The sequence below is a fragment of the Myzus persicae genome, unplaced genomic scaffold (genome assembly GCF_001856785.1).
Source record: "Myzus persicae strain clone G006 unplaced genomic scaffold, MPER_G0061.0, whole genome shotgun sequence".
Taxonomy (NCBI): domain Eukaryota; kingdom Metazoa; phylum Arthropoda; class Insecta; order Hemiptera; family Aphididae; genus Myzus; species Myzus persicae.
Window position 1 is genome coordinate 387491 of NW_019100691.1, and position 122470 is coordinate 509960.

The following is a 122470-nucleotide window of genomic DNA, read 5'->3' on the forward strand; positions in this document are numbered from 1 at the left end:
TTGTATACCTATCTATATAGTTAAAAATACGCAGAAAATAACTGTGTACATTTTCAAGTATAAATGTTATTAGACTAAACGGCTGAGTACATATTAAAAAAATGTATATTGTATGCATGCACAACATATCTAATACGAGTAGAAACTGTTATAATTCAATAAAATCGTGCAATTGCAATATGTATACAAAAAGGAAAAATAAAGGGAAATATATATTATCCAGATATAAAAAAAAATAATCAATTCGAATCTCTCTGCTTGGTACAAGAAATAATATACCCATAAGTACGATAATTTTTCTCCATGAAAGAGAAAAAAGTGTATTCGTCATGAAAAAAAATAAATCCACTGACTGTGATTCAATATATATAATATTAACTACCTATTATCGTACTATGAGTATATAATATAATTGTTGCGAACGTTTTTTTTTTTTTTTTTACAATAATCTTCAAATGACCTCCAGCGAGACCGTCCTATTATGCCGATCCAACGATAACACGTGAACGGTATATTATACATTAATACAAAAATATATATATTACATATTGGTACTTAGTATAAAATATATATCATAATATTTCAATACATAATTTATTTGATATAATATGCACACGAGAATATTTCATTATTATATTATATAGGTATATATTCAGAGCGTAACGTGTATGGAATTTTTTTTAATTCGTCTTTTTTGTTTTTCTCTGAATTAACGGTTAACAATATTCATTGAATAAAAAAATCACGTTCGCATATTATATTATGAAAACAGTAAAATACTCATGTTATAATATTATACAAAGCCGAATGTATTGGGTTTTATATATAAATCATGCAACCGATGATGATCCATTATACGACGTGCAGTACCTATAGCTGAATATTATGTTATTATTATAGTAAATACTCGTATGAACTATATCGGGAACAAAAAATAGAAGAAAAAATAAAAGGTGATAAAGAATCTCGACCGACAGACGACGATGTGGAATGCTGCACGACATCCCGTATATAATGACCGCAATCGCGTATGGACCGATTGCAGGGAATATAATAATAGTCATAATAATACTATAAAGTAATTCGCGTAAGACACATTTCTCTGGATTTTGAAATACGAAAAAAAAAAACAGAATTTCATCCATTTCCAATTATGTTATCCCTCCATGGCAATTTTTCACGCTGGTCACGTTAATACCGTGAAGCTGGTTTCGAAAGAAGAAAGTATAATATGCCTACCGTTTGTACCTGTATTATACTATACCTCTGGATCAGTCTCAGCGCATGTAGGTATTATAACACTCACCACTATCAATTTCTTCGTGTGTACCTATGCTACCTAATATATACTACTACTAATACTATTACTGCTACTACTAATATTAGGTACCTACTACTACCATTACTATTTACTATTACCATTACTATTTACTACTACCATTACTACTACCATTTCTACTACCATTAATACTACCACTATTATCACTATACTGTCTATACTATACTGTTGCTACTATAATACGCATTGTGGCCGAAGACAGAGGTCGTCGTCGCTACCGCTGACACCAAACCGCTAAAATGTCCGATTCGTCTTCGATTACAATGGTAAGCGAAATTCATAAATATTATTGTTTTCGATTCCGTATTTTATGTAAATCAATCGCCTGAAGAGACATTCTGGTTTTTTTTAATTAGTTTAATTTTGGTAATTACAAGTTAAAACGTTTTTTGTCAATTAGGTATACATACTTTTTCTTAGCAAGTTTTACTTTTAAATAGGAATGCTCAAAAAATGTCATACCACCGATTGGAAACGGTTCTATAGGTATAGTCGGTATTTTCGACAGTTTGCTGGGCACATGTTTTCATTTACTCAATATAGTTATAAATAAATAACTTATTATTTTTAAACAGTTCTATAAACGATATACCTAAATGGCTAAATGTAAGTGTATTTTAAATTTATATTTTATCACTCAAAGCCATTAATTTATGTAGAGGTAGGTGGTAACAATTATGATTATCCAATTCATAAACCTAACCTTTTTTACATAACTTTATCAATACAAACACCATTAATTTTAATGCTTAGCTATATATACAAAGTAAACTTTCATTATGGTAATTAATCTTTTTATTATTTCCATTAGTCGGGTGAACATAAAAAAAAGAAAAGAATGTCTAGGTACTGCTGGTGTTTAAAAATTGATAAAACGTTTACGATCGTCGTTCATATTCAAAATAAAGTACCAACATTAAAAAAAAACTTTCTTTACAAAAGTTCTACGCACCTTAAAGGCACCGAAGGGGAAAATGTGAAAGATGATCCAAAAGATAATTTAAAAAAGTGTTGGAATACGAAAAAGTGTATGTTATATATATTTACGAACATCAACGATAATAGGTGTTTATAAAAAAAAACAACATTTTGCTTTCGGTTCAGTAAGTTGACATGTTTTTTTTTTCTTTACATTTAAAGATTTGCTGTTGGTTTTAAATCAGAAATTTCAGAGAGGTGAACAAAATCAAATATAATAGTTTTTGTAATACACGTTTTTCAATTTAATAACTTTTTACAGTATGTAACTATATGGTGTAATCTTGTGGATTGGACAGTATTTGTATAAGTGGTTAAAGTATTCCAATTTCCAAGTCATTGTGGCTCCTTGAATTATTTTGAACAAAATCAGTAGTTACTGAAATAGTGAAATGTTTTTTATTTTTTTTCGTCGCTTAATATACATTATATATTCCATCAATGTTGAATACTGACAAAATATACGTTAAAGTTTAAAGCGAGTCAATCTCAATTTTTTTGGAAATTCCACTGTTTGGGAACAAGTAGAAGATGATCTTACTAGTTTCGTTTGAAATTCTGTTGCAGGCGCAGTTGAAATTTTTTAAAACCGATATAATTGTAGACACATAGCAGTAAGCAAAGTCATAGGTACATAAATCAATAACATACTCGTATTAACTATAATATTATAGCAATATTTCAATGTAGGGTTGTCATTTGCAGGAAACCAAAAAAATCCTAAGAATCAACCCACGTTGAAAAAATAGTATAAATCAATGACATTTTTTTAGCACCGGAAGTACGTTGACCCGTGGGACTTGGACCTGCGAGAGGTGTCATGGAGGCACTCTAGTGACACGACGGATTGTTCGGCCGACCACCAAGTAGTGTCACTGTCCTCGGCCGCCGGACCGGTGTCCACGAGATCCGAATTCGTGTACGTGCCGGGTCCGGCGAAGAGCAACAAGTCCAGCGCCGGTAGAACAAGGGCTCGATCGGTTGCCCGGTACGATTGTTGTCAATGTTCACCTAGTTCCTCGTCTCTTGCCCTCGTCCCACCAGATCCAAGTAAGCACAGTTTTTTTGATACGATTTCAGGCAACGAGTTCACTTTATAATCTGCAAGCACTATTTGCTTAGGTTGCAATTTTTTTTGTTTTTTATAAAATGTCATGAAATGTTCATCTATATGAGTAAGCTTAGAATATTGAATTTTCATGCTATCGCTGTTTCGTGTTTTCATGCCATTTTCATACTGTTTGGTACATTTTAAATTGTTTAATCACTATAATAATATATTATATTGTCATTTTAGTTTTAAATAAACGATTTCATATTTTGATTTTTCTAAAAAAAAATATTTATCCTTATTAATATTGATCACTTTTCGAGATATTCATATAATACAATGTCATCTTTTTGCTAGTCTACTTCTACTATCTAATATTTTTATGAATGTTTTGTCACTTCTTACCAGTGGCGCCGAACTATACATTTTTTAGTGTGGCAAGTAAAATAAAATAATACCCACCCCTTTATTAAAGTGTGTAAAAAAATGACGGATTACACCTCCACCCACAACCCCCTTTAAAGTATAAATGATTATTAAAAATGTTATTGTTTATTATTTATGAAGTTTTTACAACACACCGATATTTTATAAAAGGTTTCCAAAATTATATACCTTCAGTGTTATTTTTCTATTGACCTGTATAATACTATGGTCTATTTCTGAGATTATTAAAATGTGGTATACGACCCCCGGGGAACCCTGACAGTCATGAAGTTATTAAGTAAAGCTTTGAAAGTTTTAATTCTATTCTTCACACCTTATTTATGTGAAAAAGTCTTCTTCGTGTTTATATTCAAAACAAGTTTAGAAATCACATAGAAAACATGGAGGTCGATGTGAAGCTTTTAATTACTGAGCCTGATGTTCAAAAACCTATGTTTTTCATGGAACACTACATTTTGCATTAAGGAATAAAATCAATTTTGTACCTAAAATAAAGAATAAAATCTAATTTTTAATTTTTAATTTTCATATGATATTAAGTCAATTATTGCATATTATTCTATATGCTTTTGATTTATAGCGGACCAAGCTAAAAATCCAGGCTATACAATGGTGAGTTTAAAAATCGAAATTTTAAAATGCATATTTTGCATATTCGTGAATTTAAGGAGAAAGTGCATATTTCTTGAACATAATATTAGGAATATATTTTAAAATTTTCTAAAAAAAAAACGATGTTTATATTTCTTAAGCTGTGTATTTTAATAATAATATTGAATATTAAATCAATATTATTCAATGTAGGTATTGATTGTTATCATCGCAGTTGACTATTTACGTAACGACAACTGTGTGATGTGCATATAATGTCTGTCGCACTACTATTCTGATGTACTATCATTTTGAGTATATTTTTTTAAACTATATTTTCAGTTCAATATTATGTCAAAATGGCAAACAGTTTTCGCCATATTTGAAGTATAATAAATTTATTTTACGTATTTTACATTTCTTTTAGTGAAAATTATAAACAACATAAAATGATTTTTTTGGAATTTAGAATTTTCATTAAACTCTTTTGCATATTTTACATTTTTCGTGCATATTTTACTATTTTTTAGTGCATATTTAAATGCATATTTTTCCTTTTTTAGCCCCTTTAACTTCCGACGAGGCCTATTTGTATACGAAAACTGTAAAAAAGTTTACTTTATATTTACTCCACCCCCACCACATTTCATAACCCTAGCTACGTCACTGTACAAAGCTATAATAGTATAGTGCATGTTATTTTTGCATTTCTAAGCACCAACTTTACAGTTATATCTATGCTATTAATAGTATGCCTATATTTATGGTAATAATTTTCAAATTTTATTTATGGACTATTTGATTAGTAGATTTATCCAACTTATTAGGAAAATATTGATAGCACCAATAGTTTTTGGTCCAAATTTATGATCGTTTCGCAAAAGCTGTATACATAAGTAATAGTCAGTAAGTACTTATAAATATTAAATACCTTTAAACGCGTAATCAGAGTGATTTCTTTAGCATACTTACCTCAATTATTTACTTGAATTATATACAGTGATACCTCCCCTCATGGACACCTCCCAAAAAGAACACCTCTCAATAGCGCACATTTTTTTGAGAACGAGTCAGGTTTTTACTACGCTCTTCAATGGGAAAACATCCTAATAGCGGACTTTCTGAATAGTGGACACCTATTTTAATTTTAATTTTAAAAAATGACAAAAAGACTGCAAAAAATGCCCTCACACAATTAGTGCAATGATGATGAACTCGTTCATTACACTCGTTATGTGACTATTAGATAGATTACGATGAACATCGACCATAATGATAAATATATCTATGTCTATTAGTTATATACTCGTAATTATAAACAGACCAAACTTACCGATTCTTTCACACCAAATTGAATAGTATTTATGTATGTATGCATTTCTTTTATTATTGTTAAAATATGCACTTTTATTTTTTGTAAAATATTTATTTAAATAATATGTATTGTTAAAATAATAATATTATTAAAACAGTAAATGATAGTATTACTATTATTATAAACAACAATTTATTAAGTAATAACCCTTTATGAATTTTAAATTTTAACCCCTCTGAATATCGAAAGCAATTTGGTGATCAAGAGTGTCCGCTATTCAGATGTTTCATTGAATATATAAAATTCTAAATATCAAGTTACGGTACCTACTATTTAAGATCATATTTCCAAATAATTTTTAATTAGTTTTTATGGTATTTAAGGAGTGTTCTAGTGTGGGTATATAAACGAGTATGTAAAAAAAATTTCGGTGTGTTTTTAGGATCATCGACCATATCGTGGTTCAAGAATATGATGAATTCTTACTAGGGAGAGTACTAGGATTGATGCTATATAATTTATTATATATTATATGCACCCAAACAACGATATTTTGAAATATTTATTATTTATTATTGGATTTCATGCGAATTGACGAGTCTTAGATAGTAAGTTTTTTTATTATTCGATGTTATTATTTGCTTATAGAAATTAAAAATATGAGGCCATTTTTTTATTTATGTCCATAAAGAAGCCCGCATTAGAGATAGGACGTACATAGGACATACAAAAACATTAGAAAAATAGCATTTGGCAACCTTTCTTAGATTTGAGCAAATGCGTGAAATATAAAGTGACAAAGTATGAAAAAGTGATATCTGTCATGTTTCCCTGATTTCAATTATAATAAATTAGTATGCAGTATGATTCATCAATAATTTATTTTTATACTCATATTTTTTCATTTAATAATGAATTTATTCAAATTCTGATTTTTGATATTTTTAAATATACTTTAAGATCGATTTTGATACGTCAATATTTTTAGATTAACTATCCGCAAAATAATTTACATTTACAAGGAGAGTTATAGTTTGAAAAATAAATGTTGTGTATCTCCACAGAACACTTTTCCATAAAACATTTTTTGAATAACTATATTGTTGAATAAAAAAGGGGAAGAGCATGCTTTGCAATGACACCCTAGATATTGCAATATTTACTCGAATCAATGCAACGGATGTCGTTATTCCGAACACGGCCAGCAATCGCAATACCTATAACTGGAATGATATTGGAGACTACTAGACCCATTTTTACGAATTACCTACAACATTTTGAATGCTTACAAATCGTCATTATTTGTTAAGGGTATGTCAGAGAAAGAATATACGTGTCAAAGGGTGACACTCGTTCAAGTGGTCACTATAATTGTAAATATCGAATAACATCAATGCTATATCGGGTTCAAATGTAATATTATATTTCCAAAAAAAATCTTAAATGAAAACTGGAAAAACAAAAATAGATGAAAGATTTTTTCTAAATTCTCAAATTATCTAAGCTATAATCATTTCATATTAAAATTTTTTTTATTATTGTTAAATCCTCGATAAATAGACCATTGGCTTGTATTACTTAAACCAAGCGTAAACTAAATTGTACAATTTTATACGTTTCATAAATAACAGTGTTTTTTAATAATGTCTTCGTCGGAGCCAATAGTGTGTGGAAGAGGTGTTGATGTACCTATGTCAAATTTTTGTTCGGCCTCTTATGTGTTCTTAGTATTTTTACATTCCATAAAAATATGTTTGTTTGATAGCCACATGTTTGACATGTTTTTAATGGCTCTTTTTTCATAAAATGGACATGTGCATAATGTGTATGACCTGTTCTAAGGTGATTTAATACAAATCATCTCTTCGTTTGAGATGTTCTTTTAATTTAATTAACTGTTCATTTTTAACCATTTATTTTTTAATCTGTTACAGATAATTTTTTAAGTCTTTGTCTGAGTTTGTATTTCATACGTGGCTTTGATTATTTTTCTCTGTCAAGTACGTCCGCTCTTTCATTACCTGTTATTTTGCAGTGCCCGGGTATCCATGATAAAATTATATTATTTTTAATTTTATTGGTTGATTATTTTACTAACAATTTAACATTATCGTTATTATTATTAATACCTAAGGTTATGATATTATAGTGCTCATAGAGTCTGTTAAAATTGCATAATTTTTGTTTGACAGGTTAGCACTGATTATATGGGATAATAGACCCGCTATTCTTATTTATATATGTATGACAAAGTTATTTTTAATTGCACACATTTATATGTTTATCAACAGGTATAATTATTATATTTAAGTAATTTAAATTTGACAAAAAAAACAAAAACTTTATGAGCTTAAAATTCTCGAGGATTGTTTAACATTTTTATTTTGCTTCTCTCTGACTAACTTCGATTTAGGTACTTGAATTGACTGTGAATATGCATATTACATTTCACATTGTCCCTTTGTAATTTTTTCAGACGAAAATCTATACGAGTATTGGGAAGCTGGTTGCAAACCACCACCGTACTGCAGGTACCCCGTGGTTGACAATCATTTCTACCCGGCCGCTGGTGGTGGATCTTCGAAACAACAATGCCGTCTATTATACAACGTCTCCAGGCCGGAAGTTGGCCGGAACTCTCGTTACAACGACGGGTAAGCCCATGATAATTTTCATTATTATTATTAATCTATAAACGTATATTATAAGTTATATATCATATATTTTCTGAACGCGAGCATATATTTTTGCCTAATTTCTGCTAATACCATTAAACCACACAGCTTAGCCGATCATTAATTTTATCCTCGGGCGACTTGTTATTTCCCACACATATCAATTTCAATATTTTGGGAGAGTATTATTTAATGAGTTCGAATAAAAATATCCGTTATGAGATGGTTGGTAAAATGTGTAAATATATATTATACTTGCCTGGTTTCATTCAGATTTAAAAAAAAGCTATTATTAACGCTATTATTAATTAATTTCCACGATATCAATTTAATTTTTCACACATTTTTAATTCACAATATGCTGATTTAGAAAAATCTGAAAAAGTAGAATTTTGTGAAAAGGATATGATAGTATTTCCGAGCTCACTAATTGGTTAAAATATTATTTTGACTTGGTATATTATGTAATTGATATGACAAATGGACTAATGCCAAAACTTCAAAAGATGACGACATTTAATTTAGAGATTAATGATTATATTCTATAGGAACTGATAATTCTGAATTATTCAGATAGAATCAATTCATATTTTTCCACTTAATTTAGTGATGAGGCAATCTTACAGTAATCCAAATACAGCCATCAATAAGTTTGTCACGTTTGACTCTCATTACAATGCACAATGTTATAATCAGCACACCTGAATATTGAAATATCCATCTGATAATTGATTTTTTATTAAAAATTCAGATAGAAACGAAATCTAGTTCAATTTTGTTATTAGAATATCTGAATAAATAAAGCAAATGGGACTGAAATTCTTAAGCAAAAAACGTAATTTTAGATTTAAGGTTCTTATCAGAGTGATGAATGTATTTGGTTTACAATGTTATGTTTTGCTTTTATTTTTGCTTGACCTTACCTTCAGGAGAAGTAAAATTTCTTCGATCTTCAAGTGGTTACTGATACTACATTAGATCAAGTTAGTACTTAAGACGGGAGAGGAAGAAAATTTCATCAGTGAATCTCGTTGGTACGATAATACTGAGACATAACAGTACAGCAAAAACCGGTCTCCTCAACAGCAAATTCTAACAAAATAATTTTTACGATAAATTAATGAAAACTATATTTTACCATTTGAATTAGTTTTTAGAAATATCACAATTATATTCCAATAACCAATCCTAAAAGCGTTAGACCAATGGTACTCAACAGCTAGTTGCTACCATCAATATATAATCCTTTAGCGACTAAACGGTAACTATGGATAAATAAGAAGTGTGCTGTAAAGCAAAACGTCCAAAACGAAAATAAAGAGGATCGGAAATTCAGGTACGTATAAATTAGACCAGCGCTCGTTATCCTCTTCGGCGACCCGTGAACGTCATTCCGGGCTGGGTTAAGGAAATAAATCCTAAATATCCATATATAATATATATATATAATAATCATTTATTTATGATGCAATTATTTTATGCGCTTGCCAAAGAACGCAAGATGATCGTTTTCTACGTAATTTCCTTAAATATAATGCTTTTTCGTTTATGCGCAATGCTTTCTATGAGTAGGTTTATTACAATAATAAACACTCAATAGCAAAAAGGATCATTAAAATATTTGAATTTTTTTTATTTCTTTCTTCTTTTAAAAAAAAGTAAAACAACAGTACCAGTTGTACAAATTTATGATTGAAAACATGGATGTTGTATCTCAGTATCTCACAGTTATTATATATCTCGTATGCATATATTGAATATTGAATATTCCTATGGATTGTTTCCCCGCATAAAAATACTTTTTCAGAGAAAATAACAATATAACACATAGTCTTGCATTTGTTATTTTATTACACTAACGTTCTGTAGAAACTGACCTTTAATATTCAAAATATACAAGAAAACTGAACAATTCACTCGATATTTCCAAATTGTGTTACACCCCTTGTATTTGACAATGTATATTACGAAACCCGTGTACAATATACGTATATTATGTTCGGCCAATCGTCCATCTTAAAATAAAGACAATTTTTCATCATTTATTTTTATTTTTTCTGTACACGTCTTCCCAGGAAATTTTGCACTCGGGATTCGGGACATTTGGTAGCTTTTGTGACACGTGCTCGGGAATATCCCGAAAATATGACGTAAGTCTCCGTGCCCCCTCCCCACCCGCATCACGTTCTGAAAACGTGAGGCGTCTCGACGTAGTTCCATGACGACAGGTGTCAGGTATCGTCAACGCGCCCGCAATTATAATAATATATAATACTATGTAGTCGGCCGAGGCACGTGCTTCGTCGCGAATCTATACATGATATATTATTAATTATTTATTTCAGCCAAATCAATTACAATTATGTAATTACAATAAATTACATTAATAATAGCTGATATGTATACACCAACTGAGCTGGAAGCTCGTATCTGCTGTAAAGAAATTATTATTTCGAACTAGAACCAGATCGAATCTCAAAAGCTACGAATTTCGTCGACACATAGAGGCATAATGTATAATATAATATTATTACACATTATGTATTTTATATTTTCCGCATTTATGGTGGCGTGGATGCGCCATGTGTTTTGAGCATTATGTTTTAATCGATTATTTCGCATACCGGCGCCAGGAGGAGAGAACGCTTTATAATCGGCTTATAAAATATTTTCGAGTCGTATGTTTATTTCCAGTACCACCCTATAATTTATTATATAGGTAGACACAAGACACATACCTACGCATGTGTAGGCAGATACATGCACATGGCAATATAGTATCATATTATCATGCATAATTCATCAGGGCGCGTAGAGCGTATTGGTGGCTGTATAGTCAATTTCCCCAAAAACTTGACCCAAAATATATACAACATAATATGTAATTTGAAACAATTTTAAAATGAATTTGTATAATTTGCATCGAAATAAAGATTATGTAATTTGCACCATCTCAGGTAATAAAAAATATGAATTGTAATTTGCACCAAAATTGAAATCGATTATCCTTTCGATATAGTAAGTACCCAGTAAGTACCGGCGTACACTTTCTGATAATAGAGTACCTATAAGATATTGAGATATGAGAAGCTATTATTAATGAGTATAATGATATTAATGAGTGCTAATAACTAATGACACGTAATATTTTTATTCTATTTAGTTTCTTATTTCACTAACCTGTTCACAACAGCAAACCGACACCGTTCTACGGTACGTCAGTATTGACTTTTAAAGCTTCCTAATAATAATAGCTAATACCAGTAATACCTATATATTTCATTATGAAAAACATATTAGATAATATTATTATATTTAAGTATATTTTTTTTTATCGGTCCTGGTATTATAAAAAATGTCTGCTTCGACTACTAAGGCAATGGCTTTACATTAGTACATACATTACTTATAACTTTATAAGTTATAATGATAAAATCTATGTAAAAGATGAGAGAAAAAATAGTTTTAATATTTAAGTATTTATATACATTTCAATTGTTGTTTTTTATTAAATATAGTATTTTGATTGTTTTTAAGTAGTTTTCAAATAAAATACTTACATAAAAATCGAGTTTTGTTTTTAAACAAACCGATGCACATTTACACGTACACAACACTCTATTTCAATACAAACACGTTTCGCACACTTCATTTCACTGTCCATTTCGTGTCATAAAATATACGTCGTTTGTATTGCAGTTTTCACCAAAAATATTATGTCATTGTTTTTTTTATGATGTTCGAGTGTTTGACTACATTTCAAGTGTTTGGCTTCCGTCGACCGCGACACACCGATAATACTATTTCTATCATTTCTCTCAGTTCCCGTAGTATACGATTTAAAAGTCTATAATATTTAGTTTGGCTTCTTTTATCCTTATATTGAATAATGTCAATGATTTTTTATTCGAGATTTTGAGTAGGTAGTAAATATTTCATTGTTAGTGGACAGTTTTACATGGTTGTGTTGAATCTTGTTTAGAGTTAAACATAATATTTTTAAGTTTTAAACGTTATATTGTTATTGTTCTACGGTGCTATTTTAAATACTAGTTATTATGGTTTTATCCTTGCAAAATCGATACAGTTTTAATACACTTCTGAAATCTGAATTTGATCTGCGTGAAAATCAATTCAGCTGCAGCGTAATATAATGCCAGGCCACTCATTAAAACAGTAATTCAACCATGATTAAATTGTTATTTTTCAAATACCTATAATAACTTGGTATGAGATCAAATTTCTACACGGAACCGTTTTATAGTTCAAATTCTCAATGTACGCCTAGCCTATCGTAGTTAATTTTTACGATGTATTAAAATATTTAGCAACTACAGTCGTATAAACTAAAGCAAGTATATTGTATGTTTGTGTTATTCAATTTCTCTTGCCATCTAGTGAAATCGAAAACGGAAAAAATCTAAATAAAATACTATTGTGCCTTTTAACGTTGTAACTGGTGAATTGTCACATTAGTTATCATTATATAGCACGATACAATCTATATAAGCTGAATACTACCAAACAAATCGTACATAATGGAATTGTCGCACACGTTGGTATGACATAATAATATTATAATAATGCTATGATGACGCGTGTAGTTTGCCAATATTATTGGTATCGTGTACCAGGGAAGGTTACAACTTACAAGTTAACAACCTCTATTATGATATCGCCCCTGATCATTATAATGTAATTTTGACTGTGCTATATGAATTCAAAACAACATCCATTGTTTTGCGTGTATAATACAAATATTATTTTTTAGCCAAATGTCAAAATATATTAATCGCAGACGAAATAAAAATGGGTATACGGTTTTTTTTAATCTACAAAATATTTCATAATGTTGTACAAAGTTAGTTGTAGTTCTAGATGCAAACATTAATTTTTTTATCCATCTATTTAAATAAAATAGTTATCCGGGATAAATTATCTAAATAATTTAAATTTTTTGTGACAAGATTTTCAATTTTATTTCTAAATAATTTTTTTTTGTGAGATTTGTTAGTTTTTCAAAGCTATAGTCTATATATATCGCCTGTGGCCAATGGCCGATTTATTTTATTTTATATACGTTAATTATTACGTGTGTTTTACTTTATTTACTCGTAGTATACTGTTCATTCTCTGCAAACAACGATGGGTAATCACTAATCATATAAAAAAGTGCAAAACACCCCTATATTTACGAGTGGAAAAATTTGAGCTTAAATATGCATACACTAGATACACTGATACTATAGGCTATACTATTATATTAACAGTAAAAATTCTATTTTACAGATGCAAGTTTAAAATTATCTCATGAAAATACAATATAATTAAATTAACTCCGTTTATCGTCATTTGTCACATCAACTGTAATTCATAAATATATATTATGACAATTATTTTAATAATTCTAAGTACAATCATATATTAGTTGAAATATTACAGTTGTTTCATCTATACAATTTTTACTGTATTTAATTTAAAAAAAAAATAATAATCTCAACTAAATAATAAAAAAGTTGTTTTTATCTATAGATAAATAATTTATGTTGTATCAATTATATTGTTTATATCAAATTTCAATAAATTATCTGTTACCTTGTGTGTATGATTTTTGGATTAACTTTGTACAATACTGCAGTTGAAAGGACATAGGGGATAATTTTGACATTCATCACGAGATGGTTCATAACACAAAATATTTGTATATCCGAAATAATCACGAACATAAAATGTCAGACTGGAAATGTGGGATAGAGTACATTTTAAGAATCATTGGTGTTTATAAAATAATTTATCATAGTATATGGTTAGATGTAAAGACATGTCAGACGGAAGTAATTGGTAATTTATTTAAAACGCAGTTGAAGTTCGATTATTTAGAAACGACTTAAAAAATAGATAGAAATATAATAAAAAATATATGTTAGTACCTGATTGAACTAAAAAATGAACAAATCTATAATTAGTTCAAACGCAATTTGCCAATACATAATAATAAACTAGTTTATTGTTTCTCGTAGTGAAATATATTTTTTTATTATTTTATGTGAATCGCGAAAAAAAAGTCCCAAAAAAATCCATCAAAAAAAATTTAAATTTAAATATGAACACATAAATCATACATTATATATTAAGTTATAATTTGCATTATAAATTGTTATATTATATTTAGTCATTAGGTAGTTAATAATATAATATAGAACCTACGGTAAAAAAAACATAAGTCTAAGGGCATTTACTACATTTATACAAAAATTACACAACTATAAAAATAATAACATAATAAGCTAATATAAAACAGGTGGTAGTACTTTTAATATTAGTTCGTTGCTCAAGTTTAATACAAGGGGAATGGATACACACCAATAGGACCTACTATTTTTTTTTTAAATTATGCATCTTAGTAACATCAGCTACTAGGTTATTAGTTATTGTTATGATCTATGATTACTATCTGTTATCTATATTAGGTACTATTAAGTATTATTGACTATTGTATTGTGTTTCTTCGAAATATAATAATCGAAATATTTTTAAAATATAAAATAGTGCAATTGTATGGCACTCACATAGTCGTATGGACTTTTACTTCTGTGGGCTTTTTTTCCGTTTTGTGTTTATTTTTTTGGACTTTTTTTAGCTTTTCATTTTGTGTACCAATACACAATTTAATACCTTAATTTATGACACTTCCTACATAATTGTAAATGCCTAATAAAAATTAAAAGGTGGCAGTTGATCGGTTTATGCGGTAAATTAGTAAACATTTTCATGAAACAACAAACTTGATACACGAGTGTATATTAATTATGACAAGATAATCTTGAAAAAAAGAACTATCAAATAAGTATTGTAATATATTAATACATTATTTGTATTATAGTTTACCTTTATTATTTTAACGTAATACTTAAAGTAAATAATGTGCGCCCTTATAAATTCCGCAATGTTTGTATATTTATTCGCATTCTGCAGTGTTTTAATAAAATACAAACATAATTTACTACAAAAAAAAAAAAACAAAAGAATAAATAAATATAAAACTTGAAAAGAAAAAAATATAAGTGGAATACACAAATAATTTGATTTTCCCTCGAAATACTTTGATTGTCGCAGAAAAATTGAAATAGCTTAGACTCCAAAAAAAAACGAACAAACTTGTACTGTGGAAATTAAAAAAACATTATATACTATATACCTACCTACGCCGAATTCAATTTATTTTTAATTAGATAAGGTATAATTCATGTCAGAATGAGAAACATTTCATTATCGATTGGAAGCAATCGTTGAAAAAAACCGCAGACACGGGCGTAGGTATATATAGTAATTGGACCGCATCCAATTTCTTAACCGAGTCATGGCTACTACTATCCCCTTTCCCCCCAATTCTTCGTCAAGATCCCGCATCGAGTATTTCTATTAAAATAAAAAAATCTTTAATACATACCTATTACGTTTTAGTTAAACTTGATCGATTCGAAAACAATGTTTTTTAAAAACATTTTTATCATCAGCAAGAATTGCTGTAAACATGAAGGTACGCCTATATCAAAATATACCTACCTGGGGACGTTAAAGTAATAAATCCAATTGGGTAACAAAACAATAGATACAATAAAAACCCTCTATGACATAAACGATATTCACTTGACTTATTGTTTGATTAATATTTACACATAATATTAGCGTTATTAACGCCTTGTAAAATAAGATAGTTAAATAAGATTATTATGGAACACTAGGTTAATAAAATTTAATAGTAATAAAATATATTTATTAGGATCACTTTACTAGTTATAAATTTATAATATTATGTTTATTTGTGTGTTACATCTACGTTTAAATGCCAATTAAAATGTTAAACAATTATATAGTATTAGTTAAAAAATGTTAAATGCATAGACACAGAGTAATAATAGTAATACAACGTACAGAATATTTTTTAAATAAAGAAAAAATAATCTAAGGCCCATATCATAACCTACAGTGTCATGAAAACTCATTAATTAGTGACACGACGAGGCAACAGGGTATTTCACAAATCGCGAAGTAACAATTAGTATAATAACTATAATAAGTACAATAGTTGGGCATTTTGTTGAGTATACACTTTTTTTCAAACAAACATTAACAAGCTACATTTTGATGTATACCATTCAAAATAATATGTAAATGTAACAAATAAAATAATAATTCAGTTCTCTTTCTCAGATATACATATTACATATATTATATTATTAATGCTATTTTTGTGAAGTCTGTGGAAAAAAACAACAATGAAAAAATAAACAATAACATTGAGTACCCACCTACATCGAGCAGTTCCTATATATACCTACAGTTCACGGTTGTTTCGAGTTCCACAAAAATAAAATACAATTTTTAATCGAAATAAAACCTAGCCACAGTCTACAGCCACCAATTATAGTATGATATATTGATATTTAGTTATTATGACACTTATAGTATTACGGTATTTAAGATGTAAGACGATAAATTGTCCGGAATTTTCAATTTCATGATCATTTTCAATGGTTTTAATACTCTTAAATTTTAATATGTCATTTCTAATTACCTATATTATTATACGCATAAGCAAAACTGGTACAAAGTACAAAGTACAAACTTTTAACTTTTAACTTTTCACTTTCAGCTATACCTAATATACTTTTATTAGGTACTTTTAATATTATTATTATACTAATATACTCAACCATAGACTATAGAATAATATTTTGTTCTTCGTTATGTTGTTAATACTTAATAACACACTTAAGTTTAGTGTATTTTAGTTTTGTTTATAAGTACATAGGTATGCGGTAGATTGACTTCTAAAATTTAAACTATTTTCTTAGATAAATGTATATACATGGCATAAACTATATTTTTTACATAGATAGTTTCAAGTTCAATTCGTAACTCTATAGCTGTACACTATTAGTTATAAATGAATCATACGATAAATAAACACGCTTTATGTAACAATTTTAAAATATTACACACCTATTTATACTGGACAATGATCAATTTATTTTTTAATTAGTGAAAAGAATAAGACTGTGGTAGTAGGCTGTTGGTACAGTGCACGTTTTTTTCGTCGTTCAATATTAGTTTGACGTGTACCTATATTATAAATTGGTAGGCACAAGCTAAACTATATGGTCTACTGGATAGTGCAATATATTATTATACTTTCTACACATATTTATTATATTATATTTCAGACGAAACTGTGTTGGAGTTGTGTTAAGTCTTATTAAATAATTCCCAACAACGTAAAATGTGCAATTTAATTTGATCGCTCTAAAAAAAGTGTACAAAGACCGTCGTACAAGCATCACGCATCTGTGGAATTTAATTATGCTTCAATAGGAATATACTATTGCCACAATAAACACCGCTAAGTTGTATTAATAGTTTTTTATACTTGACGCATTAATCGCATTATTATGTAAAATGTAAATATGTATGAATTAGTGAACGCCTCAGAACTCTGTATTATAAAATCTTACCTATTTTCCTTAGACTAAAAACAATCGTCACGTGTACCTGTAGGGCTGTATAGCGTGCACCGCGCTTATACGCATGTTCATGCACATGTATCGTCCAGAAATATATATTATTATAATGGCTATGTAATAAATATTTTACACGTATCAAAATTATAAGTCTTATGGCTCGTAATGAAATATATAATTATAAATTCCTACACAGTTTTAATATTTTACATTCATATCTAGATTTTTTATATTTATTTGTATTTTTTTATGCTGTTACTATAACTTTCGATTAAAACCTATGTATTTACAATTTATAATTCATAATACAATAAGATAACATAAGTGCCCCGTCTTATATAATATAATATATCATACATTTGGGTAGGTACTGCACCTACCATTGTAGTGCCTGACTAAAATCATGTGCACTGAAATATATTTCGAGATTGCCAAATAACAGACAATATTGGAGTAACCCTACATTAGAACGGCCCACAAAGGCACAAACAATAATAAATTCATCTCACACTTTTATTGAATCTAACTCGACCGTTATAAACAATAATATTATTATTATTTATACTTCCAATGGACTTCAGTACTTCACTTACGGTGGTCCAGCTGCGTATTAAAGTTTTTAGTGTTCACTATGAAGTGTGAATTATTGTTAAGATGGCTTTTTTTTCACACCAAAAACGAATACCAGACTCACTCGTGCGTGGGAAAAAATTCAATAATATGTATAATATTATGTTCATTCGTTCGCACATTTCGACATTTGTGGACTGCACTGCGAAAAAACTGTATTAGCCTATAGTATATACCTACGTAGGTACAATCTCGCAAAAAAATATTGTTCATCTTTCGCCGTTAAAATTTAAGAGTCGCACAAGAACCGTGCAGGTATATAATATGGCATCATAACGTACTATAGGACTGTAGTGATTATACACTGTGATTACTACACTGTGTAGTTGTCATTATAATTATTTTATTTTTTCGTGCTTATAGAGGGATGAACCACTTGTGGCCTCACAGTAAAATTCTTAAGAAAAATAACGAACATTCGAGAAAAAATCAAGGTCGACCACAGTAATGATAGCATTATACTTATCGTTATGGTCTGGTAAATATTGCAGCCGTTGATGATATTAACTAACCGTTGTTTGCTGATAATCACCCATGTAGAAATCCCGTATATGTGTGTGTGTGTGTGTGTGTGGGTGGGTGGGTGAGCGTGTGTGAATGAAAGTTTGTAAATCCTTTTTGAAATACCATTTTTATTAAAAATATTTCAACTGTAAAACCATTCTGCCGGAAGTTTAAAAAAGCTATCGAGAAAACTTTTTACATTACACACGTTAAACATTATTACGATTATATTCTAATGTTATATACGTATAATATCAACGAAATTATTAAAAACTTCCTGTAGAATTTTATTGATTCTTGAGAGATTAAATTGGAATATCTATACCAAAATAATAATCATAAAAAATGGTTTTCCCTTTTTTCAGTATATAGGTACATTAAGTATTGTACCAGGTTATTTTTTAATAATAGAAACAAGCGCTATTTCATCAAAACTTGAAGAACAGTGTATATATGAATTAATAATATCATGTACCCCCACTCAATTGATTGTTAATAATATGTATAATAATTAATATTTTAATCTTAAATGCATTTGAGACATGATGAACATTAAAATTAATATAATTTTCATTGAAGAGCACATGTTATATAAAAAAAAGTTTCAAAAACATTTTATACTAAAATTTTATATTTTAGTTAATATTATTGGTATAGATTAAGATTCACCGACATAAAAAATGTTGTGTTAGTGTGTAGGTATAGGACATGACGTTTTTTTTTTCGTATTTGAACTTTTAACGACAATGACTATTGATTTTGATCACAATGAATAATGCAGTATGGAAAAATATACTCATTATACAAAACTTTATAACGGAAAAACTATTTTCTTAAATCTTGTAAGAGCTGAGAATACTAATGGATTTTAAAATAAAAGTTATTTGTAGAAAAATGATTTTAGTTTCACTGCTTTTTAAAATATTAATCGTTTTAATAATATGATCTACAAATGTATCAAATATTTATCTACGCTTCATTGTTTTGCCTTTTATAATTGTATGTGAATAAAATATTATAAGCTAATTATTGTAAAAGTGTACTGTATAGTGTATACACCTACAATAATACGATATCTGCAGTCGAGGATTTAATTTTTTAAAAAGTAATAATAAAGTAGGATAAGGTATAATACATTTTATAATAGGTACTCAATATCTGTTTAACGCTACATTGACAACTGCTTAACTAATATTATTATTAATATGTTTTCAGCGACATGGATTCTGTACTGTGTCGAGATTATGTGACCGGAAGTGGAGAATACAATTCAGCCGAGAACGTGGTAACTAGTCAATTCCGCTACAACACTCTTGGTCATATGAAAATTGATTACTCTTCCAACTGGAATAATCTGGATAAATACATTTGTCAAGTTTAGGATCATATTATGACTTACAACTTATCCATAATATTTTTTTTTTATTTTTACAAGTAATATACAATCTGTATCATTATTGATACAACAAGAATATATGCTAAAAGTACATTCACAGGAAAATAATTGGATAAAAGGAGCCACCCATTGATGACACTTTCTATGGTTATTAATTATTTACTTAAATTATTTATTTATTTTATTTTTTTATATTTTATTGTAACAAATCACGACACCGCTTGCGCTTTAGGCGTCTTGGAGGATTATCTGGTATGGTAACGGAGGCTTATTTTTTGATAAGTGGATTCATTCATCCATTGAGCTATGTAATACATATTAACTGAAAAAAATTATTGATACACCAGTTATCTGTAGTTATGTATAAATGAATATATAATTATTTGTATGACGTATTTAAAGGCTCTGAAAAGTATTCTACACCTAAGTCGTAGCATAGATTAAATGCATACTATATTTAATCAGTGGTAGATAAATTTTCATAAGTGCAACTGCTGTGGGCATGTGGCATGTCCGAAAATATGTTATCTATTTAAACAAATAACAAAATACGAATTTATTTATTAGATACCTAGTATTCATTGTATTTTATCACGGGCAGCAGAAAGTAGCCTGCTCTGTAAATATTTTCTAATTTAAAAATGCTCGGTAATGGCATCTGAATTATACCATCGTTTTTAATTAGTGAACCCTCGCGAGACACTGCAGTAAGTATTATATATTATATATAACTGCCTGCCCTTTGAACCCCGTAAAAAATATATACTGATATACCTAAGTATATTGAAATAAAGAAAAACAATAAAATAGCAATTTTAACATAATTACATAATTAATACATATTTAAAGAAACACGAATTACCAACGGAGAATATTAATTGATAAATAAATCTAATGTAAAAAAAATTTCAAGACTGTCATTTGTTAGCTTTCATTTGATTAATTAATAAAAGCTACAAGTAAACTTAATTAGATGGTGGACGGAATGTAATCATTGCTGTATTAGAAAACCACAGGCACATATCAGAACTTAATTTAATAATATTAACTAGACATAAAGAATAATAATTGGTTAGTAAATTTATTTTAATTTGACTATTCGTGGGATTATTCGTACTGTTATTTTATAAGGTTTTTAGTATTGAATATTTATATTTAAAGTGCATTGCTGTACAGTAATAAATTGGAGATCTTGTGAATTTTGAACTTGAAATTTGTTTTACATTTTTCATTTCAATCTCATTACTTTGATATGTAAAGTAGTACTAAACAGTACCAACAAATAATCATATTTATGACATAAGGTTCAGAGGTATTTTATACTCAGTATTTACTGCAAAAGATCCTTTTTCATTATTATTCTCAGTCTTTGTCACTTTTCACTCTCCCTCACTAAGTATAGTTATTATTTACTATAGTAAAAATCCTTCCACGTCTGTATCACGAATGCCATTTGTTCTTTTTTATTTACTATTTTTATGCCTCTAGTATAATACATGATCGATCGTCTTTTAAAATATTTCATGTTATCTTCTTTAAAATGCTACGAAAAAAGATTATTTTTTAATTAAGTTTAAAAATTTTAATTGAATACAATACATTTCAATGAAAACCAATTTAATATCAACTGGTATTTTAATAATATGTATTGAAATAAATCAATAAAAATAAATGTTTTATTTAAAAACTTAAAATACCTACTCAATTACATGAAAACATGTAAATATTTATAGATAGATTTCATAAAACTTCCCCTAAAAAAACTTTGAAACCAAAATAAGCAGTAGCATCACCAGATCAGTTTAAAATATAAAAAATAAATTAAAATAGGTTATTATTTATTTATTACTTAAACCAAAGTAATAGTTTTTCAACATACTTTTGATGGTCTAGAAAACTTAATTTTTCTATTAATTGAAATGTACTATATTGGATGCATTATTAAATTGTGTAATACTCCAATAATACCTATGTTAATTTGATATTTGCCGACAACCCTTATATTATTTAATCAAATACACATAGAGTTACGAAATGTTTATCAATATCGGAGTAGTAAATAAATGCATGCATATTGTTCATATAAATTACCAAAATATATTATTGTGTTCAATATATCAATGTTAAACATAACATTTTTGGAATATGACTAAAATAATTTATAACAGTATGTAAATTTAAAATAACTCAACTTCTTAATAATTTCGTACAATATTCGAAAATAAAATATTTCACTCGTAAAAAAAACAATTAGTATTATTACATCGTATTTAACTATTGATTTATGTAGTTTAGAAAAGACGATTAAAAAATAATGTTTTTATCATTTTTTATGTACTTAAAATAATGGTACCTACGTATACCATTATAAACATAGTTTTACACGTCTGACTTCACGACCATAAATGAATAAATTTCATCTCAATGACAATGTTACTTTTATTACCTTATGTATTCAATTTTAGGTCACGTATACATTTTAAGGAAGAAACAGAAGCCATGCATATTGTATAATAAAATGAATCGATGATTTAAATTTTTAATACTCCGTATATATAAATAATGTATTATGTGTATAGGTATACCTAGTATCATTGACTAAAGGTTTATATTTTAATCAATGCTTAGTACCTACTTTAATTATTTGAACAAAAAAATACAGTTCTATCTAACTGCTTTTCAAACAACACAATTTTTGTGTTTGTACAAGCACGTAATATATTAGGTGCACTGCATAAATTGTGGCCGTTAAGACAGTGAAAGACAGAAAAAAATTTGTTTCTAAGATATAATACAGGTAAGTCGAAATAGTAAAATCTATATCGATTAACTATATTTATGGATAAAAATAACATTACCATATGGTCGATCGTCTAAAAATTATTCCAGCACATCCCACCGCAGTCGGGTTTACATGCATTTTGAATGATGTGAGACACGAGGATCTGTGGAATATCCTAAGCAAAATGTAAGAAAAATAAGCATTTTAAAGAACGATTAAATTTTAATGTCCTAAAAAAAGGTCATTAGTAAGGCTCGGATATAAATTTCCTAAAAATTAAAAACTAACGACAATGCTCTAAAAAAATAGCCAAAAGTACCTTTTGACCTCAAAAATGTAGTTAAAAGAATAATATTAACTAAAAATGTTTTTAGATTCTGAGAAGAGTGGTATTGTATTGATTTTATAATGGTGAGTGTATTTTGTGACTGCCATCAACTTTTAAGTAAAAGTAAAAGTGCTTCGATTTTCTACTTCAGCTTCTTTTCCGGTAAGAAAGTTAATCTAGGTACCTACTTTGGGGGAATGCCAAGTAATTAAAGACGAATGGATTATTGTTTATTGCCATAGAAATCTTAGTGTCGAGTAAGTCACGCTTGTTAAGTTTTTTGGGCGTAACGGCTGAGTCCATGAATCTGACTAACGCTACAGCGCCTAAAGGTGTTTCTCTTCAAAAAATGTTGTTTAACGTGTTAAATACCTAGATAACCACCTCATAACACATACGATATTAATACATTATTTTATCTAGGTACTATAAATACAATTTAGTTACTATTGTTTTTTTTAACTGAAGATAATGAAGATATTATACTAATTAAATAATATTACACAGTTATACCATATTAAAACATTAAAAATACTTTAGAATTTGAATAAAAATTAATTAATTTGCAGTCTTACATAAAAAATGGAATAATAACTTATTGACTTAACAATTTATTATTTTTTTTGTTTTTTTTATTTGAAATAAGCCTCGGCAACTATGGCCATTGGTAACAAAGAGTTTAACTCTAAATTGTTTACATATTATATGTTACATATTAAATATTATTGATAAGGTTGGATTTAAAAATAAATGTTATAATGTGTTTTTGGTGTCCGGGGGAGGGCTTCTGGTAGAATGTTTGAGATGCCTGCTTCTCGTCTATCCGATTCGTATGAAAGGCATTCAGTTAAGATGTGTTTGATTGAGAGGGGAATACCGCAGTTGGCACATTATAGGGGTGGGTCTTCCTACAATTTATTTTACATAATGCTCAAATACTTGTAATAGCACCAAGTGTGCTAAAACATTTTAAATTATAATGAATGAAAAAAAGGGCCCCCTAGAGAATTTGGGCGCCAAGTGCAAGTGCGCCATCTGTACTTGCTTAAATCAAGTCCTATAGGTATCTTTATCAAATTTGTAGAGTGGCGCTGGCAAATTGATCCCACGTCATCGAGATCCCAGGACCTTTCTGATAAGAATTTATAAACACCTATCAGGTTTTTAAAATCTAAAACCTCACTCGACTCGTTATTGCAAAACCACCATGGGTAAATAGATCCAGTTTGTTACCATAATATGTATGGGATCTCGTTGAACCTGGTCCTATTTTTTCATACTCCATGCGTATTATACATTATTTTTTTTTTATGAATAAGAACTACACTATTGTATATTTAAGTTTTTAATACAAACATTATTATCCACGTTTATGGTTGTAAATCAAAAAACAACGTCAAATATTAAAATTGTATTTTTTTTTTTTTTTTATCACCATTTAGACCACTATTCTTTGATTTTGTCTAATAAACATTTAACGTGGCGGACAATCATTAAAGAATCGGTATGAGTACGTGAATTAATAATATTATAAGAAGCCTATGACAGATTTGACCTATAGTCTAATCCAATGAAGTTTTTCCGTTCTTAACAAATACCGCGGCCGTTGCCATGCGATTGATAGGCATTCTATGAACAATTCGATATTATACGCATAAGGCATAACATATAATATGGAGTATATAATATAGAGCAGGTACCTATATTATTATGAACGACCAAAAAACGATCGATATAGAGGTTTAAATCGGATTTCACGAGCGTTAAAACCATATAACGCCTGCAGCACCGCGAAAGGTATTGTTGTCTTGTTCGTTGCAGTGTTATCTCGAGTGGATTAAGGTCGTGCATACGTATCTCCGAACTGCAGCCACTTGTCCGCTGGTCGGTGACGGTGGTTTTGCACCGGGTATACACGTGCGCTATACATACATACGCAGCCCGAGGATGTCCGAATATTAAATTTTAGGTCGAACACACCTCATCAGCGTGTTGCAGTACAGACGACTGTTGTACAACACTCGACTTTATGCAGATCGAACGATATAGCTACTGTGTTTCATGCCTAACTCGTATAACTGCATAAATGTGTCTGCGTGCCACGTGCGAAAAGCTTTACACGAAACGGGTGTCGATCTAAAAATGTTTTCCAGATGGGTTTCGAGGATTGCGGGGGTAATTATCGGCACTCTGAGCGAACTATCACGACGGGTTCTCCGTCACCGTGTCTATATTAAATTGTACAATACAGTACGTGACCTATTTCATTAGATCTCATTTGTTCCGTCGAGAGGCGGCGAGTGCCTTTTTCTAAATTTTGCAGACATAATGTAATCTCATGTGCATTTTGTCATGGACGTTTGATGTTCTTTGTGCATAACTTTTTATTCGATCAGCGTGAAAACTTACGGAAATTGTGTCTTTTTAAAGATAACAATTTTTGAATAATATAGAAAAAAACTCAATTTAGAAAATTAGATGACACTTGGTAACTTTTAGTTTAACTCCTGGCTATATAATAACCTTTTATAATACAGTGCGAGGGACACAATATTACATAATATTGTCGTTGGCAATTCTATCGTGTGAAAGAGATAAGTACCTATGTAAAATCCAGCGTCCGATTAATATGTAATTTACAAAATAATTACTTAAAAAGAGCTTGAAATAAAATTTTCACTGCATTAGGCTAGTGTTATTTTATCCACGTACAGCATACAACCTTTTTCGTACATTATAATTTGCAGCATCACTGTCATAAATAATTATGCAGTATTTATGTTGATAATAAATATAAATTGAATTGAAATCAATACTTCCAACTATAAGAGTACTAGTACTAGTCACCTATAAGATTTCATGAAATTTATTTTTTTGAAATATTTTATTTTGATGAAAAATAACATTTTAATTTAAAACTATAGTAAGAAGTAGAAGTAAACACCTCTACTTAGCTAAGTGTGAAGTGGAAAATGTTGTGGAAATATTGCTCACATCATACATTATACAAATTTCATAATAATGATCTATCTACACATATCTTCTCTACATCGTGATCAGGAATAAAATATTAATAATCATTAATCATGCATGATATCAGGCTAACCATTTAGCTATGGTTTTACAAAATATACCAAAAGAAAGGTGAAATGTTCAAGTTTGAAAAATTTCAACGTGAAAATTTCATGTGAAATATATCTAATAACCTTACTTCCAATCTATCATTGATACAATCCTAGCGATAAAATGACAAGGGGGAATTAAACATTCTATATTTTCTACCTACCTATACAATATTTATATATTTTATATAATATGTTTTAGTATGTCCAAGTTGGTGCGTAACAAAATGTAGGTATGAGAACGACACACGTTATACTAATTATTATTGTTTATTATTAATTTTTCTTTCGATACTATAGCTTTTTCCCAGAACGGAGACTAATTTTATCATTTAGTAAAGTTGTTGACGCTCAGAGAAGACGAAAATATCTCGGTTCGAGCTGTATTCTGCAGGTTTAGTTTGTAGTATAGACATGATATACATAAATCATAAATGTACAAATGATGCGCCTATTACATTTGTATTTAAGAAATACTATTATTTTATAAAATCCCAAATAATAAATAATAAGCTCATACTTATACGTCAAAATACATCCTAGTATAATATTATTACGTACCCGATTATATATTATGTCTGATACACTCTAATATTATTTACCTATTTATTGACAGTCTTCGAACTTCGTAGTATTCAACTATGATGGGTACAAATTGACGTCGGCAAGTAGAATACATAAGAGAGAATTGACATCTGTCCAACTCTCGTCACAAGTACTCTGTTTTTTTTTTTATCATTGAATTTTCACCAACAGAAGATTGTATTGTAGTTTTAGCTTGATAAATAAATCGTAGATATAACGACCAACGTTCATACCATTCTGTATATGCCAAACATTTCGAATCGACAGTCATCCACTCGTGACGTTTTGAATTTCAATCATTTTTAGAAACACACTCAAAGCATTACCTATAGCACATTATGGTCAGATACGACCTATTTGTTATTTTACAATACTTTTTTTTCCCGCACTCGTTGTTTACAATTTTATTTTTATTTGGTAATAAAATCTGCAGGTATACCTATATCTAAAATACGTACAGCGTTAAAAACTATTTCATGCTATACAAACAAATCCAACCTGAATCACACCAACGGAATTGTATGGTTTTGCATCGACGTTGTTGTGAAACTTCTCGTATATATACATTTCTAAATACTTGGAATATTATAATATGGTTATATAATCTCATTATGACATATAATATTCATGACAATATATATTTTATACTTTTTTTTTAGCCTTTATAAAAAATTTAGCTCAACAATTAAAGTATATATTTTATACTTTATACTTTATATTACAGTATCCGTGTTGATTATATTATTACAATATCCGTATTAATTATGCAGTAAATGCTTTTATGGCACTCGTGACCCGTCGCAGGAATACTTTTTATAATAGTATTTGACAAACTGACAAATATATTACGAAATTACGTAAAATAATATTTTGTCGTCGAGTGGAGAATACAATTACAAACCTCTAAAACCTATATGTGAGAATAATTTATAGTGTGTATAGAAAAGGTTATTAGCTTTAAAGGACGACGCTTACCTAAGTTTAGTTAGTTCTTATATGGGTTGTTGTAACTTGTTACATAACATAACGAATTGTTTGGAAGAAATCGTAAGTAACCATATTGTGACATACGAACTATACTTTTTCGAAAAATCTAACGAATATCTAATTATCTATAAGGGTTTTAAGAATCGTACACAGGAAGTACTAAAAAAAATGCATTTTCCCTTCAGTTATTGATCTATACGCATAATTTACAAGAAGCCCTCTTGGACTTCCGCCGCATCAGCGCCCGAGTAGTTGTTCAACAACGAAACGTGTACCTTTACATGACGTCACTATTGTGTTAAACTATACGTGCAATCAAGGTTTGATGAATTCATTTCGATTTTGACTTGTTAAAACGATTTTACTATTCGCCCTTGTTGTAATATACACTTGTGTCTAATCCCATGAAAAACGGGTTAGTAATTAAAATTTGTATTTACAAAAATGTTTGAAAAACAATGATAAATATCATTAAATATTGTTGTATCTGTTTTATAAAATAATAATTCTTGATATTTCTCGTAAAAACCGTGTCTACTGAAAGTGGTACAGGAATGATAAAAAAGACTTGTCTTTGATCACAAAAAACGTGTGTATACAATAGGTGACCAGACATGCTCACACCCAATTTTTACTTTAATCATTTATTAACTCAAATTCTGATTTTTAAATATAATTAAAGACCATATTTTCAAATTCTTTAGATTTATATGTGGTGAACTTCTATTTATCAAATGAAAACCAACTTAATTTACTAAAAATTATTTAGTGGATAATTTTTTTGAACATTTTGACTTACCTACCTTATTCAACATTTTAACGTGTAGTTTCCAAGTTATCAGAATGCATATAGGTACTAAAAATAATATTCCCTGTTAGGTAAGGTTAGGCTACAACAATATTAAATGTATGCAGTGTTGGATATATTATTTATTGTAATTGAACCATTTCTATAAATTATAAATATTGATAGATTATAGAAAAAACCAAATTAATACAATATTCAAATATCTAGATCTAGATCTTTCAAACCCAATACTCATTATCATGAACCTATTACTCATTTGAACTTAGCACACAAAGTTATAACTCAAAAACTACTTGTTTGAAATTGTATGCAACATTTTCTAAAAGGGGGGGGGGAGAATTCTCATTTGAAAAACTTAAATTTGTATTTTCATAGAAAACTCCTTGAATATTAAAAAAATTACAAGAATTTTAAAATATGAACTTTATGTATTTGAAAATTCCATGAATCATATTTTGAATAACTGCATTATTGAAGAAAATTGGCTGAACATGCTCAGTGAATCATCCTGTATAAATCTATATTGTTTATATTCCTTCTCATTTCGTAACTTCCCTAACACTAAAGTATTAATTGATTTCGTTCTTGAAAATGCAATTAAACTGTTTTTTACTGTAAATAGAATAATATAAAGAAGTATTCTGCAAAACAAAGACGTTAAATTTATTTTTAAACATTTACCGCAGAAATAATGACATAGAAAATCTTTTGAAGACTTTTTATAGGTATTAATATTTTACTGCGTAATTTTTATTATTATTTTTTGAAACATTATGTTCTCAGACCGATCTAAATACTTAAAATAATAATATTCATAGAAAAAATAATCCCAACAAATTGTCTACATGAAGCGCCCGGGAATATATATTAAAAACAGTTACAATAATATATTACGATATGCCAATTATGAATGTCATTAAACCAACAAAAAATTAGAGATACATAAATATAGTAAAACATATTTTAAATATCACAGTCTAATTGTACACATAAATCTACTCATAAGTTTTCTTCTCCTCTTTGGTTAAAAATTAAAAAAATTAGAATAATATATATTAGAATCTTAGTAAGGCAATATAATTCCATCATATTATTACTATAATATATTGTCATTAAATGATAAATTATTTTGAAACCTTTATCTTGACCTGTCTTTTGAGTTTTAGGCATAAGTCATTAAAATAATTTACTATTTTAACGACCCATTACATTTACACATATTTTTAAAATACATTTGTGTACTTTTGAGGTCCGCAGAAGTGGTACACGCATCTGAAATTCTGAAAGAATTCCTTCGGGGCACGTCTATTGTTTTACAGTTTCTACAAAATTGTACATTTAATTGCGTGAACAATGAGTGTACTACTATCTAGATCCACGAAAAAGATAAGCTTTGAATCAGGTATTTTAATTAGTTTTCCAATTGTAACGTTTTACGTTTTGCTACACTATTTCTCGAGTAAAATTAATATATCTGTGTAACATTTTCGAAACTGCCAAAGGTGACATAACTAACAACACAAGGTCACTCCAATCGTTAAAGGTATGTTTTCTATATATGTTGTGGCTGCATAAGAATTCAGTCCCAATATAATCTTTTATGACGAATTGAGTCCCGTGAAATTGTAGGTTTAATACTAATTGAGACCATTTTTTTGTACTGAGTCAAATTTTAAAAAAATTTTCCTTCACATTTTAACAGACATATGACTGACTCTATAACAAACAATTCTACAGGTATGGTTGAAAATGTTTTTTTTTTTTAATACGATGAAAATATTATTATATTTTTAGTTTCATCGTTAATTAATATAAATGATACGTTTTTATTGTTTGTCTTCGGGTTAAAATCAATAAGAGCTGCGTGTAATTCTGTTAAAGTTATAAGGTATTTACTCAAAATAATCCTCGGACTCAATTCGTAAAAGTACTACTCGTTTTCCAACTCTGGACTCAATTAGTATATGTCCCAATTAGTATATTATTTTTTTCCCGTTCAGGTATAGGGATATAGGGACTCAATTAGTAAACAGCAACAGCTTATGTTATGACATCTCAACTTTCATAATACCCATAATACGATTTAATAATATTTATTGGCCAAGAAATTACAATTTTCAGTATGTAAATATAAATATAACATAGCTAAATGGCCCACCTCACCACTGAGGATAACCTCTTTTCGGTGATGATGGAGTACTATTAAAAGATAATATTTAATTTTATGATATTTTGATCTGTTTCTAAAAAATCGTAAATGCGTAATAAAATAAAAATTGCCGTAGTATTTCTATTTAGCTGCCGTTGAACTCATAGCAAACATATCAAGTCACTAATTGACGAGCTTTTGTACACACCAGCATTAATTCTGTTTCAATAAACAAATAATATTATATAACACAAATGTAGAAAAATAATATTTTTAGTTTCAGTTTTCCCGAATCTCTATAAAAATAATAATGATGCACATATAATCTCACCAAGAAATGGTTCGGTATAATTTTGCAATAACAATACGCAAATCACCAGCGAACAAATAAATTTCTCAATAGTGGCAATAATACCCAAATGGTCCACTAAATCGGTAACACTTAAAGTTTTAACGAGGCACAAACAGCCTATAGAGAATGTCATCTTTAATAATAATTACGATCCTTAACCGTCTGGTGTCCGAAATTAATATATATTTTGATAACTGTTCAATTGTACGTACCTATACATTTTTATAATAATTGTTGTTTTCTCTCGTCGCTTTACATAATATGGTATATTATTACATGATATAGCATGCGTGTATCAGGTATGTTTACATAATATTAATTGGTTTTCTATTGATTTAAATTTTAATTAATGTTCGTATGTCTAAACACACTGCAAACTTCAAAGACATCACTAATCAATGGCTTTTTCAACATGACGTGCTGCAGGATGGAGCTACAATCCGTCGATGTTAAAAATACTTACCTATTCGTATATATATTAATTCGAGGTAAAATTGATTTTATCGTATTTTAATCGAAATATATAAACCTTGAACCGTAACCGTCGTAATATATGAAAGTCAATTAAAATCAAGAAAAAAAACAAGAAATATGAGCAAAAAATATAGGAATTGTAAAACGTGTTGAATTATGAAAATCGGAAAACTTGGTGTGATTGAAATACCTTGTGAGAGCTCAGTTTTTTCTACATCCTTGTTTAAGTAGTAAATACTTAATACATTTTTATTCGCGTTGGCACCACTACATGGGAATTGAATTATTTTCACAAAGCTTGGCTCCCGTGAAACATCGTTTGTATGGATTTTAAGCATAGGAAAAATATCCACTTTAAGGGGGGTAGGCGAGACATACCACGTCTTACCAACCCTAAAGACAGTCGAACAATCAGATAATATTCGTTATTATTTTTATCACCGTTTCGGTTAGACGTAATCCGTATGACATAAGAACTTAGGACTAAGTACCAATCATTATGCTATAAGTGGATTGTAGATACCACATGTAAATATGTAACTATAAATGTAATCCAAAATTTGATTCACCAAGTATCCTCACCGCCATTTATTCTCCTAGGATGATAAAATATGCATTCAAATTCTAATTTCTAGAATTTTTAAGTATATTCAATGGCTTTATTTTAAATGTTTCGATTTTTATAGCATTTTAGGAATTTTTTTTCGAATACCTAATAATCTCAATTTTTTTCATAAATTACCTATTAAATAAATATATGACTTTTTTTAAATTGTATTCATCAGATTTAATCCGAACGTTGTTAAGTTATTCAACTTAGTGTACTAAGGACAATAGTTCCACAATGAAAAGTTTGGAAAACATCTTGAAGGCTATGATAATTTGAAAATATGGCAATTACTATTAATACATGAACATCATGTTATACTTGGTATAATGAATTGTCGGAGGAAAAAAGCTAGATTACATTTTATATCTATTTTATAGTTTTGTAAAATCATAGTAGTATATAGTAGGTACCGATATTTCTGTACATTCGAATAACTTAGAATTGAGTCGTTTAAATATTTTGATTTAGACGTATCAACATTTTCAAAAATAAGCAACTCCTTAAAAATTTTAGAAAAAATAAAATAAAGTTTAAGAAAACACAATACATTCATCTCTTCGCTTCGCTCAGACATCTAAAAAGAACTTGACTCTCAAAATGAAAAAAAATAACAAAGCATTCACATTTTAGATGATTAATTTGAATATTTTCAAAATGTGAATACTATACAGCTGCCTAGTAATAATAAACCGTTGGTAGTGTAATATATTCTAATACAGCTTGGAGGAGTACCTATGTTGGAAACATATTACAGAATTGTTCCTTCCACTTATTACTGAAAAATTGTAAGCGTACTCGATTCGTCTATTTGTACGTATGGTAGTTACGTAGTTTTACTCGTATTCCAAACGATAGACCTGCCGGAACATAGAACAGAGATACATCAGATAGAATCTGATTTCAACACTTAAACTCTTAACAATTAATTAACATATATATAATAAACACTAGTAATTCCGCAAATAATATGTTTAGTGTAAGTCGTATTTATTTATTTATTTATTTATTTATTACCTCCTCGCGGTTTACGTATCACGCGGTTTTTTTTCATCCTGTGAAAATTTAACACTTATAGTGTCTCATCAACAAATAGTTATACTTGAACTCAACACGCGATAAATATAGTTTAACTCGACACGCAATAAACATCGATGATCCATCTATAAACACACACACACGCACACCATCCATACATATTATGATGGTACGTCGGTTTGTATAACACGTGAAGTTTAAAAGTTGTTTACGTGCAGTACGTATTCCAAATGGACTTTGGATTTAATTTTAAATTCAGTTTGGCCTGCTCTTGCGGCGTAGGTGCATTATATTGTATGTATAATATTTATTTATTACTTTTTGTTATTATCGTCGTTAACCCAAAATACTCTGTTCTGAGTATCGTCTGCCGGCGGGTATGTAACATATTATTATTACTATTATTATTATTATTATGCGGCTGTGCGCCTTGTATGATATCGCATTCGGACTCACTAGCTGTTAACGCAAACCCTGCATTAAATGCGTCAGGCCAACGATCGAGATTTCGCAGTAAGACAAATCGATAAATAAAAAAAGAACTCGATCCCCGCCCCGAATGAACAGACGTATTTTTCTTCGTCGGACATTGACGTAATGTTATACGCATTAAACCTGCTGCATTAAAACGTTCACATCCATTGCAGTATGCACCCTGCTGCGGTAACTACCCCTACGCGACGAGCGTTGTCCCATCACCCCGTTTAACCTATAGGTGGATAATTTTATGGTGGAAATTATTGGCATTTTCCATAAGCCCTCATTACGAATTGATAATATGTCTTTTTACTTGGAAAATATAATTAACAAACTACGTACAGTTTGTTGTGACACGCGTGTAATGTGCTGCACAGACTATACCTATATGACCTCATCACGACACAATTCTTCTCGGAATAAGCCACTATGATTTTGTACGTACATTCAGCTACATGAAGTTAACATTCGGTGTTATGTGTTCAGTGTAATGTTATCATTCGTATAAATTCACTATATTATTTTTTTTTTTTAAACTGGACCGTTAATAATTATAGGTACTTATACAGATGTATTAATGTTTAACGACATTTTCAATTTAGGTACCCAAACATTTAAAAATACACTTGGTTGCGTCCAATATGGATGAAATTTCTAGCTACGCCCTTAATAGTAGCCACGGGTTACAACATTTTTCTGATGTAATATTTTCAGAAAAATATTTTTTTTAATTTAATGGCACTAAAAGGCAACCATAAGAGACAAGGTTTTGGAAAAATCCATATCTCGGATTCATTTACAATTTATTACTATCAGTTTTTTGTGACAGAATAAACTAATATTAATGTATGGAAGACTCAACTCACTATAATATTATCTTCCAATATAGTTATAAAAAAAAATTACGTTTAATAACTATATCGGAGTTTTTCGATTGGTTCCAATATTATATATAACACACATTTTTATCATAATTATGCATATTATACTAGGTACCTTACTTATCAGTTACCAATTTACTCATTATTATTATAATTTATAAGTGAAGTGAGCTTAATTTTTGAATTTTTTTCTATTGTATTATAATCTTGATTTACATAATTGTTTTTTTTTTTATTTTTTTAAATTATATATTGTGTTGTGTTTTCATTGTGACAATTCAAATTTTACTTGCATCAATTGCGATGTTTCATCTCATGTTAAAAGGTTTACACTCGTTTAAAATTTATAAAATAAAAATAAAATAAGTCAATTTTTCCCATATAACCTTACAGTTTTTTACATACCGACTTATCACTCACAATATTTTAAATGGTAATGTCATTTCGTACTTATATTTATTATTATGGTATACTAGACAGGTTGTCAATAATTTTAGATGTTCAACTTTTTAATTCATTTCGTGGCTTTACGGTTACGTGTGGATATAACCCAGTAACCGAATACAACTACTCAGATCACATTCAATTTTATTTCACTGTTATTTTTCTAGAATGCCAAATAAAATAAAATTACCAAAATAACAATAAAATGAATAGATGATAATATAGATCTACTACGTATTATATACTACAGATAGTCAGATAAAATACATGTTCTTTATTTTAATAATTGGGAAGTATTTAGCATAACTGTACTGTTTTTTTTTGTATAAAACTTGGTAGTTTTAAAGTAATTAGGGAAAACAAAAATAAAATAAAAAGTCTATACAAACCAAAAAATATCTATAAATTAACATTTTTTTATTATTTCCGACCAATACTTACTAATGTACTCACTTAATTATATGAATTAATATAATTGAATATAGTCCTAATCTCAAATTAGACCTTACCCCCGACTCCAGTTCCTAAAATTTATTTTATTCGTATACTAACCGTGTCCAAAATAAAAGCGTGACTTAATGTTTAGACTGCCATGAACTCATGAAGCATGAACTTAGACGCATACTGTTTACTAATACCTGTTGACTAATTCGTACCTCGTACGCGATGGCGACAATATTGTTTTATTGAAAATACCATGAATTATATTATCAAATAATTGATAATTTTCCTAAACATATTATAATGAGTCATGAGTTTATGAGATTTAATATACTTACCTGCCTATATATAAACTAAAAAAAAAATAAAATAACTGCAGCGTTGTAGTGCGATGCTTATATATCTAGTAGTATAAAATCATATTACTCTTATGATATACCCTTTTGCAATGTACGCCAGTTTCATTCATACAGGACTTATAGGACAAAATATAATATGTACCTATATAATAAAATATGGTATTATAAATTGCATAATGCATATTGGTCTGGCTATGACACGTACACGAATACCACACATATACACAGGTTCAGATTATTTATTATTTAAAATGTGTATTGAGAGAGAGAGAGAGATAACGTCATGGCAATGACAGCGTGTATTCGACTCTTTAATGGCGTTAACCCGGGTAAACCGGCTGCATAGCCACAGAAGACAAATTAACACGACCGTTCGTGCGATTAAACAATTTACATTACTATTATAAATACATAATACGGGCTGGATTCAGGCATGTGAGAGAATCGTGGTTTATAATCGAAGCGATTTCCGAGATTTTCAAATCTATGTAACATTGCAGTTTAACTTAAACGGAGTAAATTTATTGGAGCCGCTACGACTGTGAAAAAAGAAAACACCATCCAACGTGGCTATAATTCTTAATATTATAAATCGAGTAAAATAATTCTTAACAAACTGATTTTTAACTTTTCCCATAGATATGACAATGTATATAGATATTTATGGCGTGTATTGTATGCAGGCAAGTATACAGGTGGGTGTTCAACACTTCAACCTATGTTTACCAATCTTCGATTTTCCTCCAAAACCTGAGGAATGTGAATGCGACTAGAAAACAGCGTACCTAATCATAAAATGTATCAATAGAAACTGTGTAATATATTTCAGAGTTTAATCAATACTGAAAATTCTTCAACGTCCAGTTGATTTATTTTAATACGAAAGGGACATCCCCCCCCCCCCCCAAAAAAAAACAACTTATTTTCGAGTAATTAATTGACCTATTTTATTATGATTTATTTTTTTTTTTACAATAGACAATTTTAGTATTTTAACTTTTTTTATTCAGCCAGTCTAAAGTAAAATAATATAGATAACTATTATCGGTCGATATTTATTTACTGAAAACAAATTTGACCACCACTAATACAGTAATACCTACCTATACATTATAATATATTTCATATCGACAATAGTAGTCACATCACGCAAACTATGTGTTTTTTACGTATACGTATGCCATTTCCGGTCGACTGCAACATCCTATAATAATATACACCGGCTGGGGGTTTTTTTTTTTTGACGACCCGCGGGATATCTCGAACATTATTATATGTAAATATATGGCAGAGTGCAGACTGTGGAGCATATACATATACCGGCGTATAACTACGTTTTTATTATGTGCGTCCAATACTATACAGAATGATTCATTCGACATAATATTATGCAACCCTAATTTCACTCGGTCGATTTGTGCGGTCTCATAAATAAATGCCCTGGTATGATTTGAAGTGTATTTAGGTACACTTGTTGTTATAGTTTTCGATGGAAAATCTTATATTTTCCACCAGTACGACGTTTGGGTCTTGTATTTTTTTTTTTATGGAAAAACCACATTTTAATTTCATTTTCCGGAGCCGTACCAATATTGATTTCTCAAACAATATCGAAATGTGTGAATATCGAACACCGAATGAATAGTAATATATTTTTATGTGCAAGTATTTTAAGCTGAGACGTGTAACTAAAGTGGCTAGTAAAGTGGTAGATGCTCCGTACATCGGTAGTCCATCTAAACAGAAATGTTTGAAAATAAAAACAGCACCTTCAATAATATTTTATACCTACTGAAATACCAACGGTTATAGGCAATTATTATTCTGCTTCCGAATAAGAAGTATACATTTTATGAAAGACCATTTTTTTTTCAAGTATATCCGGGTACCTATTATATACTACTTGTTACTATGATAACACCCCGCGCCTTAAATAAATAAGTGCAGTTGTAGCAGTTGAATTGGATCGTCGTGTATACCTGCTACGCATAACTACGACCTGTTATCCACAGGCGCACAACTTATATCGAAAAAATTTAAATATATTTTTAAAAAACAGACTCCAGCGCAATAATTTATATTTTTATTATTCGTGTGATGGAATATTTTATTCAAAACGACCCGGCTATGAACAGTCTATGTACCTATTGTACCTACCTGTGCAGTAGCCCGCAGGATTTTTGTCCAATGGTAAATGGGCTGCTAAATAATATTATTTTTATATTAAAGTTACCTACCCTAAATACATGTCACAGGTATCAATATTTTATTTAACGAATCGCATGTCGGCTTGACTACGAGAGTATAGTTACTAGTTATCGTTCCTTAGTGTTTTTTTTTTCTTTAGTTATTTTAGTGTTTTTTAATTGCTGCTGCGATGGAATGAAAATAAAATTCCCACCCTCCTCACATACGATTTGTCTACCTATTAGTTATTTTTAAAATTGTTTTTTTTCATTACAATATAAGTTTTTTGTTGGCAGTCAAATTATTATTGCCATACACCTACCTACGATTGTTGCGCAAATAAAAATAAAATAATAGGACAATAATGATTATAATAAATTATGATGTAACTTCTCGGTTGTTGTTCTTTTGTGGATTAACATTTTATTGTGTTCTGTATAACGTTTTACTTTATATAATAATATATATATTTACAGTCAATAAACAAACGTCAAACAGTGCACGTGTTCCTGACGATATATCACGTTGTGAATAATAATTACAAAACTGTGTGACAATAAATGACGCTTTTGTTCTGTATCAATTATTTTTAGGGCCGGGATATTTTTGTGTAAATTCTCTAAAAAAATAACTAAAAATACCTATTGTGTTGAAAATGCCCTAAAAAAATGATCAATATTTTTTTACAGCGGCGCAACTTCGCAACCAATGGAATAACGGCTAACATTTCAGATTTTTTACCACTTTATATCACCTAAACTATCAAAAGTACAAAAACAAAATACCAAACTTAAGCACGCACAAAACACAATCAAAATAAGTACTAGAAATAAGTGGTATCGCGATGTGCATCGGTAATTGACCTTTTAGTTGTTAATTTTTTTAAATCCCAGTAAGAGGCCAACACATGCACGTAATTGCTTTCATATCATATAGAGCTGTTGACATTTAGTTCGGATGAAAAATACTTATGCACTTTTAAAGAATATTATATTATGAAAAGTGAACACAATATTTCTTGATATAATATTTTTAATTTCCTAATTTACACCAAAAATTAATCAAATATCCTAAAAATGCCAAAAAAAAGGAAAAACATCAAAGAATACATGTTTCTCCCTTGAAGTTACTGTTGCATGAAACGAATTATATGTACTTGGAACGCATTGTCCTATAGCACCCAAAAAATAATACACTTTGCATTGAAATCCGGGACCTGATTATTAAAATGTTAATGTACCTACACATTTTATTAAATATTATGTATTCTTTGAAACAAAATAATAACAATTAAAACCATGCATTGCCGAAAAGTAAGTATACTGACCTACACAATAATATACCTGTTTATAATTATACTATTATTTAGGTATATTATCATATACCGATTCAACCTTTTTCTTCTTCAAGTATTGTGTAATATTATGCATAGTAAATATTTATTTTGAAAAGTCTATCCTAGCAGCATGAGTTTTGATGTATATAAGCCGATAATTCGTGACAACAGGTACAATGACACGCGCACGAATAGAGCGCAATTACAATACGTTTACCAACAGGTGTAGTTCATGCAATATAATATCCGCAATAAATAACCAAAGTTATGAGCCAGACAGTACCTATATGTACATATATAACGTGTGCAGTACTCGTGGTGAATTCGTTAATTGTTTTATATCATCTAAACGCTTTTCGGATGGAACGGGTTATAAATTAGTGTATAAAAAATTGAAAAATATGCCAAATTTCTAATCATTTTAATAGAAATCTGTGGTCAATGGCATAGTAATGGGTTTGAACAAAAAACACTCTCAGAGTCACGAGGAATCTATTGATAAGATTATTTTATTGAAATCGATCAATTAGTTTCTGAGATTAGCCAATACCGTAACGTTAATGCGTTTCTGTTCATTAACACAAAATTGCTACAGCCCTGCATTTTCTGAAAGGGGTCGCCTATATAGATGTTTACCTGTACAAATCAATAATACCTATCATTGAATAGTTCCATCGTTTAGTTTAAAATTATATGGACATTTTTATTGGAAATTTTAACATTAAATCGATTTGCTGAATACCGATTACAAATATTTTACACCATTACGGTGTGGTAAAACAAATTTCCTTATAAATATATATTATATTATGTGGGCACCATTTTAGTCTGATATTGTTTTAATGTAGGTACTTACACTACTGATAAATGTATCGTAGATAGCACTCGTCGTCACCACTGCGACCGTAGTGCAATCGGTTTAATCGTCGTACCTAACCATAACGTATATTATCATTTATCATTCATGAAAATCACTGCAAGCTTAACAGGTAGGTATATATAGTACGTACTCTATATCCTCGTCGTGCAAGCAAGTGTGTATCGCTGGCTTGGCTCTACATTGTAGTATTGTATTAGTCAGATAAATTACTACGAAAAATTGACTCATTATAATAATATAGTATAGATGCCCTGTGTCATTGTGAAATGTCGATCTTGCATCCACACCGCTTTGTGCGAAGAGTTGACTTGTAGATCTATGTTAATGTCTATTGGCTATACTGATACTTTGTCGGCATATTATTCATCTTGGAAAAAACTAGCAAAAGGGGTGACACCCCCGGCCACCATACTAACCATTAACTCCAGCCCTATACCTACGTTCAATATTATACTACTACACTCAACCGTTTGCTCTTTTAGGTATTACGCTGCATACCATTCGAACGCTTGTCAGAAACTAACAAATTAAACTTCAAAATATAAACACAAAATTATAAATCAGCCATCTTAGATTTTTAGTTGGTGTGGAAATAAACCTTTGATTTGGTTGAACACTTGAACACAATCTGGGAAAACAAGTACATTATTACAACATTTACAACTATTTAAAACGCAGTAGGTAATATCATGCTGAACAGGTGGTATAATCACCAAGTTAAGACCACAGTCCACGATTAGATTAAAAAAAAACAAAAAAAAATCAATAATAACAACAACAAAACACAAGACACTTCTTGGCAACATATGGAGAACTTCAATTCACAATGAACGAAACGAGCCCAGTATTATTATAACACATAATATGTCATAATAATATTATACCTTTAACATATTATGCTGATATATGCTTACACATTGAAATTTGATTTATATTATAAAATATGCCTACTATACAGTGAAACCTCTCGTGACGGACACCTCTAAATATAGAAGACGTTTTCTTGGGAACCAATTACAAATTGTCTACAAACTGAACCCTCTGAATAGTTGACAAAATGTCAGTCAAAATGTGAGTGTCCTGTATTTAGAGGTTTCCCTGTAATATAAGCTGCAGTGTACTAATTAATATCTACACGACTACGTTATACTGCTACCAATAGTTTTTTAATTTTTATGTCAATAAAGTAAACAACTATGTACCATAGGTGTACGTGGAATTTTACAATATTATTGAATTAAAACGTTTTACAAATATGATATTTGTGTAAATTAAATAAATATAAACATAATCATTTATATTAAATAATTTTAAAGCGTAAACCAAAATCCCTATTACTACGTACATCGTTCGTTGTATGGATACGTCCTCCAATCAATCCTGAAATAAAGTATTGTGGTCGGTAGTCACACGGAAAGAAGAAAATCTAGAAATTTAATAAAAACAAACAAGGTAACGCGGTCTAGCGACTAAAGTGAGCAGCATTCGCAGGAGAAGCTTATACACTTGACGCTCGCAGTGAGTTCGGAAAATATCGACGCCGAAAGATGTAATCTATTACTTTATTTCGCATAGGATTTTTGTTTTATATTTATTATTGTATCTATTGGTTAAATTTTATTATAATTAACAAGAATATTTAATTTTATCTCTAATCTTTTCGATGAAGTGGTTTTGTGTTGTGAGTGGATCTTTGTGTTTTTCATTTTATAATCCATCATTGATTTTTTCATTCCTCTTTGACATTACTACTCCTGCTTTAGCCGATTACGTTATACTTCTTTTTTTATTTTTTGAAACTTTGTGGGTCGAATGATCGGATGAATTGTTTCAAGTTGTTGTAGTTGTTATTGTTGGTGTTCGAGTTTGTTTAGTTGATTTTCTTTTGTTTTTCTCATCTGCGTGAATATTGTAGATGTAAACATACAGAGTGCAACAGAAAGAACCTACAAGTGTAATAACTTTTAGTCTAATAAACTTTTTTTATTCAAAATTATGACAATTATTACTTATGTGTTATAAAAACAAAAATGTAAATATTAATATGAACACAAGTTATTAGGTAGTTAGTTAATTATATTTGTCGATTATTTTTGTAACACTCCGCATAGGTATTGTAAAATTGCAGGTGTATAATCTATAATCTATAAGCATATAATTATATATTTTAATATTAACCTTCGATTAACGCTTCAGTTTAAAACTTTTTTTTCGTCCACGAATACATTTTAATTATTTGGTTATACCCCATACGTATTTGTCAACTTTAATGTTATGTTATATAAATTATTTGTGAATACCAATATTTACTTTTAAGTGGGCGCATATCGACGTCATACTCTTTTAGTAGTAATAAACGATCTAGTTCAAGCTTCGTTAATATCGTCAACCTAAGAAGCAAAATAAATATTATCGATACGCGCCTGCCGAGTTCTGTAATTTTGATATAATATATAAATTATATACGATTTCCGATACGTCTTTATAATAATATATATATATGTGTGTATTATACACAGGGTGATTCTTTTAACGTAATAGTAACCATGACTCATTATTTTGAAAACTTTTAACTTTTTAATATGTCGAATAACAAATTGAGTGGATACATTCCTTATTTTATATTCATATATAAGAAGAATATTTTTAATTTTTAGGAGTTTTTTTAATGTAACTATGGAAATCGAATTTCAAACAATTATTTAATTAGTTAATTTAAGGCGTGTTTAAAGTTTTCGTGAGCAGAGGAGGTAATGGAGTGCTACAGGGCAACAATAAGTTTACCGCGTAAAATGTTGATCCACACCAATACATCATTCACTTTTCCACTCATAAAAACTTTAAATATACTTTGAACAAAACCTAACTAATTAAATACTCGTTTAAAATTCGTGAAATCCAAAATATCCCCAAAATCTTTGAGCTTGAAATTAGAAACGTAGGTATGTATGTGGTACATTTAAAAAATTAAAATAAAATGATAACGCTTAAAAGTAACGAAAAATATCATTTTTTTTCAATAATTTTGTTTTGTAATGACTTTTAAATACTAGGTATTAAAGAATAAATTAAAATATATCGCTAAGACATTTATATATTTTTTAAAACAATGTGTGACAATGTGTGTCTCGCGGTACCAGATGTGATCACCCGGTATACGCGTGTATACTTGAATATTTGCAGCGACGACCGAGACTGTTATCATATAATAAAACAATTCAGCCAAAAGTACTCAACGTCGATGGCACTCGACTGCAGGGTTTGAACTTCTTTCATTATGTGCTGAGAAAGTTTGCTAATGTCTCGTACACTATTATTTAGTATACCTACGCGGTATTTATACATAGCAAGTTTTCAAACTTTGTAGACAGCCATTTGTGTGCGCCTGTATGTATGTGTGTGTGTGTGTGTGTGTGTGTGTGTGTGTGTGTGTGTGTGTGTGTGTGTGTGCGCGCGCGCGCGCGCGTGTTTCTTTAACGGCTGTAGCTTATGTATAAGATCTGAGTATCGATATAATATGTTATCGGTAAAATGTTCTCTATAGAAATCCTAGGCGTTTTATAGAACCATTTGTACTGCAACGCATAAAATAGTAATGTTATTTTTAATTAGGTCTAGGCATTCTATGCGATTCATAGGATTTATTTTCTGTTCTGCAACGTATGAAAGTTTTGAATCAGTGTTTAATCAAAACATGTTGATTATTTGTGAATAAGTATATTGTTTAGTTTCATTACTTGTTTATTTATTTATTGCAGCTTATTTACAGTTGATGCATGACATTTTGAATAGTTTAAAATATCATTTTTTACTCAGGCCCTTTTTTTTGGTTTGCCGCCTTGTCATTTTGACTTGCACGTGAATTTGACGATAAAACTGGTCCAGTTTCCTCGTCTAAACTGCTCAGTTGCTATGTACAGTACAGCACGGACATTGCTTTATGAACAGTACAGTAAATGTATTTCCCATTGGAACTTCGTCAATCGTTACTAAATATGTTCGGAATGCAGTGAATTGAGTCCTCAAGGCTTTGAGTGCACAGACTTTAAAAGTCTATTCCTAGGCCTAATATGCCCAGAGTAAACTGAATAGTGTGATGTGTGTTGTATTTCGTATTTAATTTACACTCTTAAGCAGCTGTTACGGAGGCTGAATCTCGAGTGGGACGTTAAGACAATTAATGCAAACATTGTAATACTTATGAGTATACTAAACACAATTGCCTATTCCGATAGTGTGAGACATTGTACGATGATTATTACACGACACTCGCAATACAAAATGCAATTAATTACATTGGTTCAAATTGATTTTTGGTTAATTTATCTACTGGAATGGAACTACAGGTGAAAAAACTTTTTACGAAACACAACATTTTGGACGGCGCATTGTGTAGGCAATTTAGGGGCATTCGTGTGTAGAACCCAAATCGCTTGTATCTTATATAGAATTTTTTTTTTTTTTTTTATATTTGAATTATTTGCATGTTATATAAGTTACATATTAAATACTATTGATAAGGTTGGACTTAGTAATAAAGGTTATCACGTGTCTTATGTTGTCTGGGTGGAGGGCTTCTGACAGAATGTTTGAAATGCTTCTCGTCTATCCGTTTCATATGAAAGGCATTCAGTTATGATATTGTGTTTGATTGATAAAGGAGTACCGCAGCTGGCACATAGGGGTGGGTCTTCCTTCTTCATCAGATACTGGTGGGTTATCGATGTATGTCCTATACGAATTCTGTTGATTGAGGTTTCCATATAGCATTATTATAATAGTACTGTTATACACTTATATAGTTATATTGTTATACTGATAGTGTTGTACTTATAATAATATGACACAATATGAATGGAAAGTAGTTATCTAGTTAATTATTAAAATTACAGATACAATTATAAAAACATGTTATAAATATTTAAAGGGTGTTGCTAGATTATTTATTTTTCTGCACAGTGATAGTTATTTATATTTAAACAATGAAGACTAATTTAGTCACTGCAGATGATATAATATATTGATATTATATTATTTATGTTTTTTGGGTAAGCCGAAATTATTATTTTTAAATATTCAAAATATCGATAGCCCTGTATAATCCGTAGATGTGTCTTCACATATAATAAAACTTTATTTAGCTGTCTTAATTCTTAATAATTTTTTATGTTGCCATTCTTTTTGTACTTAAAAATTCGCTGACTTTGAGGGTTTTTCGGATAGAAAAACAAAATTTTCCTTACTCAAAATGTTGCATAAATAATCATCAATTTTGGAGGAACAAATGAAAATTAGATAGTATTAATCCTGAGTTCTTAATTTCACAACATCCTAATCCCATGTTTATCTGGTACTAGTAAAAATAAATAATTACTGTATACATTACTTCGACTAGATACAATTTGCAAATAGGTTAATATATATTTTAATTTCAGTCATAAAACAATTTTTGATTATTAAATTACAACTTCAAATTACTTTTTAAAATAAAATTATAATATAGGTAAGTAATAGAATAAATAATAATCAATAGATACTGAAAAAATAACAGTTAATAATCAATTGCATTCATTAATTTTAAAAATACATTTTTAATTATCATATAATTATAAGACTTATTTCCTTAACCTAAGAATTTAAATTTACTTTAAGTTATGATATCTTTTATTTTAATTCTATGAAAAAACCCCAACTTGCAATAAAATATCCAAGTTTATTATAGAACATTCTCAATTCCCTGATAGCCCTGACTATTCCAGGTTTTCCACGTTTCCACTAAGAGTGAAAATCCTATAATTTAAAATAATATTGACTTGAATTATATAGTAATAATACCCAGGTAATAACCATTTATTATAGAATAAGAATTAAAGCCAATGGCTAATACCTATCATTATATCCAATTTGAATAAAACAGCAAAACGGTAACAAACCTATAATCAATTTATACAAATCGCAATATATATGTAATTAGGTACACGTAAGTCTTATACTCTAGGAGTTAGGACTAATAAATGTTGTGAATGTGTAACTCATGATTTATTCTAATTCAAATTATAATATAATTGTTTAAAGTATTACAGAGTGTCCCTAACAGCAGAGTGTCTTGGAGGGTATACAGCGCATACCCATTCACTATTTGGTGAATTTATGTATACCCTGTAAAAATAGTACGAATACACACGCACATATATACAATAAGATACCTTAAATTTTTTTTAAATTAAGCAACCGTATCATAGAATACTTAATACTCAACTTCATATTTAATAATCATATAGAAAAAAATTAATTTTTGTCATGCCTACGCCAAATGTTTAATTATTGATACAAATTGAATTGTTGGGAAATGACCATTTCCCATCAAGTGGACAGTAAAAAGTAGATAATCAAATGTAAAAAAAAAAAACAATACACAATAATGGTGTTTTGTATAATATGTATATATATATATATTATACTCAATTGTCATTATAAAAGTGTATATTTTGTTTCTATTTACTAATAATATTATTATGTAGTTTCATAATGAATATAAAATACTATAATTTTGGTCGATGATAAACATTTTCAATAGCAAAACAATATCACATAATATTTAATAATAAAAATAATAATTTCATACAATCAGTTAAGGATTAAAGTAAAAACGAATGTTATTTTATTTATATAATATATATAATGAATATAATAAACAATTGGTTCAAAACTCATAAATAATAATAAAAATAAATAATTGTAAAAATAAATTAAGAAATGTGAGTTCTTTTAAATTAATTAAAATTCATAAAATGCCAACGTTTCAATAACAACACAACACTTATGAATGCAATTGGATATCAATATATCATAATTGAATTGACGCTTAAATTGACTAAACTATAATAAGTTATATTACAATGCAAAAACGCCTATCCAATTCACAATAGTCTTTCAAAACTAAATTTATAAGACAAGAACAACTATACAATTATGTATGTTTGACGATCGATAAATAATGATAAAAGATTGTCAGAATATTGGAACCAAATACATTACATTCTTTTTTCTAGTTACACTAACAATTTAAAAGGCCACAACATTTATATTAAATTACACTTTTCAGTATTATTTGACATTTGTATATATTTATTTAGGGTGGTTCAAAAAAAAAAAATACATTTAATGTTTAATACAATTTACGGTTCACAATGTGGTATAACAAATCTAAACTAAGGATTTATTGATTATTTAGTTATAAAGGTGAGAAATTATAGTTAAAAACTGGTTAATACAATTGTTGATACAACAAATTTGTTTTAACTTCAAAAATTATTATAAATTATAAAAATTAATTAATTAATTGAATATTATGTTGTAAAAAAATATAAATATACTTTAAAAATTATAACTTATAGGTATAAACTATATATGATTATTCTTATAATCAAATTTTAGAACACAAACATTATTTCCGATTAAAGGAACTGATATGTTGGAAAATAATCTAAAGACAATTTTACTCATTCTTCTGCTTGCTCACATTATTTTCCTTAGCCTAGCTAAAAGACAATGATTACACATGTTCATTTATTTGAACCACCCTTTTTAAAATACAACATGAACACTTGTAAGACTTAGACAATGTTTTTTTAAGCTAAAGCACAAATAAATTGTAATTTATAATATGATATATAATATAATAATATTAGAGTAACAAAAACTATAATAATATGTAACATTTAAATACTTATTGGAATGTTACAATATTTCAGCACGTTTGTGAAACGCAATCACTAATTATTACAATATACACAGTAAACACATTAAAAATATGGATGGAATCTTCAGAAATCATAATACAAAATTTAAATATAGTTGTTCGATTACAAAACACGTAATTGATTCATAATAGGCTATAGAATAAAATAGTAAAAATAATGATAGGCCACATAACAAGCATGAATAAATATTAAATTAAACAATTAGAAAGATGAAAAATGGAATGTCAAATGTTTCAATGGTATACACAAAAAGAAATTTGGATATCTATAATGGAAGGAATTTAGACTAAAAAATAAAAAAAGACGAGTTTGTTACTACTTTTTGTTCATCATGTTTGTTGTTGCTGTTGAATTTCAATTTTTTCTACAGTCATGTCGGGATTCATTTCTGTAGCTTCTTGTATGGCGTCAGCCAATGCTTTATCATGATCAATTGGATCACCATCGCTCTGTATGGTTATTTTTTGTTCAACTCTTGTCTCGACAACACCATCTTTTTCAGTTTTATACTTAATAATAATAAGAAAAAATTTAAAATTTTCAAAAATAACAAAATAAGTTTCATTTATGTTTTACTTACGGTTACGGTTTCAACAGTTCGTGTTTTGCTAGAGATGGCCTGTGTTGAGACAATCTCTCCTGTGAGCGTGTAAGACTTGTCATTAGCCGTGATGTTTATGTTATGTCTCTCTTCAGCAGAGTTTGAACCAGCCGTCACATGTTCGGCCTTAAACTCATTCTAAAAATAAAATTAATTATTGGTAGGTACTTTAATTGTTTTTATTTTATTTTTCTTAGCAGCTAATTTTAAGCAAACAGTTCAATACCTGAAAATTGCTATTATAATATCCAAGCCCGTTTGACTCATCTAATGGGCCTTCAACATCAATTGGTGTGCCTGAATCGTTTGAGCTAAGGCTTGAACTACTTGAAGCTCTACTTAGCTAAACATGCAATAACGTACAACAAATATAAAAATTAAAAACATGCTAGGAAAATTCATACACAAAAAACAAAAGAGATTTATTTTAAAACTTAAAAAAATAGTAATACTATGCTATAAAGTATATTAAATTGCATATTATAAAAAAAATTTCAAAATTGACAAAAATAAAATAATACTCGACATATTTAATCTGAAGTATAATTACAAAATGACTATTGCATAAGAGTAAAAATTGAGATGCAAATAATATTTACATATTATAAACAACTAGTAATGAGTATAATTTTACCTCAACTTTTGATTCTGGTGCAAGAATTGTTGATGTGGATATGACTTCCTGTGTAACAGTTCGTTGTTCTTGACGAGTACCACTGGTTGTTGTTGTATGCGCTACAGTTTTTTCTTCAACCTAAACTCAATAAATAAACTAATTATAATAATAACACCTACAGTTGAATATCTTCTCAACATAACAAATAAACATGTGCTAATAATTAAATCTACTTCACAATACCTGACTGGTTTTAGAATTTTTTTCCAAATCCTGATGAGTAGTTGCTGTACGAGTAGTTACTGCTGTTGCCTTAACATATGGAGGCCTACCAGTGGCTGTGTCCAAACCTTCAGCCTAAGCATAAGCAAAAAAAAAAACCATGCAAAAGTAAAAAAAAATATAGGCCAAATTTACTCAACTACTATTACCTTATTGTGCTGTGTTGATACAGTAACTTCACCAGATGTTAAATCTTCAACTTTTTCTTCAATATTTTGAGTAACGCCCTCCTTATCCTGGATCATTGTCTGTTTTGTTGTAGTTTTTACAATTAATGGAGCAGTACTACTTAGTGGTTTATCGCCTTCGTAATTTTTTTTTTCATTATCAATGAAGTCTGATGATTCTTTTTTTGGGTCTACCTCAGTTTTATCTTTAGATCCTCTACCAAAGGAACCCAATTTGTCCATAGCTTTTTCTAATACCCCTTTACCACTGTCGTGTTCTTTTGATTTCTTATTCAAAGCCCCTGATTTTGAATCAATTTTTTTCTTTTCAGTCTCTATAGTAGTTTCAGCACTGGCTGATACAACTTTTTTTTCCAATACGGTCTTAGTAAAAGCAACTTCACCAGTAGGTTCTACTTTTGTCTCAAAATTACTTTTAGGTTCTTTTTTAATCGATTCCTCTTTGTGAACTGCCGATTGTACATAATTAATGCCTGGTGTCTTAATACCATCAGCGGCCACTTTTTCCATGAATGTTTTTCTTTTTTCAGCTGCCGTTTCAGCAACTTTCTTTGCCTCTCCGGGTGCGTAATTAAATGCTAGGCCTTGTGCTCTTTTACTAGGAGATGTTGGGATTTCAGAAATATTTTCTTTAGACTTTTCCATGTTATTTTCATAGGTAAATCCACCGACTGGCTTGCGTTTTTTGGTAGCACTATGCTCATCTTCCGTGTAATTGTAAGTCTTAGTGAAACTAGGTGATGTGGAAATAGCAGAAACATTCACAGTAGTTTCAGCGATCGAACGATCAGCGAATGTAGCATTTGACGATAAATTGGAAGTGGTGCTATCAATAGTTTTGAGACTTGTTTTGGATTCTTTTTTTGGTTTTTTTAGATCTTTTTTAGTTTTTAATTTGAATTTGTCTAGACCTTTGGGGGACTCAGGTTCCGCGCTTGTGTCAAGGCTGCTATCAGCTTTCAATTTGTCTTTAGACTTTTTAGATTTTAAATTAAAACTGCTAAAAATACCTCCAGGACTCTACAATAAAAACAAACCAAACAATATGGAAACTAAGAAAATGCATACAAGTATACTACAAATAAGAATAACTTATAAAATAAAGTTACTAAAATACTAAATATTAAAATACCATATTCACTAAATAATTAACTATTTTTCTTAAAATTGAAAAACAAAAATGCATAGTTTAAAATTGAAACATTAAAAATAAAATAATTTCCATCACACAAGAATATATAAAATAAAGTTATAAATCAGAAACAGATTTTTATAACAAAATAACAAAAATTGTAAATGTGTCAAGTGATCAATCAAAAATATATAAAACAAATCTCAACATAATATGTAAAAAATGAATAACAAGTATATACAATTGATGCACCACTGAGCCACTCAAGATTATTTTAATAACAGTGGATCAACCACTTGGCATGAACAAGCATAATTTGTATCTGACGTATGATGTTTGATGATTTTAAGTCTTTGATTATTAAAACCATGTTTGTTTTTTTTTAAATTTATTGTGTATTATCTCCTAATAAGTCTCCATTTGTTAATTTATTCTGATTTGTTTTTTAATAGTAAATTATAAGTCCAAGTAATAACTAAGTATAAAACAAAATGTATAGAAAAAAATTGGACTATGTACTAAAGATTGTTTAAATTATACACATTTTTTATCAAATTTAAAATATCTTTTAATATTCTAACAAAAGTATTTTGTACATAAAAATCTGTTCCTTCATTACACAAATCTAGTACTAAAAATTATAAGTTCCAAATTAAAATTAATATATGTCTGTTAAAATCCATGCTCACCTTAATTTTAGACTTTTCACTTTCTTTAGTAGAATCTGCTTTTGAAATATCTAATGAGTTGATGCCTGAAATATCAGCACTCGTGTTAGTATCATTTGCAGACAAGGCTTCACGTTCCTTGGTTATAAAACTTGTAGTTTTTATAGATGGAGATGTTTCACGATTTTCTTTCTCATCATCTTCTTCAACACCAATACCACTTAATTCAAAATAGTATATTTGATATTAAGTTTACTAATTATTAAATTAAGAATTAACATGCATACTTTGAAACTTTAGACACATCTTTGTCTTTTTTCCTCCTCATGAAATTAAACGATCCTGTTGGTAAAACAGCAATTCCTCCAATTGGTTTCTGAAAATAGGTTATTAATTATATTAAACTTATTATTTAGAATATATAAAAAATGAATAAGACACACAACTATACAAGTATTTAATCTGTATAATTTCCACTATTGTTTGCTATTTAATTATTTAGTATTTAATATGAAAAATAAGCTCTAATTATACTAAAATGAAGTACAGTTTAACTATAATGTAGGTGTCATAATTTTTCTATTCAAATTTAAGTTATAAAATAATACTAATTTCTTTCAAATACAACAATCAATTAAGTTGTTGTATATATAACAAAAGCTATATACGATTATTATTATAAACATTTTAGTCAATTGTATAAATAATATTTTTAGTTTTTATAAAATGCAGTATTTAGCAATTTATGTATTATTCAAAATATATTGGTAATTTCTGAAAGCAATGAATACCACATGTGTAAAGTATAGCACCAATGTCATAAATATTATCATTTATTTTAAGATGGATCAACCTGAAATATATGAGTAATGAAATGTAATTGAAAAATAATTAATATTTACTTTTATTATTTATTATTACTTTATAATACATTAAATTTACATTTGTATTTTAGTCATTTAACAATAAATAATTTACAATTAGTTGAGAATATATTAAGTTACCCAGCTGCTTCCTATTAAGATAGCGTAAAACCATTTATTATAAATCACCCTTTTTTTGTGTGTTATCGAAAGCCAGAGAAGGAACCACATTAACATTACTTCTCCTCTGGTCCCCATTGTTCATTGAAATAAACAGACATATAAGTTTACAACAATATCAACTTATATCAACTAATTTATGAATTATGAATTGATTAACCTAACCTAATTGAAATATGTATTGATTAATAACATTATAATTTGATATTTTAGGTATTTTTAAATAAAATAAGTTTAAAAAAAATTTAATATGCAGGCAAATAGGTAGGTTTTTACAAGAACAGGTATTGATTATTAGTTCTTCGTACAATATAGAATCTCATTCACTCATTCACATTAAGAAAGAACCTCAAGAAGGAAACATACATTTATCGCCCCTACTGAGTCAACCATCTGTGCACCTGACATATAGTTAACCCACACCCCCCTGCACAAATCTGTTGGTGAGGTTCCTTCTCAAAATGAATAGTTCTATAGATATCACTAAGTTTCTAACTGCACAAATTTAGATAGCAATGTCAATTATTTATCAATAAAGAAACTTATTATGATGTTATACCCACTTGTGTACTCCCCATCACACTAAAAAATAATATGACAAATTCTACATTTTTACTTTATTGTTATTATTATTAGAGTGAATAAACTACTATATGATTACAAATTTCACAATATGCACTTTTCCTGAAATATGCAAATATATCCAATGTCAAACTTAATATATAATTTTAATTTTTACAAAGAAAATTTTGTATCTAACATAGAATAATCTACAACCACCTCAAATAAAATGCAAGATGTCCCAAACCCTAATTATAGGTAATATTTTGTAAAAAAAAAATATAGAAATATACAGTTTATTACTAGTTAGTAGTTAGTAGTTAAAAATTTTAGTATGTGTTTAAACTATACTAAAATCAGTTTATTTATGTACACTTGAAGATAACGCAAGCCATTGTATTTTTGATAATAGACAAAGAATGATACAACTCAATGACATGTTCATAAAATGATAAAAAATGTTGTAAACATACAATTTAAAATTATTTAATTTTCTAATGTGTGCGAAATTATTGTAAAGTTGACCTTGGGATAAACAAATTCTATCAAAAATAAAATACATTTTAATCAACAAAATTGAAAAAGGTCCAGGGTATGATAAATATTCTCAAGGTCAACAATACATTAAATAATATAATTATTATGAGTGCAAATATTTCCGAAGTCATCAAACTATATACCTTAGACTTATGATTGTCTGAGCTGCTTCGTTCGGCGTCGTAATTGCCTTCCTCTGTTACAGAGCTGTCGTGAGAACTTATGCTTACTTTTTCTTTTAGCTATTATTAGTGTCCAATAAAAGAAATTAGTTAGAAAATAATATGATAAGAACTTATGATTTTCCAAATGAAGTAATTAATTATTGAAACTTATCTAGAATCTTATTTTTAAAATTAACTTATACCTTTCGTTTGTCATTTTTGTTAGACTTTCCACCTTTTCCAATGTTATTTTCTACGTCAGAAACTCGTTCAGGAGGATGAGACATTGTGTGTCTTTTAGACTCAGGTTCCATTCCAAAATCTTCTCCCAAATGTCTCGTTCCTCCTAAAGCTTTAAGTTAGAACATTTAATTCATTAAAATATACTTTACAGGCGACAACATAAACACAATTCCTTACTATCCATGCTTCTAGAAGTTAATGTTCTTCCACTTAAGCTTCTTTGGAATTTTGGTGCAGGTCTCTCAATTGGTGTTTTTTTAGATTCATAATGAGTACGGCCAGAATAACGGAATCTTGAACCCAAACGAGGAAACAACCCAAGTTTTTGTGTTGGTTCAGGGGTCATCAATCTAATACATATTTAATATAAACAAAATAATTTTTGATATTTTTATAAATTTAATTTATAAAAATACAGACCTAAAGAATGTATGATGTTCAACACAAGTTTTCCATAGTTTTTTAGCAAGTCTATGGTTTGGCAATTTAAAACCAACTGTAGCCTCTTGCTGTTCAAATTCACCTGGACGAATTTTAATGTAGTAATGATTTCGCTTGTAAGAAATTTTCAATATTTTAGGCCAAGCAAAACGATTAATGCGTAAACGATCTCTATGAACGAGCAACCCAGAGGAACATACACCCAACATTATATCTACTCCTTCAGAATCTTTAGCTGGGTGCAAGTCCACACCATACATGGCCAATTTTTTAGCATTGTTCAAATAATTTAACTCTGCTTCTGCTGGTGTTTGACCCCTAATTTATAAAATTCAATAATAATATAATTTGTTTTTAAATTAATTAACTTGAGATAATCTTACTTATGTGTTCTATGAAGTTCCATAACCTTTTCTTCAAGTTCTTGCGATTGATTTGGAGCAAACTTAAACTCTTTCAAATAATTTGTGTTATTTTTGTGTTCATCAATGTCGTAATCTCCCAATTCAGACTGAACCAAATATGAACCCAACAGCGCATGGGTGACAAAAGAACAAGGCAACCTTGTAAAAAATTCATTTTTAAATATTTATAACAACTGCAGATAATATTATAAATAACAAATATACATACTTTCCATTGAGGATATCGTTTCTAATTTGTAAACATAGTTGATAACGGGTGATGTCTTCTTGAAGTTGATTGGGATCAGGAGGATAAAACTTCATTTCAAAATTAAACAGCCATGGTTCACCTAAAATCAAACAATAAGAATTAAAATACAAACTTTATAATAGTTTAAGCTAGATAGGAATTGAAAATGTTGCTAACTTTTTAAAAACTTTCCAATACGTTTATCCATTTCAAGCCAATTATGAGGATCGCGTCTATCTTCATAAGATAGACCAAAATAATCCCGTTCTAATAAATTTAACTGATCACATACTTGATCTAATAACTCCTGACCTTTAGCTTTTCTCTACAAACATACAGGTAAATAATTACAAACATTATATAGGTAGGTAAAATAAAGTTAAAATATTTGAGCAAGAAGATACATAAATATGTTAATAATATATACTATAATTAAAATATATCGTAAATTCATGAATTTTATAAATATTTACATCAATTTGAACATCTAAATATGATCCATCTAATAAAAGAACACGAGCTAGAGCAGTCTTGCCTTTACGAATTGATTTCTTCTTTGGTGAAACATTGCCATCGGATGATTCATTCTCCATAGCTGTCATTGTATTATATCTAATAACACATTAAAGAAAATTATACATTTCAAAATAATTCAAATATTTGAAAAATATTTTCTACAGAAATATTACTATTTAGAAACTATTAAGTATTACAAAAATGGTGAGGAATCATAATATTATATTATCATACTATTATATTATGATTTAATGAAATTCCGTAGACCATGAACGTTTGACTAGCCCGCATTATAATCTGTATATGCCACACAGAATTTTAAAAATTAATTAACAAGTTAATCAATTAAAATAAATCAATATTCATTAGTCATTAGTCATTACAAAGACAAAATTTTAAAATAACTCCAAGTGAGCTAAATAATAAATATTTATAATGTTTTCTAATAAAGTAATAACTATTGTAGGTAATATCCAATTATAATATCTATTTGTGTTATTATATTCTGTGATAGTGTTGTCTATAGCTCTAAAATTCCAAGAAAATCATAACTCAAGGTGTGTTGTTCACAACTTGCCAGTATCCGGTAGTTATTCAATTTGTAGGTAATGTGCTGTCAACGTCTAACACCCGAGTATTGAAACACGCACGACTGCAGTTGTGAACGCACCATAAAATTTTATATTAGCGATAGGACTTTCGTATGCCAAGCCTTAGTCATAGTTGTTTTCGAGATGCGATGATTTATAATGGCTTTCAAACACACAATGGAATTAATATTAAGTTGAATCAAAAAAGTAAAACCGTATCCAATGGCCCAAACTTTCAAATTCTGCAAAGCAATAAATAAATTTGATCTTTTTTGTAATAAATGCTCATACTTTTTTATTTTATACATAACAATTTAGAATATATATTTAAAAAAAAATTGTTTTATTATTGAATTTATATTTAAATTGTTTTACACGACAGTTTAAAAAACAAAAAATAATATCAAAATGAGAACGAAAACGAAAATACTATTATGATTTGATTATACATTTAATCAGTGGCGTGTTGACGGTGATTTTGAAGGGCAGGTGCCCGATAATGTTGGGTGTGTGGGTGGGTGGGTGGTGAGTACTGGATTTAGTGAGAAATATTGTTGTACAAAACTAACTACATTTTAATATGATATAAGAATAAGAATAAGAATTAATAACATCATTAATAACTATATTAATAGATACTCAGTAGTATTATAGTACCGCAATATTGTGAATAAAAACACAAAACATGGCTATTCAAAGCATTATCATTTAGTTGATATTTACGTGGTCACTACATACTACAAGAAAAAAAAATTATAAAATACTTCAAAAAATAGCAAATACGACCAATGAGGGGGGAGTTGGGGCATGGTCCCTGTGGCTCCCACTGGGTGGGTGATAGGTCAATCAAAAAATGAATTGACCGATAAAATATTTCACTTCGCCACGCCACTGCATTTAATCATATATAATTTTAAAATGTAAACATACTATATATACAATTAAAAATCAATAAAATTAGTTTTTACTTCAATAATAATTTGAAAAATACGGAACAATTGAATAGCGCACATGAAGTTTCATGGTAAACAGTCGCCACCTTTAACCAGAAAAAAAAAATTATGAGCTCCGAACAACTGACCAACCAATTCATGTTTCCGTTTCTACGGTTTCGGACCAAACAAAATTTTAATGCCGTCGTCCTCAAAAAAATTGTGTACCCTATGAAAATTTTCATACCTCAGATAGCTGTCATAATCCTGTCATACATGCTCTTTGTAATGGAGACTGGAGACTACTTGGCCTATCACGGGAGTCGCCTACCTTCAGAAAAAAGTAATTGCTTTCTATTTCCATCAGAAGATAAATTCAAATCTTAATAAATCTTGAAATTTAATTTTTAGTATTAATCATAAAAATATACAAAAATCAAACAAGTCACGAAGCTTCGAAATACTCATATAACCGAATGTAACCACTAACCACCCTCATTTCATAAATTGTTCCCTAGCATGTTATGTTTCAGTTAATTTTGTATGAAACATGAATATTTTTACGTAATATTAACATAAAATGAAGGCTATATAGGACTCAGGAAAAAATGAAAATTAATGAAAATGTATTATGAGGTAAGTATATTAAAATGTTCAACCTACAAAAATATACCAGTCATTCATAAAGTGTTTGTATGCACGCACACCAGTTTCATAATAACACTTTTGATTATCAAACATGGGTAAAGGTAGAACAATAATTATTATAATAATACAATAGATTTAATAATGCTTTTCAACATACAATATAGGAAAATGTAAGGTAATTTAACAAATAAACAAATATATTATTCCCTGAAATTAAAAAATAGGAGTTTCGGGAAAGGCATACTGTAGCTCTTATTGACATCTAGCGTTTATAACTGAAGTCAGAAAGTAAAAACAATTTTATAACTTAGACATATTTATATAATATATAAATTAGAAAACTAATGCTATAAAATAAAATTCAAATATTATTCAAAATAATACCACTGTCCGCTGTACCATTAACCGTATACGGTTTTTATTTAGTTGATGATTTAATAAAAATGCCGTTTAATATACCTACAAATATTTTTTTTTTTTTATAATAATAAATACAAATAACCCAGTGTATGGAGGTTTGTTGTAAGCGGGTGAAAAAACTAAAATTTGCGAATCAATATAATGGTATATATATCAGTCATGGTATATATTATAAAAGATGGTCCAAATTATCATGATAAACAAGGCATTTATACTTATTTTTTCAATAACAATATGATATATGATATTTGTAAATATTTGTTAAATTGATAGTTTAATTAAATACAATTATTGAGTTCAGGTGTTCAGTGGAAAAAATGTAAGACTACATAACAGATAAATAAGAAATATGCATATTTATAGAAACAATTTGATTACCCATTCTATTTTAAGTATTTTATGTGGTGTTGGTTCGCACAAAACCGTTTTAATAATATAACATAATACTATAATGCTGTCATTACGTTACCCATAGAAGAACCTACTGCCTGTAAAATATGTAAATAATAATTTAATTGTTTAACTTCAATTTCCCTATAAGATATTCAGCAGCTCACTGAGAACTCCCCGCCACCCTATAAATACGTTGGTTGTATGACATCCTTTTAAATATAGAATAAAGCATGTCAATGATAAACTAATAAATTATAATATTATTTAATTTCCATGAATAAGAGAATAAGACTGCAGAGGAGTATTAGGTTTAATATATTCAGCAGTCTTTTAAAATAATATTTACAATTTTAATATTTAAATCCTTAATTCCATCATCATGAGCACTTCGCTTCAAAATAAAATATATTATAATTTAAAGTCGACTGGTATGACACTTTAAAAGTTGATGATCGTAAGCTTAAAATTAAAATGTGTACAAGCCGCCAATAACATTTGAAGTCACGGTTAACATACGAATGTCACTTCAATTTCGAAAAATAAGTTATTATAGGTTAAGAACCGTAATATTAAACTGTCACTATTAAACTAACATGGACCTAATAATAAATTACAGAATGACCAGTTAACTACATACAAATTTTATATGAGGAGATGCATGTTTAACATTAATAAAAGCCAAGCAAATACAATAACATAGTATTATTGTACATAGCACATATATATAACTATATGAGTAGGTACAATTAAATTGAATGTATTGTCGTGAATAAACGCCATACAATTGCGGAGTTACTACAATTTGAAACTATTATAATCCTACAGCTGTATTTTATTATCGATTTATGTTTAAGCTTGTGGCAAAAATTGGAGACCAGAGTTAATTAGTTTCGGCAATTAAACAACTATAATATGAAAATCAACAAATACATTTATTTCGTAGTTGAATTTAAAATTATAATATTTTAATTTAAAAAATTGAGTTGTTCATATTTTTTAAGAAATGATTACTATTACAACTAAATCACTAATAAACACAAAATGCACGTATGTTATAAACCCTGGATTTTATAGGTATGCTCTCAGCTCCGAATTATGCCTACATAGTCATACGATTTCGCTTCCTATTGTGTTTTTAGTTTTTACCTTTTACTAGTAGTTTGTTCGATATACACAAGAGGACAAATGAAAGAGAACTATCATAAAGGAAAGGAGTGGCATTCACGCACGTGTTTAAAGTCAATAACCGCTTCAATATTTCATGTATTCTTTGTGCACACTGCTAAGTTGACACGAAACTAAATAATTTTCATAGGGTGATTTTTAACCCTTTGAATATTATTCCATATGATCGATAGTGTTATTATATTTAAACTTCTGTAGTTATTGTTACAAACTGTCTGTAATATCCGTGAGTATTACAATACATTTTAATAACATAATAAATTACTGATAAGACAGTATCTACTAACGGAAGTTTTAAATTAATTATTCATATAAATTACACATTATATAAGATAATACAATAGTTAAAAATCAAAAGGTACATATAATTAAAATTGTACCTATTTGTTGAATACAAATGAACTTGCAAACTATATGCAACAATTTAAAACACATTAACAAAAAAATAAACTGTACTTCACAAATGGGAATCGATTAAGATATTAGGTATTCAAAATAATATAAGAATTCTGTTTCGCTCTGAAAGATTTGTTTTTAAATGTGATGACACTAATAAATGTGGTTTTAGACATCTAAAAGGACTACGACGATTCAGTAAAACTTCAACAGCATCATTATTCATTCCTTTAAATAGTGCGTGACAATTCGCAGCTATTATAGTACTATCTGAGGGGTGTGGCAAATTGGTGACAAATTTTAGGTCATGATCGCACCAAAAAATGTACCCATGATAAGTGATAAAAAAAAACAACTTAGATTTAATTGAGACTCACTAGAATATTCCCCATTGGTCAACATATTTCATAAAAAGTATAACATGATTAGCTAAAATTTAAAATATTGAGTAGTTGATATATAATTACTTAGAACGAGCTGAGGTATAGTAAAACTTGTTATTTTAATTAAAATGGAGAAGCAATAAGCCTAATATACAGATGAATAGTAACACAAATTAAATGGGCGTTTTAAGCAGTTATCGGATGGATATATGTATTAAACCAGCATACTGTTTGTATTTAACCTGTGGATATATATTAAATGGAAAGGCAAGTGAAATCAGTGATCTAGGTGTCGAGACATTTTATAGCATGAAAGCAGCTACAGTATGAAAAGATGAAGAAAAAAACTGAAAACTCGTTTTAAACGCGTGCTAAAACGGACTACTAATTTGTAGCTGGTCTGTGTTACTCGGGATCAGCGAGGTCAACAGAGTTCCAGAGATGCATGATGTCATACTTCTTGTACAGACAGACTGTACGGTTTTCGGGAGATGGCAGAAGACATATAGGAAGTATGTGCGAACGACAATCAATCGCATAACATAAACGTTTCCTTTGGTTTAAGTTATGAAAAGTGACAAAACAATTGATTATCTTGGAAGATTATAACGCGTTCTATGAAATCTAATTATGTATATATTCAACGTGTTTTTAATATCATGATAAAATTTGATGATAATCTAATTACCTATTTAGTGGTTTAGTTAACGATATAAGAATTATTAACAATAATTTTACTCACTCAGTAAACCACAAAATAATATCATTAAATCACGACTTTTTACGATAAGTTATAGACACCGAGAGTATTATAATATTTATATTATAACTTATAACCATCACCATTAATATACTTACATGTTAAATGGTTCAATAACTTTTATACAAAATCTATTAAATTATTACATAAAAGCGGTAAATCTAAGTATTAGTAAAAAAGCACAGTGGACATATTTTATTTTTACTGTGACTATGTAAATGGATTTCATTGTACTTTCAAGGGTATATTTAAATGATGTTAAATAAGGTTTCTAAAATCTATTTTATAAAAATTCGTCATATTAGGTATAGTGATCGGTAGTAATGTAGTATTATCTGTTGTTATTTATAAGTTATAACCAATTCTATATAGACTAATTTTAAATTTGCTTATTTTTATTAGATATTGGGTATCCATTAATCAAATAATCGCCTGTAATATAAATAAATGTCATGAACTCGACATAAGTAATTAATAATAGGCATCTACTTATTATTATAACTAGAATTTTTAATAAACAATCAAGGCTCTAGAGTAAATTCTTGATAACTGTTCTCAAAATATGTAGGTCGGTCCTAAATGTACTCGGACACTCAATTTATGACAAAGCAATGATTATTTTATTTTAAACAGAAAATAGGAAACAAATAACTTATACATAAATAACTATTTTTTTTCCGATTTGTATTTTTAAAGATATTTAATTTAACTGGAAATTCGTAAATTAATAACGATGAGAAAATTGTATATAATCAATTAATTATCATATTATTACAATTAATGGGTACATCGTTCATATTTGGAAAAATAAATTACAATCGAATGAAAATAAAATATCTAAATTAATTTAAATTTCTTAAATAAGCATTGATTAGTCAATGAGCTGAGTTATGCAAGCAAAACTACGAAGACCATTCGTTTGAGCTTCATAACTTTAATTTAAACATTAAATGCTATTGTAAATAAACTGATATTTTAATATTAATAATTCATACGTTGACATTTTCATAGAAATATTCTGATCCAAATTATCATATTGATTATTACTTATTATTAAGTAAAATTATAAAAAGTAAATAGTATTTTAAAAATTAAGATAAAAGGTTGTATCGAGGTAATTTTTTTACTATCACAGACAAAAACGTATTTTCATAAAAAATTAAGTTAGACAATGAGCAAAAAAATAGTATACTTATTTGCATATTAAAGGAGTGGTTTTAAAAAAAGTTTATCTAAGTATCTCTTTTTGGAGGAAATTATTGAGTTCAATTTTTTAAATTTCTGCACTTTCTGTACAATATACAGCTTTCAATATATTACATTTTATAAGTTACACAGAAATATTCGCAAAAATTTGAAGCAAAATATTTTGAAACATAAAATTGTTTTTTAAGTAGGCGCATTTTAAGAGTAAGATCTTCCAAGTATATTTATTGGTTGAGTTATAATCGTTTTAGTACGTTTTGAGTGCTACAGAACATTTAAACTTCAAGTGAAATCAAATACTTGTTAATAGAAATATTTTGATGGAATTTATACTGTTTCATGGTGAATATTATGTAAACTAGACTTACATAGATACAAACTGTTTCACAAACAAATTAAATATAACATAGCTATAAATATCCATAACTCATAACTTAGTACGATTTTTTTCTATTTTATTTGTTTAATAACAGTAGTAGAATACACTCTAACATTGGTCTACAATTCTATTGCTTATAGATTACAAGGTAGGAGCAGTTTCCGTATATATGACGACATCATGCCATTTATCAAAAATAACAATATATTGTTTTTTATCAACGGATATAATATTATACATACATTATTCATTTCAATTTAGAAAAACAAATTGTGTGAAGCTTAACATTGGAACATAATTATTATGTTTAGTAGAACACCACTTTTTTTAAAAATTATACATCATAAACTATTAGAACGTTTTAGACACACAAAATGTATTCAACAAAAAATACCAGCTAATAGTTAATATACCAATTTTTCTTTCAACACTATTTTATATTAACAAGCACTTTCTAGCAGCACTTTTCAGAAAAAGACTATTTCTATAGAGTACAACATAGTTTGTAACAGAAGACAATTATATACACCTATTAACATTTTAATTGTATGATTCAAATATCTGACTTTGTTTTAACATATGTTTGTCTTATAGAAAACCTTAACTTTGACTATGGTAAATACCTACCTAACTTTACAATAGAAATGTTTTTATATCAGTAAGTAATAGGTACTTAATATTAAATGTTTCTGGTTTGGAGAGACTAGAAAGTTAATTGTTTTACTTTTATAACCTTTTGGAAAAATTAGTTCACATGAAAAACACAAATCACAATTTCAAATAAAACTCCTGTTTGGAATGTTTATCTTAAAAATGAAAAAACTGATACAAACGTTTTTGAAAATGTGAACAGAGCATACAATGAAATTTATTCAATGGAAATCAATAGAAAAAAATTACCCTTTAAAAACATAAAATGTCAGTATGGTTATTAAATTTAAATTCATTGCAAACAATATAACTTTCAACAGTCAAATTTTTAAATAAGATAAGTAAGGTATGCCCTATGGTTAAATAAAGTCTTGTAACTCCCAGTGGCCAAATGTCCTATCTTAATAATTGATAGGGACGAAATGTCCCTTTACCCATAAACAACGCCATTCTCAAGTTATACTAGTTTCGAGCAAGGGTCACCAAATTACGGTATGAGGATGATTTTTATCTATAGACGCAGATGTCTTGAAGTTCAAGATCAATCTATTATTTTATCAATAATAAAATAAAATCCAGGCACACCTTGAAATAGTATTGAAAATAGCGAGCACTACCTAATCACACCCCAGATTTTAAAAGCTAGTTGAGAGGAAGACCTGTCATTTTTCTCACATAAAGACTTTCAATAATTTTTTTTTGTTTCCAACGCCTAATGCTTCATTATTTTGTTTATGGCAGATAAGATGAGGTTTTCATTAGTTTTACTTTTCTATTTTACATACCCAACAACTATCTTTAGTTAAATTATTTAAATTGATATTGTATGGGCCTTTGTCAAAAATTTCCCAAAATTTAGATGTGGCCCTTAGAAAATGTCAATTGCTGCCCCTGGTTTAGACTTTTTGAGTATGAAAAGGAAAAGGTAGGCAGGTAGGTCTTTCCAAAACACACAAATATAATGTAATTTTCTTCTACCAAAACGGTCTATGGGATAACGAGATGACAATTTAAGGCGATACCTATAATAATAGTTATCATATATTATTTCAGTGGCCTATACACGATCATTATAATCGACAGTGTTGTTAAGGAACATTTCTTAGAATTGATTCCTTTTTAGAGAAATGAATGAAGGAATTAATTTCATTAAGTTTTAAAGGAATAAGAACAAAAATTAATTCTTTATTTTTAGGAATAGGAATGTAAATATTATATTCCTTTTGTTTTTCTCAGAAATGATTTAAAATACATTTAGGGGAAAGAAATCTTGTTTACTTATCATGTTTTTAATCTAATCGACGAGACCAATTTTTTATTCATATACCACGGTGTTCTGATAAGTAAAAATATAATATAATGTATATTTACTATTCAAGAAATATACAAAATAATATTTTGTACACATTAGTTGTACTTAATATTAAAATATTTAGGATGTTTAATAAAATAATTGTATAAAGTATTTAATATTTATGTAAACTAAGGAGAAGATGCTTTTTTAGAGGAATGAGGAAAAAATGAGTCCTTTTTTCTTAGGAACAAGGAATTGAACGAGTTCCTTTTAATATTAAATGAACGAGGAACTGAACAAATTTCTGTATACCCTAAAGGAATGAGGAATTAAACGAATTTCTTAATAAAAGGAACGTTAAAAACAACCGATTATTGACCATGTATTGGTTTTATTGAAAGCATTTCAATAATATTGATAATATCAAAACCGTTTTAATATTTTAATGATATCAATATTATTGATCGTGTATGGGCTACTTAAATACTATAATATGATGACTATTATGATAGACATTTACCGTGTTAATATCTATACAGATCTGTATACAGATTGGAGACAAATCGAGAGCCCGCCAAATCCCATGGCCTACTTACGACACATCGGCGCGCGAGCGAGAAACCAATAATTTGCGCGGGCGGACGATGACGACGAGTAAGATAACCATCGTGTTCACCCGTTCGCCGGGCGTCATAAATATTATGTCTATGCAGCTATGCCTTGTTTTATATAGCATCCGGAAGACCGGCTTCTCGGTTGAGCACTCACCAGTTTTGAGCGAAAATCCTCAGCGACGACGATCAACGACTGCCGCTGGTGTACGACGACGGTTTACCTGTTGCGGAATATCAACAATAATATTATTATTATTTGTTGTTGACAGGCGATCGGAAGAAAAAGGCGGACACCGACTGCAGACAAATGATTCGCGGGGCCGACGCAAGCTACACGACAGCGGACGAGTTGAAGTAATAACAACTACTGAAACGTAAACAACGCGAGAACAACCACAACAGTTTCTCGAAAACAAACGGGTGACATGGTATCTGTACACAGGCGTGGCACCGTGGGCCGTGGGAATTTTTTGGTGCAGTGAAGCCAACGCGACGACAACAACACGGCACACGCGCCTCACCTGTTGTTACTGTTGGACTCTGGTCGGTGGTTGGTGGTTGGTCACTACCCACTATAGTCGCATTCTGGTTCGGGGCAGCTACCATGACAGAATGAATAGTAATATTCCATACATTTATTCTTTTATTATACGAACAACGAAGCCCCAACAAAACAACTAACCGAGAAAAACAAATAGCTATAATAGACTATAATAGTGTACCATATATATATAACAGATTAATAAACTATGATATAGTGATTCCAATACTCCGATATCTGTATTATAGAATAGGTATGGATGTAAAATCGTATATTACCTATTATAGTATTGCATTATCTTACTTGTGTGTGTTTGGGTCTTGTGACGAATGACGATTGAACATTAGATTGATTCAGTATTATGCTTGTCGACATTGTCGGCTTGCACCAGGTACCCACGAGTTATATTTATTTTCTCACAATTATAAGATAATTTCTATATAAATATACCTTTGAGGTAGTAATAAGCTCACAAAAAAAATATACAGCCTTCTTTAATAACTAGATATGACTACCTTAAATAATATGTGCATTCATTGTTCTATAAATTGTTTAAAATGTACCTATTCTATTGAGCACATTTTTCTATATTCCCAATTTTATTGTTTTTCCCTCTGAGGCTCGGAAAGTTGGAAAAAAAAAAATAATGGGATAAATTACTACATTATTACCTAACCTTATTTTTGGTGGTTATAATAATCCATACATTAAATTTATTGAAAAAACATCATACTAATATAATATACACAGAAAAAAATAATAGTAAATATTGAAAAAAAATTTTGAACTTTGGAGCTGGCTGCTGGCAACACCTGTTGCTAGCCATTTTCATACATAATTTACTTGTTTTTGAATTTTTCGATGGAAGAATTTCCGAGTGAATTTCAAAACGAATATTGGAAATTTAAGGCACAACTCGCACCAGTACTGTTCCACCACCAATGGTAGTACATCTATATACTATATAACAGGGGGGGCCACAAAGAGGCTCTTAAATCAATTTCGTGCGGCTCTTGAACCAAACTTAGACTAAAATTAATAAATATATAATTTCATTAGAACCTTAAGATAGTAGTTTTTATTGCCGTCTGTTTCGTTATCATTTCAGTCGTTATTAGGTGTAGATCGTCACGGCAGCGACGGTGACGGAGCTTTTAATAAGTGTAGGTAGCCAAAAATAATCACTGTGTGTTTCGACGGGCGCCAGAGTTCTTCCATTTTACAAACATTGCTTTACAATGTGGCTCATCCCGAATTAATTTTAGAAATTAAGGTTAGTGGCCACCCCTGCTGTATAAAATAATCTCCACTTGATTTGTGGTAACATTTCCCAATAATTTGATGATTAAAAGGTAAGATTTGTAAGTTCGTCGTTCGTAGACTAAGATAACACATATAGGTGCGATATACTACTTATGCACAGCTGCAGTGGCACCGAACCTATACCCCAAGAGGGGCGACCGCACCTCCCTTTTTTTCGGTGGGTGGGGTCGTGGAGGTCCGTGGGTACCCAACAATCTATTTATGAATTATGTTCTTAACTCCTAAGCTATTACCTAATGTATACATATTATGCAGCACATACTGTAGAAGGCCGTAAGGAATAGCCAATAGGATCATATGAATAAGCAACTGGACCCTGGCTGAGTTAGTGAGTTGGTTGACAATTAATATAAAATAACTTATTAATAACCTACGCACTACATGCATTAGTAGTTGGTACTATTGTACTAATAATCAAATTTTCTAAAAAATAATAAGATAATAATAATAAATAAATAAATAATAATTATATTTTACAGATTAAAAATTATTTAGAGTATGTGAATAATATTGTTTGATACCTAACTATAAAATATGTTATACTTGTTTAAAGAAACTTGGTAAATTATAATAGGTGCATTAATACATGTGACTTTATATTTGTTAAGTAAAACGTGAAACTAGTTGTGAACACTTTCATTAGGAATAACAAAATAAAAATGAAAATAGAGTAAAAATAAGCCTCCCCAAAATATTTGAGTATAATATATTATTAAATTACAGTGTATAGAAAAAAAATTTGTAAAAATAAAGTGTTCTTGATATCATTTTTCTTTATAGACTATTTTCTTATTTGTTAGGTGTTTATTTTGCTTGTAAGCTTTTTAAAATCAGGACTATATGTTGTTAACGCAGTCATCAACAATTCAGTTAAATGATCATCCGTTAATGTTGATCGATGTTTAGATTTAATCATTTTCATGGTTGAGTATAGACTCGCAACTCGCAAGAATATGTTATTCCAAAAATCGATATTAACTTTTAAGCGCAAAGAGTAATTTTTGGATATTTAATAACAGAACATGTTTCCAAAATTAAAACAAAGAATGACAACTGTATTTGAACTGCTTCAGTCCTTCATCTTCTAATAATTCTAAGAGTTCAATTTCTAAAGCTGACGTATCCATTGAAATCGATTTTAATATTGGACATCCATTTTCAATAACATTAATTACAAAGGGATTTTCTAAACATGCAATCGAAGGTTTAAGTAATTTCAAGTCTTTAAATCGATCTTAAAAGTGAGTTGATAAACACTCTAATTTGTGTACATAATCTTCACAATTCAATTTTGTTGCTATTCCGGAAAATGGTTTAAATTATTTATTCTAGTCTCTTTGAAAAAGTTTAAGCTTATTTTGGAAACTAAAAATGTCTTGTACTAGGTTATTTATGAATTTATTTTTACCTTGAAGAGACATTTAATGTTGCTAAGTGATGCACAACGTCAGTACAAAATGACATATGTATCTCTTAACCATTGTGGGTCTGAAAGTTGTGGAAAGTTTTTATCTTTTTCTTTTAAAAATATTTATGGTATTTATGAAGATAAAATTTAATTTGAGATTATTGTACAATTATTGTTATCGTATTCTTCACATTTTATTAAATACAATACCTTATCTTATCTTATTTACAATATCACATATATATAAAAATTATATAATAAAATGACCTTTTTTTTTACATTTTGGCTCTTCCATATTTATTAATATATTTGGTGGCTCGCGAGTCTCTTCTCGCTGGAAACCCCTGATATAGACCCTCTCTATATCGGGGCCCTAAAATTAAAGTCCCAGAGCATATGGTTCTAGAATAAAATGTAATTTTTTTTTAAATATTAATAAAAAATAAATACCTGTTTCGTGATAAAAAAATAACAAGATGTAAAATACTTTAAATTTGCGTGGAATAACTTATTATGATTATAAATAATAACAGATAAATGTAATTGACTACTAAAGTACAAATAAAATATATATAAGATATAACCATTACAATTATTAAAGAAATAAATGAGTATTTGGTACTATAGTAATTTATACACCGTATTATACGTCATCAAATACCATAATATTATATACCACTGAATAAATAAAAATAAAAAGGTGACCATAATATAATATATATGTGGAACTTGATTAGGCTAGGTCTGGAGATAGACCCCCCCCCCCCGAAAACAATTTCTAGGCACTCCCCTGTCACTGATTAATATGAACATATATTGTTAAGATTTAAGAAAGGGCCCAAAAGTATTGTGGGTGCCCCCGAAATTCAGGTTTGCGCACGCCTATGATAGTATGATAGACTATAAAACTACACATACACTATACAGGTACGCCCTACGTGCAAATCCAAGTTTACTGCAATAGCATGTATATGTATACAAGGGCGGATGTGGCCGTCGTATCCCCTATAGTCCTTTTATAAAATTGTGTTCTTGGTGGTGGCTGGAAAGGAAGTTGTTTCCTAGTAAAAAAGTTTATGCCCCCACTATTCACTATTATATTCTCTCAAGCGCGGATACAAGGGGGGCATGGGAGCAATGCCCCCCCCAATTTAAAAAAAAAGAGGCTTGCGAAAAAAATAATATGATTTATTATAGAATAAATCCATTCTATAATCAATGAAAATACTATATTATTTCACATTAAATTATTCTTAGGCTCTAGTAATATTTAGCTCAAATGTAGAAAAAGTAATGTAATTAAATATTTTATAAGCAATAAAATGAGATGTAAGATTGAATAACCTAAATATTAAAAAAAAAAAATGTTGTTTAATTATTTTTTAGTCTATTTAAATGTAACCTATAATCAGTAATCATCATTATCCTGATGTCGAAAAATATTATCATATTATCATAATAAACCCTGATAATCTCTATTAATAATATTTGATGACCCACTATTAATGTGAACTTCATTAAATAGTTGAAAAACGACCCACTATTCACTAAGCTCACGTGATTGTGATCCCTGCTCACTGCTCACTCCTACCATAGAGTAAGAATATAACAAAATCACATATTGGGATCCATTAAATTTCAATCTTTGCATTTGCATAATCTTAACAACATTCATTGTCTGAAACAGTGGTGTGATTGAGGGATTGATGAGACGATATTATATGCTAATATCCACACCCTAAACTTTTCTTTCTTGTTAACATTTTGATCAAAGCATTCAAAGCATACACCGTAATAAGTAATAACAATTCAAACTTAAAATATTCTCAAAAAAAATAAAAAGTGCATGCTAAGTCAGGTAACCTACTCTTTCTTAATTTTTAACTTTTAAAGAATTATCATAATGTATAATAATGTATGTGTGTATACATTTTATTTCAATTTTCAATAGAATTTAAGATTAAACCAAATTAACCTAACCTAACCAAATTGTACTTAAGACAGTGCTGAAATGGAAAAATGTTTTGGACCAAGACGCATTTTGGTTTTCAAGCATACAAAAAATGTATTGGTCTGTGTAGTCGTGTAGTGTCTAAGATTACAACCCTTTTGGCTTTTTTAATACTTTAGTAGCCTTTAGTAAACTTTAGTATTCTTATGGAATCCACCTGGCACCTAGTATTTTTTACATTTTAGCCCTCTTATATAGTTATATGTTACACCAATTTTCGGCATTCCATGTAATTAGTATAATTTTTATCTACATAATATATTTTTTCTGGATTAAAATCATTTTACCCATATAATATTGCCGAGTGCTGACTACAGAGTTACATTTTTATGATTTTCCATTTACTACAAACTCAAAATTCAGATTTTGCATTCCGATTAGGTACTTACCTAATACTTCTTTGATTAAAAGTCAAGAAAGTTGAATTTCGATTTTTTTACTTAATAAGTAAAATACAATTATTTTAGTATACCAATAATTGATAGTACGTTACTATGTTATTTTCTTGTATAGATTATATTACATTGTAAAAGGTATTATAATGCGTGGCCAACAATTCGGACCGTATTGTAATATTTCACATTCCGAAAGTACGTCATGTTGGTTGTTATCGCTACCACACGCCAGCAAATAAGTAGGTATGTTGGCTTTTCTTGGGGACATCAGAGTTAATCCTGAAGATGTAATTCATGATAAAAGATCCAAATTTCAAAATTACTTTGATAGAATTTAAAATGACTGAGAGTAAGCTTGGTGAATCAACCTGAATATAATTACATTAGTATAAAAACATGCCAAAAATACATTATATTTCTTGCAGCAACTTGCACTTGCACACCCCACGCGACATGCGCGTCTACGGCTACAATTAATATGATTAAAATAATTACCTATGCGTTTATATAATATAGTATATGTATAATATTATGCTACATAATATATACTTATTGGCTATTCTATGTTTAATACATCATTATTGTAGTACGGTTTTATATTTTTTTAAATTCCTGGTATATTAGTCATCGCTATGTGGTTGTAGGTTTTGGAGCGAAACTAACGACTATGTAGAATATATTATTATACCTCATTACGACTATACTATTCAACTATCTATTGAGTATTGGTTGCAAAGGCGTTAATTAAGAGGGGGAATAAAAACATTTTAGCACTACGTTTTGAAATAAGAATTTTATTTTAGATTTGTATAGGTGTAGACGTATAGTTACTAGTTAGTAGAGAAAAGTATTAGATAGTATTTAGTATGGTATAATTCAATCGATCGGATTATCGATTTTGATTTTTTTTTTTGGAGTACGTAACTCAATAACTAAAAACCAACTAACCGTAGATAATTAGAAATTTTCACCAAATATTTATATACGCATTTTCCTAGTTAACCGTGTATGGTTACATTCCCAAAATGTTTTGATTTTTTTTTAGCTAATTTATAGCTTTAAAAAACTTCTTTAAATTATTGCTGATAAAATTTTTTGTACATAGTAAAAAGCTTGAAAATTTAACACAAAGGCCCTAATAAGATGCTTTAATAGCTGATAAAAAATATTAAAGATACATAGTCACCATTATTTTTTATTTACATTTAAAAGTTCAACCTTTTATAAAATTCGTCAAAATCCCGAAAATTTGCAAAATTATTATTCAGTTAGAAATGCATACGTTTTTTGCTTTCATAGTTAACACGAAAAATTGGGATATACGATTTTCAAAAAGTTTCTCTACTTCTATCAAAAAAACAGTTCACTGGAGGGTCATGCTATTTATAGTCATGAGATATTTTTTTAAATTATTAAATTTTATTAATCATACAAGTATGTTAGTCGTTAGAATAAAGTAATTCACAAATAAGATTTATTATTTAATATGTTTTATTTATATTAGAAAATTGACAAACCTTTCAATAAAATCCAATTTAAAGAAATTCTTTAAAATGATTAAATAAGTTTAAAGCATCTAGATTAGGTAGGTGGTACCTTGTCCATTACATTTCTCATTAAATTAAGCACAAATGATACTTCCATGATATAATATATCACATTTCTTTAAATGCATGCAAATCTATAGACGCTGCTGTTTTACTGGAAGTTGCATGTTTTCCAAACAAAAAACAAAACAAATATACTAGTCCTTTCCTATGAAATATGCCTGAGGATTAACAGTAGTAGCAAATCAAAATGTTTTTTTTCTTTTGCGAAATCATTGATTTTATTAGTCATATTTTGTACGTACTAAAGCATCCCCTTTTCACATTTTTCAAACAAAATTTTATCATTGTACACAGATAAATTATAGAACAGGGGTGGTCAAACTTTTTTGGGTCACAATCTACTAAAAATATACTTAACCTTTGAGGATCCTCTTTCATAGAAAAATTTTTTAATTGTACAGATATAACTTATAGACAATTTGTTCACTACAACCTCAATTAATTTTTTTTCGTGTGTCCCTAAAAATAAATTCTAACATGATTGACTTTGAAATTATCCACGATTGACCGTTTGGCCGCCCCTGTTCTAGAATGTAAAATAAAAAAAAGACATAAAATATAAATACAATATCTGAGATTAGTAAGTTTAAAATGTACTATATTTTGAATACTTCTCCACCTGTAACCATTAAGTACCTGTGTGGCTATGTAACACTGTTAAAGTAACTAAACCACAGAATGCATGACACTTATATATTGATGCACAAAAGTTTTAAAAAATTGATATAATTTTCTTTAACTCTAAATAAATACTCTATATTATATTCATATTTTGTTTTATTTTTTAAATATGGGTGTGTGATTTATGCAAAATATAAATTTTCACCAGACGCATATTTAGAAAACTTAATATTATATTTAATTTAAATGCAATGCGTAATATATAAATAGTATATTATAATATCTCTCAGTGGCTCATTATTTAAAATAACTGTTAGTAGTAAAAAAGTGTTTACATAAATCCCCTCTTCTTCAAATTCCAATAATGCCTTTATGTATGAAGAAATCATACTTTATATTATGTATCTTTTTATAAGGTCATATCAATGCCATCACGAGACAGATACAATTTTAGTAATTTAAGTATTAAGGTGTAATTACACATCTGTAATATTCTCTTAACAAAAATTAAAAATATGTCATAAATAAACAAAACAATTCATAATTTACTCAAACTATTGAGTCCTATGTTCACATTCAATTATTGACCAATAATTGTTATTGTATACTAATTAATAATCATACATTATAAATGTCTTCTGTCATTTACACTTGAAGTTATTATTAATTGATTACTATGTAATTTTAAACTTTAATTTAATCAACTAGTTAGTATACTCCACTTTAAATTTCATAATAGGTCAATAATCAACATATTTACACATCAAATGTTTTAATATGGAACCTATTTTTTACTCTCAATATAATATACAAATAAATAACTGATATCAGTTCACCGTCCTCTTAACTGCATAAAAAAGAATATTTTTACAAATATTATATTATTGTAAGTGTTGATATTTCTTCTATGGTATTTGTAGTTCATGCTATAGTTCAACAATAAATATTTATGTTGCAATACTTGCAATTAATCAATTAAACATAACTATTAGTTCATTACTTTTAGGAAAAATGTTGCTTCACTCCAATAGGCTATAAGGTTACTATCTCTTTCTATTTAATAAATAAAATGTATATTATTATGAGCCGATTGATAAAAGTTGACCTATGACACAAGCATTAAAAAAATATATTTTCACTCGAGCACTGGATAGACTGAAGAATCAAATGCACAGCAGTGCGATAAAAAAATATTTAACTTTATATATAGATATTTTAGTATTGAGTCTTGCATCATAATGATTATTATTGGTTAATGATAGTGACATAAGTTGTTGAGCCAATCTTTTATTAAAACAATTAAGTTGTTATTACAAAAGTTAAACTAAGCTAATTGTTTGAGATACTGTCAAAATATGTTTATGAACCAGGAACTAAGTTCACATACAAAGACAATATAAGAACAATAAGGAATTACTAATCAACATAACAACAACTCACTTTATAATGTTGCATGAACTTATAGCTGTCGTTTGTCATCGCTGGCTACCTTATGTTGAAATAAAAACTCATAAAAATTACACATATTAAACATTCATTAACATTTTTTTTTTCAAATTGTACAGTTTTTTGAAAAAATAAATATAAATATTGCACACATACACACAATTGGACAAAAATATTTAGGCTGTTTAAAATCCATAACCTTATCAATATTAACAAATAAATATTTTCTTGGGTATGGGAAAAAAATATTAAAAAAATTATTAAATCAATATGACTTATAACATTATTTTTACTTATAAAATATGGTGTGCCCATAAAGTCCAGTCCAGAACAACATTTGTTTCTGATATTGTTGTTGATAAATATTTATGTTACCGCTTATGATAGAATATTAGAAACATTGTCAATAACAAAATTTTCTTTGATCTGGACGGGTCTTAAAATAAAACAAATTATATTATACTTAAGAATTATGATGAAGATTGAGGTTTTGTTAAATCATTATCCAATATGTCTGAAGTAGTGTCGCTCAATAATGTTTTAAGGTCAACAGATTTGGGGAGTTCAATTTGTGATGTTCCTAAAAAATAATGAAACGAAAATCAATTTAAGTTATATATAATTTTTAATAAATATTACCAGCTTGTGCCATGAATAGTTCTTTTAAAAATCCTAGTTCTTTACTTAAAAGTTTAATTTTTTCTTCAAGCATATCATTCTCAGTTTTTAATTGGTTCACACGTTGCAATGTCTGTTGTGTGCGCATTCTACTTTTAACTCGACTTCTTTTAACCGCCTGACAAATTAAAAATATACATCAATAGGTAAAGGCACAGACAAATATGATACAAGAGTTTAAAAATACCTGATTGTTCTTGTCTCGTTTGCGTCGGTAGTCGTCATCACTGCTATCGCCTTCATCTCGTAACATGGCTGATAGAGCCATATTTTTATTTTCTTTATTTTTACGAGCCATACAACGCGACACACGCACTCAAGTAATTCTAAAAATCAGTGTTAACAATAAATTACTAAATGTTACAGTAAGAGTGAAACACCAATGTCGCAGTGGTAAAAAACCTTAAAAAATCGTTGCGAAATCAAAATAATTGTTTAGAGAATAAAATGGCAATTATTGTAATTTCGAGGACACGGGAGAGAAACGTGTATAGATGTCTCTAGGACACTATTGTGTATTAATTATTGGGTCATTGACGATGTGTACAATATATATGTACGTTATACGCCGACGGCCGAGCAATGTCAAACTGGATTAAGTCCGGCGATCACACTTACTCGAACAGAGCACCGAAGTCTAACAAGTAACAGAGGATCGAATCCGGTGTTGCGAAAATGAATGGATTTTGCAATTGTATAAATTTGCATCAATTCACGAAATATTATTACTATTATTATTACGACGTTAAATACTAAATAGATACCGCTGATACCGTATGTAATAATGTAGAACTTACAGATAACGGAGGGACATATCTTATCGGTGCGATGATTATTTTTCCGTTTTCGAATGCGCAACAGTATGGATGGAATTCTGTGGTCGAACCACGGGTGTAGTGTGGTTGTAGATATCAGCACAGAATACCGAGTATCAGAGTCGGACCATTTAATCTATTCTATGGGTAGGACCGTCCAAAAGAACTAGCCGTCAGTGAATTCGTGTTGATTTAGTTGGTTATTTTGTCCTACGTGGTGGTTCACACTGATGATAACAACATAAATGTAATTTATTGCAGAATGTCGTGATAAAAAATGAATACCCAACTATAACTATATTATATTGATTGCAGTTTTAGCTATGAACTGCAAATTACTATTTAGTAAATTTGTGTACGATTTTTTATAATATTATATTTGAATAATATATATTTTTATTTGTTATATAAATTTGTATAGTTTGTGTTTAAGTATTATTAATTTTGTGTAGGTTCCACCGTGATTACCAAACAGGTACATACTTAATGTTTGCTTGAAACTACAAAATTTCAGAAATCAAAAATTTTGCATTTTATTTAAAGATTTATCAACATGCACACCGATCAACAAGTAAAAAAAAGATTACGAGATGAATTTAACGACATTGAATCAAAGAGTATGTGGAACATAACGTTCAGAGTAAGTAAATTTAATGGTTGTAGATCTAATAGGTTTATACTGTAGAAAATATAATGTCAATGTGTTTGCTTTGTACTCTACTTCTTTAATTTTATAAATTATGAATTGAATTGTTTAATATCTGAAAAATTCAGTTAATATACTTACCCATAGTTTGTGGGTTTGTACTTACTATACAAAATAAACATAAAAATGCTAATGATACATTGTAAACTAAATTAAAGACCATTATGTACAAATGCTTTTAATAACATTACAGTTTGGTAATACTCAATGCCTATAGACAGATAGGTATTTATTTATTATTTTTTCAAAAAAATACTATTTAAAATGACAATAGAAGTTGAGAGAATATCACTCAATATTAATTTTCTTCTCTCTTGGACCCACACAACATAGACAAAACACATTCATGCAAAACAAATTTTTTATGTTTTTGAATCATCTTCATCAGCAAAGATTACAATAGATAATATTTTGAGGATTTGACGTATCAGTACAACTTTCAAAATAAAAAAATGTGTGCACATTTAAGAGGATGCTACCCACGAGTTTTTTGTCTCCGTTTTACCAACTTACGACATAGCAAATTTTCGTTCATTAGTTTGAATAGTGTGCCGTTAGTTTTGATATTTGAGCGAATGTAAGTATTATCAAACTTTTAGGTAAGAACATTATTCATGCTGAAACGTTGGCAGATTTTTGAAATTTTCATTTTCAAGCAAGATACAAATATGTGAAATAACTCAAATCAATAATGCTCATATCTCAATTGGAAACTAAACTATTCAAAAATCCGCAGACGCTTAAGCATAGATAATGTTCTTAAGTAAAACGTTGATAATAGATCAATTCACTCTAATGTCAGAACTAACAGCACATTATTAAAACTGGTAAACGAAAATGTTGTATGTTGTACGTGTGTAAGACAGAGACAACAAATGCATGGGCGAACGGCAAGCCTAATTATTAAGAACAAAGGCAATATAGGATAAAAAAAGTTTTGAACGCACTTTATATAAAGTTGTTCTGCTGGTATAGGTGCTATTCACCATATTCAAGAATAAAGCTAACAAGTGAGAAATATAGAGCTCATATTATTTTTAATTATTTATAATTTTATTAGATAGTATTATAGTAAGTTTTGCAAAGTAAAAAAATAAATTCTTAAATTTTTATTGAATACCTAGATTAAAATAGATAATTAACATTTAATAGATCTTTTGAAGTATCACTTTCACATTAGATGTAATAACTAAAGAATTATTTTATTTACCAATTTTTCAGTTTGTTGAAGTAGAAAGTTCAAAAATTAAAAAAACATCTGATGAAGCAAAGAAACCACAGAACAAGGCTCTAAATAGATATCAAGATGTCTCTCCTTATGATGAAACTAGAATTATCCTAAAAAGAGGAAATGTATCTTACATAAATGCCAATCTTGTACAAGTAAGAATAAGACTTATGTAAAATAATTTTAACTTAAGTAATAATTATTATCTGGAAATAATTTCACTGTAGGTATTTAGTTCTTTACATTTTATACTTTGTTCAACAAGATGAGACTAATCTCCAAGTTAACTCCTTTACAGACAGAATATTTGTACCTATTGAAAATAACTATAGAAGCAAATCCACCAAGCGCATTCAATTATCTTGATAGCTCTTTAATCTATTAACAAAGCATTTATTCAAATTCTAGAATGTATTACTTAATTAGTATACTTAAATAGCACATTTTCAAATACTAAAATTGTTAATAATTTTTCAGTCGTAACATTAACTTGTTTTAGATTCAAGCAGAACTATGAATGTATTGATTTTACAATGATTCAGATTTATTTGGATTTGTCATCTACTTTTGAAGCATTATAAAAATTTAACTTTGTGGGTGGTTTTTGGTAGCAAATTTGATCTAGATGGTACTTTGGGGGGGATTTCCAATCAGAAAAACAGGCATTTTTACGCAAAACTTGTTTTTGAGAAAATTAATATTGTTTTTATTTTTGGTTTACCTTAAAACAAATAACTTTAGATACTTGCAATTTTCACCAAAATGTTTATATTATCATTTTCTGTACAAAATGAAATGTTCAACATTTTTTTTAAGAATAAATGCTTAAAAAATTAACATATGGTTCCTCATAAATTGTTAATTTGACCCCTTAAAAAAATATCGAAAACTTCTGCGCAATATTTTTTTGTTTAATCGTTTAAAGTTATATTGCAAACATTTTTTTTTATACCTAATATTTAAAAACCATGAATTAATATACATTCTCAGTTAATAAGTTGATAACAATATAATAATATTATTATATTGCTATGTAGTCAAATTAAATTATTTATATTTAAAGTCTTTATCCACTGTATGGCCTCCATCGTAATTTTGTTGATACAATTGATATTTGATGTCAAATGCGACTTCTACTTAGACAGTTATCTATGCTTCATGATATGTCATTCCCACAATCCAGATTGTGCATTAATTTAAATTTTCCAACTGTACATCATATAGTAATTAATCTCATCTTCCATCTTCAATTCCTATTTGATTTAAGAATGCCCATTTCTGATGTTGGTGAATCATCTTTATATACAAAGATATGTTTTTATATTTTGTTTATATAGGTATGTAATTGTGAAAGGCAGTATATCCTGACTCAAGGACCTTTAGAAAACAGCACTTCCCATTTTTGGCTCATGGTATGGGAACAAAATACCAAAGCCATTGTAATGTTAAACAAAGTTATCGAAAAGAAAAAAGTAAAATATTTAAACTATATTCCAACTAATTATTAAATTGTACTGATGAACATTTTTTTTTCCTTAAGCTTAAATGTCATCAATATTGGCCAAAGAAAAAAAAGGATAATGATAAATTTGTATGGAATGATGTTGGTCTATCTGTAGAATTTGTCTCTAAAATCAATCATGGATTTTATGCATTAAGTGTTTTAAAGTATGAATCAACCAATTATGTTTGTTTAAAAATATTACATTGATTTTTTCCTCAGGCTTAATGACTTAGATTCAGGAGAATCTCGTGAGATTTATCATTTCCATTATACTGATTGGCCCGATTTCGGAGTACCTAAAACTCCTACGCCTTTTTTACGTTTTCTCAGAGATGTTAGACGTAGTGGTAGTCTTGATCCATCTCACGGACCGATTGTCGTTCATTGTTCTGCAGGAATAGGACGTTCAGGAACATTTTGTTTAATAGATGCCTGCCTTATAAAAGTGAATAAACTAGATGATTAAATTTTAATTTAGACCATAAAAAAAATTATATATTTAATATAGATGAATACACCAGAAGGCTTAGACTATGTTCATATACGTACATTATTAGCAGAAATGAGAAAATGTCGGTTAGGACTTGTTCAAGCTCCAGAACAACTACGATTTGTTTACCAAAGCGTTATCGAAGCACTTGATTCAGATTGGGAAGCAGATAATGAGGTAGATATCATTATTAAAAAAAAATTTATTTTATGTTATTATTCAAAAGATTTTGATTCATCATTTTTAAATATATTAATTTTAAATTACCTATTGCTCTTTCAACTATCTCAAACTTTATTTTTTTCTCCATAAACTGTGCTTTGTTTTCTTTATTATAATGTAATAAAATGAATACATAATACTTAGATATTTAACAGTTATTGATTTGTAAAGGTTGACTGACCTGTGGTCATATGTTAGGGGAGATTAAGAAAAAAGAGCCTAATTGGGCTGAAAACCATAGTTTTTATTTATTGTATTTATTAAACATTTGAAAATAATGTATAGCCAAATAATATGCACTAGTGTCATTAGCACTTAAATTGGTGAACAGTTGAACTGGTGCCAAACATACTCATTGTTTTTATTAAGATGCATATTTTAGCAAATAAAACAATTATTTTTTTTAAGAGAAGGTCAATATTTTTTTGGAAGTGGGAGATTAGACCATAGAACTTACTTATAACTAAAATATATGTTAGTAATTTTTTTTTTAAATTATTTAATTAAGTTTTTTAAGATATTTATTTTATTGAATAGGTCCCAGAAATGTATGCATTTAGTATTTTCATATTTTTACTAGGTTGTCCACAGAGTTCTTAGGTACATTGCTAACTTAAATCACATTTTCTGTTAATATTTTTTAAATTAAATCAATAATATATACGATGTATGTAATTCATATAATATCCTAAAAAGTATGTGTTCGAAAAAAATGTTAGCATGAAAATAAATATTAAATTTATAAACGAAAATCATGTTAAAAACTAGAGTGTACATAAACAATAATAATTTGCATATTTGATAGTTTTTTATGTATGAATTTACAATTCCTAATAATGATTAAATAAAAACATAATTTTAGAGCAATAGCATTTGATAGAATGGCACCAAGTAGCCTTAAGAATTTTAATTTAAAATATTAATTAGGTAGATTTTTTTTTTTGAAAACAGTAAAACTTAATTTTTATTTTAAAATGTTGATACTAGTATCCCAACATTTTAACTACTAGATCTAGGTTTTTGAAACTATTATTTCTTAAAACAGTGTTATGAATACCCTCCTCCCCTAAATCTTTAATGATTAGTTTTTAATCTGTTAATAACAATGTATAATTTGTATGTGTTTGTTTTAGGATAATTTACCTAGTCTAGATGGCTCGTTATTGAATAATATAAGTGAATCAGACTGCGAAAGTAGCGATAGCGAATTAAGCAGTGAGGCACCTCCTTTACCGCCCCCGCGTATGGAATCATTAAGGCAGCAAGATGAAGATGATTATGATGATGAAGAATCATTAGTGTCAGAATCTGATAGTGATGAAAATGAATCAACCCCACCACCATTACCACCTCCTAGAGATCTCGATTTATCTAAACCTAATGAGTATGATATTTCATTAATAATGTTTAAAATAATGAATTTTATATTTTATTTGTTTCATTGTAGTTGTATGGAGACAACCAATACCAAAGACGAGCGCAATAAGAACAAAGTTGAAGGAGAAGCAGAAAAAACAAAAATTATGGCTGACAAATTAAAAATAATGAAGAGAAAACAAAAAGAGCAAGAAAAATGGGAACAAATCAAAAGGTCCTGGTTTTATCCATTGAGAAATTTAGGAATTGGAGTTTTAGCCCTAAGTGGTGGTGTAATGATTGTCGCATACTTGATGAATTATAAAAAATAACATTTTTTAATTTAATTATTTGAACTCGGCTTTACAATTTACAAGGGCATTAACTGACATATTCAATGTTTGCTTTAATTTAAATATAATAAGTGGTATTATAGATGACAACCAAATATTTATCAAAATAGCTATACTTCCATTTGAATAATTAAGACTGAAAATAAGCATTATGAAAAAAAAAATAAGAATAAAGCCAAATTTTTTCTTTGATTCTACCTTAGTTTTAATTTGTTTTATAATTATAATTAAATAAAATTACATAGAATTTTGTCTATAAAACAAATTAAAATTATCTTTGTGGATTGTAGACGTCGAGCTTTATAAACAACAATAAATGTAAATAATTTCAAATGGCATAAATCATACCATTTTACTTTAATACTTTAATTTAGCCAGTAACATGTGTAAGTAAATAAAATATCTATTTTCTTAATGAATTGATTAAAAATAATCATTCCGTAAATTATTTTATACTGTCTAATAAAATAACACTATATTATCGAGTTAAATTAAGCTTAACACAGTTTATATTTGAATAAAAATATAAAATGTCAATCTACAATCACAAATTGTGGTAACGGAAAAAAAACTGATATGACATATTATGTTCTCTTATTTTTTTAAAATTTATATTTAAAAAATTTCAATAAAAATAAGAAAAACTTTAATTTTAAATTACATTTAATTTCCTTTGGTGTATTATTAGTTTTTTTTTTAATTATTGTTTTTGGAATATGGATGCTACTGTTAAGATAATTTTTACTTGAATTTCATGTTTAATGTAAATGTAGCTTATAATTATGAACATTAAACACAAGGATATGATTTATCAAAACATGTAAAAGAACAATTTTAATTTGAAAAAAAATTAACTTATCCAAATATATAATTTATTTTTCATTGAATCTGCTTGAGCTTAACCATACAAATGTTTTGTTTTTTTTTCTACCCAAAAATGTAAAAATTTATTATTCTTAATATCTAGTTTATAACTAAACAGTGTTACTAATATTAATAGGACATAAGCAATTTAGGTTTAGGATATTCAATTATTTTTATTAAGTATTTTATAATGCAATGATAAACAGTAACTTAAATATTTTAAATTATATATTGATCAAAATATGTACTACTGTCAGAATATAAAAATTATCGGAAACAACTATTATTATTTTTATTACACTTATGTTAATTACCAATTTATTATTATTCTACTTAATATGTGGTTTTAATAATTTTATGGTAGGTAAATAATGTTTGCTCATACCGTAAAGACTGTTTACTTGCGTTTAAAATTTCAACTTATTATAAAACAATTAAAATGTTGACAATACAGATTTATTTATTTATGATTATGCTAGGTAAACATTATACTATATGTTATACATTTTTATAATATTTAAATTTAATCAATACTTAATAAATATCTTGAATACAATTTAATATTAGAAAATGTTTTGTTTTACATTTCTAGGCACTGCAACAATGGAAAACAAAGTAAAAATAAATGAAATGGAGTCGTATTCTTCACATTTTTTGAAAATTATTTTATACACTTTAGAAAAATAAACACAAATAAAATATTTTTTTTTTGTTGCTAAAAACAAGTCTAAAACATGTTTTTACTTAAAATATAATATACATACTACTATATGAAATTACAATATAATGAAGATATAAGTTTTTAACACTAAATTAACTATATAACTATGTCATTAATATTTTTGGCTTATTATATAAAAAGAATTAAGGATTTTTGTTGCTAAAAATTATATCTTAATAATATTAAATCTAAAAAAAAATGATGTGTGTTAGATAGAAGTAGTTATAATAATTGTTTTTAAATATTAGTTAGTCTTTATTTTTATAATTGTTACTGATCTTTTTAAACAATAAATACTAGATAATTAATATAGTAGAAGATATTAATTATTAGGAAACAGTTTTTTTTAATATATACAACTTTGAGGTTAAACAAATGTTTACTTTTCAAAAGTGATTTGAATTTAGTATTGTCCACTTAAGAATTGATCTGGCCACTTAACTAAAATTTTGTCTGATTATTTAAAATATTGATTACCTGTTCAAAATTCAAATTAAATATCTTAAAATTTGGCCCGATCGATCTTATTTTCTCAAGTAACGAATTCAAACAAGTTTTCAGAAGTTTTACCTCGTTATCTGGTCTATCGGTAGAATCAACAAAGAGTACATTAAAATGAACAAGTGATATTCAAAACAGTGGCTAATCCATAATCGTAATAATCTCATATGGCAATATTTTTTTATAAAGAAGCACTACTGCGGAAAGAAATATGGATAGCCGCAGATAAACTACCTTGGCACCTTGCACATTTATTGATGCAATAATTGTTGTGATGACTCACTGTCCCCTTAAGTATACCAATATTTGAAAATTGGCACTGCGTTGCCTTTTACAGTTGCCAGTGTAGAATGGAGCATTTCACCTTGGAACATATGAAGTCATATTTGAGAAACTCTACGGGGGAAAATTGACTAAATGGATTGGTTCATCTAAGAATCCAGAGTAATGAGAAGAGCATTATTTTTTCTGAAAAAAATAAAAAGTTAATGTTAAAAATATATGAATTATATTTTAACATTTATATACATTTTTTAGGTCTATAATGTTGATCATATTATGTAGGTAATGTCTGATGATAAATAACTAATATTTTGTTTTAGTAGGCTTGTTACACAGCCGCTGGAACAAGAACTGGTTTCTCGCGGTTAGAAATTAGAATTAAACAGAATTAAAATTCGAAAAAAAAATGAAAATGATGAACAAAATCTAATCAAAAATTTTATTTTTATTCAATCTTGTGGAACAATATAAAATTCATAAAATTATAATATGAATATTCAATATTTTATTTTTAATTTAAATCAGAAATTTTGATTTTGATTTCAAGCCCTGCTTGTGGAAAGTAGGTATTAATACAAATCAATAAATTAATTTTCGAAAACTCAATATCGTACATCTATTATTATTTACTAAATACAAGAAGCTATAAAAAGAAACATACAATTACATTCCTAGTACAAGATCTATGGGCTTATACTTTATAATATCTGTAATCTATGGAAATCGCCAATTGTCACCATTCATTGGAGATGATTTACAATTGTAATAATTTCAATGAACAAAAAAAAAATATTACATCAATAGTCGAACGGGTCGTTAAGATATATTTAATATAACATGTGGGTGGTACTCTCATAATTCGTAACGTTCAGGTTATTTTCATAAAATATCTCGATACTTTTAAGTTTCAGTTCGGAACGACATGAAAACGGATAGAGATAAGTATTAAGTGTTAGTTCGGCGGTGGCTTATAGATTGGCACAGCTATAGTCATAGAATAAAGACAATATATATATATGGCTTTAGTGATCACCGGAAGAGTCAATATTTAAGCGTAAGTTTGTTTTCATATTATTTTAAGGCTTACATTTACTTTTGGGACTTATATTAAATATTTATTACCAATCTGTTAACTGGAGGTCTTAAAAACATATAGGTACCTACATATTTTTACTCCCAAAAGCGTAATTTATGAAATACACGAGCCCAAACAATCCAAACTCCGTCTTTGTTTTACCACGCCAATTATACGTAGGTACTAATTTTGCCTATAGATTCTATACCTATATCGGGTAACACATTAGGTTTGGTCGAAGTATTTAAAACAATGTAAGTATACCATGGGCGGATAGGCCTGCCGGCCAACCGGGCATTTCCCGGTGGGCCCCCCTTCGTATTTTGGGAATGGAGCCTTTTTATGGTTAACGCAATGACACATTAGTATTATATAATCACACAAGAAATTTAAAATTTGAAATATTATATTATTTTATATTATAATCTTTTATTTTTTAAGTTTTAAACTACAAATTATTAATTAACACTGGTTTTGTCAACATTTGAACTTTAAATGCTTATAAACAATAATCATTCCTATGTATCGTTAATATTTTAGCTATAATAAAAACTTATATAGTATATACCTATTACATTTTTATCTTTTTAACCGGACAAATAATTTTTTTATTGACATTTGTAGGAAAACAACTCAAACTAATCAAATACAATTGAAGTGAAGACAGTTTAACCAAGGTTACCAAACAATTTTGACAAATTTTCTTTTTTTTCTGCAATTATTTTAAAAGTACTGGAGGATTTTTAATTTTGACCTACCAAAAGTACTAGGTAACTAGATCGAATTTGCTTTTGAAAATATATTCGAATAATAATTCAAATATTTGTCGTACTGATTATTTGAATAACTTATTTGGAAAAACTAGGTATCGAATAATTATTCGTTAGTTTTTATTCGTTGCCAACCATCACTAAATATATAATATAGGTGCTTATTAATTATTATGATAATTATAATATAATCATGTATTCATGTAGAATATTAACTAAAAGACACTATATATTTTATAGGTATCTTAGTATAATGTTTACACTTAATAGCATTTAGCAGTATAAAATAAGTAGGGGTTGTCAAATAAATTTTCTAATATTTTTAAAACACAAATTGTGTTTCTTAATGTGTCTATTACATTCATAATTTTCAACATTATTCAAAGTGTAAAAGCCTAACTTAAACACTAAACTTTTATAATTAGATGTACTTAATTAATAATTGATAATGGAAAATAGATGTTGTTATAGTATATTTTATGGATTTTCTAGATGTTAATATTGCCATAACAGACAAATCATACACGTCCAATATTTTGTTTTGATATTGTAGGTAATATAATTCATCTGTACTTGCGAGCAACTTTTTTTTCATGTGGGGCCCCTTTTAAAAATTGCCTGGTAGGCCAAAAATGGCCACCCATGAAGTATACCTATTTATGTATCTTTATATTTTAAATATATTTATTAGTATTTACATCTGTATTATCGTTGATTATAGTACTATACCGTCTATACCATAGTCTTGAAAAACCTATAGGCATACAATATTTTACTTTACCTTAATTATTATTTTTGATTATAATATAGTGTAATAAATTATATTATACACTTGTATTGATATTATATGTATATTATTATCAAGGCTCCCAGACCACAGTCTTAAAACTTACTCTTTTCTAGACATTTTCAGAAGTGAATTGGGTATGGTTTAAAAAATTGCACAGTAGTCGATCAACTAGTTACATAAAATTGGAATTATTCATATTTTTTACGTTTCTACGAAAAACATGCTATATAAATATAATTAACGTCACTTAAGACAGGCGCGGATCCAAGGGGGGGGGGGGCAAGGGGCAAGGGGCCAGGAGACTCTGGTGAATTTTCTATTATATCTATTTTCGGCATACGATAAAATGCATCTGTTTTGCCGATAGCGTTACCGCCGTGTCCATTTTTATCGGCCGCCGTCAAAAAGCTAATCTAATAATCTAATCGAATATTTAAACTTGTTTGATGCAATAAAATGTCTGGCTGCTTGTAGTACCTATCTATTTTATTATGGACGATTTTTATTGTGTATTGATAATTTGTTATAGTTGACATATTGGTGCGATACAATACGCACATAGTCGCTGTAACTGTCGATAATCAACATCAAACGTGACACGTGTATAATTGTATTGTTATTTTATTAAAATGTCAAAGCGTAGTGCCGATTTTATGCAAAATTTTCTTAAAAAAAAATGTTTCATTGAAGACAATGAAATGGTAGACGACCCAGATCCCATTTCGTCAAATCAACCAATGAAAAATGTAGGCATAGATCCAACATTAAATCAAAACAAAGGTACTGTAGAAAATATAATTATAGATATAGGGATCGTATTAAGTTCAAAATCAACAATTGATGATTTTACTAAAAAACAGTTACTTTAAAACCATTGGAAACCACCAATAGGTTACAATTTTCCTTATTCAAGCCACACAAAAAATGGAGTTCTTCGTAAACGATTTTTGAAACATGGACATATAAATAAATATTTCTGGCTTGTTCTTTTGCCTTCAGAAAGTGGATTATTTTGTATTTACTGTTCTATTTTTCACAATAAAACTGGTCATCGATTTAATAACCTTACTCCATTAAAGTAGTTTTTAGTATTTAGTAGTTGAACCTTTAAAGAAATTCGCTAAGTTATTGGGAAAGGATGGTTACCTCGAAACGCATGATAATAATTATAATTTGTACCATAAAAATTGTGTACTGAACGGAAAACAATTTTTAAAATCGTATAATAATCCAGAGCTAGAAGTAGTAAACCAAATAAATTCACAGCGCATAAAACAAGTTCAAGAAAATAGATCTAGACTAAAACCTATAGTTGAAAGTTTGATTTTTCTCGGGCGGCAAAATATTGCTTTACGTGGTCATCGCGATGATGGAAGCGTTAATGATCTATCTGATAACCCATTAGAGAACGAAGGAAATTTTAGAGAGCTTATAAAGTTTAAGATATTATCTGGAGATATCGCATTAGAAAATCATTTAAAAAATGCTGAAGCAACAGCTACTTATATCAGTAAAACGACTCAAAATATTCTTATTTCGATAATTGGAAATATAATTTTAAAAAATGTATTGAACAAAGTAAATAAAGCAAAATATTTTAGCGTAATTTTCGATGAAACAACTGATATATCTAAAACTTCACAACTGGTTATAGTTTTACGATACGTATACGACAAAACTATAAATGAAGATTTTATTAGATTTATAGACTGTCATAAAAATAACTACGATAAATCTAGGGTCAATACTGAACCAAAAATGACCGGAAAAATAATAGGAAAAACTGTTATACATGTTTTAGAAAATTTAGGATTACCTATGAATAATTGTATAGGAATAACTACAGATGGGTGTTCTGTGATGCAATCTGAAAAATGCGGTGCAATTAAATTATTACAATCTCAAATGAAATTTGCTATAAAATGTTCATGTTTTAGTCATGCTCTAAATTTGTCAATAATAAAAGATTGTAAACAAACATTTGTTAGAAATGCATTTGGAATTATTAAAGAAGTAGTAAGTTTTTTCAATACTTCAGCAAAAAAAAATTTTGTTTTAAAAAATATTTTAAATAGTTCATTAAAGTCTTTATGTGAAACTAGGTGGGTCGAAAAACATGATTCCATTATGCAGTTTTCTTCGAATTTGGTTTTAATTATTGAAGCATTAGATAAAATATCTGAATGAGACGATCTTGAAACGTCCTCAAAAGCGTCGATTCTAATAAAATCATTGTCAAGTGCGGAATTTATTTTAACATTAAATCTTATGTCCGATATATTTTCAATAACTGCACCAATAAGTAGAATGTTGCAATCAAAAAGTCTAGATAAATTTTCGGCTTCTAAATTAATAAATAATGTACTTATTGTTTTAAAAGAAAAACGGAAAAACAGTGCTGAAAATTTTAATTTAATTTTTAATAATAGTATACAATGTTTGGAAAAAATAGGAATTGATGACGATATTAAAATCCCAAGAATAACAAAACAAATGACTAAAAGAGCTAATCCACCAACTAAAAAACCAGAAGATTATTTTCGTATCGTTTTGTTTATTCCATTTTTAGATGACTTAATTACCGACCTTGAGTACAGATTTGATGAAAAATCAGTGTCAGTGCTTGATTTAGATATAATTTTACCAACTTTTATTCATAATAAAGAAGTTTTTAACAACCAAAAAGAAATCCAAAATAAAATTAACAAAATGATGGCACAATTTTGTGAATTAATATCTATAAATTTGAACTTATCGGAAGACCTCGTGAAAAAATATTTTGAAGGAGAGATTCAATTATGGCATACATATTGGACAAATGAAAAAGAAATTCCAAAAACATCATTAGAAGCTTTTGAAAGATGTGATTCCGAAACCTTTCCAATTATTTATAATTTTTTTCTTATACTCTTAACATTACCGGCCACTTCAGCAACTGCGGAACGAAATTTTTCTTCTCTTCGCCGACTAAAAACTTGGATGCGATCAAGAATATCCGAAGAGCGCTTAAATGGACTTGCATTACTTAATTGTCATAGAAATATTAGTGTTGACTGTGAAGAAGTAATTGACGAATTTGCCAAATCTAAAAGACGAATGGATTTTGTTCTGTGATCATTTTTTAATATTTATTATATTTTATTATTAATTATTATTTATTTTATATTACCTACGTATCATTATTAATTAAACCATTTAAATAACTTATCTAATTATTGTACTGATAAACTGGAATTAAATATTAATATTTACCTATTAGCTTAAATAGTATGAACAATGTTTTTATCAGACTTAAAGGCTGAAATTTTATTTAAGATGCCCCCCCCCCCCGTAAATAAGTTCTAGATCCGCGCCTGACTTACGAGTTGTTTTTTGGATTTATGAATCTGGAGATTAAAGTCTGCAGCAGTCTCCGTGTTGGCATATTGTATGTACCTCCCTGTTAGATATATCATTTAACCGGATTTATTTTTTTTGCTTCTTGAAATGCATTTTTATGTGGGCGTACGTGTTCCTCTCCTAATTTTTTCATTAAATTAACATTTAATTGATATTTTTGTTTCGCTTTTTAAAATACGTTTGCTTGCTAGCACCCATGTTAACCTTCCAATTTTTTTTTTTATCAATTTAACTCTCAATCGATATTTTAATATGAACAGTTTTAAACTTAGAAACACTATCTCGAGGTAACTTCTGAATAGCCGTTCTTTAAAGAGCTATACACTGTTTCAGAAGAGCATAAACCAGATTTACATAAGAAAACCGGTTTTGCCCGTGGCCGCCTGGTATGTTCTCTTTTGAAACAGGGTATAATTATTATGACTTATGGGTAGTTTTTAGAGTGTATGAATCTAGAGATTATAGTCTACAGTCTCTGTTGTATGATTTAACTATTAAATATAATGAATATTTTTGTAACAATTGGTCGCGACACTTAGAAAAAAATGTTGTTATTCATCCATCCAAATGTTGTTGTAATGGTCATTGATGTTCAATCTTGATGTCATTCATTAAATTTTATTTAGTAAAGGAATTTTTAAAATATTACACAAAGAAAATTCAGCTTATTTTTTAAATATTTAGATCATTTGTTTGTTAGATACAACAAATATAGGTATTTGCTGTACTAAATGTTAACTTAATCTAATACAAAGATTTTTTTATTCCTTTCAAATTATATCACTCACTAATATTATAATTTATTACAAAAATAGTCTGACTCCTCTGTAACCTAAACTAATTAACTGATTGACCTGAAGTTTGTATTTTTATTTTTTGCAATGCATTTGTCCGCGGGCGTCCATGTTCCCTTGTTAATTTTAGATTTTGAACGGAGCTATCAATTATATTGATTTTTCAAAGTTGTGTTGTTTTTTTTTTATGTTTGTATTTACCTATAGGGGCAAGAAAATGCTTCAATTTTCTTTAACATCACCTTTTCTGGTAGTAAAGTGAATCTAGTTGGTACTTGGGGGTCAAATTTTGATTTTTAGTGTAACTCTAAAAAAAATAACCGTATATAGATGACCTTTTCACTGAATGTTTATATGAGCAATATTTCTATGCACCAAAATATTTTCGAAGTATTCCATATCTTTTTGAACTATTTATTTATGAAAGAATAATTCGAGTTTTATTTGCTTTTTTAAAATTATTATCGATACAAAATTTTTCGCTCAATCTACAAACTTTAAAATGTAAGTATAATTTGTTCTAAATACATATTTTACTTATTTTTTTCATATTTGTATGCATCACCTACGATAAAGATAATACTATCTACACCGTGGCATCACCTTTGTCACAATAAAAAATTCATATCATTTTTCATAGCAATAAAAAAAACTAGAATTTTTACACAAAGTCGATTTTGTTTATTTGGTACGCCTCCTTAAAAACAAATAATGATAATGGTACTTGAAATGTTTACTAAAGGTTTTTGGTTTTCATGAAAATATTTAATACATGGTATAATTTCCAAAATATTTCGATTTTCTTTTGTTCTATATTATATATGTCTATACAATTTTTCATTCAGTCAAAAAGCTTGAAAATTGTATACAAGGTTCCTCATAAGTTGTTATTAGTGGAATATAAAAAAAAAAATTGAACCTTAATTCGACTTTTCAATGATAAGGTACACTCATCACTACTATACATTAGAGCAAATCTCCCATTTTTCTTTTTTATTGGAGTACATTTTTTTTTAATGATAAATATTAGTTAAAATTTTAGGAATTTGGTTTATTTTAATACACAGTAAATAATATTATACATTTGGTTAAAATAACTACTTGATTTTCAAAATATCTTCATCAAGTAAGCACAAGAATAAATTTAAGTGGTACTCGAGAACTTAAAATACCATTTTTAATTCATTTTATTTCTGTTTCTAGAATTATGTACTTTAAGTTTCAAGTTTCAAAATCACAATAAATAGTTTTGGAAAAATACTTCACACTTTATAAAATTACAAAATAATTTACTCGTCAACAAATAGTCTTTATAAAATATACAAACTGCAATACGTTAATTTTGTAAATAATTTAAAAATTAAATTAATATTTGGATATATTCATTAACAGTTTTGATTTTTTAAATTATTGATAGTGAACAAATAGTTATTTCAGTCCATATAAACTTAAAGTGAAATGAAATTTAAAAATCTAAGTTGAAATCATACTACAGTATACCTATATAAATATTTCATACATTTAGTATTTATAATCCTAGTATCTTACCTATGATATAGCAGTCATGTTTATTATTTTGTACAATACACATTTTTTGAACATTGTAGATAATTTACTATGATGCAAATTATTTTTGAAGGTAATGAAATTCTAATTTTCTCTTTTTGTAAACAGTATTTGAGTTTTGAGCAAGAAAATAAGAAAAAAATACTAAAAATAATGATTTAACTATTACTATTACTGTTGATAATTGTACAGTAGATTACAATAAAAATAAGACTTAGTCACAAGACAGGAGAATATAACCATTCCCTTTATACAAATTATACAAAATAATATTCAAGCTTTAAATTAAACTTTAAGTATCACTTTTCCATAGTTTTATTGTCTTGTCATTTTCTAAGGCTGCTGAAGCAATTATATTTGCTGTTGGATGGCATGAAGTACACAAAACTACATCTGAAAACCAATTTTAAACAAGTTAGATGGTGTTTACGGGTTCTATACTTAAATGTTTGTTGTACCCTCCCCGACTACAGCAGAGGCTTGTATGTCTTTCATCAATTACTAATAAACTGTACTGCTCACCTTCTCTCTCTCTCTTTCATAAATTTAAATTAAAAATACCTTTTTTTCTGTTGGTTTCTGTCTTACAAGGCGTAACAAACCAAATTTATGCTCAGCACTTCACTTATAGCTTTTTGTTAGTTTAAAAATTAGAGAGAAACAAACTATCACTATATAAATATTATGAAACTAAATGGTAAGAACTATAGACGTGAGTCAAACTCAAAAATTTGGTCTGGAATAGACCTTTTATAGCATTTTTTTAAAATCAAATAATTCAGCATGATGTTAAACTTTAATTGTACAATTTGTTCAACATTGAACCAAACCTTTTATTTAGTACCAAACTGCAGGTTAAGCTTGACTATTTTTGTTTTTGTCAATAAGACTTAAGATGCAACATTTTTGAATCTAGGTTATTTACCTTATTGAAAATAAATATCTTCTTTGTTAGCTACATTTTTTTTTAGAGTAGAGAAAATCAAAAATTGTTTAATTTTATATTCTAAGATAACAAATGCTGAGATATGTAGTATTATGCCTAAGTTTAAAAAGTATTATGGCAAAAACTATAACTTGAATATGAATTTTAAATAAGTTTACCTGTATGACCTTGTAATTTCTGTACAATTTCTTTTGATTGTAAATTCCAAATATATACCATATTGTCTTCAGATCCAGAAACTATCCACTAAAATTATATAAACAAACATAATAAGCATATACTTAATGTTTAATGTATGCATGTAACACTTGCCTTTCCACCTGTCACAGAAAAATTTGCAAATATACAGTATTTCTCATTTTTATGGCCAACATAAGTTTTTAAACATTTTCCTTTTGTATAATCCCATAATTTTAGTGTATTATCAAGAGTAGCCGCCAAGATGTACTTTCCATTAGGAGAGAATTTTACAAATGAAACTGGTGGATTGTCATCGTCAATAAGTGTTTTTAAACATTGACCGCTGGCAGTATCCCAAATCCGACTTAAGTAAAAACAAAACATATAAATTTATAAAACGCATAAAAATGAACAAGGGAATTTTTTTTTTAATATTACCATAAACCATCGTAACTACTAGAAACCACAAGGGATCCATCTCTATTAAAATGAACGGCACTAACTGGATCAGAATGCGCAGGAAGTGTTTTCAGACACTTACCACTTTTTACTTCCCAAATTCGTACACTTTCATCAAACTAGAGAAATCATCAAATTATATAAAACAAAGTGTTTAAAAATAGATTTTTTACTGTTACTAAATATTTAAACTTACAGAACCAGAAGCTATTAGATTTGATTGTGGATTAAAATTGCAACAAAAAACATAGTTACTATGGCCTTTAAGTGTCTTGACACATTTTGACTAAAAAATAAAATAATCAAGTGGTTTATTGATTGAATTAAATACATTTTAAATTTGTTAAGCCTTTTCAACAATTCAATTCTAATAATTTATAATTTAACTATCAAATATAATCCATATTTCTGTCACAATTAGTCGCGACACTTAATAAAAAAGGTTATCATTCATCCATCCAAATGTCTTTGTAACGCTCATTGATGTTCAATTTTGTTGTCAATCTATATATTTTATTTAGTTGTAGAATTTTTAAAATATTAAACAAAGGAAATTGTTTTTTAAACATTTAGATAATTTTTTTGTTAGATATAACAAATACTAAACTAAATCTAATAGAAAGATTTTTTTATTCCCTTCAAATTATATCACTCACTACCATTGCAATTTATATTAAAATTCCGACCTCTTTGTAGCCTATGCTAATTAACTGAATGACTTGACATTCACATGGGTTATTCAGTGTGCTATGTGATGATACTTTAATAAATTTCAAGTTGATTGGAGAGTTACAGCCTGAGTAATATGCAAAAGTATTTGCATAGTTATTAAAAAAAACTCAATTTTTTTACAATAATTCAACAATGTATATATTGAAAGCAGCGTTGCATATTTCCTCTTCCGACTATCGGACTATGCAAAATTGTTGCTGCACATTGGTTGCAATCACTATATGAACAGTGCGTGATATTGGGGATAATAATAATATTTTGACTCATTGTGTACATCACAATATTTGAACGATGAACATGAGTCTACACTGTACATACATATTTTATTTTATCGCATTACAGTATCAAAGTTATGCTTTGTTGTCTGTGGCCTGTGAGTTGCTGTGACACACAAACAACAAAGATATTTCATCACCGCTATCTTTTACTCGATAAAAAGAAACAGGTTAACAATATCAAAAATTGTAATAAAAAAATTAGTGATATCTCAATAAAAATACTCTGTCAATTACATATAAAAACCTTTCTAGGTATAAAAAAACAAACTCAGGTTAGAAAAGTTGGGATGTAAAAATGAGGCTAAGTAATTTCTAAATTAATTAGTATAGAAATTGTTTATGATTGCTTGTATTTGATGAAGTGCGATAATTGAATACAAATAATTAACTTAACTAGGCAGTTACTGATATTTACGACTACAACTAAAGGTATAATGCCAACATGAATATTTATATGTCCATTGTATATTGTTTTAGGCCAAGCTCAGTTAAACTATCATACTTTATCTTTTATCATAGCAAGGTTTTTACAAGTAGTTGACAGAGTGTTTGTGTTGGGATGGATAACCAAACATTAAGTTGTCTCTGTCAATTAACAATTCAGCAAATTTGGATTCAGCAGAACCAATATTGGGTTGTTAGCTGTAATATTAGAGTAAATTAACCTAATATAAATTATAAAGTTAAAAATATTTTGTGTATTTGTACTTAAACCTTTTTATAATACTTGCAAAGAAATTGATATATTGTAAAAAATCCAACACACAAAAACGGATAATTTACTTAAATTTAAGTTTTATAATAAGTCAGATCACTTTAATATGGACAACACAAAATTGGTTCTGCTGAATTAAACACAATTAGTTATTTTGTGTGTTTGCTAGAAGGATACAACACATGCAGGTTTGATGTTTTCTAAAAAATAAATAAAAGTGAAACATCTTATACTATTTATGATTAGGTTAGTAAGTTAAACAATTATTATGAAATAAATTCTTACCGAACTTAATTCCCAAACTTTTAATGTCTTATCATCGGATGCAGATACTAAAAGACGACTATCTGATGACCAACTGACGTCACTGATTCCTAACTTGTGTCCAGCAATAGACTTTTCAAACTTGCCATCATAAGCACCCCAAATTTTAATCAATTTATCAGCAGCTATAATTAATAATTAAAATATTGAATTGTTGTAATATTTTTACATAATCAAAATTATTAAATACACAAACTATAATTAAAAATGTGTTCATTAGAATACAATGCAAAAATATTCATTGTGAAACCAAATATATTTTACATAGGTAATTTAAAAAAGACAATAATTTATTGAAGAGTAAGATTTTGGTGACTTGTCTATTATCAGTCCGTTACAAAATTATACTCCCGCTAATTTTTAAGTTCTTTTATACTATTTACACATTATAAACAAACTATACTGCATTGTTTATTTTACCATTTGATTGATCCCAACTTGCATCGGTGAAAAAAATTGCATGTATTATTATTTGTCTTTAAGTCAGAGTTTTATTTTCCATGTTAATAATGACAATATCGGAGGTATGTAATTTATTAATATCGGAATAAGTTAATACATTTAATTATAGTACATTTTGTCTATAAAATATAAAAGTGGCTCCTATAATATTATGTTAATCTATTAGCAATCATAATATAGAATTATAATGAATCTTAAAGAGGTGAATGTACTATAATTGAAAATCTGCAATCGAGTTCTTTTTAACACCAAATAATTTTACATTCATATAATGATTATTATTTATAGTTTGTTAATAATGTGAACATAAAACATATTATTATGTATAAGGCGTTGTAGAGCATTTAAGTCGAATCTTAGTTACTAATGTGGACAATTGAATACGGAACACAGATTTAAACATCAATATATTACAAACTCAAATATAAAATGGAAGAAAGCAACTCACATGAGCTCGCAAGCCATTCACCATTAGGACTGAACTTCACTGATGATACAGCTTTAGTGTGACCAGCCAATGTAAATTTCAATGAGTAATTTGGTTTCTAAAATGTTAACATTTCTTTAAAACTTTTTGAACATAAAAGTCGTGGGAAAACACTATTACCACATTGCTGGAGGATTTTTCTCGATCCCTGGCCGGCTGCATACTTTGGCCTAGTGAGGGAGGGCACTGGGAACGTAGGGCCGCTCACAATTAATTATAGGTAAGTTCGAAGAGTCGATCCTGATCCAAGAATTCGGGTAATAAACTAATAAAATCCCTATGTCCACTGACCACAGGTATTATTTTTGGTATTATCTAAAAGCCGAATTCACTGTAGACGGTAGACACATCTAACAGTTGTGGGCCAGTATATAACTACAGTATTATACCATTAGTCGGGTTTTGGTTAGGTTTCGTGTTTGTTTACATCCGTAGGACCTATTAACACCGAGCTTTGATCACTGCCGTCCAATCGTTGCAGCTCGTAGGCATTCTTCCCCGATGAAGTGTCAGCATCGTCCTTGGAACAAAAGCGAACAAACCGTTCGTTCCATACTTCCATGATAAATATTTATTTTTATCAGTTTATCAATTGTGTATTTTTAAACTTTAAATTACGATATTGTGTTTTTTAATAACTTATTAACTATTTTAATTATGATTAATATAATAAAATATAATATTATAATTTATAATGAAAATAATATTATAATTTATAATGAAAATAATGTTATCGGTTTATCAATGTTATCACATTTTGATAACTGCAAAAAAGGGGCTAAATGTAGGCAATATTATAAATAGACACAAAAATTTTTTCCTGCGAAGATCCATTCGTTTATCGTAAGCTCTAATCACAGATATATAAACATTAAACATTCATATATATCTGTGGCTCTAATATTCATCTACTTTTTACATAGACAATAAAGATATGGATATTTATTATCTATACATTTTTACGAGCAGTAATCACCACGGACTAAGATATCTTAGCACAGAATCCTGTGATCTTAGTCCGTGGTAATCACTGAACTAAATATTTAGTTTAGTGGCTAAATTGCTAAAATATTCAAGTACGCCAAGTACCATACGGCATACATAGACATAGATTTATGTCATCTTTATGTTATCTATATATTAAACCGTGGGTTATTGAATATTAACTATAAACTTTGACATAGAGTCTATAAATAACTCGGAAACCAAATAAAACTTATTTAATAATTCATAGGAAAAAATTGTTATGATGTTTTAAATTTAAAAAAATTATTATCTGTTGACTATTAAAGATAACAGTCTGTATACGCTGTGTAATGCATTTTAAGTTTGCATTTTGGTAACCATTGACGGATTGACGCCATTAAGTGTTAATCAGGCATGGGCCATTTGAATGATTTATTATTTATAAATTATTGTCATTGCAATAATGGTTTTTTTCCCTCTGGAATTTTGCCGTACGATTTTACGGCTTATCGTAATATCATTTGACAATAAGTACCGACCTGCTCACTGTTCATGGTTGTGTAAAAGTAAGTTTTATATTTTCTAAAATTTAAGTGTAAAACTTTTAAGAGACAAGTGTGTAAAATGTATAACCCGTAGGTACTTTGTAACTTGACCACTAGTGTTCGTTTTAATTTTGAAATTCTTTATTACTTATTACTTACTCCTAAGTCCTAATTTACTTACATTTTGAAAACTGAGTGGTCATTATTTTGTGGTAACATAATTGGCAATAGCTTGCAATAATTACACACATGTAGTTTGTTTAAACACATGTTATTTATTAATTTGTATTATTTGAATTAAGATGAGTTCCAATGAACAAAAGGAATCGAAAATCACCCTTAAGACAACAAATTTTTTTTGCACCACACCGAAGAAAGCAAAGATAAATGATGAAGCGAATACATCAAAAAATACAAATGTGAGATATAAAAAATTAATAATATTATGCTCATTTAAATTCTATTTGGCTTTTGGTATCAATGTATCATATGGTTTACTAAATTCTAATAATAATAATAATGTAGGTATAATGTTATCTATTATACATTTTCATGTAAAAAAACATAAAATATAACTATATAACTAATAGCCAATAGATTAATAGGTAATATATCTATAATATTATTTTATTCACTATTCAGTATAGCCGTATCCGTATGCCCGTATACTGTACCTAAAGGCAATATAATTATGGCTGCATACGAATGGCGTCCCAGAATACGAAAATATAAATCGCGATATCCGAGTTGCGTCCGTTGTTTTTGCACAACACATCCGAATTGCGTCCGCGTTTTTCTCGCGACATTTATCGGAGTTGCATCCCGATTAATAATTGATTAGTTGGTGAATATTATACATATTTTCCCTTCCCACTTTGACAGACTGAGGACTGTCATTTGTATAAATGGTAGTTAAAAATTGTAATTGTATATTATAAATTATTTATTGTTTTAAAATGTAATGTTGATTTTGTAAAATAATTGTTGTATATATATAGATTTGTTATATTAAATTTTTGAACGAAGTCAAAACGTGTTATATTTTTGTTTTTAAATTCAATCATAGTATTTTTAATAAATTCTTCTTTTTCTACATCCTCTCTACGTTTGTTTCCTAAATTTGAACTTCGCATTTTAATATAAATATCATTTTGAACATTTTTCAATACTTCAACAAATTGGAAAATGTTAGGTTATGACGAATAAAACATGCCATTTAATTTCGAGTGAAACGATTCACATGCGCTGGTGGCACGCATTAACGAGTTTAAAAACTCGGCCCATATTGATGGTTGAAATTTACTATCCAGCAAAATATAATTTTTTCAAAGTAATTAAAAAAATTATCAACTCTTTCATCGTTAGGTTTTATAGCCATTAGGTCTTCATAAAAACATTTATTAACATCAATACTATGATTAATAAAATTGTCGAACATGGAATGTCGAAGTGTGACTGTCGACTGTTGCATGATAAAATTTATAAAAAAATAAAATAAAATAAATTTTATCATGGACTGATGCTAACGCGAATAAAATTAATTTATAGATAAGATATCCATAATCGAGATTATCTACGAGTTAATCATCAAATATTATTCTTAGTCGTTGAAAAACCCGTGGACGCAATTCGTACATGTCGCGAGAATACCGCGGACGCAACTCAGATGTACCGTGACAAAACCACGGACGCAACTTGGACAAAATATAATTTAGGGACGCAATTAGAATGCGCCGATAATTATATATAATAAATAATAATATAAATATATATTGTAAGTTAAGGTTTCTTTTACCAAAATGAAATATTTGATAGTAAAAAGATTTAAAAACTGAAGTTAGTTGTTCCGAGTGTAGCGATTAAAAATATTTTTAAGGTACATACAAATTTTATTAGTGCGTATACCACTATACCCATAAATATATATAATCAACTAGCTGAATTACCCGACGTTGCCCGAAAACAAATTCATGACAAATAAGATAACGCCATGTATTACCATTTACCGTCTTAAATTCATAATTATTATCGATAAGACATATTAAGGTTAGGATACTAAACTTAAAAAATAAAACTACCTTTTTGAAAAGTAATTTTTATTATTTTGGAAAAATGCTACATAACTACCGATTAACCAATATTTCTTTATAAACTATATTATTAGTTTTTACACCAGGGGCATATATATATAAGTTTTTTTCTGAGCTTGCACGGGAGCAGGCAACATACAATTGTCCGTGAGTGAAGCAAGGATCGCTGATGTCAATTCCTGCAACTTTCATTGTCTGTCCTTGTGCCTTATTAATTGACATAGCAAAACAAAGTTTAACGGGAAATTGGACACGTTTAAATTCGAAGGGGTACTCGTTTGTTATCATTGGTATTCTTGGGATATATACGATTTGACCACTCGCTGAGCCGGTAAGAATTTCAGCTTCAATAAGGTTTTTTTTCAAAGATAATATTTTTAACCTCGTTCCATTGCACAATTTGGGAGTATTATAATTTTGCATGAGAATAATAGGCGCACCGATTTTTAAATCAAGTTTGTGTGGGGGGAGGGGAGACCTGATGGTTTTAATGAGTTAAGAAATTCAGTCGGGATATCTATAGCTTCATCTTTATTAGTAAGTGTATCTATGGAAATATAGTTTTTTATCAGCTTCTAACATGGAAAAACTTTTTCGTTTATGATGTTGACGGTGTCGTTTTTAGGGGCCCGATTTATTGGATTTATACGAATTATTTCTATATGGAACATATATTGCAAATCATATAGTATTTGTTTATCTGTATTGGGAGCAATAGACAAACGCCTTTTCACTTCATTCTCTGAGTCACCCATAAAATATATCTGTAAAAACGTTGGTTCTTCTGTACCGGTGGGTTATAAAGAACCAACCAAATGATAGACTTGACCTTGAACTTTAAATGTTGGCATGAAATTTCCATGTCTATTTTCTGTTGCACCAAACGATGTCATTTGGAAAGCCGAATTATAAACACGTATCATGTCAAAAAAATGTTTTGAATTTTCACTAGAAAAATTTAAGAGACTTTTTAAGGGTTCAGGTGGATCAGAAATGTCTTCCAAAACAACTTTTCCTTCTGAACAGCAAAAACCTGCAGGCTCTTTGGACCATTTCAAGGCACGACAATAATTAATACATTTTAAATTCATATTTCCTATGATAACGTGAGAATCATTTTTATAATCTATTAATTGATCATAACTATTCATATAAGTAGGTAAATTTCACGGCGACGTCATGGAACACGTCGTGGTTCAACTAAATTTTCGTCAATAGCGAAATCGTGAATATTATTGTTATATTACCACAGAATAATTACTATCATTAAATGCAAAGTTGTTATTAATATTGTTTTCATTAATACTACCAACACTATTGGTAATAGATATATTATTTATATTATCATCATTATTATCGCTGTTACTATTGCAGTTATCTGGCGAGCCATTGTTATTTTGACTTAATCTGAGTAAACGTTGACGTTTTATTATATTCGATGAGCGACCTAAATTAATTTTCCTTTTCATTGTGATAAATTTTAATAATTTTAAGAAACGAATAAAAATTTAAAAATTATAGAAATTAAATTAAATTAAAATTAACTTATTATTAGTACTGTTTACTATTTAAATGCAGGCATCTTGAATATTCGACAATACATCGATACACAAACATTAAGCAGCGTCCCGAATTTTACGAAGCTTCACTTAAAATGTCGGTCGGTCCGTCCGTAGCCTACAGAACCATAATGCGGTGAATTGATAACAAATCATCTATGGAAAAATTGCGTTGCTCATGCGCATATCGAACACAATGATATCGGCAACATATTATTTTAGCAACTCTTAATATTCACCACGAAGTTGAAGTTGAGGAAGTAATCAAAGTATTGGCAAAACAAAACCGTCGTACTGACTTTATCTTATAAATAAGTATTTTGTAATCATGTTTATATATTCATAATATATATATGATGTATAAATGTTTTATTTTATTTTATTTGTGTTGACTATTTTATCATAACATAGTGGTAGATGATTTTTTAGTGACGAGCAAAAAAACAAAAAAAAGGTAAATTCATGTATATTATAATGAAGTATGTCCCCCCCCTGAAAAAAAATTAAAATTAAAAATGTAAATCATTTTAATGCCTTTACCAAGCTATATATTTATCAATACTGCATATTGTAGGTTAAGGTTTCTTTTACCAAAATGAAATATTTGATAATATAAAGATTTAAAAACTGAAGTTAGTTGTTCCAAGTGTAGCGATTAAAAATATTTTTAAGGTACATACAAATTTTATTAGTGCGTAAACCTATAAATATATTTACCAATACACCACTGTTTATTATACCTATTTTTATTTTAAAGAGAGTTATGAGTATTTTAAGTTAGGTATACAAACAATTTATAATTTTAAAATACTTATAACTCTCTTTAAAATAAAAATATAATAAAAAGCCCATGAGAATCCCTCCATAATAATCTTACCTTTAATTGTAATAAGAGGTCAATTCAATATTAATTTTTAAGCTAACAGAACTAAACGTGATCTGCTGAACGTAAAATGTGATATGTTATGCTCTTGTAAGACGGAGACTACACATGCGGGTATACCGTCCTCTTAATTTTATAGCATAAGTTAAAGAGTCTTAAAAGGCAATATACCATAAGATCTATGAATAACATGGCTGTAAATGTTAACGACGTTAACGTTTATATGTTAAATGTTTATGATCCACCGATCACCATCCACTGACTGACCCTTAAAAATTGAAACCGGATAACTTAGAAAACGGCAAAAACTTATTGAACAAATTTTAATTTAAAATTAAATAGACCAATCATATACACTATCGTCTATCATTAAAATCCGGTTAATAAATATCAAAAAAAGGTTTTGTTATTCTCAATACAACAAATACAACGAATACGAGATCAATATATAGAAATATCGAACATGGACCAGGCTTAAGAGACCATTATAGGCCTAGAGTCCTGATTTGTATGCACTCAAAAAGGCCAAAATAGTACGCATTTATGCATCAAAAAACTTCAAAATATGCACTTGATATGCTATTATTTTTTTAATAATATGCAAAAATATGCTCTTATATCCAAAATATATGCATTTTAATTTTTTTTTTAAATTTCTTCCATAAATAATAATTCAACAAAATTAGATAAACTTAATTTTTTAACTATAGCCATTGTCTTTAAACATTTATTAAAGAACAGTAAATATTTAATAAAAAGTAATCCATGTTTTTTATTAAAGTTGGAATAGTGCTTCGACTTTTTGGCATTTTAAAATTTATAAATTGTAATGAAATTAAAATTTTAATTTATAAATTTACGGAACGCGAATTACGAAATGATAAATGGGCACTAGTGCACAATTTACTGGCGATAACATACGGTGAATAACATTTATTTCCCAACAATATGTAATGAACTAATAATTTCAACGATGAAATTGAAACAAAATTATTGGCTTAATAAACTTTTATACATAATATGCAAAATTTTTCAAACATGCAGTCATCTCTAAAATATGCATTTATATGCAAAATAAACATTTTTCTATGCATTATCTGTTACACAAATCGTCCATATTTCTTACTCCCATCGAAATGCATACGCTCATTACAAATATGTAAATGCATACAAATCCGGACTCAACGATTATTTATAGCTAACTATTAATTGGTTAAGCTCGTGATTTTTCGTGCAACTCAGCATTTGTCTGAGATCTTTATAATGTGAAACCTGACTTAAACACTTATCGAAACCCCAACAATATTTCCAAAACAGTTCATAAGTATTTATTTTTTATTTTTAATTAATTAATTAATACATGTATTCATTAGGTTAGGTTATAACTAAAGCCTGGATAATTATATGAAACCAAGATTTTAAAGTTTTAAATGTCATTGTTATTATTGAATATCTATACGTCCCAACTAAATCAAAAAAAATCTAATTAAAAATAAATTGTTGGCTATTTTGAGATTTTTAACAATGCAATAATTATCATTTTATACAATTTAGATTAGACGATACATTTTTTAATATATCCACATATAAGTATTAAATAAATACTATATTATAATTTTTAACTATAAAATTGTCTAAATTATATCTAATAGACCATATTTTTAAAATACATATGCAGAGGGAGATGAGCAGTGTTCGGCGGAATCGATGTGTCTAGATATTATAAAGTATAAACAGTAGTCGGTGGAATCAATATGTATTATATATAATTTATCAATATATAATATAGCTATTATAAACAACAGCCGACGCAGTCTATACGAAATTGGCGAATCAATAGAACCAAATCGATAGACTTAAAAATTATTTTTTTGAGCAGGCATCGATTCGGGTGTGGCGCTATGGGCCATGGAGGTAAAATCCAGCCACACTCAATTTGTGAGTTGTGACACACTGGAACCGTCATGAGAACATAATCTTCATCACGCCGCAGCGGCAGCTGTATATGCAGACCCTTCAACCCCAAATCGTGGGTAATTATCTACATTTTTATTTGGCATTACGAGTTACGACAAAGTAGTCTCCAATTATCTTTGCACTTGATTCATATTTGCCATTTTATCAAAGGATAAAGTTGTTGCGGGTTTTCACTCGCAGCCAGGGGAGTACGTAGATCCTACGAAAGACATTTGGGTCGGGTAGCTTTCCTACACTGGATATTGTTTATACTCCGCTAACTACATACTGTAAACAACAATAAACCTGATACATACGATGTACCAAAGATCATAATAATACAACATAAATAATATACAATTTTTATTATTATGAGATATTAGAACATTAGATAAGGTTTTAAATTTCCTTAAATTGTAAAATTTGTAATAACTATTAAACATTTATAAATTATAGTTTATGTACACGGAGTTCGCTTAAGCTTTAATGTGAATTTATTTCTTGTTCGTTTTGAAGGCATAATTGTGCCGTACAATCATGGTACTTTACTAGTTAGTACTCGTAATGTAAATGACAAATATCGGACCTGCCGTATTATCCTGTTGGTCTTCGTCTGTAGATATTGATATTCGGTACGTTAGACGTTTCTCCTAGTCAAACTCTTCTGCTGTATTTTCAATAATTCGCTTGATTAAATTGGCTGAAATTTGATGTACGTTCAATATATTATCGTGTAATAAGCTCATTTGCCTACAGTATTAGCATTGATTATGAGTATTATTTAGTATTTATTATCAATGTAATTAGCTGAATTAAAACTCCAATTTGGCGTTCTTATTTATTGCCTGTCTTCGTTTTATTTTTCTTCATTAATATCTTCAAATTGGAAATATCTTATGTAATGTGATAGTAGATATTTTAAATTTTAACTTAACAAAGTACCTATACATTATTTGAGTAGAACTCATCCTCGATTTGTTATCTGGTGACTACTTAATCATATTCAGATAGTACAAAATACCTTATGTATTTATACAGTATATTTTATTTTACTAAGAAAATATCTTACCTTGACATTTCAACATACTTTTAATTGTTCTGTATGACTGTATATAATCATTTTTAAGGGTGTTAAAATTAATCATTTGTTTACAGCAAAGTCGATTCTAAATTGTATTACTTATATAATTGTGTTTAGATTCTATTCACTAACACAATGTATATTAATTCTTAATTAATCTATGGTTGCATGTTTTTTGATTTTGTAAAGATTAGGAATAATTTAAATAATTAGGCATATTTATTTGACATATTTGAACAATTCATGAAACTATAATAATGTGGTGATTCATTAAAACTAGTGGAAATAAGATTTAAATTTGTGGTACAATTATTTGTTTTGATCAAATGATGTGTAATATGTACCATAATTATATGAAAAATAAAATGTATTTTATATTCCTATAATCATCAATAATTAATCATATTATTTTTCATTTATAATTTAATAGAATACACCTTTAATAATAACATACTATAAATATGTATTATGATGATAAACTCCAAAGATAGTTTTAAATATGAGTATTTTAAGTCCTCATTTATACAAAATAAACAAAGGAATAATTATTTACACATAGTTTTACCAATAAAATGGTTTTATAATTATGAAATTTAGTTCAATCATGTTTTATTATAAAAGCTGATATATATATAAATAATTTAAACAATGAATTCAATATTTTGAAGTAAATAATCTTACAGTTATTTAAATAGTTTCAGGACTTTCAAACATGAATAATTTACAAGCTGCTAAGTTTTTTGAAGCTATTAAAACTTATCATAAACACATTAATGATGACTTTGAACAACCTCAGATTATCATACCAACACTTAGATCTTACCAGCGAAGAGCTGTGAAATGGATGGTTGATAGAGAAATAAACAACGATTGTGAGTTGAAAACTAATATAATTTATTGTGCTATAATTAAACAAATATCACAGTCTTAAGTAGGAAAGTATATCCTAGAATTATACGTTTAGTTACATTTTTATATATTTGACTTCAAGTAAAAACAATTTAACCAATGGAACATAAAATTGTTGGCGGCACAAAAATAAAAATGTCCCAATAAAATTTTTTTTTTTTATTAGATGTTTACAATCTGTGTTTTACAGCACTTTAAGTAAATTGGATAGTTTATGTACAATATTATAACTTTAAATAATATGAAGAGGGAGGCCAATCAGTGGTGATGGAACCTAACGTGAATTTATTTTAGATTAACAAATCCCTGCAATATTTTCTTTTGAGACTATGGATGAGATTTATGGGTTGAGTAGATGAGATTTGCTAAACTAATAGATTAGTATGGGAAGGTAGTTTGGAATAGAAAGGTCTGTAATGTTTGGTGGCTTATTGGTCAACTGACTTGATGTTTAGGTAGTGAAGAGTTGAATTCAAACCACGGTGCAGGCGTTATCTTACGGAGGGCAATGGACTGGAATGCTTGTATGATACATATTTGGGACGGCTTAGCACTGCCCCAAATTTGGATTGCATATGCCCATGTTGGTTTCAAGAAAGATTTATACATATTAAGCTTGGTGTGCATTGGTAGTTTTGACTCTAAAAGTAGGTGAAGGCGGCTGTTGAGGGTTTTTCTTATTAGTTTAAGGTGTGGGCCTCAAGTTCATCTTTTGTCAAGAGTAATGCCAAGATATTTGACATTAGGAAATTATGGAATATGAGTACCTTAAAAGTGAACAGGTGACGGTTCTGTTCTTTTTAAAGTGAATGATACATAAACAGATTTGTCTGGATTTATTTTTATTTGCCACTTGGTTGCCCAGTTGTCGATAGAATCTAAGTGTATTTGTAGACAGTTGGATGTCTTATCAGGGTCATTATTAGCACAGAGTATTGCAATGCGTAAGTAGCCATGTTGGTGTTAGTTGTAGCTTGTATGTCTGCCGTATAAATATTGAATAGATCAGAAGAGAGGTCGCTACCTTGGGGTACACCAGCTTTAATGCAAAAGTGTGATGAGTGCAAGTTTCCATATAGGATTTTGTAGGAGTGGTGTTTGAGATATGAACAAATAATTAGATAATATGGTGCAGGTGGACAAATGTTGAGTTTGTATAGTAGGCCTTCGTGCCACACTTGATCGAAAGTTTGCACTTCAACCAGGAAAACACCTGGACAAAATTGCTTCATTTCAAAGGAAGATAATATTTTATCTGTCAACCTGTGAATTTGGTGGACAGTGGAATGCTTTGCTCTAAAACCAAATTGAGAGTTTGAAATCATTTTATGAGTTTTCATAATAGGTCTGATTCTTTTGTGTATTATTTTTTCAAACAGTATAGTTAGAGTTGGAAGTAAGCTTATCGGTCTGTATGAGGTGTCTAGAGTCTTTGGTTTATTTGGTTTTGGTATAAGTATTACAGTTGACAACTTCCATATTATTGGGAAATATGATAGTCTTAGCATAGCGTTGAAGATTAAAGTAATTAGTGGAATGGGTTTGCGAGGAAGATTTTTCAAGACTTTATTTGTAATTAGGTCGTAACCAGGTGATTTCCCATTTTTTAATTCGTTTGGCTAGGTATGTTTAGAAGGTAATGACATAGGAAGAGGGTTGTTCAATAGTTTCAGAGTGTACAAGAGTTTGGTATTATTTCGGCGTGAGGTGCAATAAAATGTTAATCATAAACTGGGGTACTCATTTTTTGATTTTGGGTTCAATTGTTTTAATTAACAATATCACTATGCAACTCTTTTCTGAAATGGTAATAGCATCTGCTTTTTGCTTAACTGATTTTTCAGGTTCTTAAATAACTTGATGAATTATTAATAGTAATTCATTCACTTTTTCGATATTACATTTTAGTTTATGTTTTTGAAACAATATCAATGACATTTAATATTGTATTCTGAATTTTGCTATAGAGAATAGATTCTGGCACATCTACATTTGACTGATTCAAAACTAAAAAGTAACAAAATCAGTAATATTTTTTTAAGATATCTATTGTATGTATATGTATTATTTGATTTGTTAATTATACTTTGGTTATTTTTGTTTAGGTACCTTTTCTTTTGTTTGTTTTAAAATAATTGTAATTTTTGGAAGTTTTAAAATAATTTTAGTTGTTGTGAATCAGTTTAAACTTAATTCTCATTGGTGCACCATAATACACAAACAGACTAAAAACGCAAGTCAGTGTTGTAAATTAATTAAACACTTTATCGTTATCATAAGTTTTTTGATAATACGTGAATTGCGAACATAAATATACTTTTATCAGGCATAATAATATACTTTAGTGTACTTATATCATTAGAAAAAAAATTACCTTTAATAATATCAGAAACAGTACATTTTCAATATTTTTTTCATTTTTTCTTGGAGATCAATTTCTTTTACATGCATTGAATAATGGCTCTACAGTTCTGCGGAACTTTGAAATAAAAAGTCTGTAAGTCCTCAGTAACGCCATTGCTTGACTATGTATAATAACTTAAGAGTGGTTTTTTTTTTTAAATTGTATATAATATTTGGTGTTTGTATTCTACATGTTTTTTTTGCTTATAGATATCATCCTAGTTATACCTAAGTATATTAATTTTTAAAATATTTTGTTCTAGTTGTGAAAAGTGATGGGTCTCCATTTAGTGGAGGCATTTTAGCTGATGAGATGGGTTTAGGAAAAACTGTTGAAATGTTATGTTGCATCATGGAAAATACAGCACCTCCTGAAGTAATTAATTTAAAATTTTCCACATGATGTAGATTCTAAGCAAAGCAATGAATGTATTGATTTTAGTGATGGGTTTTTTTTTGTCCTTTTGGGACAGTAAAAATGCTTTAACAACAATTTTCCTATTTTTTTTTTATTCAAAAACTATAAATCAATAATAGATACTTGAAATTTTCATCAAATGTTTATTTTATCAATTTATATTCATTTTACAATTTTCAAAATATTTTGCCTCATTTTGTGCTATTTATAGACATTTTCAATTTTTTTTTTTTCTATAAATACATTTTTTAAGTGATTTGAAATTTTTAAAATTGTAAACAATAATTCTCATAAATAGTTCATACCTAATCCAAAAAACTAAAAAATATATTGAGTTCTTTTTTACAGACATTTTAAATTCAAATTTGCATGAAATTACATATTAAAACCAAGAATAACTATATTAGTTATATTGTATTTAAAAATTATATTTATGGGTACTTGAAAATGTTAGAGAATATTATTATATTTTATACACATAATAACATTTTCAAATCCAATTTTCTCGGCAAAAATAAATTTCACTTAGGTATTGTAGTAGTACTTAATGCCTAATAGTAAAATAAATTTCTTTAATCGCTATAATATCATAAAATATTCTTAGTTATTCTATAGGCTGCCGGACCAGTCTTTGATCAGAATTGTTTGGTTTCATATACAATGATTTTTTTATCAATGCATTCAAATTTAACACATTCATTACAGTGACTCTGGTATCTAGACACCTAGTGTACATCAAAACATTACACACTTACTAGCTTTTTTTTCTTTATCAATGTTTTTTTTTTAGTTTTATAACCAAAAAGTGGTGATTAAAGACACAAAAATACCATTGGTTCAAATGCCATCTAAACCATCGACGAGCAAATATATAGAATATACTAATGAAAAAGATCTTAAAAAAAAATCAACAAGTAGTTCACGCAGTATGCTAGAAAGTTGGTATAATAGTATACTAAGTGAAATGAGTACAGTACCAAAGAAAATCATTGATCAAGATACTAATGATGTTGCATGTTATTGCAAGACAACACCACCTAAAAGTATCTTAGTGTATTGCGCAATGTGTGGTAAAGGCCAGCATGCACAATGTGTACATTTTGAACCTAAACCATTTCAAGAAATGCCATATTTATGTTCTAATTGTTGGATTTCAAATGATAGACTGCAGTGTAAGGCTACTTTGATTGTTGTGCCACAGTCTATTTTGAACCAGTGGATCGATGAGGTAACATTAACTATTTAGTTATATATTTTTGTTGTGGATTAATAATATTATATATTTAAATTATAGATTGAAAAACATATTGCCAAACCTGGTTTAAAAGTTTATGTTTACAATGGCGTGCATTTTGATGGTTATATTCAACCTTTTTCTTTCGGGGACTATGATATAGTTATAACATCATATACTACCCTCTCAAGAGATTTAAACTATGTCGCAGATGTTGTAAGTATAATGGTTGAACAATATAACTAAATAAATAGAAATTAAGAGATTAATTTTGTATATTTAATAAGTTTCATATAAACATGAAATGTACAAGGAGCATTCCTAAAAGAAGATACACTAATTAATAGTTAATTAAAAATATACTTCTCATTAAGTTAAAAAAATACATTGTAAATTTTATATTACTCACTTTAGTTGGTTTTCATTTAAAATTATTAACATTAATCGTTATGTATTTTTCCCATTGCGACACCAGTTTTGAGTATGTTCTTGAGTAATACATGCGTTTTAATTGAAAGTACTGTTTTAAATTATCCATGATTTAGTCATTGTCTTTTTTAATGGGTTCTCTCTAAATGTTGTTGGTATAGTCCAAAAGTATGTATATATATAAATTAGATGGGACGAAATCTGGGCTTTGTTAAGTAAGTTACTTTTTGTAATAACATAGCTATGTTATGTTTCAATATAAAAAAAAGGTGACAAGATTATTTTAATTTTGGCGACTCATCTGTTATTTTGTATAATATTTTCATCTAAAGTAACCCAAATATTTTTATCACTTATAAACATTTCCTTTTTTTTTGTATGTACTTAATCAATTGTTCACCTGTATATATTAAAGTTTTGTGAATAATAATAAAAACATATTTCTTAAAGAATGTGGAAAATCAAAATTGTACTCGTTTGCGATATTCAAAAAAATACAATTATCCTCAGTCACCATTGCCTTGCATTAAATGGTGGAGAATATGTTTGGATGAAGGTCAAGCAATTGAAAGTGCGACTAGCAAAGTATGTGATATGACATTAAATTTAAGATCAGTGCATAAATGGGCTATGACTGGTACACCAATACAAAAATCACTTAATGGTATGTTAAAATATTATCAATTATTGTATTATGTTTAGTATTTACTAAACAAATTATTATTTTTTAGATCTTTATGGTATTTTAAAGTTCCTAGAAGTAAGTCCTTACTGTCATCGAAAACAGTTTCTACAGCTAATGAGGGGTGAAGAAACTGTTATGTATAATTGTTTTTCGAAATTGATATGGCGTAGCTCAATAGAGGATGTCAATTCAGAATTAAACTTACCAAAATTAACTACTGAACAGCATTTTTTGACATTTTCCCAGATTGAAAAATACTTTTACTTAAGCCAGCATGATGATTGTGCTACAATTTTTTCTAATTGTGTAACTCGGTAATAATTTAATGTTTAGTTACATAATATCAAATTTAAGTATTAAATTTAACATATTTTTACTATATATGTTTTATTCATACATTTAACTATAATATTTCTGAATTAAATTTACAATAATTTAAATCTATAAATTATATTTATTATTATATTTAATAAATTCCATTAAACAATTGTTTTATTCAGGCTGTTTCCATCCTTGGATATATCAGTAAAGAATATTGACAGGAAAAGTATATATACTATCATTGGACCATTATATAAGCTTCGACAAGCTTGTGTACACCCTCAAGTAATTCTATTTATGTGTAATTTAAGTAAAACATTTTAAACAACTATTATTTTTATTTTTTAGGCTGTGAACGGACAGTTTTTAAAAATTAAAGGAACAATGACAATGGAAAAATTAATGGATGTAATGATAGATAGATGTCGTCTCATATGTAATGAATTTTTACGCTCCCTTGTTTCCCAGCACAATGCCCTTGCTGGATTGTATCTTATTCGTTCAGAACCAGACATCGCTGTTGAACATTATAGGACCGTGTTAGGTTTAATGGAAAAATATAAAGATAAACAACTTAAAATAGATACATGCCAGGTAGAATATTTTTATGTTTTTATGTTTTTTCTTTCTAATTTATTATATTGTTTTTAGAAAATCCATGTTATGTATAACTTGGCCACTGTTCTTGATGAAAATACAACCCTAAGCCATGGATTAAATGATTCAGACTTAAAAAGGGATATGGAACTACTTGAAAAGGAATATCTTGACGCTAGTAAACAAAACGTTAGTTATAAGTATACTGTTTGTTCTGTTTAACTAGCTTCATATTGTTTTAATTCAATATTATAGAATAGTAGAATACTATTAAAATGTGAGCAGATTTTTTTGTACAACAATATCTGATTTTATGCCTAATCGATCAGGGGCCCTGTAGCAATTATTCTCAATTTATGCAAAAAGTGTAACTAAAATAACTGTTGTCATGGGTGGATAGGCCCATCGATAAATCGAGATTTTCCTGGTAGACCCCCATCAATATTATACTCAGAAGCCCCAATTTTAAACAATGCGTATGAATGTAAATGTCTTAAATATCATTTTCTGTTACATAAGTTAATAAACAGTGTAAACTACAAAGTAAGCATGTAAAATAATATCATTTACCTATTCTTACTCTAGGCCCTATGGTATTGTTTAATTTTTATCAAGTGTTATTATTTTTATTTTACATTTCCTATTGGCTATTGTGACTGTGGCTTTTTTGCTAATTGTGTTTTAATTTACTAAATAATATATATGATTGATAATCATTAATTATGCCTAAACGAAATTTTGAAAGTTGGGTATCAACAAGAAAAAGAAAAAGAAATGGATCAAGATTTGTTAAGCAAATGTGCCACCGATAAAACTCAAAAGAAGTTCAATTTTTTATGCACACAATATATAGGCGTTAGGTATATGTGACCCCAATAAATAAATCCTGGTAAAAAAAAGTACCTATTCGCCCATGACTGTTGTGTAATGAATACAATTAAATAGTAATCATGTATCTATACATTTTTAGTCTGTGTTTTAAGTAAATTATTAAAGATATTTACCTCATGTATTCATTTTTGATTTTAGATTGAATCAACTCGTAAAACTGTCATGTTTTATTCGGATAAGGTAGCTAAAATTATTGAGAATAAAACCTTAGGTTATTCTGACTGGTGGTCAGACATGTTGGATTGGATTTTTTCACCAAATGACTTTTTAGCTAAAGTACAAATGGAGTTGGAAGATTATCGTGTGCCTGGTGTTCCAAATATTGCAAATAGGTTTTTATCTTTTTATATTTTGTACATTTTTTATTATTGCTTTTTATTGGTTTTGATTTGATTTAGATTGAAGTCTGTAAATGATGTGTATAATATTCTGAGTGTTTGGCTTGCTGACCTAGATACAGCAAGAATAGATACTATATCAAAACTAAGAACTTTAGAAGAAACACCCATGAATGATTTGGTTCAAAGTGCATTAATATGTCATCTACGTTTAAAAGCAAAAAAGGGGAATTCTAAAAATAGGTATACATGATTTTAGTTTTTTATTTCTCTTTAATTTAATTATGATTTTTATACTTAGGAGGTGTCTATTATGTAAAGCTGAAATGGAACTACAATTATATGAATCATTATTGTTTAGTGTTTCTAATAAACAAAAGAATACGCTTAATGATAAAACTGAAGAAAAAGATCAAGAAACGATGTATGAAAGTACTAGTAAAGGCCTTTGGAAGATGTCTCAAAAAGAATTTTTACTTATGAGTAATTTATGACATTATCAAATTTTTTTTAGACTTACTTATGGTTAAATATATTTTACAGAACTATTTCAATATGGACAAGCAAAAATTATTAATAAAAGCTGTTTAGAAGATGCAGCTGAACATATGAAGGTATTAGAGTTAGTACGAAAAGAGTTCCGTTACTTACGACTACTATGGACTCATCTCAGTGATAGTCTTTCTGCACATGACGAGATAGTTATGGCAAAGTCAAGGTTGAGACTTGGAGATAATATTACACCAGAAGCTGATGAAGATGGTCCACCTAAAAAAAAGTCTAAAAGAGAAGAAGAAAATGATATTGTTTTGGAACAATATGTTAGTTATTTGTATATATTTAGATCATTACTTAAGACTTAAGATAGTAGATGTGCCTGGTATTTAGTAGTTTTAAATTGTTTTTAGGTGGATTATAATCTGATGTCATTAACTGCAGACATGCCAACAACTCAATCTTTTTTAGAAAAACAAATTGGAACCCTCTTTTATCTAGAAAATTTAAAAAAAGAAAAAGAAAACTCTACTGAAGTTGAAACATGTCCAATTTGTTGTCTAAATGGTGATGCTGGGGTATGTTAAAAACAAATTATTATGTGAAGGTATGATAATACAATTTTAATTTTTTGGTTAACAGTGGGCAGTGTTACTATGTGGCCATAGTGTGTGTAATCAGTGTTTAGCAACCATGTGTAATCATTCCGATACCTTTGATATACCTTGTCCTATGTGTAGGAACATTACCACAATGGATCTTATATCCTATGCAAAAAATAACAGAGATGGTGACGTACCAAACATAGTACTCAAAGGATCATTTTCTACTAAAATAGAAAGTATCACTTTAAAGTTATTAGAATTGATTACTCAAGATCCAAATGTGAAAGTTTTAATATTCTCAAATGTGAGTTTTATTTATACTCTGTTGTATTGTTTAACATAAATATTATTTGTATTGTTTATTTTATTTAAAAAAATCAATTTGTTTGCTTTTAGTGGGATAAAGCATTAAATCTCCTTGGAGAAGCTTTTGATCAAAATGCAATCAGTTATGGGATACTTAAAACAGGATCTAAGTATAAAAAGACACTTAAAGATTTTAAAGTATGTAAAAAATTTAAATGATTGCTTATGAACTATGTATATATACAGTAAAACTTCCATGTTACGGTCATCATAGAATCAGAAATAATGATCACGTTTAGAGATGAATATTAAAAGTTAAGTGCAATACTTTCAGATGGCTGCTATATAGAGTGTATGCAAATTTAAACAGAAGATATACCAATAATTTAGAAAATAGCTATAATAATAATATGTAGTATGATTACACTAAAAAATATTTGTGACATGTGTGATACTAACAAATTTCTGCTATGTACAATTTCAAATTTTAAGAGTTTTTGAATATTAAAATTTAAAAATATGCATACTACAAATATAAGAATTCTAAAAATTGATTAATATTAGTTAATTTTAAATTTATTTTATTTTATTTGAACAATATTTTTTTTCAATCTGAATTGCTGTTGTTTTTTACATACTAGGTCCTCCTGGGTTACCTTTTTTTAAGAGTGAAAACTGTTGATTGTTTAATCTGATCTACATCTTTTAATAATTTTCAAATCATCATAACTGTCATTTTTTCATAACTTTCAAACCCTATCTTTATGTTGTATTTAATTGGTGGCATGAGTTTACCCTATTCCTGATTTATATCTGTGATTGCTTGTGCTTTAATCTTATATTGAACGCTAATAACCAGCTGTAAATTAATTTTTCATAAAATTTCAATAAAAAAGTTATAAGCTTCCATCAATTTTTAAAATAATTTAACATTTTTCTATTTTGGATACTTATATTTAGAGTGGCCGCTAATAGTTTATAGAAGTATTAATGTATTATGTTCATAAAAAAAAAGAACAAAAAAAATTATTGTTACACAGAGATAACTTTTAATAGAAGTTTTACTGTAAATATTGAATAATGAAGACTAGTAAAGTGAAATATTTTACGTTTGTTTTTTATTAGTCAAATAAGAAAATAAATGCATTATTAATGAAATTGAGCCTGGGTTCAAAGGGATTGAATTTAACTGAAGCAACGAGAATATTTTTCATGGAGCCGATAATTAACAAAGCAGATGAGCATCAAGCCATTGGCAGAATTCATAGAATAGGACAAACCAAGTAAAATTATTTATTATTAATAATTTGCTATTGAAATAATAATTTTAATAACACACATATATACAAGTGTATAAATATTAATTATTATATACATGTATATGTTTAGACTTATTAATACATAATAAACAATAATAATATAAAATATTTATTTGTTTTTAGACCTACATTTGTACATAACTTTATTATTAGAGATTCTATTGAGGAAAACATCACAAATTTATTCTCCGGTGATATGTTCGATAGATGGGATGATATAACACTGTCTCAACTAATAAAAGTATTTGAAAGAAATGAATCTAATTCAATATTAGAACCAAATAATGCCATAAGAGAATAATAATTTTAATATTTTGTTATTATTATTTTACTCATCAAATGTGCATTTTGTTTAAATGTAAATAACACAGTTCTTTATGTACCATTGTACCTATTAGTATTTCTATGTCAGCTTGCCTTTTTATTTGTATGTATTAAAAATTAAACTATATTTTGTTATGTATAAGAAACGTTTTTTTCTGATAATAGATTCAAAGTACTTTTTTTATTTATTATAATTCTTCATATTTCAAAGCAGAGTGATAGTAATATTTAAGATTTTTATATACATTTCTTAGTTGAATTTAATTGTCTATATTTAAGTGTATTTTGCTCTTTAATTAAAAATTAATATAACTTTACGTCCTTGTGTAAATATGTATAGATTATATTGATCACTATTTTTCTTTTCTCCTAATCTATATGATAGTTTGGTCGTCTTGGCTGCAAGAGCTATTATTAGGGGGCCTCTGTAACTCCACATTAGATTCTAAGCAAAGCCAAATAATGTATGTATTCATTTTACAATAATGTGTTTTTTTCTGTCTGATCATACTTTAGGGTAGTAAAAATACTCTAATTTTCTTTATAAAGTGAGTATCTGCTTATCGTGGTACGTAGTGGAGTCGAAAGTAACAAATTCCTGGGGGTTTTCAAATGCGTAGGGAAGAACAAAAAGAAATTAAGGGAAAAAAAATTCAAGCAAACCAATATTTAGTGACATTGATTTTATTTTTTTTTTTGTATAACTTGAAAAATAATAACTGTAGATACTTTTACATTTTCACCATATGTTTATATTATAACCATTTTTATGCATGATTAATTGTTCAAGGTATTCTGATTTTTTTTAGCTACTTTTTTTTACGATTCGAGGTAACAGGTTGTTTTACAGGTAAAATAATGTACAAACAAGTACAAACAGTAAACTATAAATAACACGACATTATATCAATTAGTCAAAAAAATCAACTGGTATATAAAATAAAATAAGATAGAAAAAAAAAAGAAAAATGTACCAAATAGATAATGGTAATAATAATAATAATAATGATACTAGTTGTGTTTTTAAATGATGTCGCTCCAAAATTCTGCCAATTTTATAGCCTTGCTATTTGCGTCTTGTAAGTTACGTCACACGTGATTGGGCATTCGTTGCAATTTAGCAGGTGCGACATTGTCTGGACTTCTCTGCATACACAGTTTGTGTCTTAATTTCCTTCGCTTATTCCCTATTTTTTTAGGTTTTCCCTTGAACGTCCATTGTCCAACTCCTGTACATAAGCGGTTTAGTGTCCTCCGGAAAAACCATTTATTGTTATGTTCTAGGGGTAAATTCTCTTTGACTTTTTGATTACTCTCTAGTAGAGAGTCTCTACCGTCTTAAGTGAGGCCTCTAAGTCTAGTCTAGTTTCTATTCCTTCAAAGTTCCTATCTTCAACTGCTATCGCTGTATCGTCAGCGTAGATGAAATGCCTTGGACCTGGAGTGATCGGTTGATCGTTTGTATATATATTTAAAAGCATTATTGAGACCAACACACTGCCTCGTGGAAGACCATTTTTTCGTCTTCTCTTTCTACTATTCTTGTTTCCTAGTGTCACGTAAAACCTTCTATGTTGGAGTAGTGCCTTTATTATGTGCGTAAAACCTTTGTCTTTGGTAAGGTTGTAGATTTTTTCTAATAGAATCCTGTGGCTAACCGTATCATACGCTGCTGTCAGGTCTATAAGAGCTACTCCAGTGATGTTTTTCTTTTCGAACCCGTTTTCAATATACTGGGTCATATTTAGTATATGCCCTATGCATGATTTACCTTTCTTTTAGCCTGCTTGTTCTAGTAGTATCAATTTTTCGTCAATATGTCCTACTATGCGACTGTGAACCATTCTTTCGAAGGTTTTGTATACGTGACATAAAAGTGATACCGGTCGGAAAGTTTTTGGGGTTTGTTGGTTATTTGCCTGGTTTTAGAAGAGCTATTATATGAGCTTTTCTCCAAGTTTTGGGTAGTTTGTAGGTAGATCTGATTTAATTAAATAGCTCTAGTATCCATTGTCTGGTCTTAGGATCAAATTCTTCAATTTGCTTTACACAAATATCGTCCAGTCCAGCGGCTTTTCTATTTTTAAGCATCTTTATGCCTTCGTTTAGTTCATCTATGTTGAATTGCTCATTGAAGTGTCCATCTTCTTAATTTTCAGTCGTCTGTTTTTTCTTGACTCTCTTATGGTTTGTTTCCCTCTGACTTTTTCCGTTTAAGAGAAGTTGGTGCGCAACTTGACCGAGTGTAGTTATATTTTGTGAATTCCTTTGTTTTGGATCGTTATTTAGTTTCTTCAGTAAGCCCCATGCCTCATGGCTACTGTGTTTCATGTCTATGCTTTTAACTAAATTTATCCAATTTGCTCTCCTTTCTGTACCTATTGCTTCTAACAAAAATTCACCTTTATTTATAGTGTCATATCCAAAAGGGTCCCTCTCATACATTGCGGTATATGTGTGCATGTGTTCTGTTAGTTCTGAAGAAAGACCTGAAATATATTATGTTCTGCAGCCCCTTGAGATATGATTTCTCGATACTCTTTTAACTGTATTCATAAAAGTCTCGTAATTTTCAGTGGTATTGGTGCAAGGTTGGTGATCTTCGAGTCCAGTTCTGTTCTAAAGCAATCCAATTTGCCTTTCTGAAATTAAACTTTTTTTTCATTGGCACTATTGTGGGTTTAATGGCAGCGTTTATTGATCATACAATTGACCGATGTTGGGAACGCGGGATTGGTTTTGCTACTGTCTTGACATACTGCTGTCTTATGTTTTCTCTTACCATAATAAAATCTGGATTCTGGGTTATACCCCTTTTTCCACCTTGCACTATTGAAGGATGGAGGTAGGTTGGAATTATGTATGATCGACAGTCGGTTTCCATCAGCCCCCGATGTTCAACCCGTTCTCCATCGGAATTTGTATTTTCATATCCCCATTCTGTGTGATGACTTTTGAAGTCACTGATTATTACTTTTGTTCTTGAATTGTTAAAATTATCAGGATTGTGGAAGGTAAATGGAACATTTGGTAGTTTGTATACTGATGTAACTGTGCATTTATTTAATTCTATCGTTAAAATTGCTGGTCCTTCAAAATTTTATTACCTAGCTCTGATGACTTTATTTCCAACATAGGTTTGGTAAAAATGGCACTTCCATGTTTATCATGTAGTATTTCAGCTACCAAATGCATCCCTCTGATTTTTGGTTTATTCCGGTCATTGCTTTTATGTGTTTCCTGGATACAGATAATATCACACAGTGTTTCCTTACGTATGTTTGCTAGGAGTATTTCTTTGTCATTAATCAAACCCTCGAAATTTATCGAGGTTATCGTCAGGGCTGGCCCTGTTAGTTGACTTTGGATTGATATTTATCATGTTTCGTCTATAAGACCCGAGCACCGCGGTGGAAAGATAGTAGATACTCATTGCGAAATGCTTATAATACCTATAGTCCTATACGTCCGGGGAATTATGAGAGTTTGATAGACTAAATATTATCTAAACCTTCCTTAAATTGTCCAAATCGAAATACGAACGTAACGTTTAGTATATTATAAATCTCATCGATGAGATTTGTCTCTAAAACATTATTTCAATGACTGACCAGTTCAGTGATATTCAAATGCGCTTTGAATTATAAAATAATTAGCGCAAAAAAATTTCATCCAAAACCGAGTGATCATAATAAAGAGTGATAAGTAATAACGTGCATCCAGTCTTACATATTTTGCAAAATATTTAATATTATAATAAAATATAATATTTAAATATTTAGGATAATTTAATATTTCTAGACTATCTTAAATCGTGCTTATTAGTATACATATAATATAGTGGTAACAAAAATGTTAAAATAGTCCACTAAATGCACTATATAGCACCTGGATCAAGATTTAAATATTGAACTATATAATTATTATTATTATTATATAATTCAATGGATTTAAATCAGAGATTATATTAAATAACTTAATATTATTATTTGATAAAAAATAATATATTATTAAATAATAATAATAATAATAATAATTTTTTTAATAATATATTATTTTGTTTAAATCGAATGCCGCCTTATCATAGCTCGTTGTGCGACCATGCTGACCATAGTACCAT

At 28.4% G+C, this 122470-nt stretch overlaps 6 protein-coding genes and 1 long non-coding RNA gene across 14 annotated transcripts; 4 read left to right on the top strand and 3 right to left on the bottom strand.

Annotated features, from left to right (window-relative positions):
* The first annotated feature begins 1477 nt into the window (after nucleotides 1-1477).
* LOC111042129 lies at nucleotides 1478-21013 on the top strand. Its single transcript, XM_022326651.1, has 4 exons — nucleotides 1478-1605; nucleotides 3091-3367; nucleotides 8198-8375; nucleotides 20267-21013. Exons 1-4 carry the CDS (start codon nucleotides 1579-1581, stop codon nucleotides 20430-20432), a joined length of 648 nt encoding a protein of 215 aa, XP_022182343.1. The 5' UTR covers nucleotides 1478-1578; the 3' UTR covers nucleotides 20433-21013.
* Nucleotides 21014-48507: 27494 nt separating this feature from the next.
* On the bottom strand, nucleotides 48508-66337 carry LOC111041503 (protein 4.1 homolog). 4 transcript variants are annotated; one of them, XM_022325788.1, is made up of 17 exons: nucleotides 66099-66337; nucleotides 56051-56189; nucleotides 55755-55902; nucleotides 55557-55677; nucleotides 55307-55486; nucleotides 54903-55241; nucleotides 54660-54832; nucleotides 54443-54585; nucleotides 54219-54317; nucleotides 52222-52310; nucleotides 51956-52154; nucleotides 50096-51154; nucleotides 49908-50021; nucleotides 49683-49802; nucleotides 49275-49391; nucleotides 49028-49186; nucleotides 48508-48956 (listed from the first exon to the last, which is right to left on the bottom strand). In XM_022325788.1, the coding sequence occupies exons 2-17, from the start codon at nucleotides 56177-56179 to the stop codon at nucleotides 48777-48779; spliced, it is 3369 nt and encodes a 1122-aa protein (XP_022181480.1). In that variant the 5' UTR covers nucleotides 56180-56189; nucleotides 66099-66337; the 3' UTR covers nucleotides 48508-48776. The 4 variants fall into 4 exon arrangements, with proteins under 4 accessions (XP_022181480.1, XP_022181473.1, XP_022181485.1 ...); XM_022325781.1 differs by having other exon boundaries at nucleotides 54443-54591; XM_022325793.1 differs by lacking the exon at nucleotides 54219-54317 and having other exon boundaries at nucleotides 54443-54591.
* Nucleotides 66338-75370: 9033 nt separating this feature from the next.
* LOC111041799 (CCAAT/enhancer-binding protein gamma) lies at nucleotides 75371-76896 on the bottom strand. Of its 2 annotated transcripts, none has more exons than XM_022326226.1 (4): nucleotides 76596-76754; nucleotides 76165-76303; nucleotides 75939-76095; nucleotides 75371-75879 (listed from the first exon to the last, which is right to left on the bottom strand). In XM_022326226.1, exons 2-4 carry the CDS (start codon nucleotides 76273-76275, stop codon nucleotides 75770-75772), a joined length of 378 nt encoding a protein of 125 aa, XP_022181918.1. In that variant the 5' UTR covers nucleotides 76276-76303; nucleotides 76596-76754; the 3' UTR covers nucleotides 75371-75769. The 2 variants fall into 2 exon arrangements, with proteins under 2 accessions (XP_022181918.1, XP_022181908.1); XM_022326216.1 differs by lacking the exon at nucleotides 76596-76754 and adding an exon at nucleotides 76775-76896 and having other exon boundaries at nucleotides 75571-75879.
* A 233-nt stretch (nucleotides 76897-77129) lies between these two features.
* On the top strand, nucleotides 77130-83306 carry LOC111041790 (tyrosine-protein phosphatase non-receptor type 2). Its single transcript, XM_022326206.1, has 10 exons — nucleotides 77130-77147; nucleotides 77245-77267; nucleotides 77336-77432; nucleotides 78720-78881; nucleotides 80064-80198; nucleotides 80267-80394; nucleotides 80450-80675; nucleotides 80739-80897; nucleotides 82076-82326; nucleotides 82390-83306. Exons 3-10 carry the CDS (start codon nucleotides 77346-77348, stop codon nucleotides 82628-82630), a joined length of 1389 nt encoding a protein of 462 aa, XP_022181898.1. The 5' UTR covers nucleotides 77130-77147; nucleotides 77245-77267; nucleotides 77336-77345; the 3' UTR covers nucleotides 82631-83306.
* A 9571-nt stretch (nucleotides 83307-92877) lies between these two features.
* LOC111041920 (protein will die slowly) lies at nucleotides 92878-98391 on the bottom strand. The gene is made up of 8 exons (XM_022326377.1): nucleotides 98117-98391; nucleotides 97958-98054; nucleotides 97009-97172; nucleotides 95195-95284; nucleotides 94978-95117; nucleotides 94672-94903; nucleotides 94518-94605; nucleotides 92878-93806 (listed from the first exon to the last, which is right to left on the bottom strand). The coding sequence occupies exons 1-8, from the start codon at nucleotides 98156-98158 to the stop codon at nucleotides 93706-93708; spliced, it is 954 nt and encodes a 317-aa protein (XP_022182069.1). The 5' UTR covers nucleotides 98159-98391; the 3' UTR covers nucleotides 92878-93705.
* A 973-nt stretch (nucleotides 98392-99364) lies between these two features.
* Nucleotides 99365-100398, top strand: LOC111042139. The gene is made up of 3 exons (XR_002605399.1): nucleotides 99365-99528; nucleotides 99810-99926; nucleotides 100150-100398. It is a non-coding gene; the product is annotated as an uncharacterized LOC111042139 (long non-coding RNA).
* Nucleotides 100399-106029: 5631 nt separating this feature from the next.
* LOC111041709 (E3 ubiquitin-protein ligase SHPRH-like) lies at nucleotides 106030-118514 on the top strand. 4 transcript variants are annotated; one of them, XM_022326087.1, is made up of 19 exons: nucleotides 106030-106072; nucleotides 107772-107948; nucleotides 110652-110764; nucleotides 111597-112034; nucleotides 112101-112256; nucleotides 112920-113133; nucleotides 113201-113468; nucleotides 113655-113760; nucleotides 113824-114069; nucleotides 114127-114261; nucleotides 115102-115295; nucleotides 115362-115544; nucleotides 115603-115784; nucleotides 115845-116122; nucleotides 116210-116374; nucleotides 116439-116705; nucleotides 116798-116905; nucleotides 117833-117990; nucleotides 118150-118514. In XM_022326087.1, the coding sequence occupies exons 1-19, from the start codon at nucleotides 106045-106047 to the stop codon at nucleotides 118325-118327; spliced, it is 3594 nt and encodes a 1197-aa protein (XP_022181779.1). In that variant the 5' UTR covers nucleotides 106030-106044; the 3' UTR covers nucleotides 118328-118514. The 4 variants fall into 4 exon arrangements, with proteins under 4 accessions (XP_022181779.1, XP_022181796.1, XP_022181789.1 ...); XM_022326104.1 differs by lacking the exon at nucleotides 106030-106072 and adding an exon at nucleotides 106315-106707; XM_022326097.1 differs by lacking the exon at nucleotides 106030-106072 and adding an exon at nucleotides 106315-106627.
* The last annotated feature ends 3956 nt before the right edge of the window (nucleotides 118515-122470 follow it).

Excerpts from the sequence above, each read along its gene's own strand:
- LOC111041709 (XM_022326087.1), top strand. The coding sequence starts at position 106,045 with ATGCAGACCCTTCAACCCCAAATCGTGG. Across the intron at positions 116,906-117,832 it reads AGACACTTAAAGATTTTAAA|TCAAATAAGAAAATAAATGC; the intron begins GTATGTAAAAAA and ends GTTTTTTATTAG. Across the intron at positions 117,991-118,149 it reads CATAGAATAGGACAAACCAA|ACCTACATTTGTACATAACT; the intron begins GTAAAATTATTT and ends ATTTGTTTTTAG.
- LOC111041799 (XM_022326226.1), bottom strand. The coding sequence starts at position 76,275 with ATGGCTCGTAAAAATAAAGAAAATAAAAATATGGCTCTATCAGCCATG. Across the intron at positions 76,096-76,164 it reads AACGAGACAAGAACAATCAG|GCGGTTAAAAGAAGTCGAGT; the intron begins GTATTTTTAAAC and ends TTAATTTGTCAG. Across the intron at positions 75,880-75,938 it reads ACTATTCATGGCACAAGCTG|GAACATCACAAATTGAACTC; the intron begins GTAATATTTATT and ends ATTATTTTTTAG.
- LOC111041790 (XM_022326206.1), top strand. The coding sequence starts at position 77,346 with ATGCACACCGATCAACAAGTAAAAAAAAGATTACGAGATGAATTTAAC. Across the intron at positions 78,882-80,063 it reads TAAATGCCAATCTTGTACAA|GTATGTAATTGTGAAAGGCA; the intron begins GTAAGAATAAGA and ends TTGTTTATATAG. Across the intron at positions 82,327-82,389 it reads GATTTATCTAAACCTAATGA|TTGTATGGAGACAACCAATA; the intron begins GTATGATATTTC and ends GTTTCATTGTAG.
- LOC111041503 (XM_022325781.1), bottom strand. The coding sequence starts at position 56,179 with ATGACAGCTATGGAGAATGAATCATCCGATGGCAATGTTTCACCAAAG. Across the intron at positions 54,318-54,442 it reads ACAAAAATGACAAACGAAAG|CTAAAAGAAAAAGTAAGCAT; the intron begins GTATAAGTTAAT and ends CACTAATAATAG. Across the intron at positions 51,155-51,955 it reads GTGAAAAGTCTAAAATTAAG|AGTCCTGGAGGTATTTTTAG; the intron begins GTGAGCATGGAT and ends TTTTTATTGTAG.
- LOC111041920 (XM_022326377.1), bottom strand. The coding sequence starts at position 98,158 with ATGCAGCCGGCCAGGGATCGAGAAAAATCCTCCAGCAATGTG. Across the intron at positions 98,055-98,116 it reads AAAAATCCTCCAGCAATGTG|AAACCAAATTACTCATTGAA; the intron begins GTAATAGTGTTT and ends TTAACATTTTAG. Across the intron at positions 95,285-97,008 it reads AAGTTTGGGAATTAAGTTCG|TCAAAATGTGTCAAGACACT; the intron begins GTAAGAATTTAT and ends TTTATTTTTTAG.
- LOC111042129 (XM_022326651.1), top strand. The coding sequence starts at position 1,579 with ATGTCCGATTCGTCTTCGATTACAATG. Across the intron at positions 3,368-8,197 it reads CCTCGTCCCACCAGATCCAA|ACGAAAATCTATACGAGTAT; the intron begins GTAAGCACAGTT and ends TAATTTTTTCAG. Across the intron at positions 8,376-20,266 it reads AACTCTCGTTACAACGACGG|CGACATGGATTCTGTACTGT; the intron begins GTAAGCCCATGA and ends ATATGTTTTCAG.